Here is a 144,179-nt window from a genome sequence, read left to right on the forward strand (position 1 = left end):
TAGGAAGCCCGAGGAAGAGCAGGAAGAGCAGGCAGACGTGCATCCAGTTAAAACGCACCAGAACCCCGCATGGGTAAACGAAGGAGGGAACAGCCCCCCACAGAAACCACCTGAGTGTTACAATTGCAGACAGTTAGGACATTACACACGAGAATGTCAAGCCCCCCTGAAACAGCAACGGAATCAGCCCACAAATGCCCCCCAAACTAGCAAAGACACCAACAGCCCCGACCCCCCACCCAGGAAACCATACCCAAGGAAACAATGCACCAGAGAGCCTGCTCCACCTTATGTGCCCCAGGGGTCATGTTACAACTGTGGGCAGCCAGGACACTTCACCCGAGATTGCAGGAGACCCCCAGCAGCTAGACTAGCCCCCAGATATGAAAGAGAACACCACCCACAGCAGCTACAAGGTCCCAGCTGCCCCATGCAAACTGTGAGCGCTTACCCACCACTTCACATGGCAGCGTTACCTCAGCAAGGCCACTTCATTTTTGTTTCGCTGCTCCTTCCTCTCTTCTTCGGTCACGCTGCACTCCCTCCACATGCTAGTTACACCCCAGCCCAAATGTGATTTACGATGTCCTTTCTGATGGAACCTGCAGCATGTTTGATGTTGTTTGTACTTGTACTGTTAAATGCTGTATGTCAGACCGAAAAAAAAAATTTCCACGGCCCCACGCCTTTTCGGCCGAAACCTCTGAGAATATGTCCACAGAGACTTGTTAAGGTCCCAGACGCCAGTTCAGCGGAACTCGTCTGTCAACAGAAACACAGACCCCCATTCGTAACTGCTCTTCTGGTTCGAGGGAAAAACCAATACGGAGTCCCCCCACGATGACTACATTTCTTGCCCGTTCTTGTCGGTTGCTCAGGCAGTGGAGAAACGGCTTGGGACCCGCCCTGCCTGGGAACCACCCTCTGGTCAACTACGCTCGGGTAGGGGAGACACGGCATTGGTAGCCGTCCTACCCGGGGACTCCATCCAAATCTTACCCGTCGCGGCCCATACGCACCTCATTTCGGAAAGTTTGGTTCAAAAAGTTTTCTTTTGTTTTCAGGTGACCCGTAGGTTGCCAACCTTATGCTATTTACATCCTCAAACATTTGGATGGTAAATCGCACAGCCTGCGAGACAGCTCGCACTGTTTCAGTATTTGTCAGTGTGTCTTGTCCTGAAATTCGTTTTTTGAAAAAAAATGAGGGAGTCACTCATAGTGACCAATTATAAAGGGAGTAATTGGCACTAAAGGACAGACAGACTATCATACGAGATATTAAAACAAGGTAGTAACACACACTATGCTTGATCACACAGAACTCCAGAAGCTCCAGGACCGGAGAAGAGAAGAGAAGAGAAGTGAAAGAAGAAGCACCATGAGGACATCCTCCGCGTGGCTCATCGTTATAATGGACATTTGGTTGCGCGCTAACGCGAAACCCCTGACCTCACCTCCCCCAGCCGTTAATGATTCACTCCCCACAGTACCCAGAGCCCAGTCACAAGTGACACCACACCATCTTGGTGTGACAGGTTTATAACCTGGTACTCCCTGTCCTACGTGATAGAATCCCTATTGGTATTGGTGATACTCTGCTGCATCGTGCAGACTATGTGTCTGAGAAAATGGAGAAGGAGAGCCTACCGCGCTTGCACCCCGGTATATAGAATAAGATCCCCTATTTTCGGATACGACCAGATCGCCGACCCCCGCGATCTATAATAAAGAGCATTCATTTGAGTTTTGTTGTAAATAAAGAAATGTTCATGAGCAATTGTACGATCCTGAGCTTGACTGCCAAGCCAGGAAAATGTGTATAAAACTGCTATGATTTTGTTTGTATGGTTTAGTAAGTTAGTGTGATGAAATATTTGAGTGAGTGTAGTTTATTAAGGATAGTTAGAGGTTCCCATTTTCTTGTTATGTAATGCATGTCCCTGTTTGACATAGCGCCCCTCAGAATGTCAGTTAAAATTTTCTTGCATAGTTATGGTCAGTGTAGAGGCCATCGAAGAGTGCTCACCGGGTCAGGGAATGGAAAGCAACGCAGTTATGTGATCCTTTACGCTTCGCGTTAGGATCACAAGGAGGGTGTGTAGCCACCTGAGTTGGCCAAGTCCCGATTTAAAATGGCGAACGGCAAAGGCTGAAGGGAAATTCAGCCAACACAGGCAGAAACCAGCAGGTGTAAGTTTGCTGTGTATTTAACTCTGCAAAGACCCAGACAGCATCGATACTAGCAGCCATCTGCATAATAATGTAGCAACCATCTACACACTAATAAGCAATCCCCAGGAACAATCGCAACATTTGGGACAAACAAAACTAAGCCAGACTCCCCGGCGCCAGCAGGAGCCAACACAAAAGAGGTTAACGGACACCTCAAGACCGCCCATCGATCAGGGAACCGCTCCAGTATTAGAGAAAGCGAACCAAGCGATTGGAACAAAGTCCAATCACCTAGAACCAGGTACAGGGTCCGCCCCGAAAGGCGGGAAGCCCCTGGGGTCTATAAAGTTAAGCCCCCAAGTTCAAATCGTTCTTCTTGACCGGGTCACCCAGTAACGCGAACCAACATTGACCGTGACCGGTTCAACGGCCGCCGAGAGATCGTACGTCTTAAGTCAACGCCCGCAACGAGACAGGTGCTCCTAGCTATCAATCCGTACCAACTTCGAATCCCGCAGACTCAGAACCCGAACGAAAGGCCATTTGTTCCCCTGACCTGGTGGGCCAGTCCGAAGCTAAGTACAGGCCTGTTAGTCGTACAAGTAGCTTAGACGTAGAATTTGTGCATGAGTAGCGATTACTGTGTATAATAAATGTGCTTTGATTTAAATCTTACTAATCGGTGTATTGAGTTATTGGTCATTACTCGAACGTGAACCTCGTGTTGGTATCATAAAGATACCTGGCGACTCAAGAGCAAAGGTTATAAAACAGAGCCAAGTGAACCAACCAAAAGTTAGCAACACCGCCGGCAGTCCGTGCACTCCACCCTGCACTACATACCAACAACCATACTGCCCACCATGGCTGGGTGCCCTGCACACACAGGCCACCAGCCACAGACCCACTGTGCTGCCCGCGCCCAAGTGTCTCACACAGTGCAATGTCTGTCCTTGCCCAGAAGGCGGCCCACAACCGCAAGGTGAAAGAGAAGACCGGAAATGCCCACAGCCCCCCTAACACCCCTACCAGCCCCCACCACCCCATCCCCACACCAGCCTACCACCACCCCATCCCCACCTCCCCCACTGCCTCCCCACCATCCCCCCCCCCCCCAGCACACCCACCTCCTACAGCACCCCCTGCCACTGCACCCTCACCATCCCACCCCACCCCAACCCTCTTCAGGGGCAGGAGGCGCAGCCGACAATACAAGCCACCCAGGCCAACATTGCATGTGTGACGTCCGCGGTGGAGGCCTTGGGTGCGTCGTGATCAGCCCTGGGTCCAGATGCCCAGTCTGGCAGGTCCTCAAATAGCAGACGTTATCGATACGCATGAGGCCTGACACTGCGCCGCCTTCCCACCTCCTCCTCGGCCTGCTGGATAGCTGGCCCTCCGTCCTCACCAGCCGGTTCCTGCTCCTCCGGGGCAGGCTCCTGTTCAACAGGGTCCTCCTGAGCAGCTCCTGTTCATCCAGCCTCATTGCACCTGCCAGGGCAGCGGTGGCTAGGCCACCATTCCTGGTTGGATATCAAAATCCATTCTCTGTAGAGGGTGAAAGGCAGACATGTTAGCATGGCAGTTACCCAGGTACCCAACCAGGTCCAACAGGATACACAGTGGGCATGGCCTGCACTGCAGCCCCTGACACTGCATGTCCCCCTCCCATCCCCAGCCCGGCCAGTCCCCCGGACATTTCACCCTCCGCACTGCAACCCTGGCCTCATCAGTGCCTGGCACCGGGAAGGGGGGGGGGGGGGGAGCACTGATCCGGATACCGATGGCTGGCGGAGGTGGAGAATCGCAGAAGGCCCGGAGAATGCCAGGATGGGCCCATTAATGCCATGCCAACGGCGTTTACTGTACAATTCACATGGCCACACCGATGTGCAGCATGGAACACATTCACGCAACAGTCGAGGCAGCGCAGCATGGCATTGCGTGCCTCAATTTTCAGCTGACACGTGCCCAATCGTCCTTTGCAATTCCGGTGTCACCGGACAGAGAATACCACACGCTCCCTTTAACTGCCATTGGAAAAACAATATGTAGATAAATAGCTACTTCCCTCGGCATTATCCAAGAATGCAAAAAAAACAATGTTATATATATATTATACAAAACAATGTATTCAAAATCAGCAAATAAATTGGTTCCAGTACAGAGTACGTTAATGATAATTTTATAGATGAGCATTCACTTTGATTTCAATTGAGAAGAGAACAGAATAGAGAGCAGAGCTTGAATGTAGTTGCAGGTCTGCATTATCTGCCATTGCAAAGTGCTTTCCACAGTACAGGTGCATAACTGCTGGGGCCTTCACTTTTCACATGTTCCACATGTTTGTGCCAGGAACCACAAGATCAGCCGATAGTTATTTTTCAGTAGGTGTGCGCTGGATGGGCTTTCTCATGCTGATGGCTCTTTATCTGAAAATGTCTGGGTGTAGAAAGTTTACGTTGGGGCACAGGGATCTTGTGTTATGTACTCTGGGATAGCACAGGCTGCAACTGGATGCAGCTCTAACCAAAAGATACTCCAGACCTTGAAGTTAGTTCAATCTGATTTATTGAACCAGTAGCACAGTTCGCACAGTTCACTATGAGTTTGACTCTCTGCTAACCTAAGTGTGGTTACTCTGTCTGACTGAACCAGACTAGCTCTTAGCCACGTGCTGGAGGTGTGATACTGTACATACACCCTGACTCACTCTGTAGATGTTCATCAGTGGCAAGAGGCGGACTGTGAGTGCCTTGTGCCTTTTATAGTGAGATACCACCCCTGAGTGTCCTGCCTGCTCATTGGTCATGTCCTGTTCTCTGTGTTCATTAGCTGCCTGTCTGCATATCATTATCTGCATGTCTGCATATCATGACTGGGAGAGTGAAGGCAGAGCCTGTCGAACATAGTGAAAACTGTGAGGAAGGGGAGGGGTGATGCAATTGGAAGCATGAGTCTCCTGTCATCTTGGGAGAGAGGAGAAAGACATTTTTCAGCCTCTAACATGTTACTGAGGTACGAGAGCAAGCATAGGAAAAGAGGAATTTCTGGACAAAAAAAGACCAAGGTCAATCCAGTTCACTATTTACTATCCTGGTCATTGGATGACACGATGATATGGAGTTGTTGACTAATCACAGCAATCAATCTCTATCAATTAGTCTACAACACATGACATGACACAAGGAAAATCTCAAATGTGGAGTGAAATCACAGGCCCACAATCTCCCGTTTTCACATCTCAAAATTCTACTGCACTTCTGGTTTTTTTCATAGATTATCATAGAATTTACAGTGCAGAAGGAGGCCATTCGGCCCATCGAGTCTGCACCAGCTCTTGCAAAGAGCACCCTACACAAGGTCAACACCTCCACCCTATCCCCATACCCCCACCCAACACGAAGGGCAGTTTTGGACACTAAGGGCAATTTATCATGGCCAATCCACCTAACCTGCACATCTTTGGACTGTGGGAGGAAACCGGAGCACCCGGAGGAAACCCACACACACACGGGGAGGATGTGCAGACTCCACACAGACAGTGACCCAAGCCGGAATCGAACCTGGGACCCTGGAGCTGTGAAGCAATTGTGCTATCCACAATGCTACCGTGCTGCATTTCTTGTCACTTGGAACAGGATCACAGAGTGAAAACATTGAACACTTGGACAAGTACTGATGTTTGTAAATACACAGGTGTGTTCATCAACTTTCTGTTTCACTGAGTCACCAGAGATATCACTCCAGTGCCCTTTTTGGTTTGTTAGTTGGTGAAGGACAAAGCAGTAAGTATTGTGGCAGCACAAGTTCCATGTTCAAACCCCCCGGCGGGGGAGCATTCTTAACAACAATTCTCTCCTTTATCGACATCCTTTTTTCATGTCAGATCATAGAAGACAGCACATAACATGAGACAGCACTTAGAAGTGAAGTTTGGTCCCCCTCTTCCCCAGCCCCCCTTCAAGGAAATGCCTGTGGAGCAATTAAACTATCAGTTAATGTAAGGGGGTGTGGGGAAAGCAGCTTTGGAGGAGCCTGTTCACCAGCTCATGTCCCATGTTGCTTACTAGGTCCAATGGCCAAGGTCACTCCTGGTTTTGGTAGTGACCAGTCAGGTCCCTGACTTATGAGATGGACGACAGCCAGGCAGTGTGATTGATGGGGGACGGGAGCGATTGAAGTTCCTGCACGTGTATAAGGTCACTGTAAAATGAACAGGCTTCCCCATTGAATGCGCAGTTGTGAGCTAAGTGGCAATACTTCTTGCTAGGGCATTAGGATTCGGGCCAGGACAGTTTGCAGCGTAGCTCCCTGGAAAAAATACAAGATGTGTCCAATGATCAGAATGTCAAGGTGAGTACTTGTAAGACTAATCCTTCCTGATGTGTTGGACTGCAGAATGTCTCAACAATAACTTGTATTTCTATTGTCCGTGTATTGCAATAAAAAATCCCAAGGAGCGATAAGAAGTGTTAGCAAAAGTCAAACAAAAGTTGATACCGAGACACTTAAGGAGAAAGTAGGACAGGTGACCCAAGTCTTGGTCAATTAAATAAGTTTTGAGGAGTGTCCTAACGGAGAGGAGGGAAGTAGAGAGATGGAGAGGCTTAGAGAGGGAATTTGGGAGGCTGGGTCTCAGTGAAGACATGGTTACCGGTAGTGACAGAATGGGCATGATGACCCTGGCAGTCATGTAGCCAGAGAGCTGACTGCTGGAAGCCAATTCAATACGGGATCTGGAGGCTGCAGCATTACTAGGTAATTCTCAATCTTTTATAGGATCAAATTTCTCTGTCCATTTGAGAAAAAAACTAGAAAAAGAAATGCCCTTGATATCGTCTGTCTCCATTAACCAAATCAAATCTTCCTGTGTGGTTGGTTATTCATTCACAATCGAAATCAAGAACTGAGGAAGCCATTAGGATGACGTATGAATTGAAGGGGAGGTGGTGGTGTATCCATGCATCTGTTGTCCTTGTTCTCCCAGTGGTAAAGGTTTGTGGAAGGTGCTGCCAACGAAACCTTGACAAATTGCAGCAGTATATCCTGTAGATGGTACACACTGCTGCCACGCATCGGTGGTGGAGGGAGTGAATGTTTAAGGATAAGTTGGTGATGGGGCACTTAAAAAGTGGGTTGCTTTGTCCTGGATGGTGCCAAGCGTCTTGAATCTTGTTGGAGCGGCACTCATCCAGGCAAGTGGAGAGTATTCCATCACACGCCTAACTTGGGCCTTGTAGATAACTTTAGCAAGTCAGAAGGTGAGTTACTCAGTGCAGAACTTCCAGCCTTGTTATAGCTACAGTGTTTAGATATTTAGTGGATTCAGACTCCACCATCTGCCATGGTGGGATACACACCTGTGTGCCCAGAAAACTACTCTGGGTCTCTGAACTACTAGTCCAGTGACACGACCACAACGCCATCGCCTCCTCAGTTAGTGTTTGCGGCTCATTCATTTACGTTTCTGGTCAATGGTAATTCCCAGTATATTACTGGTGGGAGTCCACTGGAGGGCTCCTGTTTGCCTCCTGGGCAGTTGGCTGGTCTTCCCATCACAGGGTTTCTGGCAGCTGTAACAGGAATGGACAACCCTGCGCAACAAAGAGAGAAGACAGTTCAGAGTGGAAGTCTCAGTCTGGATATTCTTTTTTTGTTTGAGTGCTTGGGACCTTGCAGTTCTGTTTGATTAATGACAGTGGCTGTCTTGACATCTTCTATCGCTTTGAGGAGATTCAGGCCTACACAGGCATTTCTGCTGAAGAGACAGAAAGGCTGCTTATGGCTGACGTACATCAGCTCAAAGGTTTGTTTGCCACCAGAAACATGTCTATGACTGAAAGTCGGATTCCTCTGGGCCCATAGAGTGCTGTATCTATTGTTCAACTATAGGTCTTTTAGTCATGGTTCTTTGCCCTGCAGGACTGTTACACTGGCTCCTGCTTCTAATTTAAAATTAGTTAAATGGCCATTGACTGAACTGTCTGCATTCCAAAATGAGAAACTAAGATCTTTGATCTCACCCAAGAAGTATAGCTGTGTGTCTTTTGGGCTTGCAGTCTTGTCCTCATAGATGTTCTTTGGTCCTTCTGTATGTTTCAGAGTTTTTGTCTTTCAGAGTATCCAATCCTTTGCACTGAAAGTATTGGGTCAGAATCACCTGTGGAGGTGCTTTGCAGCACGGCATTGGCATTGTCGCTCTACCTGTTGGTTTGGGTATTGTTTTCCAGGCCTGGAGTGTCCCTGTATCCTTGTTGTTTAATTTGCTAAATGATGGCCATGTACTATGATTTATTTTATCCCCTTAAAATGGTTCTGAGCTACTCACAGAGTCATAACTGTCTAATTATCTGGATTGCCTTTTCTAGGGTTAGATCTTCCTTTGCTAATATGAATTCAAAGAGTGTGTTCTCCACTACTCCTAACACTGTCTCTTCTGTCTCTGAGGAGTTCAAATTTTAAGCTTCCATATTTGTAACTTTCTGATATTCTGTACAGATAATTGATAAATTAATCAACAGGTTCTCCTGACTACTAGACTTGCTTGTTAAATTGAGCTTTTTCAAGTATTTTATTGCTTCATACATTAAAATAAATGTCAAAAGGTTTTAGTAGTTCTTCAAATTTAGCAGATGATTCGCTGATTCCCTGTCTTGCAATAATGTTGTCCACAATCAGCCCTACCAAGTAAAGCAATGTGTTAACCTGCTCTGCTTTGACTTTTTGTCTACACCTGAAGCGATGCTGCACTTTAGTAATCTTTTCCTCCGAAGTCCCCAATTATATGATTGACCTGGCCCTTGGATTAGTCCAAATAAGTTTGGCAGTAAGTCACATAGGGACATGTCACAGTCACAAAGGAACATGACCGAGGCATTGAGGGGCATGGCTCATTCACTGAGGGACATGACCCAGTCTCAGTGCGCTATCAAGACCATGGCAGGGATAAGGGCGAGCCTCAAAAACGGGCAGAACCAGGTAATGGCGGAGCCTCCGGAGCTCACTGGCCTTCCTTCCATCCCTAAGAGTAGCCCAGGGGCCTGAGAGCACCCTAAGGGGGGAGGAAGTGATGGGACCCATGCCAAAGCCTTCTGCAGGAAAGGCGCTGGAGTGCCTCAGCCCTTCTGAATCCCCCCACCTGACACTGGCGCATCTGCTTAGCAGCGGGCAGAACAGGGTGACACACCGTCTGTGATACCCGAAGGTCGGTCAGGCCCCTCCAGGCCCAGGCCCTCCAGAGGACACCCAGCAAGAGCATCACAGGGCAGGGGGATAGACAAACAGCAGGCCGTTTCCACTCCTGATGTGCTGTCTGGGGAAACATGTGGAAGCAGCAAGCCACGAAAGATAAGAAAGATAGATGACATTTAAGTTGTCACGGATGGAGTAAAGGGCGGCACGGTGGTTAGCACTGCTGCCTCACAGCACCAGGGACCTGGGTTCAATCCCAGCCTTGGGTGACTGTGTGGAGTTTGTACATTCTCGCTGTGTCTGCGTGGGTTTTCTTCGGGTGCTCCGGTTTCCTCCCACAAAGATGCGCAGGTTAGGTGGATTGCCATGCTAAATTGTTCCTTAGTGACCAGGGATGTGCAGGTTAGGTGGGGTTATGGTGATGGGGGGTGCTGGTGGTGTTGGCTTGGCTAGGGTGCTCTTTCAGGAGGCCGATCCACACATGATGGGCCGAATGACTTCCTTCTGCACTGTAAAGATTCTATATAATAAGGGGGAAGGGCACACATGTTGTAAATAGTTGCCATAAAGCACATGAGATGGAATTGCCAGCACACATGCAGGCAGACAGTGGTATGTTATCTTAAAGTCAGGTGACAGACACTGAGGATCACCAGAGTTCATCCCACAGCGGGTCATCATCATCCCCTCAGCCTCAATCTCGCGGACAAGACCCGCTGATTCTGCCAACCTAGGCCCATCACCCTAAGGTGATGCTGGTTTGACCCTCAGAGGGAGAGGAGAGGTGTGGTCGTGGGAAGGAATGGAAGGCTAGGGGGAGAGAAGGGGTGGAAGGGCTAAGACGGAAAGAAGGGTTGAGTGGCTCAGCATAAGGTGGATATTACGTGGGGGGAGTGGGTGTTGAGGTGGGAGGGGTGAGCCACCATCTGGCACAGGTAGCACATGGTCTCCCTGGTGGGCAGAGTCAGAGGTGGCACACCCAGTTGAAGGGCAGGTGCCGACGATATACATGAGGCCCGATGCAGTGCCGCCTTCGCACCTTCTCCCTGGTATGTTGGACAGCCGGCACTTGAGCCTCACCGTCTGGTCCCTGCTATTCCGGGGCATGCTTCTCTCATGCAGGTCTTCCTTGGTCTGCCCCCGTCCCTCTCACCATCATGCACCCGCAACGGGTTCCAGCAACACAGGTGCATTGCTCCCTCTGCTGTGGGGCTTCTGAGGAGTGCACTGAGGAGTGCCAACACCCGGTGGGCTGGTGATGGAGCATGGGCACACGCATCCCCTTGATGATACTGCTGGGATATGAGGGTGTCCAGATGGAAAAGCTGGGTGCATTACCATGTGACCAGTACCCCTCAGAGCATTTGCAGAGTTCTGTGAGCTGTGTCAACAGCCAGGATCCTGTGAGTTGCAGCTAGGGGGTGGTTTTAAATGAATTTATGCAGCAATGGGGGTCTCAGCCAGGGCACCCTGATCCCGAGGGGGCACCCTGAGTTCACACACGTTCCCCCAAGTTGTTCCCCGCTACTCCATGAGGTGCAGACTTAACCCTCAAGCAGGCCCATAAGGTTTCAGCAGTTTGCTCGCCTCCTTGCTCCCTCTTAATGGCCATGGAGTCTGGGCCCCGCTTGTTAATACTTCAACCAAATGATGCTCACGTGCTTCCCGCCTGAGAGGGGTGGAGCATAATGGGACGGTGGAGAATTGAACTTCCAACCTGCTAATCAGGTCGTAGCATCGCATTGCGCCGATCCCGTTTTTCAGGTTCCGCTTCATTCTCCTCCCAATCAAGAACCCTATACTGGCATTGGGCAATAGAAAATCCATCCCTTCGTGCGGAAGAAGTGCTTCCTGATTTTCCTCTTAAATGACAGTCTCTCATTTTAAGATTATATTCTCTTGTTCTGGATTCTCCCAGTAGCTTCTCTGTACCTACCCTGGCAATTTGTTTTATTACTACATTCACAAATATGTGAAGCACACATCTGTTAACATTCTACAGCACCATTTTCACACTTATTTTTTTAAGAAGTGCAATTAAAACATTGATTACTGTAAGGATATATTTTTTCACTCATTGTAAAATATACCTTTTACATTACTGTAAATGTATTAGCAAATGGTTTAATCTCAGACTGAAGTGTCATGATATGCAAACATGCACCCAATGAACACTCAGAATGGGCAGTCAGGACACTCAAAGGTGGCATCACCACAAGGGGCATGACATAAACACTATAAAAGGGATGAGGCACTCACACCCTGCCTCTTTCCACAGACTGACATCTAGAGAGTTAGACAGGGTTGATCAGCAGCATCATACCCCAGCACGTGGCTTAGAGCAAGCTGGTACAGTTAGACTGAGTTACTACAGTTAGATTAGCAGAGAGTCAAACTCATTTGAGAACTGTGTTCAAAGTTCAATGAACATGTTGAACTCATTTCAGAGACTGGAGCATCCTTTAGTTAAGACTGCATCAAGTAGCAGCCTGTGTTATCCGAAGCAACATAACACAACATGAAGAACTCCTCAGAGCATTTCTAATTAAGCATGCAACTACATAAGAAGCTGGCCTGGGAATGAGATATTCTCTTCATACTGTTCCTTTGATGTAATGATGAAACTGGCCTCTGGTACAGTGTACTCCACTTTCTTTCCAATTGTGAAGAGTTTTGAATTCTCTTCTCCAAATGCATCTGGCTCAGAGGATCGACCCCATCGGGGGTAAGATTTGCAGTTTGGCTGAATTTGGCTGAAGTTTAGTGTAAATAGGCCACCATCCTCCTGGTTGGCCAGCCTGGCAATGTCCGCCTCAGGTGGCTAACAATTCATTTTCAATAGCGTTCGCCTATTCCATGTCATGATGAGAAAAACAGCGCTACTCTGTGATGTCAGCACACTGAAGAGATGTAAAGGCTGTGCAGTAATACACGTGTGTGGCACGGAATGCGATGAGCTGGATGGAAGTGGAGACACCCCATGCAGAGATCTTGTCATGTAAATGGGAAACACTCTTGCATTTTGCCAGAAGGAGCCAGTGCAAACAATGTCATCGAGTGCACTGAAGACGTCAAAGACATTCGCTCTGCTCGAAAACATTCGTTCGGGGAGCTGATGAACTCAGTGTTCCCGAAAGGTTTCTTTTGCTGGGATATTTCTATTCAGATAAAAAATGCCACCAAATTCATTGTTCGTGATTTTTGTTATTCTTGTCACACAAATATTAATGTATTGAATAAACCGAAGCAGCAAGCTCAGCACATTCTAACCTAATTACCAAAATGAAGGGGATTTGATTTTTACTTTTTTTAATAAGGAAATTCCTTTACAAAAAAATTAACAAGTTCAAAAGAACTCTCGTCCTCCGCCGCCCCCTTCCCCGCAAGTAAAATCTGAAGGTTCGTTTACTTAATAGGCCGGCATCTGTTTGTTTATAGATTTGCATTTGATTAACCTGCGGGCTTTGATACAGGTCACTGTTCCCATGGCTTGTCGGTTCTGTAGAGGACAAATCTATTCGAAATGCAGGTCGGTGCACTTCACCCTGGCTGATCCTTCCCATCGGAGTGGGAATCCAGTTGCCATGACGCCCGCCCCCACTGCAAGCACTGAGGCCATTTATCGTGGTTTCACGTGAACCTCTCCCCTGTTATTACTGTTCTGCATTGGGCTGCTGCCTGGGATTTGGGAGTTCCCATGCAAGACCCCTCACATTTAGACACCCACAGACGAGCTCAGCAATATTTACCCAGAATGATGAAATGCGGTCACAATCAATCAAAGTTAAGGCCTATTGAATAATTTAACAGTTGAGGCATGGGGAGTGAGAGATTTATACAGGTGGTTTATTTTGGAATTTCATCAATCAATCTGCAAGCACTCTCTTCACAGGACAGCAGTTTCAATTGAACCCCCACTCCCCATCAGTCTAAAACAATAGGAATGTTGCCAAAATTGTTGCTGGTGTTAAGTCCAGCTCACTGGTCAGGCCGCACCAAGGGACCATAGCCACACTTACCTCTTCAACACATTGGCAGTGGTACACTGGTGCGACGACTACTTCCTTTATTCCCAAGGGGAGCCGGCGAAACCTGTTCAGGAGAGAGTGAGATGTTGTTCCTGAGCGGAAAAAAAAAGTACAAGAGAACTCAGTGTCGGCACTGAATGGAAGTCAATATATTGGAACAAAAATTACAATTTGTTGTGTCCGATTTAAGAGACATCATGTTATGTTGGCATGCTGGGAGCAATGTCTCTTTCACGGGCATCTAATTTGGCAACTGTCGAGATTCTTTGTTATGTGTAGTGTCTGGCTGCAGGTTCAGCCTGGAAGACAGGCTTGGTGTGCAGTCAGGTGTGTGATGGCTTTGATAGCTTTCTTTGCCAGCTGCTTATTGGAGTTCCCAGCTGCTATAAACAGCACTACAATTTAGCTTTGAGGGACCCGAGTCTCCATTTGAAACAACAAAGTTTTAGCACCGATGCACAGGCTTTGTATCTTATCTGTTTGTAGACATTTAATTTGAACCCTTTTTTTTTATTGCTTCTACCTGCCTTTGCATTCTTTGTAGCTCTCAACTCAGGTAGCTGATATTACAGTCCGGTGTGAAGGACATTCATCGCTAAAGGTAGAGACAATTATCCTGCAATAGAACCTATAAACATGGTCAATACTTGCAGAAACAATCATCTCCCGTGTTACATTCCTTTGGATAGTTGGAACTGTACTGGCTGAGGTTACCCATGAAGGCCTTGCCTTCTCAACCTTGCCCCTCACCCGAGGTGTGGTGACCCTTAGGTTAAATCACCACCAGTCAGCTCTCTCTCAAAAGCGGAAAGCCGCCTATGGTCCTCGGGGACTATGACGACTTTCTTTCACTTGGAACAGCAGCAATGTTTGACCCATCATTGACTGAACGGTTGCGATTATCTCCACATTTCAGATAACTCCTCCACCTCATCCGCCAACCCACCCATGCCCCACTCTCCACCTCCTATCATCCATCACTGCTTATTGATTTGGGAAATGCTGCTAAGAATTCATGAGGTCTTTTTGTTATTTTTGCATTTAAGGGAGTATTAATTAGAATGTCCAAAATTGAGTAAAATTTGTTGTATCGACTGTTTCATTGTAACTTGTAACAAATCGGAAATTGATATTGAAACTCTTTTACGGAGAAGACCCAGGCGGAAATTGGGAAATCACTGCAGAGATTCCATCCATGTCCCTCCATCTCATTCCAACACGGGTTATTTTATAGAGTAAATGTATAAAAGAAGAGTGTGCAAAAAAAAATACTGAATGGATAAGGCATCATAATCGATCTACATCCGCTCTGACCTCAGGCAGGTCCTTGGCCTATTGTCTGCTGATGCTTCATTCTGAGCTATTTTTGTCAATGGTGCATGGTGCCGTTGCCATCGGGGCTGGCTAAGGAGGGAGGTCCCAAGTCTAATTCAGCCAGAAGGGGAACCAAACACACGCTGTTGAAGTTACTCTGAATGACAGGCTCGTCACCCAGCCCACTGAGCTAATCGGGCCCCATTCATTGTAAACGAGGTAGTATTATTTCAAACTTAATGCCAACTTTTTTTTGTCGGGACCATCCTCCAGACCAGGCAATGACAAACAAAAGCTTTCGAGCCACTGGATTCAAATTGCAGCGCTGGTTTAAACTACAATGGGACCAGGCTGTATTTCACTGCAGCTTACAGTGAGAAAGCACACCAGCATATGATTCATTGCAGCGAATGGCATATTCTATGATTCGTTACAGGAGATGTCAACAAGCACCAAGCAGCACGGTAGCACAATGTTTAGCATTGCTGCTTCACAGTGCCAGGACCCAGGTTCGATTTCCGGCTTGGGCCACTGTCTGTGCGGAGTCTGCACATTCTCCTCCTGTCTGCGTGGGATTCCTCCGGGTGCTCCGGTTTCCTCCCACAGTCCAAAGATGTGCAGGTTATGTGGATTGGCCATGTTAAATTGCCCGTCGTATCCAAAAAAGTTAAGATGGGGTTATGGGAATAGGGTGGAGGTGTGGGCTTAAGCGGGGTGCTCTTTCCAAGGGCCAGTGCAGACTCAATGGGCTGAATGGCCTCCTTCTGCACTGTAAATTGTAAGATCTTCTATGACCATGTGATTTCTTAACACAGTAGCAATTATTGCATCACATGACAACATGGTGGAAGAAAAGTGTCGGAACAAAGGATTACGCCCAGGCTGCCTTGGGTGTGTTCTTTCATTTTGTAAGTCATGGCAGCTGAACAATAATACAAAAGATCCTCAAATACATTGTGTACTCTTTGACTTGAATTTATATAATAGCTTCTATGACCTTAAGATGTCCCAAAGCGCCTGGAAACGTGGCAGCCAATTTGTGCACAGCAAGCTCCCACAAGCAGCAATGTGATAATAAAATGATAATTTTTTTCTCGTGATATTGGTTGAAGGATAAATATTGGTCAGGACACTGGCGAGAACTCAAATTCAAAATAATTCCACATGGACTGCCTCCTGAGATGGCAAACATGGCCTCAGTCCAACATTTCACCTGAAAGACAACACTTTCCAGAGTGCAGCATTCCCTTCGTACTGCACTGCATCAGCTGAAGGCTTTGCAGGCCCATACCCCAATGTAAGGTCAGTGACCTCAGTTTTGCTTTGGGCTGCTGGGCCCAATGTCAGAAACTTGGCTACTGCTTCACTCAATGAAAGTCCAGAAACTTCACACCAGGCAATCAGGGGATCCGTCTGAACTGCTCTAAGTCTCCACCACCTCCCTACATCTGGCACACTGATTTTCCGCTCTAAAGGGGAGTCCACTAATCAGAGCTCGATGTTGTTCAGCATTGCCTGCTTCTTGAGCCAATCAGCAAATTCAGAGCTACCAGGTTCCGACTGGTAATCCCACACCACAGCTACCTCTCAGTATGGGCTGCCACCTCCCCCCCCCCCCCCCCCCCCCCCCTCCACCTCCCCATTTGGCCAGGGCTGCAGAGCTGTGTGTTTCGTTGGAAGTCCTCCTCTTTCATCAGCCTGGATTATCTGGCCAAGTCCCTCGATTGGGACTTGGACACACAATCTCTGACTCAGAGGCAAAATGTGCGAATTGAACATGGCTGGTAATTCATGATATAGGTAGGCTACTAAATAAGTTCAATGTAGATTTGCTGGGTGTTGCACAAAATAACCTGTGTGCCTTAATTGAGAGGCTCAAGCCTGCGTCCCTGGTATTAGACCTCATTCACATCGAATGGAACACATTGATAATTGGAACAGACAGTTTGTCAGTTAGGCAATTGAAGATTGGGTCAATGCCGTTGCGGCAATAGCTGTCAGGTAAGTGGGGAAGTAGGGGAGACTGGGGAAAGGAAGGCGTCGGACGAAACAAGTCAGAACCACATGCCAGCTGTCAGAATGTTATCAGCGGTGGTTAGCTGGCAGTGGGAGGGTCATGTAGGTACCTGGCACCGGTTCTGGCTGTCCCGGGGGAAACCAATATTGAAGAGAAGGCTTTAAATTGCTGGAAGGACAACAACTGCTTGGCCAATGATTGATTTTTTGCTCTTTACCAATATGGTTGCAGGCAAACTTCTGAATCACAATAAGCATGTACTTCCTGCCCTCCGCTGTTTAAGAGGCTGCACAGCCAAATCTCTGGGCCCAAAGAAAAAATGCTGGAAAATCTCGGCAGGTCTGGCAGCTATATTGATACCAGGGACAAGACAATTCATTTAAGATGAGCATGTGAAATAATAGATTTTTATTCACTGGAGAAGTGAGAGTTAAAGGTGGAATTGTCGATGGCTTCAGAAAGTTCAGAGTAATTAGTAAATAAGTGAACTGCACTCATCTGTGGCTAGTAAGGGGAAGGGCATAAACTTACAATGAGAACAAAAAAAGAGTGGTTGGATTTTTTCAAGCAAAAGTTTGTTGGATTAGGTTTTAAAGCTGATTCAATCTCAGGATTTACGAGGAAGTTAAATAAACCGTCAAAAGGAGGAAATATAAAAGGCTATCAGGAAAGTGCAAGAGGTGTAAAGTGCTTTGAGGCATTTGGTGGTTGCGAAAGAGGCAATATACATGCAACTATTTTCTTTCAACCTTACTACAACCTTACTTCTATAATGCTCTACAAACCATTCAAATCCCCTCCGATGATCTGAACCATTGGCCCTTGGTGTTTCTGTCCTTTTATTACCTTCCAGCAATATTCAGAAAGCCATATCTCCACTGGCCACCCCACTCTCAGAGTGATATTTAATGGAGGCGAAAGGGGTCCTGTCCTATGATTCATCAACTGATGAGATACCCACATCACGTCCTTTCAGAAAGGCCCCCCACATTAATTGCCAATTAGGCATTTAACTGGACAGAGGCAGGCCTTCCCTGGCATTAAGGACACTGAGAGGTGTAAACCTGCCTCTGGACAATCGGCTGCCAATCTGAGGCTGGCAGCAGTGCATTGCAAGGCAGCGGCAGTGGCTGCTGCCAGAAATGCGCCCACCAAAGATCCCAGATTCGATGAAGAACTCAAGTCACAGTTTATGGTGGCATGGTGGCTCAGTAGTTAGCATTGCTGTCTCACAGCGCAAGGGACCTGGGTTTAATTCCCACGTTGGGTGAGTGTGTGGAATTTTCACTTTCTCCCCGTGTCTGCGTGGGTTTCCTCCGGGTGCTCCGTTTTCCTCCCACAGTCCAAGGATGTGCAGGTTAGGTGGATTGGCCATTCTAAATTGCCCCTTAAGGTATGTTTGCAGGAATAGGGCGGGGGATTGGGCCTAGGTAGGGTGGCCTTACAACGGGGTGATGCAGACTTGATGGGCCTCTTTCTGCACTGTCAGGATTCTAGGAGTGATGGTGGGACGGAGGTCTTGGGATGGGAGTCATGGGATGGGAGGAGGAGGGATCAGCGGCAAGAGCAGGGATTTGTCTCTCTGTGGACGCTACTCAATAAAGAACAAAGAAAAATTACAGCACAGGAACAGGCCCTTCGGCCCTCCAAGCCTGTGCCGATCCAGATCCTCTATCTAAAACTGTCACCTATTTTCAAATGATCTATATCCCTCTGCTCCCTGTCCATTCATGTATCTGTCTAGATACATCTTAAATGAAGCTATCGTGCCCACCTCTACCACCTTCGCCGGCAATGCGTTCCAGGCACCCACCACCCTCTGCGTAAAGAACTTTCCACGTATATCTCCCTGAAACTTTTCCCCTCTCACCTTGAACTCGTGACCCCTAGTAATTGAATCCCCCACTCTGGGAAAAAGCTCCTTGCTATCCACCCTGTCTATGCCTCTCATGATTTTGTAGACCTCAATGCGGTCCCCCTCAACCTCCGTCTTTCTAATGAAAATAATCCTAATTTACTCAACCTCTCTTCATAGCTGGCGCCCTCCATACCAGGCAACATCCTGGTGAACCTCCTCTGCACCCTCTCCAAAGCATCCACATCCTTTTGGTAATGTGGCGACCAGAACTGTACGCAGTATTCCAAATGTGGCCGAACCAAAGTCTTATACAACTGTAACATGACCTGCCAACTTTTGTACTCAATACCCCTTCCGATGAAGGAAAGCATGCCGTATGCCTTCTTGACCACTCTATCGACCTGCGCAGCCACCTTCAGGGTACAATGGACCTGAACACCCAGATCTCTCTGTACATCAATTTTTCCCAGGGCTTTTTCATTTATTTTTCTTGAATTGGATCTTCCAAAATTCATCACCTTGCATTTGTCCGGATTGAACTCCATCTGCCATTTTTCCACCCAACCCTCCAACCTATCTACATTCTGCTGTATTCTCTGACAGTCCCCTTCACTATCTGCTACTCCACCAATCTTAGTGTCATCTGCAAACTTGCTAATCAGACCACCTATACCTTCCTCCAGATCATTTATGTATATCACAAACAACAGTGTTCCCAGCACAGATCCCTGTTGAACACCACTGGTCACAGTTCTCCATTTTGAGAAACTCCCTTCCACTACTACTCTCTGTCTCCTGTTGCCCAGCCAGTTCTTTATCCATCTAGCTAGTACACCCTGGACCCTTGAGACTTCACTTTCTCCATCAGTCTACTATGGGGAACCTTATCAAACGCCTTACTGAAGTCCATGTATATGACATCTACAGTCCTTCCCTCATCAATCAACTTTGTCACTTCCTCAAAGAATTCTATTAAGTTGGTAAGACATGACCTTCCCTGCACAAAACCATGTTGCCTATCACTGATAAGCCCATTTTCTTCCAAATGGGAATAGATCCTATCCCTCAGTATCTTCTCCAGCAACTTCCCTACCACTGACTTCAGGCTCACCGGTCTATAATTACCTGGATTATCCCTGCTACCCTTTTTAAACAAGGGGACAACGTTAGCAATTCTCCAGTCCTCCGGTACCCCACCCGTGTTCAAGGATGCTGCAGAGATATCTGTTAAGGCCCCAGCTATTTCCTCTCTCACTTCCCTCAGTAACCTGGGATAGATCCCATCCGGACCTGGGGACTTGTCCATCTTAATGCCTTTTAGAATACCCAACACATTCTCCCTCCTTATGCTGACTTGTCCTAGAGTAATCAAACATCTATCCCTAACCTCAACATCCGTCATGTCCCTCTCCTTGGTGAATACCGATGCAAAGTACTCGTTAAGAATCTCACCCATTTTCTCTGACTCCACGCATAACTTTCCTCCTTTGTCCGTGAGTGGGCCAACCCTTTCTCTAGTTACCCTCTTGCTCCTTATATATGAATAAAAGGCTTTGGGATTTTCCTTAACCCTGTTTGCTAAAGATATTTCATGACCCCTTTTAGCCCTCTCGATTCCTCGTTTCAGATTGGTCCTACATTCCCGATATTCTTCCAAAGCTTCATCTGTCTTCCGTCGCCTAGACCTTATGTATTCTTCCTTTTTCCTCTTAGCTAGTCTCACAATTTCACCTGTCATCCATGGTTCCCTAATCTTGCCATTTCTATCCCTCATTTTCACAGGGACATGTCTGTCCTGCACTCTAATCAACCTCTCTTTAAAAGCCTCCCACATATCAAATGTGGATTTACCTTCAAACAGCTGTTCGCAATCCACATTCCCCAGCTCCTGCCAAATTTTGGTATATTTGGCCTTACCCCAATTTAGCACTCTTCCTTTAGGACCACTCTCGTCTTTGTCCATGAGTATTCTAAAACGTACGGAATTGTGATCACTATTCCCAAAGTAATCACCGACTGAAACTTTAACCACCTGGCCGGGCTCATTCCCCAACACCAGGTCCAGTATGGCCCCTTCCCGAGTTGGACTATTCACATACTGCTCTAGAAAACCCTCCTGGATGCTCCTTACAATTTTGCTCCATCTAGACCTCTAACACTAAGTGTATCCCAGTCAATGTTGGGAAAATTAAAATCCTATCACCACCACCCTGTTGCTCCTACATCTTTCCATAATCTGTTTACATATTTGTACCTCTATCTCACGCTCGCTGTTGGGAGGTCTGTAGTACAGCCCCAACACTGTTACCACACCCTTCCTATTTCTGAGCTCTGCCCATATCGCCTCACTGCTCGAGTCCTCCATAGTGCCCTCCTTCAGCACAGCTGTGATATCCTCTCTGACCAGTCATGCAACTCCTCCACCCCTTTTACCTCCCTCTCTATCCTGCCTGAAGCATCAATATCCTGGGATATTTAGTTGCTAATCATGCCCTTCCCTCAACCAAGTTTCAGTAATAGCAATAACATCATATTCCCAGGTACTAATCCAAACCCCAAGTTCATCTGCCTTACCTACTACACTTTTTGCATTAAAACAAATGCACCTCAGACCACCAGTCCCTTTGCGTTCATCAGCTGCTCCCTGCCTACTCTTCCCCTTAGTCACGCTGACTTCATGATCTAATTCCTTACAAGCTTTAGTTACTACCTCCTTACTGTCCACTAACCTCATCATTTGGTTCCCATCCCCCTGCCACATTAGTTTAAACCCTCCCCAACAGTGTTAGCAAAAGCACCCCCAAGGACTGCCAGGTGTAGACCGTCCAATTTGTAGTAGTCCCACCTCCCCCAGAACTGGTCCCAATGTCCCAAAAATCTGAACTCCTCCCTCCTGCACCATCTCTCAAGCCACGCATTCATCCTGCCTATTCTTTCATTTCTACTCTGACTACCACGTGGCACTGGGAGCAATCCTGAGAATACTACCTCTGAGGTGATGACTTTTTAACTTGGCTCCTAACACCCTAAATTCTGCTTGTAGGACTTCATCCTGTTTTTTACCTATATCATTGGTGCCTATATGCACCACGACAACTGGCTGTTCACCCTCCCCCTTCAGAATGTTCTGCAGCCTATCTGAGACATCCCTGACCCGTGCCCCTGGGAGCCAACATACCATTCGGGGAATCTCGTTTTCGACCACAGAACTGCCTATCTACTCCCCTGACAATTGAATCCCCTGTGACTATAGCCCTTCCACTCTTTTTCCCGCCCTTCTGTACAGCAGAGCCAGCCACGGTGCCATGAGCCTGGCTACTGCTGCCTTCCCCTGGTGAGCCATCTCCCCCAACAGTATCCAAAACGGTATACCTGTTTTGGAGGGAGATGACCGCAGGGGACACCTGCACTGACTTCCTGCTCTTTCTCTGCCTTTTGGTCACCCATTCCCTTTCTCCCTCAGCAATCCTAATCTGCGGTGTGACCAATTCGCTAAACGTACTATACACGACCTCCTCAGCATCGCGGATCTCCAAAGTGAGTCCATCCGCAGCTCCAGAGTGCGGTCTAACAAGAGCTGCACGTGAAGGAGTCAGGGACATCAGCCACGTCCCTGAGCTCCCACATTGAACAGGAGGAACATAACACGGGTCTGAGATCTCCTGCCATTTTTAATCTTAAGCTTAACTTAGTCCAACTATAATATCAAATAACAGATAAATGAAAAAGGAAAAAGAAAAGAAAAATTGTTACTAATCACACGATAAAAAGAAATAGAAATAGAAAAATAGGATGATTATTAAGGTGATTCAGTGGTTGTAATGCCATTGAATGTCAAGGGGCGATGGTTAGATTCCCTTTTGTTGGGGATGGTCAGTGCCTGGCATGTGCATTGGCCTTATGAGTTTGGATAAATAAATATTTAAATTGTGTGCAAAAATTGGGTTGATTTTATGTTGACACAAATAGTGTGTTAATTTCTTTTTTCTCTTGACTTTCCTGCTTTTTTGTCTTCTTCTGAAAGCCTTGGGTTTTCCTCATTACAGTGCATCAGTGAGCTAAATGCTCCTCTGGTGCCAAGTTCAAATGCGTGAGCTGGATGATGAGTCCACTATGAACATTATCATAGCTAAGCCCAATCCTGACCTCACTGAGTGCTTTCTAAAGGTCAAGGTTGCTTTATGTCCATCAGGAACAGGAACTGTGGCTTGCGCTCCCTTCCCAAACCCACAGTTGCATGGCCAATGATGGTGCCTTGACTGATGAGCTGGGCTGAGATCAGCTGAGATCAGCTAACCCAGCACAGTCTGGGATTAAAGGCGGGAACCTTTATTCTAAAAAGGAGGTTCATCTCCACTGGGCTTCTAACCTCAGCAGAAACATTGGCAAGCCTCACAGAAACTCACCAGACCTAGTCCTTTAATCTGTCCTCATTGCTACTTGCCATTGCAGAAGGCCTAGTCCAGCTGGATTTAAGCATGGAATCTAGGCTGACATTTCAATGAGAGCTGCATTATTGGAGGTGCTGCCTTTCAGTTGAGATTTTAAACATGAGAAGCTATTTTGCTATTCGTTGAGATGGTCTTACGGACAATGCGAGTTCAGGGTGGTTGTGAGGGGAGATAGGAGAGAAGAGGTTAGGGTTAGGGCAAATGGGGTAGGGGGTATCTTGGTTACTGCAAGAATAATTCATTAACTTGCTTGTGAAGTGGATTCTGGACTTGACGAGTGATGAATTGCTATATAAGACTGCCTGGGCTCTCTGATTCCATGGTAACTTCAAGTTCTTTTACTGTATATCTGACTTGTGTTAGATGCTAAAGCTTAAGAGTAGGGGAGAGACAGTTTGGTGACATCACACATACAGCACTCCAGCTTGAAAATATGATTTCACATAAAGCATCAATAAAATATATGATGCATTCATAATTCCTCAGTGTTTAACCTCATAGTATCAATCCAGTATTGACCTCTAACGTGCATTCATCTCATAGCCCCAGAAAGCTTTGGGATAATATTTACTTTCAACATAAATCACTATTTACACTGAGCCATTTATCTTGTTGAACTCATATAGAAAAAAAAACAATCTCTCACGATGACACCGTCTCCTTGACATCTAACCAGTTGACCCGTGAATGGTGGAGTCTGCAGTCAGCCACATGCAGTTACGGCAATCAGAGCTAAATTGTAAATTTACAAAGAAGGTTTCTCTCCACCCCTCCCCCTTCCCTACCTCTCCAATCCGGGCCACTACCCCGCCTTTGACATTCCTTATCAATGCTGTCCATTTTAGCTCCCAACAGAAGCAGAGCCCATCAAAGTGGCCTTTGTGCTGGAAAAAACAGTTTATTATACTCCAGCAAACATCATCATTTAGCTGAAGCAGCGGGGGTTGAAAGGCTTCAAGCTAGGAGAACCAGATGTATTTGGGCTCCTGTCAGGCAATTGCATCGCGCCACCTGATCTATGGCAACAGACTGAAAAGGGTCACTCATATTCATGTCGAACACTCACAGGGGAGCCACCAATCATTTGAGTAAAAAATGTTACACAGAATGTGCTTGGGTTATTGATATTCTGAACTCATTTGTCTAAACTGCATATTCATTAAATAGACCAGCACTGGTCCAGGTAGGTTCACTCTTTAATACATTTAATGCATCCAGCATTCCATTCGAAAGGGGAGATATACGTCATTTTCGTTGAGAGCACTTCAGTAATGCCGATCCAAATTAAACCGCACAGCGCAAATGGGGACTTGTGCATCAAGCAGAGGAGGCCGGATGATGTGGCCAAATTTCCAAATCAGCGACATCCCGTTTTTCGGTCCCATTTTATGTTTTCCCTTTTTCAATTTCTTCCTATTACACTCCATTATTACTGTGCACTCCATGTGATGGTGAGTGGAACTTATCCACTCTTAGCAGGTTGTGGTCCCGGCACCAGGTTTTTAAAGCTGGTGTTTATTGCCAGTTTATTATGGACACAATGCTATGTGAAATGCAGTTTTAGGGTATATTTGGGGCTTGGGGTGAATTTGTTCTGAGCTTCTTCCGACTTCACTGCCAGACTTTGAGGAAACCCAGTTCACGCATGTCAACATGGTTTCTCTGGAGCTGCTGCTGATGTTACCATGGTGGAACGGGTGAAGCCCATTGTTCTATGTTCCATCTGGTTCAAGGTTCAAAGGTGGATCGGAATTAATAGTTTGCTAAGGTGACTTGATATGCGCAGTCCATTGAGATGACAGGCCAAGCTGAAGTCAGTAAATTCCTCCCATGGAATATTTGAAGGAGGCCATTCAGCCCATTACTGGCCCTCCACAAGAGTAATTCATCACATTCAACTCCCCTGCCTTTTCCCCACAGCCATGAATTTTCTCCAGACAATCGTCCAATTCTCTTTTGAAAGTCATGATTAAAGCTGCCTCCACATGCAACGCATCCCAGATCCTAACCAACACTGTATTAAACAAAAAGCCTCAAAGGTTTCACAGTAACTTCATTGCAGTGTTAATGTAAGCCTACCTGTTCTGTACAGCCAGTTCTGTATCCATCTTGCCAGTTCACCTCTGATCCCGTGTGACATCACTGTCTGTACCAGTCTGCCATGAGGAACCTTGTCAAAGGCCTCACTGAAATCCATGTAGACAACATCCACTGCCCTATCCTCATCAATCATCTTCTTCACTTCCTCAAACATTATGTAAAAAAATAGAACAATGAAAAGTACAACACAGGAACAGGCCCTTCAGCCCTCCAAGCCTACACTGACAATGCTGCCCCTCTAACCTAAAACCTTCTACACTTCTGGGATCTGTATCCCTCTATTCCCATCCTATTCCTGCATTTATCAAGACGCCCCTTAAACATCATTATCATACCTGCTTCCACCACCTCCTCCGGCAGCGAGTTCCAGGCACCCACTACCCTCCATGTAAAAAAACCTGGCTCGCACATCTCCTCTAAACTTTGCCCTTCACACTTTAAACTATGTCCCCCAGTAATTGGCTATTCCACCCTGGGAAAAAGCTCCTGACTATCTATTCTGTCCATGCTCCTCATAATTTTGACGACTTCTATCAGGTCAACCCTCAACCTCCATCATTCGAGTGAGAACAAACCAAGTTTATCCAACCTCTCTTCATTGTTAATGCCCTCCATATCAGGCAACATCCTGGTAAACCTCTTTTGTACCCTCTCCAAAGCCTTCACATCCATCTGGTAGTGTGACGACCTGAATTGAACACTATATTCCAAGTGGGGCCTACCTAAGGTTCGATAAAGCTGCAACATGACTTGGCAATTTTTATACTCAATGCCCCCGGCCAATGAAAGCATCAGTGCCTTCTTGACTACCTTCTCCCCTTATTGCCACTTTCTGTGACCTATGGACCTGTACACCCAGATCCTGCTACCTGTCAATACTCTTGGGAGTACTGCCATTATTGTATATTTCCCACCTATAGAGAACTTCCAAATTGCATTACCTCACATTTGCCGGATTAAACTCCACCTGCCAGCTTTCCACCCAAGTCTGCAACCGATCTATATTCTGCTGTGTCCTCTGACAGTCCTCGGCACTATCCGCAATTCCACCAAACTTTGTATCATCTGCAAACTTACGAATCAGACCAGTTACATTTTCCTCCAAGTCATTTATATATACTACGAACAGCAAAGGTCCCAGCACTGATCCCTGCGGAACACCACTAGTCACAGCCCTCCAATTAGAAAAGCACCCTTCCACTGCTACCCTCTGTTTTCTATGACCGAGCCAATTCTGTATCCATCTCGCCATCTCACCCCTGATCCCGTGTGACTTCACTCTGTACCAGTCTGCCATGAGGGACCTTGTCAAAAGCCTTACTGAAGTCCATGTAGACAACATCCACTGCCCTACCTTCATCAATCATCTTCTTCACTTCCTCAAAAAACTCAATCAAGTTAGTGAGACACGACCTCCCTTTCACAAAACCCTGCTGCCTCTCGCTAATACATCCGCTTGTTTCCAAATGGGAGTAAATCCTATCTTGAAGAATCCTCTCCAATACTTTTCCTACCATTGATGTTATGCTCGCTAGCCTGTATTTTCTTGGACTATCCTTGCCACCCTTCTGAAATAAAGAAGCAACAGTAGCTATTCTCCAGTCCTCTGTGACCTCCCCTGTAGCCAGTGAGGATACAACGATTTCTGTCAAGGCCCCAGCAATTTCCTCCCTTGTCACCCTCAGTATTCTGGGGTTGATCCCATCAGGTCCTAGGGACTTCTCTACCTTAATCTTTTTCCAGATGTCCAACACCTCCTCCTTTTTGATCTCAATGTGACCCAGACTATTTACACACCCTTCCACAGACTCATCATCCACCAAGTCCTTCTTAGGAATACTGATGCAAAGTACCCATTTCGTACCTCGCCCATTTCCTCTGGTTCCCCACATAGATTCCCTCCCCTGTCCTTGAGTGGGCCAATCCTTTCCCTGGCTACTCTCTTGTTCTTTGTATAGGTATAAAAAGCCTTGAGGTTTTCCTTAATCCGGTTTGCCAGTGACTTTTCATGACCCCTTTTAGCCCTGCTGACTCCGTGCTTAGTTCCTTCCTACTTTCCTTAATTCCCAATGGGCTTTGTCTGTTCCCAGCCTTCTAGCCCTTAAAAATGTTTCCTTTTTCTTTCGGACTAGGCTTACAATATCCCTCATTATCCAAGATTCCTGAAACTTGCCATAGTTATCCTTATTCCTCACAGGAAGATGCTGGTCCTGAATTTCTATCAACTGGCAGTTGAAAGCCTCCCACATGCCAGATGTTGATTTAACCCCAAACATCTGCCCCAATCTAGATTATTCAGTTCCTGCCTATTATTTTTATCATAGAATCATAGAATTTACAGTGCAGAAGGAGGCCATTCAGCCCATCGAGTCAGCACCAGCTCTTGGAAAGAGCACCCTACCCAAGTCCACACCTCCACCCTATCCCCACAACCTAGTAACCCCATCCAACCTTTTTGGACACTAAGGGCAATTTAGCATGATCAATCCACCTAGCCTGCACATCTTTGGACTGTGGGAGGAAACTTGGGTACCCAGAGGAAACCCACGCACACACGGGGAGAACATGCAGACTCCACACAGACAGTGACCCAAGTCGGCAATCGAACTTGGGACCCTGGAGTTGTGAAGCAGCAGTGCTAACCACTATGCTACCGTGCTGCCCATAATTAGCCTTCCCCCAATTTATAATAATCTTTGTTAATGTCACAAGTAGACTTACATTAACATTGTAATGAAGTTACTATGGAAATCAGCACCTTTACCCGAGGACTACACAGTGCCTTAAAACCTACTGAATTATGGTCGCTGTTCCCGAAATGCTCCCCTACTGAAACTTCGACCACCTGACTGGGCTCATTTCCTAATACCAGATCCAGTACAGACCCTTCCCTAGTTGGACTATCTACATATTGTTTCAAGAAGCCCTCTGGATGCTCCTTACAAACCCTGTCCCATCCAAGCCCCTAGCACTAAGTGAATCCCAGTAAAAATAGAAGTTAAAATCACCCACCACAACAGCCCTGTTACCAAGGGGAGCAATGCCCCAACTAACTAATAGAATGACCATACCAGCACAATGGAGCAAAGTGCCTCCACAGGCGAGATCAATGTCCTACAATTTCAGCCCAATGCTTTCAATGTCATAGAACTGGACATTACAGCAAACTGTGCAAGGCCAAAATATCTAAACACACAGAAGACCTATGTGGTTGAAACTACACACCAAGAGGAAACAGCAATGCTAATTCGGTATGGTCAAAGATTCTGGATTTTCATTTTGGAATGTGAGCATTTCAGTAATGACCATCTCACAAACTTTAACTTGAACCCGGGAGCCAGTGTTATGGTCCTATCAATAAAGATGTCTTGCTTCAATTGTGCAGAGCCTTGGTGAGACCTCACTTGGAGTACTATGTACAGTTTTGGTCCCCTTATTTAGGGAGGGATATACTTGTCACGGAGGTTCACCAGTCTAATTCATGGGACGGCAGGATTGTCTTGTGAGGAGAGATTGAGGAAACTGGGCCTGTTTTCTCTTAAGAGTTTCAAAGAATGAGGGGTGACCTCATGGAAACTTGCAAAATTGCTACAGTGCCTCAGGCTGGATGTAGATAGAATGTCTGCCCTGGCTGGTGAATCTAAAACCAGAGGACATAATCTCAGGATAAGAGATAGGGCATTTAGGACTGTGATGAGAAGGAATTTCTTCACTCAGAATCTTTGCGATTCTCTACACCAGAGGGCTGTGGAAACTCAGTCATTGAGCATGTTCAAGACAGAAATCAATAGATTTCTGGAGTCCAATGACATCAGGGGATGTGGAATGCTGCAATGAAGTTACTGTAAAAATCCTCTAGATGCCACATTCCGACTACGGATACATAGAGGGAGAATTCAGAATGTCCAGTTCACCGACAAGCACGCCTTTCGGGACTTGTGGGAGGAAACCGGAGCGCCCGGAGGAAACCCACGCTGACACGGGGAGAACATGCAGACTCCGCACAGATAATAATAATAACCTTTATTGTCACAAGTAGGCTTACATTAACACTGCAATGAAGTTACTGTGAAAAGCCCCCAGATAATGACCCAAGCCGGGAATCAAACCCAGGTTCCTGCCGTTATGAAGCAACAGTGCTAACCACTGCGCTACCGTGCCATCCATGATACCGCGGGAAAGTGGCGTTAAGGTAGATGATCAGCCATGACCTAACTGAATGATGAAGCAGGCTCGATAGGCCGAATGGCTAATTCTGTTCCTTTGTTCCTATTGAATAGAGAAGTGAATAGTGAGCCAGTGGCCGATGCCACCCATGACACATCTATACGAAACAGGAGGCATAAAGCTCGTGGTGTCAAGCACCCTGCAGGTGACACTGAAGTACAAGGAGAAAAGAAGCTGAGAGGCCCTGTGTATGGTCCTCAACCAGGGCTCTTCACTATGAAGTTGCAAGGTCTATTTCAAACTTAACCTTCTACGAACAATTCACGACGCCCTATGCTGCTCTTGCTCATGTATTTGCTTTGTTTGGCCCCTTGTTCCGCACTGTAACGAATGACTGTTTGTCGATGTACCATTTGTCAATGTTCTCTGTTGATTATTCTTTTTGTCTACTATGCACGTACTGTGTACATTCCCTCGGCCGCAGAAAAATACTTTTCACTGTACTTCGGTACCCGTGACAATAAATCAAAACAAATCAAATCAAATCAATTGAGGAGGTCAGCTAATAGGGGCCTGGCTCCAAATAGAAAAGGGAGTTTCCGAAGTTCTTTACAGGACTGGAGCACCTGGAAAACACATCCAAGATCACACGGAGGGAGGATGCTGAACCCGTGGGGCTATACGTGGCACAAAAGATTCCAGGCCCACTCAGGAAGCAAGTGCAGCAGCAGCTGGACGAGGTGCCAAACATGGGAATCACCTCCCCAGTCACACATCCAACCGCATGGTGTTCTGGAATTGTCTCAGTTCCATCTGTATTTTGTGTTGATCTGGCACAGCCCAATAAAGCTGCCGCCAGAGAAATACTTCCCGTGTCCTCAGTGGATGAAAGCCTGATTAAACGATCGAAGACCATGGCATTTTCAAGTTGGACGCTAACCTCCCCTTGACGAAGAGTCCAGGCTGTTGACCACATTCATTCCCCACTTCGACAGAATCTGCTTTCACCGCCTGCCATCACTTCAGCCCCAGAAATATTTCAACGTATAATGTTGGCCATGTTGCAGGGTCGACAGGAGGTCATTCGCCACATGATCAATGTATTGGTTCGTGATACAATGGTGGAGGGACATGACAAGAGACTCACAGCAGTGTTGGAGCACCTGCAGGAAACAAGGCTGACAATAAATGAGTAATGTGAGTTCTCCAAAACATGTAGTCGGTTTCTGGTCATCATGGCAGACACGCATTAACTAAAGCTATTCGAGAATTCCCAACACCACCCCATGGTCCCAGGCCTCCAGCAATTCTTGAGCCGGTGAACCAGCTGCCAAAACTTTTAATACATTTGGCACAGGTCGTGAAACCTTTGAGGCATTTGCTGAAGAAAGACCAGGCCTCACATCAAGAGCAGGCATTTACTTGCATCAATGTGATGCTGCTCTCCACTGACATTATTCCCCACAACAACTCATCTCTGCCCTCCACCACAACAGTGTATTCTTTGTCCACAGGTTTTTGAGTGGTCCTATTTCAACAACAATTGGATAGAAGTCACCCACCAGTTTACTCACTCCCAGAGGGTTGCTGGACACGGAGATGAGATACACCATCATAGGAAAGGAAGCCTCACATGTCACATGGGAATGCAAGTAGTTTTCAGACTATATCATCAACCTCAAGGCCAGAACTGAAAAAGACCATAAGCTACTAGTCTGTTACTGGATGAGAAGGAGCGAGCAAACCTGCCAGCCAGAATCCAGAGGTTCCACCTACGCCTCTTGAGGTTCGCCTATGAGACAGTATATGTCCAAGGTAACAAACAAGTGATGGCAGACACATTTTCAAGGGCTCCATGGACTTTTTGACAAAACAAGATATCAATCTTCTTGAAGAGCTGGAAGCAAAGACCCAAACTGACAAGGAGACGCCTGCTGACTGTGGTGTTCTTTGTGTTGCTAAATTCAGGATGGTTGGCGTAGTCTTCACAAAGACCACAAAATAGCTTTAACTTGAACAAAGTTACAAATTTATTAACATTACTAATTTGGATTCGACAATAAGGTTAGAAACAGGAAAGGAGAGGTCACCCTGTTAGGGGTTTTCTATAGGCCTCCAAAAAGTTCCAGAGATGTCGAGGAAAAGATTGCAAAGATGATTCTGGATAGGAGCGAAAGCAACAGGGTAGTTGTTATGGGAGACTTTAACTTTCCAAATATTGACTGGAAACGTTATAGTTCGAGTACTTTAGATGGGTCTGTTTTTGTCCAATGTGTACAGGAGGGTTTCCTGACACAGTGTGTAGATAGGCCAACGAGAGGCGAGGCCATATTGGATTTGGTACTGGGTAATGGACCAGGACAGGTGTTAGATTTGGAGGTAGGTGAGCACTTTGATGATAGTGACCACAATTTGATTAAGTTTACTTTAGTGATGGACAGTGATAGGTATATACCGCGGGGCAAGAGTTATATCTGGGGGAAAGGCAATTATGATGCGATGAGGCAAGACTTAGGATGCATCGGATGGAGAGGAAAACTGCAGGGGATGGGCACAATGGAAATGTGGAGATTGTTCAAGGAACAGCTACTGCATGTCCTTGATAAGTATGTACCTGTCAGGCAGGGAGGAAGTGGTTGAGCAAGGGAACCGTGGTTTACTAAAGCAGTCAAAACACTTGTCAAGAGGAAGAAGGAAGCTTCTGTAAAGATGAGACATGAAGGTTCAGTTAGTGCGCTCAAGAGTTACAAGTTAGCTAGGAAGGACCTAAAGAGAGAGCTAAGAAGAGCCAGGAGGGGACATGAGAAGTCTTTGGCAGGTAGGATCAAGGATAACCCTAAAGCTTTCTATAGATATGTCAGGAATAAAACAATGACTAGGGTAAGAGTAGGGCCAGTCAAGGACAGTAGTGGGGAGTTGTGCGTGGAGTCCAAGGAGATAGGAGAGGGGCTAAATGAATATTTTTCATCAGTATTCACACAGGAAAAAGACAATGTTGTCAAGGAGAATACCGAGATTCAGGCTACGAGATTAGAAGGGCTTGAGGTTCATAAGGAGGAGGTGTTAGCAATTCTGGAAAGTGTGAAAATAGATAAATCCCCTGGGCCGGATGGGATTTATCCTAGGATTCTCTGGGAAGCTAGGGAGGAGATTGCTGAGCCTTTGGCTTTGATCTTTAAGTAATCTTTGTCTACAGGAATAGTGCCAGAAGACTGGAGGATAGCAAATGTTGTCCCCTTGTTCAAGAAGGGGAGTAGAGACAACCCCGGTAACTATAGATCAGTGAGCCTTACTTCTGTTGTGGGCAAAGTCTTGGATAGGTTTGTAAGAGATAGGATGTATAATCATCTGGAAAGGAATAATTTGATTAGAGATAGTTTGTGAAGGGTAGGGAGTGCCTCACCAACCTTATTGAGTTCTTTGAGAAGGTGACTAAACAGGTGGATGAGGGTAAAGCAGTTGATGTGGTGTATATGGATTTCAGTAAAGCGTTTGATAAGGTTCCGCACGGTAGGCTACTGCAGAAAATACGGAGACATGGGATTCAGGGTGATTTAGCAGTTTGGATCAGAAATTGGCTAGCTGGAAGAAGACAAAGGGTGGTAGTTAATGGGAAATCTTCAGACTTCTTTCCAGTTACTAGTGGTGTACCACAAGTATCTGTTTTGGGGCAACTGCTGTTTGTCATTTTTATAAATGACCTGGAGGAGGGCGTAGAAGGATGGGTGAGTAAATTTGCAGATGAGACTAAAGTCGGTGGAGTTGTGGACAGTGCGGAAGGATGTTTCAACTTACAGAGAGACATAGATAAGCTGCAGCACTGGGCTGAGAGGTGGCAAATGGAGTTTAATGCAGAAAAGTGTGCGGTGATTCATTTTGAAAGGAATAACAGGAAGACAGAGTACTGGGCTAATGGTAAGATTCTTGGTAGTGTGGATGAGCAGAGAGATCTCGGTGTCCATGTACATAGATCCCTGATAGTTGCCAGCCAGGTTGAGAGGGTTGTTAAGAAGACGTACGGTGTGTTAGCTTTTATTGGTAGCGGGATTGAGTTTCGGAGCCATGAGGTCATGTTGCAGCTGTACAACACTCTGGTGCGGCCACATTTGGAGTATTGCGTGCAATTCTGGTCGCCGCATTATAGGAAGGATGTGGAAGCATTGGAAAGGGTGCAGAGGAGATTTACCAGAATGTTGCCTGGTATGGAGGGAAGATCTTATGAGGAAAAGCTGAGGGACTTGAGGCTGTTTTCGTTAGAGAGGAGAAAGTTAAGAGGTGACTTAATTGAGACATACAAGACGATCAGAGGATTAGATAGGGTGGACAGTGAGAGCCTTTTTCCTCGGATGGTGATGTCCAGCACGAGGGGACATGGCTTTAAATTGAAGGGAGATAGATATAGGACAGATGTCAGAGGTAGGTTCTTTACTCAGAGAGTAGTAAGGGCATGTGGAATGCCCTGCCTGCAACAGTAGTGGACTCGCCAACACTAAGGGCATTCAAATGGTCATTGGATAGACATATGGACGATAAGGAAATAGTGTAGATGGGCTTTAGAGTGGTTTCACAGGTCGGCGCAACATCAAGGGCCGAAGGGCCTGTACTGCGCTGTAATGTTCTGTGTTCTATGTTCTAATACTCCTAAATAATACACAGTTGATAATTAACATATAATCTACACTCACCTACAACTAATCTCTACACTATTATAAACTCTGATCTGCTCTTACTCATACTATCTTTCTTTCAGTCAATGCCCGAGCTAACTCCTTCACTTCTCTCCCCACAAGGCTTTGCATCAATGTCTTATATACTTGTAACTCTAACTCCCTCGAGTGGCTGATCTAGACATTTCATTAACCTTTGCAGTTCTTACATTTACGACACACTGATGACCACAATTAAACTCTCAACAGATTTGCCAGGAACAGAAGCTTGATAATGAGTGTGTCCATATCCATCATTACTGCCAACAATGGTGACCACAACCAAATAGTGGTACCATGGAAGCTTGGTTTGAACAACCTAAAGACTTTGTGGTCATAGGTGATCTCCTGGTTTACAATACGCGGCAGGTCATCCCAGCTTCTGTTCAACTGATTTAAGAGAACTACCTTGGCATCACCATGTACAGGGGGTAGGACTAATCCACTGTTTGGCGGCCAGACATACCCAGGATGATTAAGGCCACCATAGGAAACGCATGTGCACTGCACAGGCAGGAGTAAAGAGAGTCCCTCATCCCCAAACAGTTCCCTACAAGGCCATGGGAGAGGTTGAGGTGAAGCAAATATATACGACTACCACAGAGGCAGAGGCTAGTGAAAGAGGTTCTTAAGCCATGGCATTCTGGATGAGATTGTGTCCAATAATGGCCCACAATTTTCAAATGAGTACTTCACATATTTCGCCACCATATTTGGATTGCGTCACTGGACCGGCTCCATGAGATACCCATTAAAATGCGGCCTGGCCCCATCTGAATTCCTGATGGGAAGGAAATTTGCACAGAACTTCAATCCTGCCAAAAATGCAATACCATGGTTGGTAAGCAAGGTTTACCAGGACATCCAAGCAAGAGGGCAGTCCCAAAGGCAGAAGCAGGCTTTCTCACCAGGTATGTGCCACAACCACGAAAGGATGACAAGTTCTGGGTTAAAGACCTCGAGAGATGAGAGTCAGAGGGTTCGATCGTCAGAAAGGATAATGACCAACCTCGGCCCAACCTGGCTGGTACCCCACAGGGTATAGTCAGGAGAAACATGAGCAGTCTCCTCCTCATCCCGAGACAGCCAGTCCCACAGTACAGCGGAGAGACGTTGTGGAAGATGCCTAGATGTCAGAACAACTCCAAATGGACAGAGTTTACCTGCAAAAACAGAGCCACCACTCTGACAGTATTGCAAACATGATATGGAAGAGGTATGAGACGTCCGGACTGTCTAAACTTGTGAATGCAGAGGCTTGAAGTATTTTAAGTTCAACCAAAACCTAAAATAAACAAACTGAGGGACAAATTAAAAGGGGCAGCCCCTTAAAGGAACGTTACCCTGAACAAAAACAAAAACAAATGAAACTTAAACCATCAAATGAAAAGATGGGCAGCACGGTAGCATTGTGGATAGCACAAATGCTTCACAGCTCCAGGGTCCCAGGTTCGATTCCGGCTTGGGTCACTGTCTGTGCGGAGTCTGCACATCCTCCCCGTGTGTGCGTGGGTTTCCTCCGGGTGCTCCGGTTTCCTCCCACAGTCCAAAGATGTGCGGGTTAGGTGGATTGGCCATGCTAAATTGCCCATAGTGCCCAAAATTGCCCTTAGTGTAGGGTGGGGTTGCTGGGTTATGGGGATGGGGTGGAGGTATGGACCTTGGGTGGGGTGCTCTTTCCAAGAGCCGGTGCAGACTCGATGGGCCGAATGGCCTCCTTCTGCACTGTAAATTCTATGATAATCTATGATGATTAAAAGGGTCATTAATATGGGGAAAAGTTTAGTACAAGGGTTTGGCACATATGGGGTTAATGTGAGACTGAGTACAGTAATACCTACACAGTGATGCAAGAGAGCACATGATCCATATCTAGGGGTCTGCCTAGTGTTGGATAGAGACGTGTGCACAAGCAAGCACGGCGACAGCTCTTGGCTTGAACCCTTTAGTGTGCACATGTACACTGTTTTTGTAGTTAGTAAATACATAGAGTCAACCACTTGAATATTTCATTAGGCTCGACTGAATAGTATCCAACACCCTATAAAATTTCTCACAACACCAACTACCTCCCTCCTCAGAATTAGAGAATTCTAAGGCCATTCCCCATTGTATCTCCACTGACTCTCCAAATGAGCATGATGTCTTAGTGCAATTCTACTGCCTTTTCCCCATAACTGCACATTGTTTCTATTCAAGTAATTACCTAATGCCCTCTTGAATGCCTCAACTGGCCATGCCTCCGTCGCACATCTTGTATAGGTTCAGCATAATCTTCTTGCTCTTGTAATCTATGTCCACCTGACCTGCTACCTTCAATGATTGGCGTACTTTAACACCCAAGTCCCACTGCTCCTGCAACCCCTTGAGAATTGTACCCCTTATTTTATATTTTCGCCCCCATGTTCTTCCTACCTAAATGCATCACCCTATACTTCTCCACATTGAACTTCGTCTGCCACCTATCTGCCCACTCCATCAACTTATCTGTGTTCTTTGGAAGTTCTGCACTGTCTGCCTCACAGTTTACAATACTTCCAAGTTTTGAAACGTTCGCAAACTTTAAAATGTTCCCCTGCGCATCAAGGTCTGGATCAGCAAAGATAAGGGTCCCAATACCAACCCAGGTGGAACTCCACTATAAACCTTCCTTCTAGCCTGAGAAATGTCCATTGACCATTACTCTCTGCTTCCTATTAGTCAAATATGTATGCACATTGCTATTGTCCCTTTTATTCCATGAGTTGTAACGTTTCTCACAAGTCTTGTGAGGCACTGTATCGACTGTCTTTTGAAAGTTGCTGTACACCACATCAACAGCATTACCCTCATCCACTCTTTCTGTCACCTCTTCAGAAAACTGAAGCTGCAATTCTCCAGTTCTTTGTCACCTCTGCTGAGACGAGGAAAAACTGAAAGATTATGGCCAATGCCCCTGCACTTTCCACTCTCACTTCCTTCAACATGCTTCGATGCATCGCATCTGGTCCCAGTGCCTTGTCAACTTTAAGTACTGACAGTCTAACCAAAATTTCCTCCTTATCAATTTTGAACCCTCCTATTGACAGAGTTTCTTCCTCAGCCACCATGGCCTGCATAGCATCTACCACCTTGATAAAGACAAATGTCCCCCAAAACCACCCGTTCAAACCAAAATGTGGGCACAAGTTGGAGTTGGCAGCAACATGGCTAATGTAAGTTCTATCCCAAATGCCTGCCAACCTTCCAGGAGGCTCTACATCAGTTGTGCTCTCCCAACCACCCTTCCCCCCACACTCAAAGACTGTGGCCTCTTGAAATTCAATATACTCTCAACATTGCATGAATAACAATAATAATCGTTTATTGTCACAAGTAGGCTTCAATGAAGTTACTGTGAAAAGCCCCATTCCGGCATCTGTTCGGTAAGGCACATTTAACCGAATGACGACTACAATTTAATACAATGTAATATTAGCATAAAGCCACATTGTACCCCGATGTGAGAAAGGATTAAATGTAGGATTTGTTCATCTCAAATCAGGCGCCTGGCCACCCTGCCTGCCAGCAGCATCACTTGCGCCTGTTCTGCGGGGTCCAAAATACTGTCCATATTGTTCAAACCTCTCAGGAATTGGGAGAGGGTGTTAGACTGACAGACGGCAGTGGCTCCCACCCCGGGGCCCTCCATTTCCCCATTCATCTCTCCCCCCCCCCCACCTTCCCCACACCCCGAATACCCTGCCCACACACTCCTGGCCGCAGCAACCCATCTCTCGATGGACCCCAGACCATGTACCCCTGACATCCGCATATAACGTTACCTGGAACTGGCACTGGGCCCTGCCCATCGCACACACTCACCCTTCGGCTGTGGACATGTCCCTGGTCCATCCCCTGGTTGTTTGGATGTTGGCTGCTGCATCCGTGTTGTGGCCTTCTGCGGTGTTCAGGCACAGTGTCCAGGCATCGCAGTCTGATGGGATGGGAGGCAAGAACTCCCACATGCTACCTGGCCCGCCCACCCACGGGAATACACTTGGGATGAGCGAAGTACTCATATCACCATAATTGCCAATTCAGCAATAGCCTTCAGCTGCATGGCCAGAGGCCTCAGCAGTCGGTGGGGGTTACGGTTGGTCAGTGGGGTAGATGGGCAGGGACAAGGGTTGTCCCCCGCAACAGGTACACATGATCCAGGGTTAGCATGGTGGAGCCGTGCGTGGTTGCTGCCTCAGCGGCCCCCCTTCCCATGGCAGGCCACTTCAGCCGAGGGTACCTCCCACCCCCGGTCGCACACTGGGACAGCAACCCCAGCGCCCCCCGGGCTCTTTGCCTGTGAGCAAAGGTGGCGACTCACCTTCTCGGCTCACCAGAGAAGCCATTCCGCCAGGTTCACATTTTTAAAAAGGAGTACTAATTGGCGCCAGCGTGAGTACTTGCTGGGGAGGCCGATGAATCAGGGTAGACCATTGGATATGGGCATGGCTCCCGATAATGGTATGGAAATAGGGCTTAAGTGGTGATTATTGTCTTCTTGCCACGCTACGGCGAGATCCTGTAGCCGGTTGGCCACTTCCCGACTTAAAATGGAGAACCGCAAAGACTACAGGGAAATTCAGCCAACACAGGCAAAAACTAGCAAGTGCAGAAATCCTGTGTATTGGAACTTGCAAAAGCCCAGACAGCACTGAAACTCACAGCCATCTGCATACTAATGAGCGATTCCCAGGCACAATGGAAACATTTAAGGTGAATAAGGCCAAGCCGGACTCCTCGGCGCCAGCAGGAGCCAAGACAAAGGAAGGCCAACGGACACTCAGGGATCAGGGAACGGCTCCAGTATTGGAGAAATCGATCCAAGTGATCGGAACGTAGTCCAATCACTTGGAACCAGATACGGGCTCCGCCCCAAACGGTGGGAAGCCCCTGGGGACTATAAAGTAGAGCCCCCAAGTTCAAATCGGTCTTCTTGGCAGGGTCACTCAGCAGCGAATCAACCCTTGAGAGTGAACTGCCCAAGCTGCCGCACCAACCAAGTAGGTCTCCAGTCAACGCTCGCTACGAGATAGGCGCTCCTAGCTACTAGTCCATACCAGCTTTTGAATCCTGCAGGCTCAGATCGAACAAAAGGCCATTTGTTCCCCTGATCTGGTGGGCCAGTCCGAAGCTAAGTATAGGCCTTTTAGTGATAGAGAATAGTCTAGAAAGTAGAGTTTATGCATGAGTAGTGATTTACTGTGTATAATAAATGTGTTTTGATTTGAATCTTACTAATTGGTGTGTTGAGTTATTGGTCAGTACTTGAACTTGAACCTCTTGGCGGTATCATAAAGATACCTGGCGACTCTAGAACAAAGGTTATCGAAACAGAGCAAATTCAGTAAAGACCCAACGGGCAACGAATTAAGAGCCAACCAAAAGTTAGCAACAATCCCAATTTTGCCTACGTGAGTGGGCTGGTTATATTGTTTGGTGTCTGGCGCGGTTCTTGTTTTTGGGCTGTCCCGCCTCGTCGCGCTCTCTCTCGAGTGTAATGAGGCCAGAGGATCGGGCCCTTCGTGTATTCTTCTTTTGGGTTTATTTTGCCTGCCTCTCTGGGAGTACTGCCAGTGGGGCTGAAAGCTGGAAGTGATTTTACTTCTGCAAACGTGGGACCTGGGAAGGGACTTGGAAAAGAACAAACCTATCTGGGTGGATCCCTTTGGCATTTAAAGAGTAACTAAAATTAACACCTGATGAAGGAGCTGCGCTCCGAAAGCTCGTGATTCCAACTAAACCTGTTGGACTTTAACGTGGTGCTGTAAGACTTCTTACTGTGCCCACCCCAGTCCAACGCCAGCATTTCTACATTAAAATTAACATGTCACTTGTCAGAATTAATTACAGTACGAAGTCTTACAACACCAGGTTAAAGTCCAACAGGTTTGTTTCGATGTCACTAGCTTTCCGAAAGCTAGTGACATCGAAACAAACCTGTTGGACTTTAACCTGGTGTTGTAAGACTTCGTACTGTGCTCACCCCAGTCCAACACCGGCATCTCCACGTCAGAATTAATAGCAAAGTCTGTTTTCACTGCTTCGTATAAACCTTTTCACAAATAGCCTAAAGTTTTGTCAATACTAGTGCAACCAATTCACTGTGCAATGGACACAGGACAACTGAAAAGGTTCTCGGTTAATTATGGATTAATTGTATAGCTGATACATTCTGTCATTCAGCCAGCTCCCACTTATGCCAACTTTAGCAGAATGGTCTCATTTATTTTATTGCTGGTTTATTTGATACAGAGTGCTGGATTAACATATGGAATTACAAACTTCCACTGTTGGTTACCTCTATGTATGACTCTATTACAACAGTCACTCTAATACTATAACTGCATAGCTGTCCCAAAAGAAGACATTAGGTAGTCAGAAGGTTAATGGGTATGAAGACAGAGGCCTGGGTGAAGCGAGGAGTTTGATGTAGTCCCACTGTGAATGATTTTCACAGTCTTTTATTTCACAGACCTCCCCCACAGCTTTCACTTTAGTCATTGACTCGGTGACCAGAAACTCAAGGCACTTAAAATCACATTATAACTCACTCAGGGCTTCCCATTGAACTGTGCAAACACATCTCATTATAATACAGTCCATTAAAAAAAAAGAAAGCTGTAAAACTTCTAAATAGTTGGTGGCAAGATTTAGCTTCGGCACAGGCCCGATTCGGGCGGCAGTGGATTGGACAGACATCTTGCCCCTTTTTGCCTTTCCCGTTGACTTCAAATCCGGGGAATTTTGAGTCCCTGCTCTTCTCATCTGCCTCGGAAAATGACAGGCGGGCCAGCGGCCTGGGATGATAGTTGCGGGGAGTGGGGATCTCCGGAGGTTCTTGCGGTAGGGATGGAGTTGCACATTTCCTTGTGAGGCTTGTAAGAGCTGTCCTTCACCTCCTGACCCCACAAAGGAAGGACCCCACTTACCCCAGGGCGTCTTGGTCCTTACCGACATTTGCCAATCTCCCTTCAGCTTCAACCAATTGATTAAGTTTATGCCAGTTTCAGTGGCCACCTCCACTTTCTAATTGCAGCGAGTAGTTAAAATGGCTGATCACCAGCAGCAAATAGGGAACTAGGATCGATGCTCCATTTGACAGATACCCCATTCCATTCCCACTGGTATGCCATTGGCTGTGAAATGTTTTCAAATGTGCTGTAGAGGTGACAGGCACTATATAAATATATATGGGCAGCACGGTGGTACAGTGGTTATGGGCGGCACGGTAGCACAATGGTTAGCACTGTTGCTGCACAGCGCCAGGGACCCGGGTTCGATTCCCAGCTTGGGTCACTGTCTGTGCAGAGTCTGCGCGTTCTCCCCGTGTCTGCGTGAGTTTCCTCCCACAAGTCCCGAAAAACGTGCTGGTAAATTAGGCGTTTTGAATTCTCCCTCAGTCAACCTGAACAGGTGCCGGAGTGAGGCAACTAGGGCATTTTCACAGTAACTTAATTGTAGTATTAATGTAAGCCTACTTGTGACATTAATAAAGATTATTAATATCTTTAGCACTGCTGCCTCACAGCTCCAAGAACCTGGATTCAATTCCAGCCTCAGGCGACTGCCTGTGTGGAGTTTGCACTCTCTCCCCGCGTCTGCATGGGTGGGTTTCCTCCGGGTGCTCCGGTTTCCTCCCACAGTGCAAAGATGTGCGGGCTAGATGGATTGGCCATGCTAAATTTCCCTTAGAGTCCAAGTGGGGTTACGGGGATAGGGTGTGGGCATGGGCCCAGGTAGGGTGCTCTTTCAGATAGTTGGTGCAGACGATGGGCCGAATGGCCTCCTTCTGCACTGTCGTGATGCTATGATTCTAAATGTGGCTTCTCGCTCCCTTCCTCTTGCTGCCATTGAACCCAACATCACAACCAGCACTCCACTCTACTTTTAGGGTTGCCAATTCTGGTTGGATATATTCTTGAGGTTGTCATGGTATGTGCTGCTGCCTCCACATCCAGCCTCTTGCCTCATTGCCAATATTTTTTAAATAAAATTGCACAAAGAGAATGCCTAAAACGCAAACTTTTTTAAAACCTCTTGGACTTTTCTCCTTGGTTGCTTGCAGCAGTGTCTGGGTGATTAACCTTCAATTGCTGTAAACTCCAGAACAAATCTAGAGGGTTGATAACCCTAATGGTATGGCCTAGCCAGCCACACCGAAAATTAATCAACGGTGCACTGCTCTCAGCTAATTTCAGGCATTTGAAAAAGTCAGCTTCAATGCTCAAAATTCAACACTCAATCAAACTTAATTCATGATTCTTTTTAACTTTGTTCCATTTTGATGTCTCTACTTACACTGGGAGAGTCAATTGCCCATCAGACTGAATAATAATTATAATCACTTATTGTCACAAGTCGGCTTCAATGAAGTTACTGTGAAAAGCCCCCAGTCGCCACACTCCGGCGCCTGTCCAGAGAGGCCGGTACGGGAATTGAACCCGCGCTGCTACCTTGTTCTGCATTACAAGCCAGTTGTTGAGAGAGAAAGTAGAACAGGAGATGACACTGAAAAAGGGAGGTAATGTAACGTCTAAAGAAGCACACCAATTAGCGCACTTAGAGCTAATTACTTTTATTTCTGGATTGCTACAAAGGTAATAGAAGCCGAGCAATACTTATTCCTTTCCGGGGGCCACCTGATGTTCAGTTAACAGTATGCTAGTACCATTCAGATCAAAAAGCAAAGAGGGATAGTGAAACAAGGGCAAAGAGGGCTCACTGGGTTAGCTCACTGGGCTAAACGGCTGGCTTTAAAAACAGACCAAGGCAGGCCAGCAGCACGGTTCAACTCCCGTACCAGCCTCCCCGAACAGGCGCCGGAATGTGGCGACTAGGGGCTTTTCACAGTAACTTCCTTGAAGCCGACTCGTGACAATAAGTGATTTTCATTTCATTTCAAGAGGAGTCTTCCGGTTTTGGCTCAATGGTTCAAATGGGCAGATATTGGCAGAGTGCTACTAGTGTCATTGGACGAGTAATCCAGAGACCCAGGGTAATTCTTTGGGGACCATGTTCAAATCCCATCATGGCATATGGTGACATTTGAATCCGATAAAAATAAAATCTGGAATTAAAAGTCCAATGATGACCATGAAACCATTGTTGATTATCATATAAACCCATCTGGTTTACTCTTTTTTAATAATCTTTATTGTTTTAGGCTTACATTAACACTGCAATGAAGTTACTGGGATACAGAATGTCCAAATTACCTACTCATGCCCTTTAGGGAAGGCAATCTGCCATCCTTACCTGGTCTGGCCTACAAGTGACTCCAGACCCACAGCAATGTGGTTGACTCTCAGTGATGGGCAATAAAAGCTGGCCCAGCCAGTGACGTCCACCTCCCCATGAATTAATTTAACCACCGCGTTGCCGCCGGTGAGGATCTGGGCGAGCCAGTTAAATAGTGGAAAAGGCCAAAATCAAGGGTGCAGATCAGTTTGCCAACTAACCAGCCCACTCCCGATGGTGAGTTCTGGATCATGCCCAAGAATGGAGAGCATATCATTGACCTCCTTTGCAATAATTTTCATCTCGTTAGCGAGATTGAAGATGAATGCAACAGCATCCCAGGAGTTAACCAGCTTCCCAGCGAGAAATCGTGTGGGTGGTGTTTAATACTCCTAGAGGCTGAGGGTTGGGTGAGGGGCTTTTCATCTGTGAGGCCTTCAACCCTTCTTTAAATGTTGTGGATACCCATAACCGAGGTCAACTACAGCTATTGCCTGTCTGTCCTACCAAACACTTCCAGAACAGAGCCCTACTCTTGGTTCTATGTTGGAGAGGTGAATAGAGAACGGGCCATGGGGCCTGGGTGACCCCCAATGACTGGGTGATGCCCAGGCATGGATTGCCATTGCTGTGGCCTGCAAGGCAGCATCTTGCTGCGCACACCACTCACCACTCACATTGGCCCCTGGTTCTGCAGAGTGACACTGGCTGTATGGGTGCTGCCACCCCTGCCCCAGTGCCCACTCTCCCACATACCACCCCTGCACCCCACCTTCTGCCATACCACCACGCACCAATAGGCCGCCATCTGCCATCACGCGGCCCGCCCAAGGCCCACAATAGCCTCTATAGGGGGGCTTCGGAAGGGAAGCATACCTCTGGCAAGGCAGCGCTGGCCAGCAAGGACGGGCAGATGGCATGGTGCAGGGTACTGATGGGACGAGGGGTGCGGAGATTGGGAGTAAGGAACATGCGGGACCAGTGCCAACTGGGATCACCGTGTAGCCTGTTGGACCTGGTTGGGCACGAGGGTGTGCACCATGCTAACATGTCGGCCTTTCACCCCCTGCAGTCAATGGATATTAGAATTCTACCAGCAATGGTGGCCTTCCTCGCAGTTGCCGCAGCCCCAGAGGAACAGGAGGTGTGAAGGAGGCGCCACATGAGCCTCGTGTATACAGCAGCACCTGTCATTCAAGGACCTGCCGGACTGGGCATGCCGTCAAAGACTCCGGCTGAACAGGGGGACAGTGCGACATATCTGCCAGATCTTCTGGGGAAGGTGGGACCTCTACAGACAGGATGGTCTACATCTGAACCTGAGGGGCACAAATATCCTGGGGGGGAGATTTGTTAGTGCTCTTTGGGGGGGGGTTAAACTAATGCAGCAGGGGCATGGGAACCTGGATTGTAGTTTTAGGGTAAGGGAGAATGAGAGTATAGAGGTCAGGAGCTCAGATTTGACGTCGCAGGAGGAGGCCAGTGTTCAGGTAGGTGGTTTGAAGTGTGTCTACTTCAATGCCAGGAGTATACGAAATAAGGTAGGGGAACTGGCAGCATGGGTTGGTACCTGGGACTTCGATGTTGTGGCCATTTCGGAGACATGGATAGAGCAGGGACAGGAATGGATGTTGCAGGTTCCGGGGTTTAGGTGTTTTAGTAAGCTCAGAGAAGGAGGCAAAAGAGGGGGAGGTGTGGCGCTGCTAGTCAAGAGCAGTATTACGGTGGCGGAGAGGATGCTAGATGGGGACTCATCTTCCGAGGTAGTATGGGCTGAGGTTAGAAACATGAAAGGAGAGGTCACCCTGTTGGGAGTCTTCTATAGGCCTCCAAATAGTTCTAGGGATGTAGAGGAAAGGATGGCGAGGATGATCCTGGATAAGAGCGAAAGTAACAGGGTAGTTATTATGGGAGACTTTAACTTTCCAAATATTGACTGGAAAAGATATAGTTTGAGTACATTAGATGGGTCGTTTTTTGTACAGTGTGTGCAGGAGGGTTTCCTGACACAGTTTGTTGACAGGCCAACAAGAGGCGAGGCCACATTGGATTTGGTTTTGGGTAATGAACCAGGCCAGGTGTTGGATTTAGAGGTAGGTGAGCACTTTGGGGACAGTGACCACAATTCGGTGACGTTTACGTTAAGGATGGAAAGGGATAAGTATACACCGCAGGGCAAGAGTTATAGCTGGGGGAAGGGAAATTATGATGCCATTAGACGTGACTTGGGGGGGATAAGGTGGAGAAGTAGGCTGCAAGTGTTGGACACACTGGATAAGTGGAGCTTGTTCAAGGATCAGCTACTGCGTGTTCTTGATAAGTATGTACCGGTCAGGCAGGGAGGAAGGTGCCGAGCGAGGGAACCGTGGTTTACCAAAGAAATGGAATCTCTTGTTAAGAGGAAGAAGGAGGCCTATGTGAAGATGAGGTGTGAAGTTTCAGTTGGGGCGATGGATAGTTACAAGGTAGCGAGGAAGGATCTAAAGAGAGAGCTAAGACGAGCAAGGAGGGGACATGAGAAGTATTTGGCAGGAAGGATCAAGGAAAACCCAAAAGCTTTCTATAGGTATGTCAGGAATAAGCGAATGATTGGGGAAAGTGTAGGACCAGTCAAGGACAGGGATGGGAAGTTGTGTGTGGAGTCTGAAGAGATAGGCGAGATACTAAATGAATATTTTTCGTCAGTATTCACTCAGGAAATAGATAATGTTGTGGAGGAGAATGCTGAGCTCCAGGTAAATAGATTAGATGGCATTGAGGTACGTAGGGAAGAGGTGTTGGCAATTCTGGACAGGCTGAAAATAGATAAGTCCCCGGGACCTGATGGGATTTATCCTAGGATTCTCTGGGAGGCCAGGGAAGAGATTGCTGGACCATTGGCTTTGATTTTTATGTCATCATTGGCTACAGGAATAGTGCCAGAGGACTGGAGGATAGTAAATGTGGTCCCTTTGTTCAAAAAGGGGAGCAGAGACAACCCCGGCAACTATAGACCGGTGAGCCTCACGTCTGTAGTGGGTAAAGTCTTGGAGGGGATTATAAGAGACAAGATTTATAATCATCTAGATAGGAATAATATGATCAGGTATAGTCAGCATGGCTTTGTGAAGGGTAGGTCATGCCTCACAAACCTTATTGAGTTCTTTGAGAAGGTGACTGAACAGGTAGACGAGGGTAGAGCAGTTGATGTGGTGTATATTGATTTCAGCAAAGCGTTTGATAAGGTTCTCCACGGTAGGCTATTGCAGAAAATACGGAGGCTGGGGATTGAGGGTGATTTAGAGATGTGGATCAGAAATTGGCTAGCTGAAAGAAGACAGAGGGTGGTGGTTGATGGGAAATGTTCAGACTGCATTCCAGTTACTAGTGGTGTACCACAAGTATCTGTTCTGGGGCCGTTGCTGTTTGTCATTTTTATCAATGACCTAGAGGAAGGCGCAGAAGGGTGGGTGAGTAAATTTGCAGGCGATACTAAAGTCGGTGGTGTTGCCGATAGTGTGGAAGGATGTAGCAGGTTACAGAGGGATATAGATAAGCTGCAGAGCTGGGCTGAGAGGTGGCAAATGGAGTTTAATGTAGAGAAGTGTGAGGTGATTCACTTTGGAAGGAATATTTGGCTAATGGTAAAGTTCTTGAAAGTGTGGATGAGCAGAGGGATCTAGGTGTCCATGTACATAGATCCCTGAAAGTTGCCACCCAGGTTGATAGGGTTGTGAAGAAGGCCCTTGGAGTGTTGGCCTTTATTGGTAGAGGGATTGAGTTCCGGAGTCAGGAGGTCATGTTGCAGCTGTACAGAACTCTGGTACGGCCGCATTTGGAGTATTGCGTACAGTTCTGGTCACCGCATTATAGGAAGGACGTGGAAGCTTTGGAACGGGTGCAGAGGAGATTTACCAGGATGTTGCCTGGTATGGAGGGTAAATCTTATGAGGAAAGGCTGATGGACGTGAGGTTGTTTTCGTTGGAGAGAAGAAGGTTAAGAGGAGACTTAATAGAGGCATGCAAAATGATCAGGGGGTTGGATAGGGTGGACAGTGAGAGCCTTCTCCCGCGGATGGAAATGGCTGGCACGAGGGGACATAGCTTTCAACTGAGGGGTAATAGATATAGGACAGAGGTCAGAGGTAGATTCTTTACGCAAAGAGTAGTGAGGCCGTGTAATGCCCTACCTGCTACAGTAGTGAACTCGCCAACATTGAGGGCATTTAAAAGTTTATTGGATAAACATATGGATGATAATGGTATAGTGTAGGTTAGATGGCTTTCGTTTCGGTGCAACATCGTGGGCCGAAGGGCCTGTACTGCGCTGTATTGTTCTATGTTCTATGTTCTATGTTCTATCTTCGTGAAACTGGCACTGCGGGGGAATGGAGGAGGACACCCGCTCCCAGAGGACGTCAAGGTGACGGTCACCTTGAATGTTTATGCCATGGGCTCCTTCCAGGCACCATGAGCTCCTTTCAGAGCTCAGTGCACAGGGGCATCATGCCATAACGGAGGCCCTATGTACTTGGTTGGCACAACACATCCATTTGAATGTGGACGGGGCCCACTAGGATGCACGCGCACCAGGGTTCATCGCCATTACCAAGATGCCCCGGGTCCAGGGGGTGATCGACGGGATGTGTGCCGCCCTACGAGCACCTGCAGATGACAGGCCGCTCTACACCAACCGAAAGGAGTTCCACTCGATGAACGTGCAGCTGATATTTGACCATTGCTGCAAACCTGGGCAGCGGGCACAACGCCTTCATCCTGGCACACTCTATGGTTCCCTTCCTCTTCAGGGCACACCCCAGCTGTGTGGTTGGCTCCTCGGTGACGGGGGTGATGACGCTTATCCGGAGGCCGCAGACCAACGTGGAAACCCGCTACAACGACACCCATGCAGCGACCAGGGGCGTAATCAAGCTGTGCTTCTGCTTCCTGAAGCTGCGGTTCAGGTGCCTGGACTGCTCTGGAGGTACCCTCCAGTATGGTACTGGGAGGGACACCTGCATCGTAGCAGCCTTCTGCGTCCTCCATAACATCGCGCCGTAGAGTTACGACATACGGGAGGAGGAGGATGAATGCCAGACCTCCTCCAATGAGAAAGATGCGGGGGAGGGCAAGGTTGGACAGGACATGGGGCCCAGGCATGCACAGGTGGCCACACAATGCGTGCTCCAGGGCCAACGTGCATGGGACGCTCTGATCACCTCCAGGTCCACTGACAGGGGGGGAACTGGCCAGGGACACGGACAACACATCCCACTTGCACACACCACCCCCTCACCTGCAACCCCCTCCGTGATACATACTTGCCGCACGACGGAGTGGCAGGTCTGGTCCATGGGATGGAGGATGATGACAACCCGCTCTGCAATGAGCTCTGGTGCTCCACATTGTTCAACAATGTCTGACTCCAGCCCACAGTAGCACTTTCCACCATCCAGCTGGGTGACCCCTACATGTGAGCTGGCCATTCCATCACACAATCCCATCGGATCCCCTCGGATGGCAGAGGAGGGAATTGGGGGGGGGGGGGGGGGGGGCGGGGGGGGGAGGTGGGAGGTGGTACACCGGAGTGGTGAACACTGGCTGAACTGAGGTCCCTGAGCCAGCACCTCCCCAGTGGGAGTCACCGGTACGGGCCCATTCACCTCCCCCTCGCTCAGGGTGCCCGATGGCCCCTGGGGTACTCGCTAGGGCGTGTGTCCAAGCAGAACTATCCGCTGAGGCTCCCATGCCACCTGGTGCTGCCAGTCCTGGAGGCCCGCTCTCGTCTCGACCAGGGTCTGCATGCTCACGGCCATGGAGAACAGAGAGTGGACCACCCATTGACTGTGCCAACTCCTTCTGGGTCTGCGCGACATCAACCAGTGACTGCGCCGTCTCCCTCTGGGACTGGGCCACCTCCCTCTGTGTCTGTGCCATGTCGGCCAGGGCCTGGGCACTGACGTAGGTGCTCTCAGCCATGGCCTGCTGTAACTGGGCCATGCTCAGGAACGCCACTGCAATGTTCAGGTGGCTCCAGCACATGGCTGCCTGTGAGAGGGCAGCCCTGTCGTGGGCCTCGGCCACCGCCTGCACAGACTGCCCCAGGCCTTGGACATGCTGATCCATAGCTGAAACCGTTGTCCTTAAGGCCTCCACCCGTGGACGCCACCCATGCGGTGTTAGCCTGGGTGGCAGGCATGGCCAGCACCATCTCCTGCTCCTACATGGGGTTGGACTCATCCACGTGCGCCCGTAGGTGCTGGATGCTTGCCGGCAACCCCTCATGCAGTCCCTGGCTCTGAGACTGCATCTCCATGATCGATGGAGAACCTTGCATGCCTGTGCGCCTAGCAGGGAGTCCTTTGATGATCCGACTATTTCGAATGACAGTGTGGCCGTGAATATGTTGTGTGTCACCTGGAGCTGGCAGGATCCCATGGCCGGGATAACGTTTCCATTGTAGTCGACCATCTTGCAACGGGATGGCCGAATTGGTGGTCTGACCTTCATGGCGTAGGAGGCTGACCATGCTATGAGGTTGGCGGAGGCGCCAGTGTCCAGACAGAATGTTATCGGTGATCGGTTGACCATTAGGGTGGCACACCATTCATCACCCGGATTGACACTGTTCACTTGCAACAGCTGGTGGGTCCTGGCTGGAGACATCCGGTTCCTATCAATGACCGCAACACGGAAGGCGTCCCGGTCGTCTGTGTCACTGGTCTGGATATCGTCTGGGCACGACCCGTAGTAAGGAGGCTGAATGGTCCGCACGTCCCTGCGAGGTTGTCGGAATTGGGGAGTATTGGGCTCCTCGACAGCAGGTAGCGTAGTGGCCCATCTTGCCACAGCGGAGATATTGTCGGTTTCTTGCCGGACATTGCCGCTTTAAATGTGTGGCTCTGCAGTTGCCGCACGTCGTGACGTCATGGCGTTCGTTGCGCCACCGCGCATGCACAGTTCGGTCTTGCGTCTAGCACGCCTGCGCATCATGTCCCTCTGTGTCGACGTCTTTTTTGGCGCGCACAAACGCGGGAGGCCTCGTCCGGGCCGCGGGCCAGGAGGAACTCGATCGCCTGGACCCGTTCGGCCTCGTAGGACGCCTGCCTTGCCGATCCGGCCGCGTAGGACCCCTGCCGCGCCGATTCGGCTGCCTGAAATTGGGAGTAGCGGCTAGTCGCGTTTTCATGCAGGCCACAGGCTTCGATTGCGGAGGCTAGGGTGAGGCCTTTAATTTTGAGGAGCTGCTGGCGTAGGGTGCCCGAGGTGACCCCAAAAACAATCTGGTCCTGAATCATTGAATCGGAGGTGGTGTCGTAACCGCAGGACTGCGCGAGGATACGGAGGTGTGTGAGGAAGGATTGAAAGGGCTCATCCTTACCCTGCAGGCGCTGCTGGAAGAGATACCTCTCGAAACTTTTGTTTACCTCGACGCTGAAGTGTTGGTCGTGTTTGAGAAGGACCGTCTTGTACTTGGTCTTGTCCTCACCTTCCGCGAACACCAGGGAGTTGCAGACATGGATGGCATGTTGCCCTGCCGTGGAGAGGAGGAGGGCGATTTTCCTGGTGTCTGAAGCGCTCTCCTTTTCGTTGGCTTCCAGGAAGAGCTGGAAGCGTTGCTTGAACAGCTTCCAATTGACGGCGAGGTTTCCAGCGATTTGTAGCGGCTGCGGCGTGCTGACGGTGTCCATGGCGCAGGATGGCAGATTCCTGTGGATTCGTAGGTAGGTCTCACAGTTACCGGGTTCCAATCCTGGTACTATGATGTGTTGGGTGCTCTGCTACACAGACGAACCAACACGGTTGCAGATGGTACAACTCAGTTTTATTACTAACATTTATTTACAATGGTAGACTGGTTACTGTGGTTCGATCATAACCCTTGAATCTGTGGACCTATTCCTAACCCTATCTTGGAGTGGCACTCAGCACATGGTGGATGTCTGAGTGGCTTGCTGTGACCTCTGTGCCCTGAGCTGTCTCCTGCTGGAATGAGCGGGAAGTGTCGTGTTCCCCGTTTTATAGTGTGTATGCTCTTGCTTGTGATTGGCTGTGGCGTTGTGTGTGTATTGATTGGTCCGTTGATCTGTCCATCAGTATGTATGTGTGTTTGCACCATGATGTTTACCTGAATATCATGACACACACTTTGAATGTAACCTGGGTGCTCTGTAGAATGGTCAGAGAGTGACATGTTTCAGAAATGAGTAGGGCGCTTATTGTCTCCCTTTATCTAGTCCACCCCCACAGGCTAGACTAGGCCTCCAATTGTGATTTAAATGGTGAAAAATGTAACAAAAGAATACCTATTCTGTGCACTATTCTTCTATTCAGAATATTAGTCAATAGAGCACAGCGCACTGGGAAAGACAGGCGAAGTTTGCAGATTGTTCGTATTCTTTATGTATTTTGTTGGAATTTTAATCTGACGTTTAACACCTTCATTCAGTGCTTGCAGGCAGGACAATAAGCATCGGCTGACCTTGAAATTATATTGTTTCACACAGCTGTTTTACTAACTCATTTATTTTAACCTTGGACAAAAATAATGGAGCAAGGAAATTCAGGCAAAATACATTTGTCTTCCATTATTCCACAGTGTCATTTCAGGAACAAGCTTTCTTTAATGCAAAATAACATCTTAATGTGACCTTGTTGTGGGATCCACAGCAAGTGTGCTGTTCCCATGAAGTACAATTGGTAACAGCTGTAGGCATGGCACTCTCTGGAAAAGTGGTTTGAACCTATTAAACAAACAAAGAACAAAGAAAAGTACAGCACAGGAACAGGGCCTTCGGCCCTCCAAGCCTGCGCCGAGCATGCTGCCCGTCTAAATTAAAACCTTCTACACTTCAGTGGTCCGTATCCCTCTATTCCCATCCTATTCATGTATTTGTCAAGATGCCCCTTAAACGCCACTATCGTCCCTGCTTCCACCACCTCATCCGGCAGCGAGTTCCAGGCACCCACTACCCTCTGTGTAAAAAACTTGCCTCGTACATCTACCCTAAACTTTGCCCCTCGCACTTTAAACCTATGCACCTAGTAATTGACCCCTCTACTCTGGGAAAAAGTCTCTGACTATCCACTCTGTCTATGCCCCTCATAAGTTTGTAGACCTCTATCAGGTCACCCCTCAACCTCCTTCGTTCCAATGAGAACAAACCAAGTTTATTCAACCTCTCCTCAAAGCTAATGCCCCCCATACCAGGCAGCATCCTAGTAAATCTGATCTGCACTCTCTCTAAAGCCTCCACATCCTTCTGGTAGTGTGGCGACCAGAATTGAACACTGTACTCCAAGTGTGGCCTAACTAAGGTTCTATACAGCTGCAACATGACTTGCCAATTTTTATACTCAATGCCCCGGCCAATGAAGGCAAGCCTGCTGTATGCCTTCTTGACTACCTTCTCCACCTGTGTTGCCCCTTTCAGTGACCGGTGGACCTGTACACTTAGATCTCTCTGACTGTCAATACTCTTGAGGGTTCTACCATTCACTGTATATTCCTTACCTGTATTAGACCTTCCAAAATGAATTACATCACATTTGTCCGGATTAAACTCCATCTGTCATCTCTCCGCCCAAGTCTCCAAACAATCTAAATCCTGCTGTATCCTCTGACAGTCCTCATCGCTATCCGCAATTCCACCAATCTTTGTGTCGTCTGCAAACTTACTAATCAGGCCAGTTACATTTTCCTCCAAATCATTTATATATACTACGAACAAAAAAGGTCCCAGCACTGATCCTTGCGGAACACCACGAGTCACAGCCCTCCAATCAGAAAAGCTATTACAGATTGAATGCAATTTCTCCAGACAAGTTCAGGGTAGGGGCATGGAGAGGGGGGCAGTGGGATTTTCCTGATATCAGTACTGTTGTTAGTTGCTGCTTTGTATCAAAAAATGACTTGAATTTATTGGCTGGAATCCCCAAACTTATTTTTTCATAGACAAAAGCTACACCTCAGTGACTCATTCAAAGGATCACATTCAAAGATGGTTACACATTTGCATCACTGTATCTTATACATTCCCAAACTATTGAAATGGAGCCAACAGGAGGGATTCTCTGGCCTCCCCACGTTGGGCTTCTCGACAGAGGCGGTGGCCCGCTCTTGGCGGGAAGCAGGATCTTCTCGTCCCGCCACTTTCAATGGGATTTCCCGTTGATTCTACCACACGCCGCCGGGAAACCTGTGGCGGGGTGTCTTCAGCGGGACGAGACGGTCCCACCGGCACGAAGAGCTAAAACATCTCACCAAACGTGTCTGCGAGGAACAAATGCCGGGAAACAGATGATTGGGGGCCGTGTCCTATCCCATTAGCAAACTGTCCAGTTGATCATTTGGGTACTCAAATGGGTGGAGACAAAACACTAGTCATACTCACTTGGACAATGGCACCCTGGCTGAGAGAGGAATTCCCCAGCCAAGATCGAATCAAGTTACAATTGGAATACAGTGACCATGACAATATTTTGGAACACCGTCCAGCAGGAGAGAAAGGGTCATTTGGCAAGTTAACACTTTGTTTGATTCAGCAGCTGTTTTCTCTGAAGAATGGGAAAAGCAACTGAGATGCTAAAGGAACAAGATCTTGAATGTGTTCCTCCCCACCTTCCCCCTCATTTTCTCTCTCTCTCTCTCTCCCACTCCATCCAACTCAGAAGTTGAACCTTGCCTGCTGACTCTCCAAGTGCTGTAGACCAAGATTTTAAAAGAGAACTCCAGCCTGCACTGTTGTCTCCAGATGAACATATAAATCATCCTTCCGCAGCTTTAAACCGCCTCAACACCAAAAGCATCCAAAAGCACCAAGTGGACGTGGCAGGATCTACCGAGTTCAGCCTGAAGCCAGTCAAGTCACCAACCTTCAAGAACCATGTACTCCTTGAATTTTACAGACCCTTAAATTACTTAAGCTACCCTTTCTCACTCTGTAATCTAATTGTATGTGTGAACTTCAAGTGTGTAGGTGAATGTGGAAGTCAGAGCATATTTTAAATTACATTTTCTTAGACAGGGTCAAGTATGATGAAATAAAACCTCTTTTTTTCTTATTAGAAAATTCATAAAACCCGTCTGATTGTGTATTTTCTGTCACAAACAGTTAAACACTTGTGGAATTGGCAAATATATTCTTTATAAAAAGCTGCCATGCTCAACCGAGGTTCTGGTTCAGTTCCTCCTCACCTGAACCGAAAGATACAATTGGCGATTTTTGCATTAGAATGAATTTGCACAAAATATGGAAGGGCATATTAGTTCTTTGAATGTGGCAGGATATATTGAGAGAGCGGTTAAGAAAATAAATGGGATCTTGGGCTTCATAAATAGAGTTATTGAATACAATTCATAAAATTCCTATTGTGGAGAAGGCCCATTGAGTCTGCACCGCCCCTCTGAAAGAGCTCCCTACATAGGCCTACTCCCCACATCTTTGTACACTAAGGGACAATTTAACATGGCCAATCCACCTAACCTGCACATCTTTGGACTGTGGGAGGAAACCTGAGCAACCGGAGGAAACCCACGCAGACACGGGGATTAAGTACAAATTCCACACAATCAACCACCCAAGGCTGGAATTGGACCCAAGCCGCTGGCGCTGTGAGGCAGCAGTGCTAACCACTGTGCCACCATGCTGTAAAAAACAGGAAAGTTATGTTGAACCGAAGTAATGTGCTAGCTAAGCCACAACTAGGATATCGTGTGCAGTTCTGAACGCCACATTTTCGGAAAGTTATGAGGGTCCTTGAGAGGATGACGAGGAGATTCACCAGAATGTTTCTATGAATGAGAGATTTCAGCTGAAGGGAGAGGACTCCATTGAGAAGCCCATTGCTGCAGTAAAGTTTCTATGGACAAAAACATAATCAGTGAAATCAACACAAGCAATGATTACAAATGCATCCCCTTTTCTGGAAAGTGCTGCCTAAAAGAGTACCAGAAACAGATTGTCATGCGAGAGTGCCTTTAAGAACTGGATGTTTAAACAATGTACCTTTAAGAAAACAGTGATGTCATAGAGTGGGTGGAGCTCAGCTCAGTTCAGCCATTTTGCAGGTTTTTAGTTTCAGTTTAAAAAACAGCTTGTGTGCGTCTGTGTTTTGCAGTGAGCTGGATCTCTCCAATGAAAGACTATCTCTGGATCATTTGGGGGATTTCAACTTATAATAGTGAAGCCTTTAACCTGATGTGATTTTGTTTAAAGGTGCTAAGACTCTTGGAAGTTTGAAGGAACATTTTAAGGAATTATTTACTGTTGCAATATTTTCTGAGTTATCTTTGAAGTAAGGAGTGTTAAGAAATCCAATGTTTATTTAAGATGTTACGGTAAGTTCATGGAATAAACAGTGTTTTGTGTTTAAAAACCCACGTGTCCATAATTGTAATTCCACACCTCGGGAAAAAGCCGTGTGCTCGGAAAAGGAAAATAATACATTAAAGGGAGAGGTTGGTTGAACTCCATGATACATTTTGGGGTTCTGAAAATGCCTCGCCCATAACAATTGGGGGCTCGAGGGGGATAAAAGTCTATCTATTGGATTGGCTTTTGTGAACTTAAAGACAGTGAAGGATTATTGCTTTTCCGGTGTGGTATTTTAGTTTAAGTGGGGAGAGTGTTGTGAACAATGGCTCTTTCAGAGTCTCAGAAGTTTTTGGGTGTGGAGAATGTCACACGTAGTACTTTACGGACAGAAACGAAAAGCAGACTGTTAGATTTGGCAAGAACATTGCAGTTAACATTACTTGACAAAATGCGAAAAGATGAGGTAATTATGGCGGTGGTTAAGCATTTAAAGTTGCCTGAGATAGAGTTTGACTCATTGGAAATGGCAAAAATTCAGTTGCAAATTAAACAAATGGAACATGAGAAAGAATTAAAGCGGCTGGCATACGAGAGTGAGAGAGAGGAAAAAGAAAGAGAAAGTGAGAGAGAGGAAAAAGAAAGAAAGAGAGAGAAAGGAAAAAGAAAGAGAAAGAGAGAGGGGGGAAAAAGAAAAGGAGAGAGAAGAAAGGAGAAAAGAAAGAATTTAAAAAATATATATATATTTATTCAAATTTTTCAACAGATTTTCAACAAACCATCCCCCAACAAAAAGAAAGAAACAAGAACACAACAATCAAAAATTATACAAAAATTATACCTTGGATTTCTGTTGCTCTTATTAGCCTTAGCTTTATTAGCTCTAATTCTGTCATCTTTGCTCACGAGTCACCAGGTATCTTTCTGATACCGCCACGTGGTTCAAATTCAAGTTATGATTAATAATGCAGCACACTGCTTAGTAAGAATTAAATCAACAGTCATTTATTATATACAGCAATTAATACTTATACAATAATGCTACTTCTAGACTAATACCTACAACTAACAGGCCAATACTTAACTTTAGGAATGGCCCGCCAGGTCAGGGAAACAAATGGTTTTTCCGAATTGGTCCTGAGCCCGTGGGATTCAAAGGCTGATAAAGGTCGATGGTTAGGAGTGTCTATCGGGTAGCGATCGCTGGAGTCAAACTTACTGTTTCTTTGTCGAAGGTTCTTGCGAAGGTTGCGAGCAGGAAGAAATGGGAGAGAGAGAGATCTGAACTTGGCCCCTCAATTTATAGGTCCTAGGGGCCTCACGCCTCTCGGGGCGGACCTTGACCCTGGTCCCAAGTGATTGGACTTGTTCCCAATCACTGGGTTCGATATGCTCCAATAATGGGGCGATTCCTTGATCGGGGGGTGGTCGTTCACGTGTCTTTGTCTCGGCCACTGCTGGCGCCGAGAAGTCTGGCCCGGCATTCAATTGCTCATATGTTGCAATTGTTCCCGCGGATAGCCAATTAAACTGCAGATGTCTGTGTTGATGTGCTGCTAATGGTCTTGAGTATCGGTCTGGGCCGACTTCCCCAGAGCCGAATACGCTATTCTGTCTGCAGCTGTCCGTTTCTGTCCTGTTGGCTGCTTTTCCCATCAGCCTCTGCCGTTCGCTATTTTGGATCGGGGTTTGACCAATTTAATCGGGAAGCTGCCATTTTACGTGGCTATATTTCCCCTAGATACAATAACCCCCCATATGACATTTAAAAGCACCAATAGGGAAGCCCCCCCCCCACCCACCCAAACGCCCCCCCCCCCAAAAGACCCCCCCTCCCTCCCTCCCTCCCCCCCCACTTCTCCCCCTCGCCCCTGGGCTGCTGCTGCTGCTGAACTCCTCCTAACGCTCCGCGAGATAGTCTAGGAACGGTTGCCACCGCCTGAGGAACCCCTACACAGACCCTCGCAAGACAAACTTTATCCTGTCCAGCTTGATGAACCCTGCCATGTCATTGATCCAAGCTTCCACATTAGGGGGCTTTGCATCTTTCCATAGTAGCAAAATCCTCCGCCGGGCTACCAGGGACGCAAAGGCCAGAATATCGGCCTCTTTCGCCTCCTGTACTCCCGGCTCGTCCGTTACCCCAAATAATGCCAACCCCCATCTCGGCTTGACCCGGGCTTTCACCACCTTGGACATAGTCATCGCAAAACCCCTCCAAGACCCATCCAGTGCCGGGCACGACCAGAACATATGGACGTGATTTGCCGGGCTTCCCGAGAACCTCCCACACCTGTCCTCCACCCCAAAGAACCTACTCAACCTCGCCCCTGTCATATGCGCTCTGTGAGTAACTTTGAACTGTATTAGGCTGAGCCTGGTGCAAGAAGAGGAAGAATTAACCCTACTCAGGGCATCAGCCCACAGACCCTCATCTATCTCCTCCCCAAGCTCCTCCTCCCACTTGCCCTTTAACTCCCCCACCGAGGCCTCCTCCTCTTCCTTCAGCTCCTGGTAAATCGCCGAAACTTTGCCTTCTCCAACCCATACACCCTAAATCACCCTGTCCTGAATCCCCTGTGCCGGGAGCAGCGGGAATTCCTTCACCTGCTGCCTCACAAACGCCCTCACTTGCATGTACCTGTTTCCCGGGGGTAACCCAAACTTCTCCTCCAGCGCCCCTAGGCTTGCAAACGTCCCATCGATGAACAGGTCCCCCATTCTTCTAATCCCTGCCCGATGCCAGCTCCGAAACCCCCCATCCATCCTTCCTGGGACGAACCGATGATTCTCCCGAATCGGGGACCAAACCGAGGCTCCCACCTCGCACCTGTGTCGCCTCCACTACTCCCAGATCTTCAACGTCGCCGCCACCACCGGACTTGTGGTGTACCTTGTCGGCGAGAGCGGCAGCGGTGCCATCACCTGCGCCCTCCGGCTCATGCCCACACAGGACACCATCTCTAACCTCTTCCACACCGCCCCCTCTCCCTACATTACCCACTTACGGATCATCGCCACATTGGCTGCCCGATAATAGCCGCATAGATTCGGCAGTGCCAGCACCCCCCTGTCCCTGCTACGCTCCAGAAACACCCTCTTCACCCTCGGGGTCTTATTCGCCCACACAAATTCCATGATGCTCCTGCTTACCCGTTTGATAAAGGCCTTGGGGATCATAATGGGAAGGCACTAGAACACAAAGAGAAACCTTGGGAGGACCGTCATTTTGACCGACTGCACCTTACCCGCTAGTGAAAGTGGCAGCATATCCCATCTTTTAAAATCCTCCTCCATCTGCTCCACCAACCGCGTCAAATTGAGCTTGTGCAGGGCCCCCCAACGCCTAGCTACTTGGATCCCTAGGTACCGAAAGCTCCTTTCCACCCCCTTCAGCGGTAGCTCGTCTATCCCCCTTCCCTGGTCCCCTGAATGCACCACAAAGAGCTTGCTCTTCCCTACGTTGAGTTTATACCCCGAAAAGTCCCCAAACTCCCTAAGGATCCGCATGACCTCTGCCATCCCCTCCACTGGATCTGCCACATACAACAACAGGTCGTCGGCATACAGCGACACCCAGTGTTCCTCTCCCCACCGGACCAGTCCCCTCCATTTCCTGGACTCCCTTAGTGCCATGGCCAAAGGCTCAATTGCCAGTGCAAACAACAAAGGGAACAGGGGGCACCCCTGCCTCGTCCCCTGGTACAGCCGAAAGTACTCCGACCTCTGCCGGTTCGTAGCCACACTCGCCACCGGGGCTCTATATAGCAGCCTGACCCAGCTGGTGAACCCCTCCCCGAACCCGAACCTCCGCAACACTTCCCAAAGATACTCCCACTCCACCCGGTCAAAGGCCTTCTCTGCGTCCATAGCTGCCACTACCTCCATTTCCCCCTCCACCGAGGGCATCATAACCACATTGAGGAGCCTGCGCACATTTGTGTTTAATTGCCTACCCTTCACAAATCCCGCCTGGTCCTCATGGATCACCCCTGGGACACAGTCCTCAATTCCCGTAGCCAGCACCTTCGCCAGCAACTTAGCATCAACATTGAGGAGCGAGATCGGTCTATGTGACCCACATTGCAATGGATCCTTGTCCCGCTTCAGGATCAAAGAAATCAGCGCCCTGGACATTGTTGGGGGCAAGGTCCCCGCCTCCCTCGCCTTATTGAAAGTCCTCACTAGCAACGGGCCCAGCAGGTCCACGTATTTCCTGTAGAATTCAACCGGGAGCCCATCCGGCCCCGGAGCCTTCCCTGCCTGCATGCTCCCCAATCCTTTAACCAGCTCCTCCAGCCCAATCGGCGCCCCCAAACCAGCCACTTCCTCCTCCTCCACCCTCGGGAACCTCAGATGATCTAAGAGTCGTCGCATCCCCTCCTCCCCCGCTGGGGGCTCAGACCTGTACAGATCCCCATAGAAGTCCCTAAATACCTTGTTTATTCTCACCGCACTCCGCACCGTATTCCCCCCTCTATCCTTAACTCCACCAATCTCCCTCGCTGCCTCCCTCTAACGAAGCTGATTTGCCAGCATCCGACCCGCCTTCTCCCCATACTCATACGTCGCCCCCTGCGCTTTCCTCCACTGTGCCTCTGCTTCCCCCGTGGTCAACAGGTCAAACTCCGTCTGGAGGTTCCATTGCTCCCTGAGTAGCCCCTCCTCGGGGGCCTTTGCATCCCTCCTGTCCACCCTTAAAATCTCCCCCACTAACCTCTCCCTCTCCCTGCTCTCTCTCTTCTCCCTGTGGGCCCTAATGGAGATTAGCTCTCCCCTGATCGCCTTCAGCGCCTCCCAGACTACCCCCACCTGCACCTCCCCGGTGGCCTCCAAGTATCTTTCAATGCACCCCCGCACCCGCCCGCACACCTCCTCATCCGCCAACAGTCCTACATTAAGCGGGCGCTGGTCCCTCTCCTCCCCCAACTCCAGCTCCACCCAATGCGGGGCGTGGTCCGAGATGGCTATGGCTGAATATTCCGTTCCCTCCACTTTCGGGATTAGCGCCCTACTCAAAATGAAAAAATCTATCCGGGAGTTGGCTCTATGGACGTGGGAAAAGAAGGAAAATTCCCTGGCCTGCGGCCTGGCAAACCTCCATGGATCCACTCCCCCCCATCTGGTCCATAAACCCCCTGAGCACCTTGGCCGCAGCCGGCCTCTTATCCGTCCTGGACCTAGAACGGTCCAGTGCTGGGTCCAGCACCGTGTTGAAGTCCCCCCCCATTATCAAGCTTCCTACCTCCAGATCCGGAATCCGACCCAGCATGCGTTTCATAAATCCGGCATCATCTGTTTAGCACAGGGCTAAATCGCTGGCTTTGAAAGCAGACCAAGGCAGGCCAGCAGCACGGTTCAATTCGCGTAACAGCCTCCCCGAACAGGCGCCGGAATGTGGTGACTAGGGGCTTTTCACAGTAACTTCATTTGAAGCCGAATTGTGACAATAAGCGATTTTCATTCATTTCATTTCATTCATCCCAATTCTGGGCATATACGTTCACCAGTATCACCCGCACCCCCTGCAACCTACCGCTCACCATCACATATCGACCTCCATTATCCACTACAATATTCATTGCCTCAAACGACACCCGCTTCCCCACCAGTATTGCAACCCCTCTGGTCTTCGCATCCAGCCCTGAGTAGAAGACCTGCCCTACCCACCCCTTTCTCAGCCTAACCTGATCTGCCACCTTCAAATGTGTCTCCTGGAGCATAACCACGTCTTCCTTCAGTCCCTTTAAGTGCACGAACACCCGGGCCCTCTTGACCGGCCCGTTCAGGCCCCTCACATTCCAAGTTATCAGCCGGATTGGGGGGCTACTCGCCCCTCCCTCCCCTCCTGCCGACTAGCCATCTCCTTTTCTAGGCCAGCCACGTGCCCGCGCCTCCCGCACCCTCCAGTCCCCCAGGCAGCGGACACACGCCCCGACCACCTCTCCTACTTCCAGCTCCCCTTTGGCCAATGCAGCAGCAACCCTGTTCCCCCCTCCCCCCACTAGATCCACATGTAGCCATTTTGCTCCCCCCATAACACTCCCGTAAGTCAGCTGACTCCTGCTGACCCCAGCCTCTCCCGCCATTCCATCGACCTCCCAGTGTGAGAATCCCCCCTCCCCTTGGCAGTCAGTGTGCGCTACTCTCCAGCACCGCCCTTCCCCCGCCCCCCCCCCGGCCCCACCCCCGGCCCCACCCCGTCCCTCCCGAACGCGGGAAAAAGCCCGCGTTTTCCTGAGCCGGCCCCGCCCCCTCTGGCGCAGCTCCTTTTTGCGGCCTTACCCCAACTCCCCATCCCCGGGCCTCCACTCCCCCTCTTCCTCCGTGGGGGCCTGCCCCTCCAACACCGATGTCCACACTCTCCCACAGCCCCCACATCAAATCCATTCACCCATCTCCACCCAGCACTCAAACCAAAAGAACATTCCCCAAACGTAATAAACACAGTGAACACAGTAAACATTCCCCCACGTCAAACCCACAATTTGAGTCCAACTTTTTAGTCTGTATAAAGTTCCAGCCTCATCGGGCGTTTCAAAATAGTGGTGCCGATCTTGGAACGTGAGCCACAATCGCGCTGGCTGCAGCATACCGAACTTCACCCCCTTCCGATGGAGCACTGCCTTAGCCCGATTGAAACCAGCTCTCCTCTTAGCCACCTCCCCACTCCAGTCTTGGTAAATTCGGATCTCCGTGTTCTCCCACCTGCTGCTCCGCTCTTTTTTGGCCCATCTCAGGACGCACTCTCTGTCCATAAAGCGGTGGAACCCCACCACTACAGCCCTTGGTGGCTCATTGGCCTTGGGTCTCCTTGCCAGGACCCGATGAGCCCCATCCAGCTCCAGGGGCCTCGGGAAAGCTCCCGCGCCCATCAGTGAATTGAGCATCGTGCTCATATATGCCCCGGCATTGGGCCCCTCCACTCCTTCAGGGAATGAATGAAATGAAAAATGAAAATTGCTTATTGTCACAAGTAGGCTTCAAATGAAGCCCCTAGTCGGCACATTCCGGCGCCTGTTCGGGGAGGCTGTTACGGGAGACCCAGAATCCGAAGATTCTTCCTCCTCGACCTACTCTCCAGGTCCTCGAATTTTTCCGCCCACCTCTTGTGCAGCGCCTCGTGCGCCTCCACCTTCACCGCCAGGCCCAAGATCTCATCCTCGTTCTCCGAGGCTTTTTGCCGCACCTCCCGGATCGCCGCCCCTTGGGCCTTCTGGGTCTCCACAAGCTTCTCAATCGCCGCCTTCATTGGTGCCAGCATTTCTGTCTTCAGCTCCTCAATGCAGCTTTTAAGAAACTCCTGCTGCTCCTGCGACCACTGCGCCCACGCTGCTTGGTCTCCACCCGTCGCCATCTTGCTTTTCCTCCCTCGCACGTTTTGCTGCCCCAAGATCACTTTTTTCACCGCTCCACTCTTGGTCCAATCCATATAATGTCGGGGGGACCCTGCTGTCACCTTCCCACACTGGAAGCCGTCGAACAATTGCCGTTGGGGCCCTCTGGAGGGCCCAAAAGTCCGTTCCCAGCAGGAGCTGCCGAACGTGCGACCTACCTAGGCATAGCCGCAACTGGAAGAGAAAAGAAAGAATAGCCCTAGCAGAACAAAAAGAAAGGGAGGTACAGATCAGGGAAAAAGATAAAGAAAGGGAGTTTGAACTGCAGAAAATGGCCATGAAACATGACAATCAGTTAAAATTGGCAGACGTAAAGGGAAACGTACAGTTGGATGATAGTGATGAGGATAGTGAGAAAGAGCATCAAAGTCTAAGGCTTGGTGGGAATCTATTTAAATCTGTCCAAGCATTGCCAAGGTTTGACGAGAAGGAAGTGGAAGCCTTTCTCATTTCATTTGAGAAGGTAGCTAAACAAATGAAATGGCCACAGGACATGTGGGTGTTACTGATTCAAATAAAGCTGGTAGGTAGAGCTAGTGAAGTGTTTGCATCACTACCGGAGGAGGTATCTAGAACATATGAAGAGCTGAAGAAATCGATCTTAAGTGCATATGAGCTAGTGCCTGAAGCTTACAGACAAAGGTTTAGAAATTTAAGGAAATAATTTGGTCAAACATACATGGAGTTTGAAAGGCTCAAACAGAGTAATTTTGATCGGTGGATAAGGGCTTTGAAAATAGACCAAACGTATGAAGCTCTCAGAGAAATTATGCTTTTGGAGGAGTTTAAAAATTCAATTTCTGATGTCGTGAGAACTCATGTGGAAGAACAGAGGGTTAAAACTGCGAGATTGGAGCGGAAATGGCAGATGATTATGTATTAGTTCATAAATCAAAGATTGGTTTCCGACATCAGTTTCAGCCGGTGAGGGATAGAAACTGGGGACATGAGAAATACTCAAGTGGTAAAGGTAAAGGTGATCTGATGGGGGACAATAAAGAGAGTGTACCTTAGATTAAAAAAGAAATCCAGGAGGGTGGAAAAGAAATGAAAAGTTTCAAATGTTTAACTGTAATAAACTAGGCCATGTAAGTCACAGTGTTGGTGGTTGAAGAAAAGCACTGGGAAGGCTGATGTGGTAAAACAGGATAAGACAGTGGAGTTTGTTAGAGTGGTAAAGGAAAGCCCAAGGGAAGCGAAGGAGGTGCAAACGATTGTACAGCCTGTTCAAGAAGTAAGTGTTAAGAAGGTGGCAGATGTCTTTAAAGAATTTACTTGTGTGGGTAAAGTTTACTCATGTGTATCAGGAGGAGCAGGTAAAGAAGTCACAATTTTAAGAGATACAGGGGCTAGTCAATCTTTAATGGTAAGAGATGAGGAATTATGTAGTTTGGGAAGAATGTCGCCAGAAAAGGTGGTGATATGTGGAATTCAGGGTGAGAGGAGTAGCGTTCCATTCTATAAGGTAAGGTTGGAAAGTCCAGTGAAGAGTGATGAAGTGGTAGTAGGAGTACTAGAGAAACTATCTTGTCCAGGAATACAGTTTATCTTGGGTAATGATATAGCTGGATCGCAGGTGGGAGTGATGCCTACTGTGGTTGATAAGCCAGTGGAAAATCAGACAACTGAAGTGTTGAAGGACGAATATCCTGGGATTTTTCTGGATTGTGTAGTAACAAGGTCGCAAAGTCACAGGTTAAGACAAGAGGAGAAATCAAAGAGTGAAGATGAAGTTGAAGTGCAATTATCAGAAACGATTTTTGATCAGACGGTTGAAAAAGAACAAGAACAGGTGGAGGGTGAGGCAGATATTTTTAGTTCAGGAAAATTGGCGGAGTTACAACAGAACAATTTAGAAATGAAACGGATATATCAGAAAGCATATACGGAAGAGGAATCTGAGATTATACCAGAGTGTTATTACCGTAAAAATGATGTCTTGATGAGAAAATGGAGAACTGTTCATATGCAGGCGGATGAAAAGTGGGCAGAAGTTCATCAAGTAGCATTGCTGGTAGGGTAGAGAAAGGAGGTGTTGCGAGTTGCACATGAGGTACCAGAGGGAGGTCATTTGGGAATAAGGAAAATTCGAGCTAAAATCCAGAAACATTTTCATTTGCCTGGACTACATAAAGATGCAGTTAAATTTTGTCAATCATGTCACACATGTCAAGTGATAGGGAAACCTCAAGCAGTGATAAAACCAGCGCCCTTAATACCCATTCCAGCATTTGAGGAACCTTTTACAAGGGTCCTAATCGATTGTGTAGGACCGCTTCCTAAAACAAAAATTGAGAATCAATATCTTTTGACTGTAATGGATATGTCTACTAGGTTTCCAGAGGCCATTCCAGTACGTAATATTACAGCTAAAAGGATTGTGGAGGAGTTACTTAAATTCTTTTCTAGATATGGACTCCCACAGAAATTCAATCGGATCAAGGAACGAATTTTACTTCAAAGTTATTCAAAGAAGTTATGGATAGCTTAGGAATAAAACAATTTAAATCAACTGCATACCATCAAGAATCGCAGGGAGCATTGGAAAGGTGGCATCAGACATAAAAGACAATGTTGAGGGCGTATTGTCAAGATTATCCAGAGGATTGGGACAAAGGAATCCCATTCGTATTGTTTGCAATTAGGGATGCACCTAATGAGTCTACCAAATTTAGTCCTTTTGAACTAAACTTTGGTCATGAGGTAAGAGGACCACTTAAATTAATTAAGGAAAAATTGGTGGGTGAGAAATCGGAAATTACACTATTGGATTACATATCAAATTTTAGGGAACGATTAAATAGAGTAGGTGAATTGGCTAGACAACATTTGAAAATTGCACAAAATGTGATGAAACGGGTAGCGGACAAGAAATCCAAAGTTCATAGTTTTGCCAGTGGGGATAAAGTTTCAGTGTTGTTACCAGTGGTAGGGGAGCATTTAAAAGCTATGTTTTGTGGACCGTATCAGATTGAAAGGAAATTAAGTGAGGTGAATTATGTGGTAAAAACACGAGATAGAAGGAAGACTCACCGAGTGTGTCATGTGAATATGCTTAAAAGGTACTTTGAAAGGGAAGGAGAGAAAAAGGAGGTTTTAATGATTCTAACTCAAAGTGACGAACCAAATCCAGATGACTGGGAATTTGACATACCTCAAATTAAATTGGAAAATGAGGATGTTCTTAAAAATTGGGATGAATGGTTAAGTTACCTTCCAAGGAAAAACGAACTGACCTGAAAGAGTTATTGATATCACATGGGCAAGTTTGTAGAGATAAATTGGGAAGTACTAAAATGGCCATACATGATGTGGATGTGGGAAATGCTGTTCCTATCAAACAACATCCATATAGACTTAATCCTTTAAAATTGGCACAGGTTAACAGAGAGATTGAGAGTATGCTGAAGAATGGCGTCATTGAAGTGGGTTGCAGCCAATGGAGCTCACCCATAGTGATGGTATCTAAACCAGACGGTACCCAACGGTTGTGTGAACTATCGAAAGGTGAATGCAGTTACAAGAACGGACTCTTCTCCTACCCCACATTTGGAGGATTGCAATGAGAAAGTGGGGCAATATGCTTTTATTTCCAACTTCCAGACATTGAAAGAACATTTAAAACATCGTATGGAGTTCTTCGGTCGACTTCAGGAGGCGGGTTTGGTGATGAACCTAGCCGAAAGTGAATTTGGAGAAGCCCGAATCACTTTCCTTGCTGAGTTTCCGATACCCTGAAGACGAAAGGAAATAATGCGATCTCCTAGCATGAATGGATTTGATCGAACAGTTGTGCAAAGCTTTTGTGGCGTGATTACTCCACTGATGGAATTGCTGAAGAAACGTAAAAAATATCAATGGACAGCGGACTTTCAACAGGCATTTGACTGCCTGAAAGCTGTGATCACCAATGCTCCTGTATTGGAGAATTGCAAGGGACTCTGTTGTCAGATTGAACTAAAGTATCTGATTCTAAAGAGAAATGCCGAGGAGTAGAGGAATGGATGGATCATGCAGAGACTTTGTTCAAAGAGATTGTCAATCGAGAAGGATTTCGGTTGGAGGAGGAAGAACAAAGAAAAATGGACTATATTATTATACCTGTTTGTATGTGTTGGGTTCTTTTTTAAAATAAAAAAGTATATTTACTGTGTACATTTCTTCGTGGATCGGGCAAAAGTGAAAAATGAAACCATCTTGAAGTTGATGGTTTATTTATTTTTTCTTGGGGGGAGGTGTCATGCGAGAGTGCCTTTAAGAACTGGATGTTTAAACAATGTACCTTTAAGAAAACAGTGATGTCATAGAGTTGGTGGAGCTCAGCTCAGTTCAGCCATTTTGCAGGTTTTTAGTTTCAGTTTAAAAAACAGCTTGTGTGTGTGTCTGTGTTTTGCAGTGAGCTGGATCTCTCCCATGAAAGACTATCTCTGGATCATTTGGGTGATTTAAACTTATAATAGTGAAGCCTTTAACCTGATGTGATTTTGTTTAAAGGTGTTAAGTCTCTTGGAAGTTTGAAGGAGCATTTTAAGGAATTACTTACTGTTGCAATATTTTCTGAGTTATCTTTGAAGTAAGGAGTGTTAAGAAATCCAATGTTTATTTAAGATGTTATGTTGAGTTCATGGAATAAACAGTGTTTTGTGCTTAAAAACCCACGTGTCCATAATTGTAATTCCACACCTTGGGAAAAAGCCGTGTGCTAGGAAAAGCAACAAATCCATTAAAGGGAGAGGTTGGTTGAACTCCATGACACATTTTGGGGTTCTGAAAACACCTCGCCCCATAACAAGATTCAGTAATAACTTTCACAAAGGGTTTGGAGGAATATTTCATGTGGGGAAAATTCCAGGGCTGTGCGGAAACAGCAGGGACGTGGGACGAATCTTTCAATGAGTCAGAAAGGGCAGAATGGCCTCAACGGACTCCTTCTGTGCTGCATCATTTTATGATTATATGGTTTGAAATTTTCAAGCCTTTCTTCAAAAGCTCATGAGAACTACAGTGTCAACAATGGGTAAAAGGGAGTGAACTGTCATAAACTACCGTAGAGTGTGTGTGGTGTGCGTGTTGTATTTGTTTGTGTGACATGTGTGTGTATTTGTACGAGTGGTGTTAGTGTATTTGTATGTGTGATGTGTGTATATTGTATGTGTGATGTGTGTGTGCATTTGTAGCCATGTGTATATTTGTCTCAGTGTGGGTTGTGTGTATTTATATTCATATGGTGTGTGTGTTTTTGTATTTCTGTGGTGTGTATGTGGTGTGTGTATTTGTATCCTTGTGGTATGTGCGTGTCTATTTGCATCTGTGTGGTATGTCTGTGTGTATTTGTATCAATGCGGTATGTGTGTATTTGTATGCGTGTGGTGTGTGTGCATTCGTATGCATGTGGTGTGTGTGTATATTTGTATGCATGTGGTGAGTGTGCATTTGTATGCATGTGGTGTGTGTGTGTATTTGTATGAGTGTCGTGTGTGTGCATTTGTATGCATGTGGCATATGTGTACTTCTACCCGCGTGGTGTGCGTGTATTGGTATGCATGTGGTGGGTGTGTGTGTATTTGTCTCCATGTGGTGTGTGTGTATTTGTATGCATATGGTACATGTGTGTACTTGTATCCTTGTGGTGTGTGTATTTGTATCCGTGTGGTGTGTGTGCTTGTGGTGTGTGTATTTGTATCTGTGTTGTGTGTGCGTGTATATTTGTATCCGTGTGTGTGGTGTGTGTGTTTTTCGTATGCGTGTAGTGTGTGCGGATGCATTTGTATGCTTTTGGTATATGTGTGTATCCATGTGATGTGTGTGGTTTGTATGTGTGTGGGTCTATTTGTATGCGTGTGCTGGGTGGGTGTATTTGTATGCGCGTGGTGTGTGTGTGTGTATTTGTATGTGTGTGGTGTGTGTGTATTTGTATCCGTGTGGCGTGTGTATTTGTATCCATGTAGTGTGCGTGTGTGTGTACTTGTATATGTGTGTGTGTGTTTGTATGCATGTGGTGTGTGTTTGTGTATTTGTATCCGTGTTATGTGTGTATTTGTATCTGTCTGGTGTGTGTTATATTTCACTTTCCTGGTGTTGTTTGAAGCTGAATGGGGCCTTGTGTGTGAAGAAAATGGTGAAATGCATTTAAGTTAATATTACTATGTCCTTTCCATAACCTTTTTTATGTTTGTTTTTACTTAACTACCCAGACGCCCATCGCACATTGGTGCGGTTTCAAATTGATTCCTGCACACCAACGTGAAATGACATTCTCAATGACCCGACTCTTTAATGAACGCTTAAGTAAAATCTGCTTCAGTGAATGCTTCTACACAAGCACCCCCACCTAGGGGAAAGTGTGTGATATCGACTGGAATGGAGACCTTGCAGAGGGGATTTCTGCCAATTTTTCCTGTAGGGTAATGTCAATCAAAAACCCCCCACTAAAGCTCTTAGCCCTCCAGCCTTTTCATGGAGATAATCATTTACTGTTTACACTGACAATGGGAGAAGGGATTTGGCACCTGCTCCTTCCTGCTAGCTCTCTCAATGTAGGGGCAGAGGAAGGAGAGGTCAAAAGAGTAAAGGTGAAAGTTCATACACAGCTCTCGACATTCTCCCGGCCCCCTGCTTCACCTCTTCTTTTGGTTATTGTAAACTTTCACTGAGACTGAAAGCCATCTGCTTTTACTCAGGGCTGAAAGTTCCTTTGAAACCGTCCAATCCTGGAAGACTGGTCAATCAGATTTTCATCAACTCTTCACAAAATGGAGCTGTCTCGGACCTCAGCTTTATTCAGGGTATAATAAAAGTTTTTTTTTAACATCCATGTTTTTCACCTGCCTGAGTGAAAGGACAGCAAAGACCGTTTCTCATCTGTGTAGGATAAGGGGCGGGATTCTCCGGTCGCTGATGCTGAAGTCTCGTTCGGCGATCGGCTGGAGGATCCCTGTTCTCGACCAAATTGGGGGCGGCGCAGCTTTCACGATGCTCCGCCCCCTCCAAAACGACGTACTCAGAGAGTACGCAGCGCCACGTATCAACGGCCTCAGGTCATTGCCTGAAGCCCACCCCCTGATGCTCCGCCCCCGACCTGCCGAGTTTGCGGCGGCAACGATCGCGCGTAGTCTCATCCGTCGGGAGCTTGGCGTGGCGGCTGCGGACTCAGTTCAGCGCTGCCACAGTTGGGGGAGGGCCGATCCGCGGGCAGGGGGGACTTTGCCAGGGGCTGGGGTTGAGGGGTGGCCCGGGGCGCGCGAGTCGGCCAAAGGGGGGGGCACTATTTTGCAGGCCGGGTCTGCGAGCGGGCGGCGCCATGTTGCACGGCACGGCCGCTGCAGGCCTCCGCGTGTGCATGCGCGGCCACGGACCAGGCACTTCTCCGGGCGTATCGGCAGCTAGAGCCGGGTGCTCTACACTGCCGCGATGCGAGCCCGCAGCCAAACAGGGGATCGGTGGCCGTTTTATGCCATTTTGTCTGTCGTAAAACGCCACCGTTCCCAGAGTGGGGACATAGCCTCAGAGTCGGAGAATCCAGCCCAAGGTTATTGTCACATCCTGTGGCCAGGTGGCAACCGATTCCTTTTCAGGATGATTCCAGAACCAAATTTCGTGAAGCTGTCAAACACTGAACAGAGGTGAGGTAGGGAGGGATATCGCAGGGAATGGCCGTGTGTGGCGATGTTACAGGAGGAGGAATCCACAAGCCCAACCTAATGCTCAGATGTATGAGTGCAAATCCCACCTGAGAGCTGATGGCATTTAAATTCAATTAATTAACAAATCAGGAATGAAGTAGTAGTTTCATTAATAATGATTTTTAAAAAAACAATTGAATTGTCTTTTAAAAACCCATCTTTTCCCTGGTGTCCTTTGGGGAAGGAAACGTTTACCGGGTCATGCCTACGTGTGACCCCATGCTCAACACAATGTGGTTGACTCTTAACTTGTCCTGTGAAATGGTCCAGCAAGTCATTCTGTTTTGTCAATCTCATCGCCACCTTCTCAAGGGGAGTTAGAAATGGACAATAAATCCTGGCTTTGCGATCCCATCCCAAGAAAGAATAAAAAGTACTCTGGTTGGAGATGTCATCACATGATCTCTTGCCTCCAACTGCCCTGCCCAAACAAAGAACCTTTCTTTGCCAGCACTAATAATTTTGTTCACTAATAAGGGTACAAGTCACAGTTACGGGGTCATCAGTTATGAATAGAGAAATGGCTGGGTGGCTCCAACCTTGAGAGCGCCTGTCCTGTGCTATGTGGGGGCTCACAGGATGATGAGCCAGGGGAATCCCCTATCATATAAGGCTGTGGAAGCCAGGTTACGGAATGTATTTAAGAAACAAATCGACACGTTTCTCGACACCAAAGATGTCAAAGAGTACGGAGAGAGTGCGGGAGTGTGGTGTTGAGATAGAGGATCAGCCATGATAATGTTGAATGGTGGAGCAGGTTCAATGGACCGAATGGCCTATGCCTGCTCCTATTTTCTATGGTTTCTATGATCCTTTGACCCAGGATGCTTCCCATGTCCTGGATAGCCATTTGTGCAGGAAGCATTGCAGGTGCAGCAGCCTGGGCTCCCGGTTGTGGAACTTGAGCAGCAGCTGGTGTCACTGTGGAGCATCCGTGAGATTGGGAGTTATGTGGATACCATGTTTATAGTCTTGGTCGCTTAAAAGTGTGCAGGGAGAGAGGGAAGGGGTGACTAACAGGCAGTCAATAAGGAACAGATAGGTAGTTCTGAATACTGATGAGAGTAATGTTCATCCAAAACCAAGTCCATGGCACAAACAAGGCTGGAAGAGCTGTAGTGATAGGTGATTCAACAGTTAGGGGAATGTTTGCAGACATGAATCCAATTTGGTGCGTTACTTCCCTAGTTTTTAAAAGTTCTTTCCTGGGATGTGGGCATCGCTGGCCGGGCCAGCATTTATTGCCCATCCCTGAGGGTATTTAAGAATCAACCACTTTGCTGTGGATCAGGTGTCACATATAGGCCAGACCAGGTAAAGACGACAGATTTCCTTCCCTAAAGGACATTAGTGAATCAGATGGGTTTGTAATGACAATCGACAATGGTTATCCAGATATTAATTGAATTCAAATTTCACCATTTGCCAATGCGGGATTCCAACCCGGGTCCCCAGAGCATGATTCTGGGTCTCAGAATTACTAGTCCAACGACAATATCGTGATGCCACCGCCTCCCCGCACTGCCAGGGTCAACGATGTCAATGAGCGGTAGCAAAGCACTTTGAGGGAGAGGGTGAGCAGCTAGCAATGGTGGTCTACAGGTACCAATGACATAGGCAGAAAAAGGGATGTGGTGCTGCAGACTGAATAGGGAGCTAGGTAGACAATTAGCAAGCAAGACCTCAAAAAGTAGTAATCTCCAGATTACTCCCAATGCCATGCACAAGTCAGTATAGAATTAGGAGGATAAGAGAGAAGAATGCGTGGCTAAAAGATGGTGCAGGAGGGAGAGCTTAAGATTCTTGAAACAATGGGAACAGCTCTGGGGGAGACGCGACCTGTACAGGCTGGATGGGCTGTACTTGCTCAGAACTCAGAACTGGGACTTATGGCGGGATCCTCTCAGCCTGGGGCCGGGCCGGAGAATCCCCGCGACCGGCGCGAATCGTGCAACGCCGCCCTGATGCCGGCACGCGATTCTCCGCAGAGCGGAGAATCAGCGCCATTGGCCCGCCAATTCTCGGCCCGGGATGGGCTGAGAGGCCGTCGGAAAAACGCCGAGTCCCACCAGCTCCATCCACACCTGCTCTCAGCCAGCGGGAACTCGCCGTTGAAGGGTCGGGGGGCGGCCTGTGGGGGGGAAGGGGGGTCCGACCCCGGGGGTCGATGTGGCCTGGCCCACGATCGGGGCCCACCGATCGGCGGGCCGGCCTCTGTAGCCCTGCGCCATGTTGCGTTGGCGCGGGCGCCACTGCGCATACGCGGATCCCGCGGTGCCCAGTTTGCGCCGGGATCAGCAGCTGGAGCGCCGTGCTGGCCCCCTGTAGGTGCCAGAATTAGTCCTTGGCTCGGCCCGTTCACGTTGTCGTAAAACGCGACGGCGTTTACGACAGCGTGGACACTCTGCCGCGGGATTAGAGAATCGCGCCCTGAGTTTCTTGCGGGGCATTTTGCTAGGGCTGTTGAGAGGTGTTTAAAGTAGGGGTGTGGGGACCAAGAGATAATATTAGAGGGAAATATCAGGGGGAACAGAAAACTTGGAGTAGTAGCTGGCACGTGAGTAGGAAGTTTTTTTTATTTAAAAGAAATATTTTTGTTCAAAAAGGATATTCATTATAACAAAATAACAATACAGCAAAAATACAAACTACATCCACCCGAACATCAGTCCACCTCCCCTCCCTCCTCAGCACCCATAATAAAGCAGAGCCATAACAAAAAGACAACACCCCCGAACAGCTGACAGTAACCAGTTCAATGATGTTCAAAGGAGATGAAGGGCAGCCACCTCAAGTAGAACCTTCCACCGATCCCCTCATGGTGTACTTGATCTTCTCAAGGTGCAAAAATGGCATCAGGTCCCTCAGCCAGGCTGAGGCCTTAGGCAGCACCGGGGACTTCCAACAAAGCAGAACTCGCCTCTGGGCTATTGACAAGGTGAAGACTAGGACATCTGTCCTCATCCCCATCTGCAGCACCGGCGAGTCCAATACTCCAAAGGTGGCACAGCTCCAGCTGAACGCAAACTGAACGCCAACTGCCTATCTCTCTGCAAAATCATACTGCGCACCCGTGGGGTCTTACCAGATGTCAATTTATTGATCCTGAAGGGCAGCACGGTGGCGCAGTGGTAGCACTGCTGCCTCACGGCGCCGAGGTCCCAGGTTCGATCCCGGCTCTGGGTCACTATCCGTATTGAGTTTGCACATTCTCCCCTTGTTTGCGTGGGTTTCGGCCCCCACAACCCAAAGATGTGCAGGTGGATTGGCCACGCTAAATTGTCCCTTAATTGAAAAGAATTGGGCTCTCTAAATTTACAAAAAAAATAATTATTGGTCCTGCAAAAGAAAGCCTCTGTAAGAAAGATTGGAGACACCGGAACAAAAACAAAAACCTCGGGCGAGTATTCATCTTCGCGGTCTGTACCCTTCCTGCTACATTTCGAGGGAGGGTGTCCCACGTTTTCAAGTCGGCCTTCACCCCATCCACCAGGCTAACAAAGTTAAGTTTATGAAGCGAGGTCCAATCATGGGCCATCGGATGAGTGGCGATTACAAGTTGACAGGTGGGGACAGAATAAGGGGGAATGTGTTTGCTGTGTATGTATGTGAATGTACGGAGTGTGGTTAATAAGACTGCTGCGTTACAGGCACAAATTGACAAGTGGAAATATGATGTTGTGGCTTTAACAGAGACCTTTGCTCAGTGAAGGACTGGATTGGGCATTAAACAGTCCTGGATGCAAGGTGTGCAGGAAAGATAAGAAGGGAACAAAAAGGTGGTGTTGTTATTGATAAAGTAGAACAATTCAGTGCTGGAGAAAGAGGATTGCCAGAGGGGTCAAGGACAGAATCTATCTGGTTAGAGCTAGGAACAAAAAAGGTGCAATTATATTGTTTGGTGTAGTCTATATGCCACCAATTAGTGAGAAGAATGGACAGGAACAAGTTTGCAAAGGAGAATTCGGCAACCGGCGGGGGCGGGATTCACGCCAGCCCCCGGCGACTCTCTGACCCGGCAGGGGGTCGGAGAATCCCGCCCTTGGAGCTTCAAGGTAAGTGTTACAGCTGTAATTCTCACTGCCCCTGTCTGGACTGTTCTCTAGCTTCCAGCCAGGGGTCTCTTTTCTCGATGCTAACCACTGTGCTACCGTGCCGCCCTCGTCACAGCACTTCAGAAATCTTTCCTTGGCTACACAGTGTTTTGGGCCATACTTGGGTCAAGAAAGGTGCAATACAAATGCAAGTCTTTTTTTCTTTTAGTGGTCACTAAATGCCCAATTAAATTACCTGAGAAGCCACTCATTCATACAAATAATCAGCGCAAAGCAGATGGACAGCAAGCACCATCTCCTTATTACTAACTTAGCGAATAAAAATCCCCAAAGCCAAGCGATGGCCTCCTTGTGTGCCGAGTGTACCGTGACTAGTCTACTGCTTAGTCTGTGAATGGGACAGTCCTCTGTTATGTGCTGCATTGTTTTTCCCTTTCACAAGTGTACAGGGAGTTTGTTCTGAGGCCCCAGTGGTGGGAGGTGGCCTCACAGGGGCCCTGGCCGGTCTTGAACCATCTCATTAGAATGGCTTAATCTGTCGAATTGGTTGCTTCAAAAATCACAAAATAATATAAGGAATAAGGGAAGGAGGAGGCCAAATGGGGCCTCAAGTCTGAGCCACCATTCAATGAGGTGACAGCGGATCTTCTCGCTCAGCTCCACCCTCCCACCTTATCTGTGTATTCTCTGACTGCCTCCAGTTTCCATTTTCCCACCTTCCACTAAAACACAAAATGCCTCCGTCAGCAGAGAAAATGGATGGGAAGGGACAAAATACGATATCGTGATTACACGTGTTTGAGGATTCCTGTATCATGTGTTATTGAAACTACAGTGAGAATGGCTCTTACATTTGGTCCTCCTGCTTGAATCATTATTTGTGATATTGAGAGAAGATTTCAATTAATTCATTCCACTGCAGCTGGTGGCTCCAAAATTAGTGGCAGCTAGATTACAACGTGAATCATGAGAAACTTTCCAAACATAAAAACATGGAAAGTTCACTATGCTACTGTGCCCCTATGGAACAGAAATCCAACCCTGTATATATTTAAAAACTTTATCCTTATTACTATTTCTTGTTTTTAAACTGGACTTTACTTTTATGCTGAACAAAGACAATTAAGATACTTATTCCCCAGCAGTCTCCAGAACAAGATAATTCTCTTCTCAGTGTCAGGAATGTCACACCTCGTTACGCCTAAACAGCTTCTAACTGACTGTACAGAACAATTTCAAAGAGAGCTACAGGAATACCATTTGCATTTGATAAACCAAACTTGCTAGCAGACTCTGTGGGTCTGCCGAAACACTAGCTTCCCAAACACCATACCCACAATACAAATGGTACCCCTTTCAACCCATAATGGCTGAGATTTATCAGTTCTGAAAACAAAGCCAAGTTCCAGATGCTGGATAAAAATCCTTTGTTGACGACACTGTGGAAAAGGAAGATTTCATGATCCAAGATTCTGGCCTTTTAAAGAAGGAGGCCATTCAGCCCATCGAGTCTGCACCAGCTCTTGGAAAGAGCACCCTACTTAAGCCCACACCTCAACCCTATCCCCTTAACCCAGTAGCCCCGCCTCACCGTTTTAGACACTAAGGGCAATTTAACATGGCCAATCCACCTAACCCGCACATCTTTGGACTGTGGTAGGAAACCGGAGCACCCGGAGAAAACCCACGCAGACACGGGGAGAATGTGCAGACTCCGCACAGACAGTGACCCAAACCGTAAATTGAACCTGGGACCCTGGAGCTGTGAAGCAACAGTGTTAATCACTGTGATACCGTGTTAAACAGTTAAATGTTACCTTTTTGAACTGTGCAGCCAGTTTGTTGTTTAACATCCAGTTGGTAATAATAATATAATAATAATCACTTATTGTCACAAATCAGCTACAATGAAGTTACTGTGAAAAGCCCCTCGTCACCACATTCCGGCGCCTGTTCGGGGAGGCCGGTACGGGAATTGAACCCACGCTGCTGGCATTGTTCTGCATTGCAAGCCAGCTATTTAGCCCACTGTGTAAGTCACACAGGAGTAAGCTCTGTCCAAATTGGACCACCGGCTCTTCTAGGGTGACTCTGCTGGAAGATTTTGTACCCTCACCTACAGAACCGGTACCTACTTCATCTTGTAACATCAACGCCACCGGAAAAAGCAAACCTTACAACTCCAGTCTCCAGCCAGCCCACCATTGAATGTCTATGTGAAAGATTTCCTCATTGGGCTCTGACTTTGCGACACTGGAGCTCATGTCAACAGATGTTCAGTTTTTCTGTGGTCCTTGTGCTGTTTACATGCTTTCTTCTATCCCTCACTTTCCTGTTTGAATGCAGAGTGGGACATTGCTAACATGCATTTTCATGGATTTTGAATGGGTAGTTAGTAAAGCAACCTGCTGAGCTAACCCTAACTCGGGTTTTCTGTGGGATTAGTGGTAAAATTTGACCCCACAAAAACCGAGGGGTTGGGAAAATACACCAGTGCTTATTCTTTGGGAAAAAACAAATTCAAAATACCTTCCGTTTATGGTGATAAGAGGAAAATGGTGCTGTTTGAACTGATCCCCCTCATGTCCGTAAGAGGTGGAACAAGAAGAATTACTCAGGGGTTACTAGATGTGACAATTCAACCACCCCACCAAAAAACATTTACTGTTGGAAAATGTTTAATGATGGAGCAAGAAAACCAGCCATTTTCAATAGTAATCTCCTCTTTATGTCTTAAACCCATAGAATTGATTGCAATCTAAGTCCATGAGATATCATTGTTCCTTTTACCCCATCAGTCTTTACTTGGAAGTATTCAAGTATTCAACTCACAATCTTGCATGCCTTCAGCACACAAGACCTTGCAACGAATTGAATTGCTTGATGCATTCAACTGCCATCACACTAATTATGAGCTGTTAAATATTATGCATGTACTTCTTTCCAAGCAGTTTTGCACTGTTATGCTTTGTTACTAATGGGTTGGTTTGTACAATGCATGTTTTTTACTGGATGAGTGGGCTTGAGAGGGCCATGAGTTGGCAGGGGGGCCATTGGGGGTGGGTTCATGCATGAGGTAGGCATGGTGGAGGCATAGGATGCAAGGGTAGGACTGTTTGAAGTTACTTTTCAAAGGTTCCTGAATACAGATTATAATCCATGACTCCTCTTTGATACATGAGATATGAGCCACGGAGATGCTGACCAGTCTCCATGAAAAATGCAGGGGGCTGGGGGATGCTTACCCTGCATTAGGATCATCCAGGTTGGAAGTGTAGGTGGAAGTGCATGGGGCATGGCACTTATCCTGTGCCAGCGAAAATACAGGGTGTCGGGAATGGGAACGGGAGTCCCGGAATCCCCTCCCAGCTGCCATTGTTAAATAGCTCCAGGGACCTTCTTTTTATTTTGTCAATCCAGAATCTACCTGAGGCACAGGTCCTACCGTACAACACCTAATACAGGTTCAACAGTGGTTTACCACATTCACCCACTGTTAAAATTGAGTCCGGCGGAGGTGGTGGAGAATTATATACAACAGTGAGTTAATATTTACAAGATTTGAGCAAACAAATGTCCTTTGATTCCGGTGGACCAGTCAGAGGTTTAGCCGGTCCGGGGCCTTGATGTTCCTCTGGTGTCGGCGATGTTGGTGCTGATCTGGTTGAAGGTGACTCCGGGAGCGGGCCAAAATCCTCTTCATCATTGGGCGTGGGCAGAGGGAGGATGGACGGTCCTGGGCAGGGGGGTGGGGGCTGCTGTTGTGAGCGACAGGGGAGGGGAGGGTGGCGCCGGGGGCGAAGGGGGTGGTGAAGGCATGGAACCTGCTGGTGCTAGGTCCCTGAGGGAGACAGTATCCTGGCGGCCATCGGGGTCGGGGAACGCCACTTAGGCGTACTGGGGGTTTGCGTGGAGCAAGTGCACCCCCTCCACCAACGGGTCCGCCTTGTGGAGTCAAACGTGCTTACGGAGAAGCACAGTTCCCGGAGCTGTGAGCCAAGTCGGGAGCGATGCCCCGGATATGGACTTGCTGGGGAAGGCAAAAATACATTCATGGGGTGTATTGTTCGTGGCAGTGCAGAGTAATGAGCGAATGGAGTGGATTGCATCAGGGAGGACCTCCTGCCAGCGGGAGGCCGGGAGGTATCTGGACCGTAGGGCCAGCTGGATGGCCCTCCATACCGTCCCATTCTCCCTTTCTACCTGTCCGTTTCCCTGGGGTTGTAGCTTGTCATTCTGCTGGAGGCGATACCGCTGCTGAGCAGGAACTGACGCAGCCCATCACTCATGAATGAGGATCCCCTGTCACTGTGGATGTAGGCAGGGAAACCGAACAGAGTGAAGATTGTGTTGAGGGCTTTAATGACAGTGGCCGACGTCATGTCGTGGCATTGGATGGCAAAGGGGAACCTGGAGTATTCGTCGATCACACTGAGGAAATATGTGTGACAGTCAGTGGAGGGGAGGGGCCCTTTGAAGTCCATGCTGAGGCGTTCAAATGGGTGGGAGGCCTTCACCAGGCGTGCATGGTCCAGCCGGTAGAAGTGCGGCATGCACTCCACACAGACCTGGCAGTCCCTGGTGATTGTCCTTACTTCCTCGACGGAGTGGGGCAGATTTCGTGCCTTAATGAAGTGGTACAACCATGTGACTCTTGGGTGACAAAGGTTGTCGTGCAGGGCCCGGAGTCGGTCTACCTGTGCGCTGGCACATGTACCTCGTGATAGGGCGTCTGGGGGTTCGTTGAGTTTGCCGGGGCGATACATAATCTCGTAATTATAGGTGGAGAGCTTGATTCTCCACCGCAAGATTTTATCATTTTTGATTTTGCCCCGCTGTGTGTTGTTGAACATGAAGGCTACCGACCATTGGTCAGTGAGGAGAGTGAATCTCCTGCCGGCCAGGTAATGCCTCCAATGCCGCACAGCTTCAACGATAGCTTGGGCCTCCTTTTCGACGGATGAGTGCCAAATTTCAGAGGAATGAAGGGTGCGGGAGAAGAATGGCACGGGCCTGCCTGCCTGATTGAGGGTGGCGGCAAGGATGACGTCTGATGCGTCGCTTTCTACTAGGAAGGGCAATGTCTCGCCTACAGCATGCATTGTGGCTTTGGCAATATCAGCTCTGATCCGGGTGAAGGCCTGTTGGGCCTCGGGCGTCAGGGGAAACTGAGTGGACTGTATGAGTGGGAGGGCCTTGTCCGCATAGTTTGGGACCCACTGAGCGTAGTACGAAAAGAACCCCAGGCAGCGTTTGAGGGCCTTGGGGCAGTGGGGGAGGGGGAGCTCCATGAGGGGGCGCATGCGGTCGGTATTGGGCCCCAGAACTCCGTTCTGGACCACATAGCCGGGGATGGCTAAGCAGTTCGTGCTGAACACGCACTTCTCCTTGTTGTAAGTAAGGTTTAGGAGAGGAGCGGTGTGGAGAAATTTAGCAAGGTTGGCGTCGTGATACTGCTGATCATGGCCGCAGACGGTGACGTTGTCTAGGTACGGAAAGGTGGCCCGCAACCCGTATCGGTCAACCATTCGGTCCATCTCCCCTTGGAAGACCGAGACCCGTTTGTGACGCCGAAGGAGACCCTAAGGAAGTTGTATAGGCGGCCGTCTGCCTCGAAGGCGGTGGGTGGACGGTCAGATTTACGGATGGGCAGCTGGGGGTAGGCGTAATTCAGGTCTACCGTTGAGAAGACCCGGTACTGCGCAATCTGGTTAACCATGTCAGATATGCGTGGGAGGGGGTACACGTCGAGCCGCGTGTACTGATTGATGGTCTGGCTGTAGTCCACGACCATTCGGTGTTTCTCCCCAGTTTTAACCACTACCACTTGAGCTCTCCAGGGGCTGTTGCTGGCCTCGATGATGCCTTCCCGAAGCAGCCGCTGGACTTCAGACCTGATGAAGGTCTTGTCCTAGGTGCTGTACCATCTGCTCCTCGTGGCGACGGGTTTGCAATCTGGAGTTAGATTGGCAAAGAGGGAAGGTGGGTCGACTTTTAGGGTCGCGAGGCTGCTCACAGTGAGGGGTGGTAAGGGCCCGCCGAATTTCAGGTTTAGGCTCTGGAGGTTACACTGGAAGTCCAGGCCGAGGATTAGTGCAGCGCAGAGGTTAGGGAGGACGTAGAGGCGGAAGCCGGTGAATTCTACACCCTGGACCATGAGCGTGACCATACAGTACCCCTGGATCACTACACAATGGGATCTGGAGACCAGGGAGATTTTTTGGTTGGCGGGGTGTATCGTGAGGGAGCAGCGCCTTACCGTATCTGGGTATATGAAGCTTTCGGTGCTCCCGGAGTCCAGCAGGCAGGAGGTTACATAGAATTTTTTTTTTTTTACAGTGGCAGAAGGAGGCCATTCGGCCCATCGAGTCTGCACCGGCTCTTGGAAAGAGCACCCTACCCAAGATCCACATCTCCACCCTATCCCTATAACCCAGTAACCCCACCCAACACTAAGGGCAATTTTGGATACTAAGGGCAATTTATCATGGCCAATCCACCTAACCTGCACATCTTTGGACTGTGGGAGGAAACCGGAGCACCTGGAGGAAACCCACGCACACACGGGGAGGATGTGCAGACTCCGCACAGACAGTGACCCAAGCCGAAATCGAACCTGGGACCCTGGAGCTGTGAAGCAATTGTGCTATCCACCATGCTACCGTGCTGCCCCTTCATGTCCGTCGACTTTCACACTGGTGGATGCGTTGGTCAGGTTATGCGGACGAGACTGGTCGATTGACATGGAGTCTTGGTTGGTCGTCGGAGAATGGGGCGGCTGATGAGCCCGGGTCCTGGAACGCTGGTGGTGCCCATGTGCTGAGGGGTAGACAAGATGGCGGCGCCCAAAGATCTTGAGGGTTACAAAATGGCGGCGTCCATGGAACGCACGTTGCGTGGATGTAACAAGATGGCGGCGCCCATGAAACGCACGTGTTGAGCAGAGGGGAAGATGGCGGTGCCCACTGGCCGCACATAGTCTGAGGGGGTGGGGATGGCGGCGCGCATTGTCCGTGACCGAGGGGGTGGGGGCGATAGCGGCTACTGAGCGGGCCTGGCACACCGCGGCGAAGTCGCCCTTCTTCCCACAGGCTTTACAAAGGCCAGCGCGGGCCGGGCAGCATTAGAACATAGAACATAGAACATTACAGCGCAGTACAGGCCCTTCGGCCCTCGATGTTGCGCCGACCTGTGAAACCACTCTAACGCCCATCTACACTATTCCCTTATCGTCCATATGTCTATCCAATGACCATTTGAATGCCATTAGTGTTGGCGAGTCCACTACTGTTGCAGGCAGGGCATTCCACGCCCTTACTACTCTCTGAGTAAAGAACCTACCTCTGACATCTGTCTTATATCTATCTCCCCTCAATTTAAAGCTGTCTCCTCGTGCTAGACATCACCATCCGAGGAAAAAGGCTCTCACTGTCCCCCCTATCCAATCCTCTGATCATCTTGTATGCCTCAATTAAGTCACCTCTTAACCTTCTTCTCTCTAACGAAAACAGCCTGAGGTCCCTCAGCCTCTCCTCTTAAGATCTTCCCTCCATACCAGGCAACATTCTGGCAAATCTCCTCTGCACCCTTTCCAATGCTTCCACATCCTTCCAAAAATGCGGCAACCAGAATTGCACGCAATACTCCAAATGCGGCCGCACCAGTGTTTTGTACAGCTGAAACATGACCTCATGGCTCCGAAACTCAATTCCTCTACCAATAAAAGCTAACACACCGTACGCCTTCTTAACAACCCTCTTAACCTGAGTGGCAACTTTCAGAGATCTATGTACATGGACACCGAGATCTCTCTGCTCATCCACACTGTCAAGAATCTTACCATTCGCCCAGTACTCTGTCTTCCTGTTATTCCTTCCAAAATGAATCACCTCACACTTTTCTGCATTAAACTCCATTTGCCACCTCTCAGCCCAGTGCTGCAGCTTATCTATGTCCCTCTGTAACTTGTAACATCCTTCCGCACTGTCCACAACTCCACCGACTTTAGTGTCATCTGCAAATGTACTCACCCATCCTTCTACGCCCTCCTCCAGGTCATTTATAAAAATGACAATCAGCAGGGGCCCCAAAACAGATCCTTGTGGTACACCACTAGTACCTGGACTCCAGTCTGATCACTTCCCATCAACCACCACCCTTTGTCTTCTTCCAGCTAGCCAATTTCTGATCCAAACTGCTAAATCTCCCTGAATCTCATGCTTCCGTATTTTCTGCAGTAGCCTACCATGGGGAACCTTATCAAACGCTTTACTGAAATCCATACACACCACATCAACTGCTTTACCCTCATCCACCTGTTTAGTCACCGTCTCAAAGAACTCAATAAGGTTTGTGCGGCACGACCTACCTTTCACAAAACCGTGTTGACTATGTCTGATCCAATTATTCCTTTCCAGATGATTAGACACCCTATCTCTTATAAACCTTTCCAAGATTTTGCCCACAACAGAAGTAAGGCTCACTGGTCTATAGTTACCAGGGTTGTCTCTACTCCCCTTCTTCAACAAGGGGACAACATTTGCTATCCTCCAGTCTTCTGGCACTATTCCTGTAGACAAAGATGACTTAAAGATCAAGGCCAAAGGCTCAGCAATCTCCTCCCTAGCTTCCCAGAGAATTCTAGGATAAATTCCATCCGGCCCAGGGGACTTATCTATTTTCACACTTTCCAGAATTGCTACCACCTCCTTCTTATGAATCTCAGTATTCTCCTCGACAACATTGTCTTTTTCCTGTCTCCGGCACCGGATATTCGGCGGGGGCGGGAATCGCGCCGCGCCGGTTGGCGGGCCCTCCCGCTCGATTCTCCGGCCCGTATGGGCCGAAGTCCCGCCGATAAATTGCCTGTCCCGCCGGCGTAAATTAAATCATCTACCTTACCGGTGGGACAAGGCGGCGTGGGCGGGCTCCGGGGTCCTGTGGGGGGCACGGGGCGATCTGACCCCGGGGGGGTGCCCCCACGGTGACCTGGCCCGTGATCGGGGCCCACCGATCCGCGGGCAGGCCTGTGTCGGGGGGGGACTCTTACCCTTCCGCCTCCGCCACGGTCTCCACCATGGCGGAGGTGGAAGAGACTCCCTCCACTGCGCATGCGTGGAAAACTGTCAGCGGCCGCTGACGCTCCCGCGCATGCGCCGCCCGGAAGTATCATTTCCGCGCTAGCTGGCGGGGCAACAAAGGCCGTTTCCGCCAGCTGGTGGGGCGGAAATTCCTCCGGCATCGGCCTAGCCCCTCAATGTTGGGGCTCAGCCCCCAAAGATGCGGAGCATTCCGCACCTTTGGGGCGGCGCGATGCCCGTCTGATTGGCGCCGTTTTGGGCGGCAGTTGGCGGACATCACGCCATTTCCGGAGAATTTCACCCCAGATGTGTGGCCTCCCACAGCAGCTGGCGAAATGGCTGCTAGCTGGAGGATACGCATATTTATACTCCGCCTCCTGGGCAGGCAGGGACTACCGGCGAACCTGTACCACAGGTCCTACCGTACAACACCTAATACAGGTTCAACAGTGGTTTACCACACTACCTAATTCAGCTTTAAGAATATTCAATGACCCTGCTCACGGGAGAAGAGAGTTTGACAGACACACGGCCCTCTGAGAGAAAATAATTCACCTTATCTTCGTCTTAAGAGGAGACTTCTTATTTTTAAACTGTGTTCCCTAATTTTAGTCGCTCCCACAAGAGGAAACATCCTTTCAGCATCCACCCTGTCAAGCCCCCTCAGGATCTTGTATGTTTCAGTAAGATCACCTCTCATTATTCTAAACTCCAATGGGTACAGACCCAACGTGTCCAACCTTTCCTCATAAGATACCCCCATCCCCCCTTCTCTGAACTGCTTCTAATGCAATGATGTCCTTTGGGAAAGAAGCAGACCAAAACCGTACACAGTACTCTCGATCTCACCAACTATAGGAAAACATTTCTACTTTCATATTCCATTCCCTTTGCAATAAATGACAACATTCCATTTGCCTTCTTTTTTTTAAATTTAGAGTACCCGATTCTTTTTTTTTCCAATTAAGGGGCAATTTTGCATGGCCGATCCACCTAACCTGCACATCTTTGGGTTGTGGGGGCGAATGTGCAAACACCACATGGACAGTGACCCGGGGCCGAGATAAAACCAGGGATTGCACCGCTGTAAGGCAGCAGTGTTAACCACTGGGCCACCGTGCTGCCCTCATTTGTCTTCTCAATCTCTTGCTGTACCTGCAAGCTGACATTTTGTGATTCATGTGCCGGAACATCCAGAACACTCCATACCTCAGAGTTCTGCAATCTCTATCCACTTAAATTATGTGATGCTTTTTAAAATTTTCCTGCCAAAATGGACAAGTTCACATTTTTCCACTTCAGCGGGTAGATTGAAGAAGTTGGGGTTGTCCTCCTTAGATGGTGACAGAAGGTTTGATAGAAGTGTTCAAAAGCGGTCTGGACAGAGGAGATAGAAAGAAACTGTTCCCTTTGACGGAAGGGTTGGAAAGGAAAGGTGACTGGCAAAAGATTAGCAAAAGATGATTGAGTGATTATCAAAAGAAGCAAAGGTGACGTGAAGAAAACCTTTTTACACAATGAGTGGTTAGGATCAGGAATGTGCTGTCTGACAGTGTGGTGGAGGCAGGTTCAATATGGGCTTTCAAAAAGGAATTTAATAAGCACCTGAAGAGGAAAAAGAACACACAGGGTAATGGGAAAAAGCAGGGGAGGGCCAGAATGGGCTTGATGGACCGAATGGCCTGCTTCTGCGCTGTATCCATTCTGTAGCTCTATGATTCTATATAAAGGAAACCTGGACATCCCCTGGAAGGGAATAGTGTACTCGGAGGGTTAAACTGTGAGAGGATATGTATGTCTAATAAATAACATTATTTTCCGGCAAATATGCCATTCAGTTACAGAAAAGGCCGATAAGAAAAATACAGATAATTTAATATTTGAGATTTACAAGACAACTCGATGGAAATAACTTCTAATTGATTATGCGACAGTGGGAAACAAAGGGTTGGTTGCTAGCTGACACAGATTGCGAAAATAGAAATCTTCACTGCTGCCCTTTTCACATGGAGACTTGGCATTGAACCCAGTTCAAGAATGGAGCTGACTGTCTTCTCTCACTGACCACTTGGCAGATTCCACTCAGTCTAGAGTAAATGTTGAGCCCATGGACTGATGGAGCTGACTTTCATTTGGGAAGGTGACGTCTTTTTTCCATTGGGCTATTCCAGCAATTAGACCTCCTTTCCATAAACAGTGAGTTCCATGGTTACCTGCCCAATGAGTGCAGCACTGTTGATAGAAGCAAAGCTAAGACATGCTAGAAAAAACTATGCTAAGCTGAATGGAAATGGATTGGCTCAAGACTAATAATGGAAATGAACTCACATGGCATCTATATCTCTTGTGAATTGGCATCCTATATTTTCGAACAATCTGATTTTCACCATGGCCCTTTCCCAGGGTTGCCAACTCTGGTTAGATTGATTCCTGGAGCTGTTGTCACCTGGCCTCTTTCCTCTATTCCTCCCCCCCTCCCCTCCCACCCACACCATTGGCCACCTATCACACTCATCCTCATGGAGTCCTGCACTCTCTCCTTCCAATTCCTTTACCTGATTGGATTAAATATTATTTGCAACAAAACCACCTTTGTTCCCAGCTCCAATATTTTTATTGGATTGGATTTGTTTATTGTCACGTGTACCGAGGTACAGTGAAAGGTATTTTTCTGCGAGCAGCTCAACAGATCAGTAAGTACATGAGAAGAAAAGGGAATAAAAGAAAATACATAATAGGGCAACACAACATATACAATGTAACTACAAAAGCACTGGCATCGGATGAAGCATACAGGGTGTAGTGTTAATGAGGTCAGTCCATAAGAGGGTCATTTAGGAGTCTGGTGACAGTGGGGAAGAAGCTGTTTTTGAGTCTGTTCGTGCGTGTTCTCAGACTTCTGTATCTCCTGCCCGATGGAAGAAGTTGGAAGAGTGAGTAAGCCGGGTGGGAGGGATCTTTGATTATACTGCTCGCTTTCCCCAGGCAGCGGGAGGTGTAGATGGAGTCAATGGATGGGAGGCAGGTTCGTGTGATGGACTGGGCGGTGTTCACGACTCTCTGAAGTTTCTTGCGGTCCTGGGCCGAGCAGTTGCCATACCAGGCTGTGATGCAGCCTGAAAGGATGCTTTCTATGGTGCATCTGTAAAAGTTGGTAAGAGTCAATGTAGACATGCCAAATTTCCTTAGTTTCCTGAGGAAGTATAGGCACTGTTGTTCTTTCTTGGTGGTAGCGTCGACGTGGGTGGACCAGGACAGATTTTTGGAGATGTGCACCCCTAGGAATTTGAAACTGCTAACCATCTCCACCTCGGCCCCGTTGATGCTGACAGGGGTGTGTACAGTACTTTGCTTCCTGAAGTCAATTATCAGCTCTTTAGTTTTGCTGGCATTGAGGGAGAGATTGTTGTCGCTACACCACTCCACTAGGTTCTCTATCTCCCTCCTGTATTCGGACTCATCGTTATTCAAGATCCGGCCCACTATGGTCGCATCGTCAGCAAACTTGTAGATGGAGTTGGAACTAAGTTTTGCCACTCAGTCGAGTGTATACAGGGAGTAGAGTAAGGGGCTAAGTACGCAGCCTTGCGGGGCGCCGGTGTTGAGGATTATTGTGGAGGAGGTGTTGTTGTTCAGATTGTTGTATAAGATTGCTGAAAGAAAATTTTAAGCCATCAATTATTTTTATTTAATTTAATTAATTTATTTATTAAATTTAGAGTACCCAAATCATTTTTCCAATTAAGGGGCAATTTAGCGTGGCCAATCCAACTACCCTGCACATCTTTGGGTTGTGGGGGCGAAACCCACGCAAACACGGGGAGAATGTGACCCAGAGCCGGTATCGAACCTGGAGCCTCAGCGCCGTGAGGCAGCAGGGCTAACCCACTGCGCCATCGTGCTGCTCAGAATTATTTTTAATGCTCCTAAGATTTACTGCTCCTAAGAAGGGTTGGTTTAGGTCACAGTGGGCTAGACAGCTGGTTTGCAATGCAGAACAAGGCCAGCAGCGTGGGTTCAATTCCTGTACCAGTTTACCCGAACAGGCGCCGGAATGTGGCGACTAGAGGCTTTTCACAGTAACTTCATACTTGTGACAATAAAAGGTTATTATTATTATTAATTATCTCCTCAGTTATTTGAAGCAGTGTGTCCAAGAGATTACCTGGAGGATTGACAACCCCGCTCTGTGCTCAAGACTTTGGCTAATGAGGTAGGATGCATAAGTCGGGAAATTTCCTGCCTTGCCAGGTCCGCCTGGGGAAGTGGGGGCAAATCGAGTTAGGCCCGCCAACCCCAGAAACAGTTCTGATTCGGCCATGGAGGCAGGCCTGGGGGTGTCAGGGTTATGGGGGATGGGAAGACCCCACCGATCAGCCGCGCGCCCGAGCATCTAACCCCGGCCATCTATAAGGGCCCCCCAAACTCCTCTCCACCCCCCCATCCCCGACCAGGACGGCCACGGACTCAGTCCGCAGCCGCCACGCCAGCATCCCGGCCAGCAATAGGTGGCTAGTTCCACACCATCGGGGACTCGGCCGGTCGGGAGCGGAGGATTGCTGGGTGGGCCTCTGGCAATGGCCCCCCTGCAGCACGGCGTATTCCGCGGTCATGCCGATTTTTCGGGTCCCGGAGAATCGCCGAACCGGCGCCGGGCCCGATTAAGGCTTGAAGGTGGATTCTCCACCCCCACTCCGGGGATTTCGGCGGGGGGCTGCGAAGAATCCAGCCCCATATTTTGCATAGTAACATTCAATGTGGCACCTCATCAAATGCCTATCAAATCAAATGTAACAATAAATCAAATCAAATAATGGAAATCTAAATCCAGCAAACCCACAGGTTCCCTTTTATCCACTTCCTCAAAGAACCCGAATAAATTGGGAAAACATGAATTCTCTTTCAAAAATCATGTTGACTCTGTCTGACTGCACTGAGATTGCATTTCTGTTACAGAAGTCATTGTTGTCATGTTTTAGCCTTCAGTCAGCTGAGGTTGAAGAGTTTCCCATCAGTGCGATGCATTATTGCCATGCCTGGGGGGGCCTATCAGTAATAGATTACAGGAGGATCACCCCAACTTTTCCAGCCGTGGAATCCTTTTGACCTCCCAAGAGATCTGAGGGAACCCCTGAGAAACATTCTTATTGTGTTGAAGAGCCAGACCACAAAGAAATGGGCACAAATGTACAAAAACCTAATTTACAGAAGTCTTTTATCTATTTCTTACATGTATAAGTTTAATAGAATTAAAATGTTCTCTTATTAAAAGACATACTTAGGTCTTGCCTTTGTCCTTTCCTTTGATTGCCAACGTGCCGTGGTGGAGAGGCTTGAATGTTCCGTTGATCGCGAGGACAATGCCGTTGGGAGTCTTAAGTTCCTGGCAGGGTCCCCCATGATGGTAAGGTCAGGGGAGAGGAAACAGACAAAATGTAATCCAAAACAAGGTGGAAGATACGAGTATGGTATCAACAGCTGCGATTGCTGTTGAAGGTAGCAACAGGGAAGTCCTCAGTATCGAGGTTCCCTCGCTAGTGGAACTGGACCTACCTTCTGTCAAGGACCCGTGTGTCTGCTGATGTGCAACGGCATTCCCTCGTTAAAAGATGTCCCGGGGGCGAAATTCTCCCCCAACGGCGGGATGTCCGCCGAATGGCGCCAAAGCCGGCGCCAATCAGACGGGCATCGCGCCGGCCCAAAGGTGTGGAAGGCTCCGCATCTTTGGCGGCCTAGCCCCAACATTGAGGGGCTAGGCCGACGCCGGAGGGATTTCCGCACCGCCAGCTGGCGGACATGGCGTTTGTTTCCCCGCCAGCTGGCGCGGAAATGCGGCGCATGCGCGGGAGCGTCAGCGGCCGCTGTCAGTTTCCCAGCGCATGCGCGGAAGCGTCAGCGGCCGCTGTCAGTTTCCCGCGCATGCGCAGTGGGGAGAGTCTCTTCCGCATCCGCCATGGTGGAGGCCGTAGCGGAGGCGGAAGGGAAAGAGTGCCCCCACGGCACATGCCCGCCCGCGGATCGGTGGGCCCCGATCGCGTCCAGGCCACCGTGGGGGCACCCCCCGGGGTCAGATCGCCCCGCCCCCCCCCAGGACCCCGGAGCACGCCCATGCCGCCTGGTCCCGCCGGTAAATACCAGGTTTGATTTACGTCGGCGGGACAGGCAATTCCTGGGCGGGACTTCGGCCCAACCGGGCCGGAAAATCCAGCGGGGGGTCCCGCCAACCGGCGCGGCCCGATTCCCGCCCCCGCCCAATCTCCGGGAGCGGAGACTTCGGCGGGGGCGGGGGCGAGATTCACGGCGGCCAACGGCCATTCTCCGACCCGGCGGGGGGTCGGAGAATGACGCCCCTGGAGTCTACCTAGAGGAAGCCAGCACCCCCCCCCCCCCCCCCCCCCCCCCCAACACAGACAGGTCCTGCTGTAATCGCCGAGATGTGACGGGGACAGGACCACGAGACCTGGAGGCCCCTAGCTTTGGACCGGCATGTAAGCGCTGGAGTTTGATTCAGTCATCTCACTACTGGAATAGGATCAGCAGCTTTCTTCACAGCCTATGCAGCCCTCTTCAGGGTCAACTCTGTTTGCCCCACATGGGGAAAGGACTAAAAAAGGTGCCCTAAAAATAGTCTGTTCCGTCCTCAATCTGGCTGGAAAACTGCACCCAGCAAACTCATCTAATTGCTGTCAGAAAATCAAAGTTAAACTGAATTTCGGAACCTGGCATATACGAACCCTGGATAATGATCAGTACAATCGACTGGAACAGAGAACTGTCCTTGCTGCCCATGAACTCAGGCATTTCAACATTGACATCGCTGCAAGAGACTCGAAGAGTAGGCGAAGGGCAGCTGAGGGAATATGGCGATGGATACTCCTTCTGGAGACGAAAACCTAAGGATCAGCCCAGGATGCATGGTTTTGCCATCAGGAGCAAATTCGTCAACCGACTCTCGGAGCTCCCTGTCGGCATCAACTAGTTCCTCATGACCTTCCATCTACAACTTGCCAAGAAACAACAGGCAATGTTCGTGACTGCCCACGCCCCAGCTCTTGTTGCCAATGATAAGTCCAAAGAAGGCTTCTACTCTACCCTGGACACCATACGGTCCAACATTCCTAAGAAAGATAAGATCCTCCTCCTTGGGGACTTTCTGGAGACATCCACGATCAAAGCACTGGTACATGATTGACTTGGTCATAGTCCAATCTCGAAGACGCCCATATCACCAAAGTGATGACCAGTTCAGATGACTGCTGGACAGACCATTGGCTCATCCCCTCCTTTATATCCATCAAACTCCACCAGAAGCAGTGGTAGATGAAGAAACAGCTCAGACAAAAGATGAATGTTGAGCGGCTTCAAGAGCCAAATATGCTAGTGAACTTCTAATAATGTCTTCTCCAGGATCTCCAAAGTGTCCATTCTAATGGAGTGGAGGAAAACTGAAAAAGAGTTGAAGACCGCTTCGCCTCAAACTGATAAAAACCATGAGCTATCAACCAGGCACCTATCACCCATCCAGAAGCAGCCGCTGACCGAGGAAGCGAGGTAAACACTGCAGTCTACAGGTGAGACTAAAACAACACGGTTTCAAGTCTCCTCTCCCCAGCATACCCCTGGCCAACATCCAAGTGATCGAAAACAAGCCTGACAAGCTTAACATCAGGCATACCTCTCAGTGGGAAGGTAGAGACTGCTGTGTGCTCTGTTTCACAGAGACATTGTTTCACCCCTGCCTCACCGAGTTACATGGGAACACCATCAACTGCAAGTTCCCCTGCAAGCCACATGCCATCCTCACTTGGAACTATGTTGTCATTCCTTCACTGTTCCTGGGTCAAAATCCTGGAGGTCCCTCTCTGGGAGGGGCAGCATCTTTGCCCACAGGCAATGTTCACGGAGGCATTGGGCTTGCTGACTCTGTGCGTGGAAGGGTGGGGGGTGCGCAACCGGGGAGGCACCCTTGGCTGGGGTGGTCCGCTATGGGGAGCGGGATCGGACTGTGGGGGGGGTGCTCCACTGGGGGGCAACAGCGCGCGACTCCTCCATGCCAACCCCAGGTTTGTGTGCACCTGTTCCGGGGCAACCCTTGTCCCTGCCTGTCTGCCCCACTGACCACCTATAACTCCCACTGACCGTGGAGGCCTCCAGCCGTGCGGCCGAAGCCTGTCGCTGAATTGGCAATTGTGGTTAAGTAAGAACTTTACACATCCCTGTGGGTGGGCGGGCCATGGAGCATGTTGGAGTCATTGCCTCGCATCCTAATCAGATGATGATGCCTGGACACTGTGCCTGAACACTGCGGGAGGCAACACCACACATGTAGCAGCCAATACCCAGGGATGGGCCACAGCACCAGGGACATGTCCACGGCTGGAGGGTGGGTGAGTGCCATGGGGAGGGGGACCAGTGCCCGGTCCAGGTAATGTTTTTAAAAAATATATATATTTGTTCAAATTTTCAACGATTTTCAACAAAACACTCCAACCAGAAAAAAAAAGAATAAAGCACAAAACAAATAAAAATTATACATGAGAGTTCCAACAAAATACAATAACCCCCATTTAACAAATAAACACGCCAGTAAGGAAAAACGCCCCACCCTAACCTAACCAAAACAGAAAAACCAAATTCACAACTTTGGACATAGTCCTCGCAAAGCCCCTCCAGAACCCCTCCAGCGCCGGGCATGCCCAGAACATGTGGGCGTGATTTGCTGGGCTCCCCGAGCACCTCACACACCACACACCTGTCCTCCACCCCAAAAAACCTACTCATCCTCGCCCCTGTCATATGCGCCCTATGGACAATTTTGAACTGTATTAGGCTGAGCCTGGCGCAAGAGGAGGAAGAATTAACCTTATTCAGGGCATCAGCCCACAGATCTTCATCCAGATCCACCCCCAGCTCCTCCTCCCACTTACCCTTTAACTCCTCCACCGAGGCCTCCTCCGCCTCCTGTAGCTCCTGATAGATCGCCGAGACCTTGCCTTCTCCAACCCATACACCCAAAATCACCCTGTCCTGAATCCTTCGTGCTGGGAGCAGCGGAAATTCCCTCACATGCCATCTCACAAAATTCCCTCACTTGCATGTACCTAAAAGCATTCGCAGGAGGTAACCCAAATTTCTCCTCTAGCGCCCCCAGGCTCGCAAAAGTCCCATCGATGAATAGGTCCCCCATTCTTTTAATCCCAGCTTGATGCCAGCTCAGAAACCCCCCATCCATCCTACCTGGAACGAACCTGTGGTTCTCTCGTATCGGGGACCAGACTGAGGCCCCCACCTCGCCCCTATGCCGCCTCCACTGCCCCCAGATCTTCAGAGTCGCTGCCACCACTGGACTCGTGGTGTACCTTGTCGGCGAGAGCGGCAGCGGTGCCGTCACCAGCGCCCCCAGACTCGTACCCACACAAGACGCAACTTCTAGCCTCTTCCACGTCGCCCCCTCTCCCTCCATTACCCACTTACGGATCATCGCCACATTAGCTGCCCAATAATAGCCACATAGATTCGGCAGCGCCAGCCCCTTCCTGTCCCTGCTACGCTCCAAAAACACCCTCTTCACCCTCGGCTTCTTGTTCGCCCATACGAATCCCATAATACTCCTGCTTACCCGTTTTAAAAAAGCCTTGGGGATTAGGGTGGGCAGGCACTGGAACACAAACAGGAACCTCGGGAGGACCATCATCTTGACCGACTGCACCCTACCCGCCAAGGAGCGTGGCAACATATCCCATCTCTTGAAGTCCTCCTCCATCTGTTCCACCAACCGTGTCAAATTGAGCTTGTGCAGGGCTCCCCAGCTCCTAGCTACGTGGATCCCCAGGTATTGGAAGCTCCTCTCCACCCTCTTCAGCGGTAGCTCGTCTATCCTCCTTCCCTGGTCCCCCGCATGCACCAAAAGAGCTCACTCTTCCCCACGTTGAGCTTATAGCCCGAGAAGTCCCCAAACTCCCTAAGGATCCGCATAACCTCCGCCATCCCTTCCATTGGGTCTGCAACATATAACAATAGGTCATCAGCATATAACGACACCCGGTGTTCCCCACCCCCCCTCCCCGGAACAATCCCCTCCAGTTCCTAGACTCCCTCAGTACCATGGCCAGCGGCTCAATTGCCAGTGCAAACAACAAGGGGGATAAGGGACACCCCTGCTTCGTCCCACGGTACAACCTAAAGTACTCCGACCTCCGCCGGTTCGTAGCCACACTCGCCACTGGGGCCCTATATAACAGCCTGACCCATCTTATGAACCCTTCCCTGAACCCAAACCTCTCAACACTTCTCAGAGATACTCCCACTCCACCCGATCAAAGGCCTTCTCCGCGTCCACAGCCGCCACTACCTCCACTTCCCCTTCCACCGAGGGCATCATGATCACATTTAAGAGCCTCCGCACATTTGTGTTTAACTGCCTGCCCCTCACAAACCCCGTCTGGTCCTCATGGATTACCCCCGGGACACAGTCGTCAATCCTCGTAGCCAGCACCTTCGCCAACAACTTAGCGTCTACATTGAGGAGCGAAATCGGCCTATACGATCCACATTGCAATGGATCCTTATCCCGCTTCTATTTCGACGAGATCAGTGCCCGGGACATTGTCGGGGGCAGGGCCCCCTCCTCCCTCGCCTCATTGAAAGTTCTCACCAGCAACGGGCCCAGCAGGTCCACATACTTTCTGTAAAATTCAACCGGAAACCCGTCCGGTCCCGGGGCCTTCCCCGCCTGCATGCTCCCCAATCCTTTAACCAGCTTCTCCAGCCCAATCGGTGCCCCCAAACCAGCCACCTGCTCCTCCTACACCCTTGGGAACCTCAGTTGGTCCAAGAATCGCTGCATCCCCTCCCCCCCCTCCGGGGGCTCAGACCTATCCAGGTCCCCATAGAAGTCCCTAAATACCTTGTTTATTCTCACCGCACCCGCACCGTATTCCCCCCTCTATCTCTAATTCCACCAACCTCCCTCGCTGCCTCTCTCTTACGAAGCTGATGTGACAGCTCGCCTTCTCCCATACTCAGATATGGGCACACCTCCTCATCTGCCCCCAGCAGTTTCCTCCACTGCGCCTCTGCATTTCCCGTGGTCAGTGGATCAAATTCCATTTGGAGGTTTCGTCGCTCCCTAAGCAGACCCTCCTCGGGAGCCTCTGCATAGCTCCTGTCCACCCTTAATATCTCCCCCACCAATCTCTCCCTCTCCCTCCTCTCTCTCTTCTCCCTATGGGCCCTAATGGAAATTAGCTCTCCCCTAACCACTACCTTCAGAGCCTCCCAGACTACCCCCAGCTGCACCTCCCCATTGTCGTTGGCCTCCATGTATCTTTGAATACACCCCCGGATCCGCCCGCACACCCCCTCATCTGCCAACAGTCCCACATCGAGGCGCCACAGCGGGCGCTGGTCCCTCTCCTCCCCCAACTCCAGCTCCACCCAATGCGGGGCATGGTCCGAGATGGCTGTAGCCGAATATTCCGTTCCCTCCACTTTAGGGATTAGTGCCCTACTCATTGTAAAGAAATCCATCCGGGAATAGGCTTTATGGACGTGGGAGAAATAAGAAAATTCTCTGGCCACCGGCCTGGCAAACCTCCACGGATCCACTCCCCCCATCTGGTCCATAAACCCCCTGAGCACCTTGGCCGCAGCCGGCCTCTTATCCGTCCTGGACCTGGAACGGTCCAGTGCTGGGTCCAGCACCGTGTTGAAGTCCCTCCCCATTATCAAGCTTCCTACCTCCAGATCCGGAATCCGACCCAGCATGCGTTTCATAAATCCGGCATCATCCCAATTCGGAGCATATACGTTCACCAGTACCACCCGCACCCCCTCCAGCTTCCCACTCACCATCACATATCGACCTCCATTATCCACTACAATATTCATTGCCTCAAACGACACCCGCTTCCCCACCAGTATTGCAACCCCTCTGTTCTTCGCATCCAGCCCTGAATGGAAGACCTGCTCTACCCATCCCTTTCTCAGCCTAACCTGATCTGCCACCTTCAAATGTGTCTCCTGGAACATAACCACGTCTTCCTTCAGTCCCTTTAAGTGCGTGAACACCCGGGCCCTCTTGACCGGCCCGTTCAGGCCCCTCACATTCCAAGTTATCAGCCGGATTGGGGGGCTACTCGCCTCCCCCCCCACCCCCCCCCCACCCCCACCCAGCCGACTAGCCACCCCCTTTTTTAGGCCAGCCACGTGCCTGTGCCTCCCGCACCCTCCAGTCCCCCAGGCGGCGGACCCCCGCCCCGACTCCCTCTTCTGCCTCCAGCTCCCCTTTGGCCAATGCAGCAGCAAACCAGTTCCCCCCCTCCCCCCCCCCCACCCTCCACCACCAGCCAGATCACCGTCAAGCCATTTTGCTCCCCCCATTACACTCCCGTAAGTCAGCTGACTCCTGCTGATCCCGGCCACTCCCGCCATTCCAACTACCCCCCAGTGTGGGAATCCCCCCACCTCCCCCTGTCGATCAACGTGCGCTCTCTTCCAGCACCACCCTTCCCCCCAGGCCCCGCCCCTCCCTTCCTTAGCGCGGGAAAAAGCCCACGCTTTCCACACGAGCTGGCCCCGCCTCCTATGACGCAGCTCCTCTTTCTGCGACCTCGCCCCAGCTCCCCATCCCCGGGCTTCCAACACCCCCTTCATCAGCGGGGACCTGCCCCTACAGTACCGGCGCCCACACTCTCACACAGCCCCCACATCATATCCACTCACCCCTTCCCATTTCCCCACTTCCCAACCTGAAACCAGAAGAAGAACACCCCCAAAATACAGTAAACATCCCCCCACAACCACAAACCCTCAGTTCGAGTCCAGCTTTTCAGTCTGAATAAAGGTCCACGCCTCATCTGGCGTCTCAAAATAGTGGTGACGGCCCTGTAACGTGACCCACAATCGCGCTGGCTGCAGCATTCCAAACTTCACCCCCTTCCGATGGAGAACCGTCTTAGCCCGGTTAAAACCAGCCCTCTTCTTGGCCACCTCCTCACTCCAGTCCTGGTAGACACGGATCTCCGTATTCTCCCAGCTGCTGCTCCGTTCTTTCTTCGCCCATCTCAGGACGCACTCACTGTCCATAAAGCGGTGGAACCTCACCACTACAGCCCTTGGCGGCTCGTTGACTTCAGGCCTTCTTGCCAGGACTTGATGTGCCCCATCCAGCTCCAGGGGCCTCGGGAAAGCTCCCGCGTCCATCAGCGTGTTGAGCATTGTGGCTACGTATGCCCCAGCGTTGGACTCCTCCACTCCTTCAGGGAGACCCAGAATCCAGAGATTCTTCCTCCTCGACCTGTTCTCCAGGTCCTCAAACTTCTCCTGCCACTTGTGTAGGGCCTCGTGCACTTCCACCTTCACCGCTAGGCCCCAAATCTCGTCCTCGTTCTCTGAGGCCTTCTGCCGCACCTCTCGAATCGCCGCCCCTTGGGCCTTCTGTGTCTCCACCAGCCTTTCTATCTCAGCTCCGCAAAGCAGTTTTTAAGGAACTCTTGCTGCTCCCGCGCCCACTGCGCCCACGCTGCTTGATCTCCACCCACCGTCATCTTGCTTTTCCTCCCCCGCTCTCTTCGCTGCTCCAAAACCACTTTTCTGATCGCCCCATTCCTGGTCCACTCCATACAGTGCTGGGGGAACCTTACTAGCGAATAGGATAAATAGGTTGGTCACAAGGACTTTAAACTAGCAAGTTGGGGGGAAGGGAAGTGTAAAGCTATGGACAGTATAATGGTTAATGGAGATCAAGGCAGCAGGTTACGTGACAGGTTATTATGTAGAGATATGGGTTCAAAGACAAGGAAAATTAGGAGAAAGGGTAAGAGGAAAAATAAATTGCGAAAAGTTACTGATCAAGGTGTTAGGATTCATAACAAAGACATAAAAAACAGCATAAGTGTACTTTACCGGAATGCTCGTAGTATACGAAATAAGGTAAATGAGTTGATGGCGCAAATCATCGTGAATGGGCCACTAATGATTTAGTGGCCATTACTGAAACATGGTTAAAAGATGGTCACGACTGGGAGTTAAATATCCAAGGGTATCAGACTATACGAAAGGATAGAATGGACGGTAAGGGCGGTGTAGCTTTGTTGTTTAAGGATGGCATCCGGGCAATAGTAAGGGATGATATTGGTGCTATGGAGGACAAGGTTGAATCAATTTGGGTGGAAATCAGGAATAGTAAGGCGAAAAGGACACTGATAGGAGTAGCCTATAGGCCACCAAATAGTAACAGGATGGTAGGGCAGGCAATAAGCAAAGAAATAACGGATGCATGTCGAAATGGTACAGCGGTTATCATGGGAGATTTTAATCTGCATATCGATTGGTTTAACCAGGTTGGTAAAGGCAGCCTTGAGGAGGAGTTTATAGAATGTGCCCGGGATAATTTCCTGGAACAGTATGTAATGGAGCCTACAAGGGAACAAGCGGTCCTAGATCTGATCCTGTGTAATGAGGCAGGATTGATTAATGATCTCATAGTTCGGGATCCTCTTGGAAGGAGCGACCACAATATGGTGGAATTTAAAATACATTTGGAGGATGACAAGGTAAAATCAAACACGAGTGTTTTGTGCTTAAACAAAGGCGATTACAATGGGATGAGAGAAGAACTAGCTAAGGTAGACTGGGAGCAAAGACGTCATGGTGAAGCAGTTGAGGAACAGTGGAGAACCTTCCGAGCGATCTTTCACAGTGTTCAGAAAAGGTTCATACCGACAAAAAAGAAAGATGGTAGAAAGGGGAAAAATCAACCGTGGATATCTAAGGAGGTGAGGGAGAGTATCAAATTGAAGGAAAAAACATACAAAGTGGCAAAAATTAGTGGGAGACTAGAGGACTGGGAAGTCTTTAGGGGACAACAGAAAGCTACTAAAAGAGCCATAAGGAAGAGTAAGGTAGACTATGAAAGGAAACTGGCTCAGAACATAAAAGCAGATAGTAAGAGCTTCTACAAATATATAAGACAAAAAAGAGTGGCGAAGGTAAATATTGGTCCTTTGGAAGATGAGAAGGGAGATTTAATATTAGGAGACGGGGAAATGGCTGAGAAGCTGAACAGGTTTTTTGGGTCAGTCTTCACAGTGGAGGACACAAATAACATGCCAGTGACTGATGGAAATAAAGATATGATAGGTGAGGACCTTGAGATGATTGTAATCACTAAGGAGGCAGTATTGGGCAAGCTAATGGGGCTAAGGTAGACAGGTCTCCTGGCCCTGATGGGATGCATCCCAGAGTGTTAAAAGGGATGGCTAGGGAAACGCACTAGTGATAATTTATCAAAATTCACTAGACTCTGGGGTGGTCCCAGAGGATTGGAAAGTAGCAAACGTGACACCACTGTTTAAAAAAGGAGGTCGGCAGAAAGCGGGTAATTATAGGCCGGTAAGCTTAACTTCGGTTGTCGGGAAAATGCTGGAATCTATCATTAAGGAGGAAATAGCGGGGCACTTGGAGGGAAATTGTCGCATTGGGCAGACGCAGCATGGGTTCACAAAGGGTAGGTCGTGTCTGACTAACTTGGTAGAAGTTTTTGAGGACGTTACCAGTGCAGTAGATAACGGGGAGCCAATGGATGTGGTATATCTGGATTTCCAGAACGCTTTTGACAAGGTGCCACACAAAAGGTTGCTGCATAAACTAAAGATGCATGGCATTGAGGGTAAAGTGGTAGCATGGGTAGAGGATTGGTTAACTAACAGAAAGCAGAGAGTGGGGATAAATGGGAGTTTCTCTGGTTGGCAACCTGTAACTAGTGGGGTCCCTCAAGGATCAGTGTTGGGCCCGCAGTTGTTCACAATTTACATAGAGTATTTGGAGTTGGGGGACCAAGTGCAATGTGTCAAAGTTTGCAGACGACACTAAGATGAGTGGTAAAGCAAAAAGGGCAGAGGATACCGGAAGTCTGTAGAAGGATTTGGATAGGTTAGGTGAATGGGCTAGGGTTTGGCAGATGGAATTCAATGTTGCCAAGTGTGAGGCTATCCATTTTGGGAGGAATAACAGCAGAATGGATTCTTATTTAAACGGTAAGATGTTAAAACATGCTGCTGTGCAGAGGGACCTGGGTGTGCTGGTGCACGAGTCGCAAAAGGTTGGTGTGCAGGTGCAACAGGTTATTAAGAAGGCTAATCGAGTTTTGTCTTTCATTGCTAGAGGGATGGAGTTCAAGACTTGTGAGGTTATGCTGCAATTGTATAGGGTGTTGGTGAGGCCGCATCTGGAGTATTGTGTTCAGTTTTGGTCTCCTTACCTGAGAAAGGACATATTGGCACTGGAGGGATTTACTAGGTTGATCCCAGAGTTGAGGGGATTAGATTATGATGAGAGGTTGAGTAGACTTGGACTGTACTCATTGGAGTTTAGAAGGATGCGGGTGGATCTTATTGAGACATCTAAAATTATGAAGGGAATAGATAGGATAGATGCGGCCCCATTTGTTTCCACTGGTCGGGGAAAGCAGAACTAGGGGGCATAGCCTCAAAATAAGGGGAGGTAGATTTAGGATGGAGTGTAGGAGGAACTTCTTCACCCAAAGGGTTGTGAATCTCTGGAATTCCTTGCCCAGTGAAGCAGTTGAAGCTCCTTCTTTAAACGTTTTTAAGAAAAAGATCGATGCTTTTCTAAAGAATAAAGGGATTCGGGGATATGGTGTACGGGCCGGAGAGTGGAGCTGAGTCCACAAAGATCAGCCATGATCCCATTAAATGGCGGAGCAGGCTCAAGGGGCCAGATGGCCTACTCCTGTTCCTAGTTCTTATGTTCTTATGTACTATCACCTTCCCACACTGGGAACCGTCATACAAGTGCCGCTGGGGCTCCTCAAATGGGCCCAAAAGTCCATTCTTGGCGGGAGCTGCCGAATGTGCGACCTACCTAGGCATAGCCGCAACCGGAAGAGGTCCAGGTAATGTTATGTGCGGGTGTCCGGGGTACAGGGTCTGGGGTCTGGTGAGTGGGTGGTCCCTGCTGCGGCCGGGTGTGCACGGGCAGGGCGTTCCACGTCTGGGGCAGTGGGGGAGGGGGAGACCAATGGGAGAATGGAGGGTCCCGGGGTGGGGGTCACTGTTGTTTTTCAGCAGAACAGCATCTCCCGATTCATAACAGATATTAAATGGTATGGAGAGTACTTTGGACCCCACAGAACACATGGTGCTACTGGTCGGCCGGGCAGCCAGGTGCCGGAGGCAGCGGCAGCAGCAGCATTGACATAGTCTTGAGGCGGTGACCCATGTGCAGGATCCCGCCCCACCCACTGAGGACCCTGTAATGATATGGATATAGGTACGGCAGTTAATTATTACATTTCAGTGTAATTCAATCCACTAAAGAGCACCACCAGTTCCCAGTATAAATATGAGAACCCAGGAATCTTGGGTAGTTAGTTAAGTGTCAGCAGAGAAGAAGTATTGATCACAGCTCAAGGAGTAGTTTAGATTAGAGAGAAGTATCACAAGTACATCATTAGTTAATATTAGATTATAGATTACTGTATTAAGTATTAATAGTTATAGCTCTGTAGAGTGTGCAAACTCTATTTAATTTAATTGTTGTTCAATAAATTAGTTTTGCTTCAATCTTAATGTTGCTGGTTTCTTTATCATCTACTCATCAAACCATTCTGGATCTCAAGGCAAAGACATATTACAACAAAATGTAAGACAACAGACCCCACCGACCATTAGACCAGGGTGAGAGCCAGAGATGGAGGCCCGTGACTGCACAGGGTGTCCCATCATTGCTAGTGTTTTGAGAAGATGATGACAGCGTGATGCTCCGCCTCAACAAGGAGAAGGTGCGGCATCTGTGCCTTGTCCTCACGGCCTTAGCACCACATGGAAGAGGAGGATACCCGCTCTTGGTGGCCGTCAAGGTCACCGCAGCCCTGAACCTTAACGCCTCGGTATCCTTCCAGGTCTCAAGTGGGAACCTGTGTGGCATCTCTCAGGCCACAGCCCACAGGTGCATCCAGCAGGTCACTGATGCCCTGTTTGCCCAGGCAGAAAACTATCTAAACTATGACTTGGACTAAGCTCAACATGATAGACTGCACTCATGTCACCCTGCGCAAACTAGACCAGCTGGGAGTGTCCCACATTAACAGGAAGTGGTCCCACTCCCTGAAAATACAGCTCGTGTGCAGCTACCACATGAAGATCATGCACATGTGTGCACGCTTCCCGGGGAGTGTGAATGACAGCCACATCGTGGGGCAGTCGGACATCCCCGGCCTCTTCGAAGACCACCCCAGGATGGCCGTCTGGCTCTTAGGGGATAAGGGATACCCACTGACGATCTGGCTAATGGCGGCAATACAGAGGCTAGTGAACGATGTGGAGACCCAATACAACGAGGCCTATGTGGCCATCCGGGCTGTGATTGAGCGGTGCTTCAGACTGCTCAAAGTGTGGTTCCGATGCTTTAACCGCTCTGGTAGTGCACTCCAGTACACTGCTCGGAGGGTCGCCCACTTTGTGATCCTCCAAACAGCACAGCAGCGGGGTAACGTGTTGGAGGTGGGGTTGAGGAACATGTGGCCACCTCCGAGGAGGGGGAGGGCGAGGATGACGAGGAGGTGCCTGACCAGAAGGGTCTGGAGGACGTTCCCAGCGAGGAACTGGAGGACCAGCCGGAGGCTGCGGGACAGGCGGCAGCAGAGAAGTGTCTGGCAAGCCCAGAGGGCTAGGGAGGCCGTCATACTTGCCCGCTTCACATAGGTCGTGGCCTGGCCCGTCAACGTAACCACCACCATTTCCCAGGGTCTGTGTTTCATCACTCCACGGTGCTTGGACTGTGTTGGCACCGTCAGCTGGTCACTGTCGAGGGTGGGAGGGGGGGGGGGGGTGTTATGAGAACCATCAGAGAGCTGAGTGCCTCAATCTGTGCCATAGTCTGACTCCTGTCTGCTGAGTGCTCGCTCACACCCATCACCTGCACACAGTGTGCCTGGGGAGGCCATGCCTGGAGAGATGGGTTCGGGGGTTCGGGGGTTCGGAGTTCGGCCCGCGGAAAATGTGACAGGCATCATACTGTTTGTGGTGAAGGGTTTTTAGTGTTTCACAAGTGTCCAACACTACTCCAATCTCCTGATGGTGCAGCCCCACCCTCCCCAGCACCTCTTCACCCCTTCCCCTTTACCTACTCCCCCTCCCCCCCTCCCCCAGTGCCCTGTCAGTGATCCTTGGCCTGTCTTCCTTGCTCTACCCCTGCATCTAGGTGTGTCCCCAAGATGCACATCAAAGGTGGAGGCAGCCAACTGCTCACCACATCCTGTGGCCGTCGATGCCCCTGGTGGGCGTCCTCTGGGGGCTCTGGGGTTGGAGGGCTCAGGCAAACTTGCCGTGGCACATGCACAGCCGTGCCACCTGTCCCGTGTGCTGACTGCCAGACACGTCGTCGTCGGAGGGGTGGAACCCGGGGGAGCTGGAAGCCACCATCCCCACTCCATGTTGGTACCCAGCACCCCACTTCCTGGTCGGTGGCCATAGGGCCACGGGGTTCGAGCCCCGGCTGCCCCTGCGACATCTGGCAATGCCAGCTCTGGTGGCTCCCCAATGTCTGCACCATGGTGTCAACACCCTTGGCGATGCTCCTCAGTGGCAGGGACATGCTCCGCAGCACCTCGGCTATTCCCATCTGAAACCAAGACATGTCCCGCATTGCCTCATCAAAGTCAGCCTGGTACTGGGTCATGTCCCCCATCGAGTCGGATGGTCTACCTAGGCCCTGAGCCATGGCCGTCACTGACTGAGCCACGCCTTGGACACCTTCACTAATGGTGCTGATTTCGTGCACCAAGCTCTCCACAGCAGTCGTCACCCCAGCAGTGTTGGCCTCGGTGCCATGCATTGCCAGCATCATCTCCTGTGCCGGTATCCTCTGGGACACTTCCAATTGCCGATGGACCTGTGGAGTGTTGCTGACATCGCCATCTGAATGTCCCGGCCAGCTCCGGGTAACCCTGTTCCAGAGGCTCAGCATCAGGCTGGACTCAACTGGGACCTCCGGCTGTGGTCTCGGCTGGGGGTTCCTGCCTCCACCTGATGTACATCAGTGACTATGTGGTGCTCACCATAATGTTCCCCAGAAGCCTGACCACTAATGTTGCCCACCGAGGTGCGTGTCTCTGCACTGGTGGATGGTGGAGATGATAGCTGTGTCATGTCGATGGTGGCATCCTCGGATTTTTCCTGCATGTGGTCAGTGGGAGGGGTGGGTCAGTCTGTATGGCATTCGCAACTCACGTGTGACAGTCCATGTGGGTGGGGACCGATGGACCCTCACCTCTGTGGCGTACATCGACCTCCGCGTTGGTGACGGTCTGTCCTCGGTCACCCCGTCAGCTCCAGGGCCCTTTCCTCAAAGGTGTGAGGGTTCTAGTGTCTGGAACCCACCGCCTGTTTGGGTCCTCTCCCGGCGATTGTGGAAGAGCTTCTCCTGCGAAGGCACAGAGAGGGCATCATTGGCTGCATGGGTGGTTCAGCGTGGGCGGGTAGGTGGTTGGGGTGGGATGGAGAATATTTCAAGGATGGGTTTGGGGGGGGGCAGAATGGGTGGGCAGGCACAGCACGGTGCTGGGCAGAGTGGTGCCAGGTCCGAGTTCTCGTGGGCGGGGAGGGGGGCGGTTGGGAGGGCTTTGCCAATTCACCCGTGCTGTCTGGTGTAGGCTGTTGACCTTCTTGCAGCACTAGGTGCCAGGCCTCCTGGTCACGAATCCTGAGCTTTTTTTAAATTTAGAGTATCAATTCTTTTCTTTTTAAAGGCAATTATGCGTGGCCAATTCACCAACCTGCCCTGCACATCATTGGGTTGTGCGATGAGACCCACGCAGACACAGGAAGAATGTGCAAACTCCACACGGACAGTGACCCGGGGCCAGGATCGAACCCGGGTCCTTGGCGCCGTGAGGCAGCAGTGCAAACCATAGCGCCACCGTGCTGCCCACACACGCTTCCTGAACTGAAGGCCGCTGGCACATCAACCCAGGCAGCGCTGGCTGCCCTGTGGCTCACCCTCCGGGACCCTGCGGGGAACAGGACACCCCTCCTTGCCTCGACCGCCTCCGAAGGTCTGCATCCCCGAATCATGGGGCCGGTCGCCTCGACGCCATGGCTACGGGTTGAGTGGGGTTGGCTGAGCAAGTGCTGTTTAAGTGCTGCTCGATCTTGTTAGCGGGGTGTGGTCCCGGCGAATTGGCTGGCCAGCCTTCATTTGCGGTGTGAAGCCCTTGGAGCCTCCTTAAATTGACTAACTACCGTTGTATTGCGGTGATGGTGTCACCAGGCCAAGCGTCGGCAGCTCGCGGTAGTTCCCACTCGCCACCACACTGCTAACCTTTTGGAAGAATCGTGCCCATCATCTTTCTACATCAAAATGAATGTGACTGTCAGTTTTAATCACTGCATATTCCAAATTGATAATTAAAATGACTTAATATGACAACAGTAAAGAGTTATCCAGCTGCCGAGTTATTGGCTAAAGTTTTCATGAGCCTAGGTGGAGATGTTCAATCTTCGCCCTGATCACAATGACATCAGACTTTCAAGCATGTGGTTATTTGAGGCTAACCCTCCAGAAATGTCCTAGATTCTCCAAGGATGAAAGCTTAATCTCCGGAACACAGCTAGGAGAAGCTCAATAGAAAAATTGGAAGGGCATCAAAAATGAAAATCTTTTCATTATCTTTGAACACTTTGATTTATTAGCTGTAGGAATGGAAGAGATGAAGATTCAAGGCTGTTTGACCAACAGTCTGGGATTATCCACTCTGTTAACAATTGGACTTTTTAGTAACCAATTGGCGTGGGACCCAAGTGGCAGTGGGTCACCAGGATGGCGGTATCAAGCAATCAGTGGTGCTTGTGTTGACAAATATCTTTGAACGAAATGCCCATCATTAAAAAGAATCGGCCAATGCTTTACTGCTAATTGTTATTCCGACTGAGCTCCAGACTTGGTGCTAATGCGTTGGGAACAACACACTCTCAGGCAAAGGCTATGAACGTTCTTTCCAGGGTTTGGAGGGCGCCACAGATGTTTCCTAATCTGTCAGAAAGACAACAGCAATTAAGCTTATTGAAAATGTCCTGGAACTCATGTTGAAAGCGAAGGAAAATAAAATCGGGAACTGAAGCCTGAAAACATAAAGATATGTCAAAGGTTCTGGGCAACCGTGCAGAAAACCTCAGACGATGAATGAAACGAAGGCATCAGTCAAGGTGTCAGGGCCAAGAAATTATGGCCTCGGCTTTGCATCACGGCCAAGTTAAAGGAGAAAAACAAGATTCAATTGATATTTGATTGTTAGATCCAGCAGCAAGTAGGTCCGAGCTAATGAAGGGCCTCACTGAAAATGTTAACCTGATATTCTCGTCTAAATACTCGTCGTCTGGTGTTTCCCCAAGTTTGCTTCAAATTTTCAACATTGACGGTTTTTCTCACTGACTGTCTAATTAGACAGAACTGAAAAAAGAAGAAGCTGGTGCCAGCCTGTGGATTTCGTTCTTAGTTTTCTGTTGTTTTGGATTGAACGCCTTGAAGCGAATAGGCTCCCGTGTGCTGTGTTATTTCCATTGTTCTATTTCCATCACTGGGCCATTTGAATTTCTTTCTTTGTGGAAAAAGATTTCAAGTTCACAGCAGTGGACTGCGACTAGGTGAATCCATTCCACTGTGCAAGAACAACTGTTGAATAGTGTTTCATTGCAGTGCTGGAACACTTAATTCTACCAGACCATAACAATTACAAAAACATTAATTCAACATTGTCGTTTAAGTTGTGAGACTGGCAGGCCGGTGCTTCACAGATTGTACATATATACACCATTTGTAAACTCGGTAAAGCATGTTAATGAGTATCTGTGCTGTGAAGTAAGCTTGCGTGTCCTGGGTCAGTCCTGCTTTATCTTTCCCATGACATTATGTCTCCCCATCAGCCTGAGGCTATGCCACTGGATTTCGATACAAAGCAGATCTTCTGGCTGAAAGGAGCAGTTTACTTCAATATTTTGGCCTAGCAGCCAGGTTTCAACGCAAGCAGTGACAGACGCTTAATGTTTTTATTCTCACTCAGAATGGAGATAGGATCATATAGGGTGAATGTTAAATGTACCATAGAGTGAACAAGAAAACAGTCCCAACATGCTCTCTGTGATTCACATCGGTGCCTATTTTCTTTCGCTGGTCAAAGGTTCATGAGTTGACAATGGTTCCCAAGGACTGGAGGCCTTGACAAATCTCGCGGAAGAATTGTGAGTTTGGTGTGTAAATTGAATTACAGTACGCTTGGCCTGTGGTTGTCAGGGAGATCCCGAGGCTTATGAGCCGGTTTCTGGTGATTTTTCATTGCTTCTTGAAAACTGTGAAATCGTGGCTCAGTGGGTTGCTGCCTGGGACAAGGTCTTAGTTTCAATTTGTCCTTTAATGGACGTGGTACACAGGAGAAGCATGGAATAAAGGGCAAATTTGTGTGAAATACATATGACAAAGCATGTTGATGTTCAAACAATTTAATTGATGGATGTATCACATTTCAGCTCTCTTCATTCTTGGCGCTCCCTCGCTCCCTCTATATATAATAAGTATATGTATATCATGCTTGATCCTCCTAAATGTGTGGGCCAAATATTATACAACAGCTTAATCCAGTAGTACAGGCTCCTTTTTCTGTGAGGAGATTTGGGACTAGCGTAGTGTCAGGATGTATTTCAAAATACATAGTTCACAAAATTCTCTTTGAAGTTCTTTGAAAGCTGTTTTTATGTTGGGCAAGTTGTTGTTTTTGCACCCGGTCTCCCTGGCAACAGGCCTGAACAAATCCAATTTTACTTTGGAGTTCCTGCCAGCTACACGAACATCAGTCTCATTCCATATAAAATCACCAAAAGATATGCCTAGACCGTAGGTGCCTGGTTGAGACGGGTCCCTGGTTCATGAAAGAAAGAGTTATGTTTATCTAACACCTTTAACAACCTCAGTGCTTTGCAGCCAATGAATTAGGTTTTGAAGCGTGGTCTCTGTTTTAATGTACCATAGAATGCCTACAGTGCAGAAGGAGGCCATTTGGCCCATCGAGTCTACACCGACCCTCTGAAAGAGTGCCCTACCTTGGCCCACACTCCCCCACCCTATCCCCGTAACCCCACCTAACCTGCACATCTTTGGGCTGTGGGAGGAAACTCACGCAGACATGGGAAGAAAGTGTAAACTCCACACAGTCACCTCAGGACGGAATTGAACCTGGCTCCCTGGCGCTGTGAGGCAGCAGTGCTAACCACTGTGCCGCTGGACACCAGAGAGAACTCCCCTTCTTGCCATTGTAGAACCCCTGCCATGTCTATCCACTGAAGCTGTCAAATGGGGACACAAACATTGATTCTCTCCACCGACAAACAGTAGCGATCGTGTGTACCATTTACAAGAAGCACTGCAGCAACTCACCAAGGCTCCTTAGGCAGCACCTTCCAATTCCATGACTACTACTATCTAGAAAGACAAGGGCAGCAGACGACACCACATGGACTGCAGCGGTTCAAGGTTGCAGCTCACCACTATATTCTCAACTTCAATTAGGGATGAACAATAAATGCTGGCCCAGCCAGCGACACACACATCCCATAATTGAATTAAAAAAATTAATGTCCCATCCAAAAGGGGTAACTTCCAACGCTCTTTCATTCCCTCAACACTACATTGGAGCAGCCTGGAATATCTACTCAAGTCCTTGGAATAGATATTTTATATTGTCTACTACAGGTTTGCACCAATGTGTGTGTGAGACAGGTGAGCGTATGTGAGGGGGGATTGTGTGTGTGTGGTGTGTGTATGTGTGTGCATGTATGTGTGTGTGTCAGGTGTCTGAGGTGAGTGAGTGAATGTGTGTGAGAGAAAGGTGCATGTGTATGTGAGGGTTGCACCTGTGTGTGAATGTTTGTGTGTGAGGTGCATGAGTGTGTTGCATGTGTATGTGTGTTTGTGTGAGAGGTGCGTGTGTGCCTGCGGGTGCATGAGAGATGCATGTATGTGAGGTAAGTGGGAGAGATATGTGTGTGTTTGAGTGTTGTAAGTGTGAGTGTGAGTGATAGGTGTGTGTGAGTGTGTGTGTGTATGAGAGATGCATATGTATTTGTGTGATGTGTGTATGTGTGTGGTGGGTGCATGTGTGTATGTGTGTGTGTGAGAAAGAGGCGAGGGTGTTTATGTGTGAGAAGTGTGTGTGTGAAGTGAGTATGTGTATGTGTGAGAAGTGTGTGTGTGAGAGAAGTGCATGCGTGTCGGGTGAGATGTGTGCGGGTGAGGTGAGTGTGTGTATGTGTGTGAGAGAGGGGTGTGTATGAGTGAGTGTGACACGTGTGGAGGAAGATCAGCAGAAACGGCAATGGAGAACCTGAAGAAGTCTGCAGAGTTCTGGTTATGGGTCTTTGAAAATGAAGACAGGCTCAGCCACATAGTACAGAAGCATGATGAGACCATTTTAAAGCATCTACAGAGTGTTACAATAAACTTCTCGGAGCCTGGACAGCCACTGAGCTTCGCTCTGGAGTTTTAAGTTTGAGTCGAATGAGTATTTGGCAAATGAAGTGCTTGTAAAAACAGAGGGCGTTGCGGCCTGATGGGGCAGGCTTCTACGTATTTACAATAACCGGATGCACAGACTGCCATATTCATTTGGAACATGGAAAAATGTCATAATGAAAGCCATTAGATTGAACTAGTCGCATGGCACTCATAAAGCAGTCACCAAAACAGTGCTAAATAACTCTTTATCAATTTCTTCTCTTCTCCTGAAGTTCCGAAACATGGAGTATTAGAAGGAAAGGCTGCAATAAGACTTGCTGCTAATTTTAAAATAGGTCAATTCCTGCACGAGCACATACTTCTGCAAGCATTGTTATACTTCACAGAATACGATGATGATAAGTACGCGGATAGTGATGATGTGTACGAGGATAGTGATGGTAAATACGAGGATATTGAAGATGAGTACGAGGATACTGAAGATGAGTACGAGGGTACTGATGATGAGTATGAGGATACTGATGATGAACAACAAAGAACAAAGAACAAAGAAATGTACAGCACAGGAACAGGCCCTTCGGCCCTCCAAGCCCGTGCCGACCATGCTGCCCGACTAAACTAAATGAGCACAAGGATAGTGATGATGGGTACGAAGATATTGATGATGAGTACGAGGATATTGATGACGAGCACGAGGATAGTGATGATGAGTACGAGGATATTAATGATGAGTACGAGGATATTGATGATGAGTACGAGGATAGTGATGATGAGCACGAGGATAGTGTTGATGAGTATGAGGGTATTGATGATGAGTACGAGGATATTGAAGATGAGTACGAGGATATTGAAGATAAGTAGGAGAATATTGATGATGAGTACGAGGATATTGATGATGAGCACGAGGATAGTGATGATGAGTATAGGATATTAACTCCGATGATGAAGACTATGCGCACACATTCGATGAATATGAATGCGTTGAAGAAAATGACAACTCTGAGAATGAGTCAGTGGAAGGTGGTGATAAAGCCCTGGTAAGATGGTTTTGAGGGTGTGATGAGGTGATAGCACTGGACATAAAACCAGTCTTGGAGAAGCTTGCTCCAGAGGCACATTGTGAATCGTCTCAGGCCTCTGAAGTGGTTCCGGTAATCGGCTCCCTGCTGCTCAAGGTTCCTCCGGTGGAAGATGTGAGAGGTGTGTGTGTGAGGTGAATGTGTGTATGTGAGGTAAGTATGTGTGTATGTGTTTGGTGCCAGTGTTTGTGAATGAGGTCTGTGTGTGTGAGAGGTGATTGTGTGTAATGAGGTCTGTGTGTGTGAGAGGTGATTGTGTGTAATGAGGTCTCTGTGTGTGAGAGGATATTGTGTGTAATGAGGTCTGTGTGTGTGAGAGGTGATTGTGTGTAATGAGGTCTGTGTGTGAGAGGTGATTGTGTGTAATGAGGCGTGTGTGTGTGAGAGGCGATTGTGTGTAATGAGGTCTGTGTGTGTGAGAGGTGATTGTGTGTAATGAGGTCTGTGTGTGAGAGGTGGTTGTGTGTAATGAGGTCTGTGTGTGTGAGAGGTGATTGTGTGTAATGAGGTGTGTGTGTGTGAGAGGTGATTGTGTGTAATGAGGTCTGTGTGTGTGAGAGGTGATTGTGTGTAATGAGGTCTGTGTGTGAGATTGTGTGTAATGAGGTCTGTGTGTGAGATTGTGTGTAATGAGGTCTGTGTGTGAGATTGTGTGTAATGAGGTCTGTGTGTGTGTGTGAGAGGTGATTGTGTGTAATGAAGTCTGTGTGTGTGAGAGGTGATTGTGTGTAATGAGGTCTGTGTGTGTGAGAGGTGATTGTGTGTAATGAGGTCTGTGTGTGTGAGAGGTGATTGTGTGTAATGAGGTCTGTGTGTGTGAGGTGATTGTGTGTAATGAGGTGTGTGTGTGTGTGAGAGGTGATTGTGTGTAATGAGGTGTGTGTGTGTGAGAGGTGATTGTGTGTAATGAGGTCTGTGTGTGTGAGAGGTGATTGTGTGTAATGAGGTCTGTGTGTGTGAGAAGTGATTGTGTGTAATGAGGTCTGTGTGTGTGTGAGATTGTGTGTAATAAGTCCATGGAGGCAGAAGGATCTTCACCAGAATTCCTTTTATTAATAAAATCAACAGCAGTGGAAAAAAGAATTGGGTACATTCATGTGCATTCAAATTGCAGAGGATCTGACACTCCCTGTTATATACAAAGACGAGGTTCCCTGATTGGGCTACTAATAAGGGAATTTGTATTCCAATTGGCCAATCTCAAAGGCCTGGTCTAAGTCATTAGAGTTTGTGAGAGGTAAGTGAGTGTGAGGTAAGTGTGTGTGTGAGGTGAGCATGTATATGTGAGTGGTGTGTGTATGAGTTGAGTGTGTGTTTGTGTGAGGTGAGTGTGAGAGGTGTGTGTGAGGTGAATGTGTATGAGTGATGCCAGTGTGTATGAGGAATGTTGTGAGTGTGTGTGTGTGAGAGGTCTGAGTAAGTGCAACAGTGAGGTGAATGCATGTGTGAGAGGTCTGTGTAAGTGTGTGTGCATGAGGCTTGTAAGTGTTTGTGTGTGGTGAGTGTGAGAGGTGAGAGTCTGTATGTGTATGTGTGTCAAGGTGCATGCGTGTGTGGGTGAGGTGAGGGTGTGAGACGTGTGTCTGAGAGAGGTGAGTGTGTATGTGTGAGAGGTGAGTATGTGTATGAGTGAGAGGTGTGTGTGCGCGTCTGTGAGAGGTGCGTGTGTGTGCACGTGGATCAACCTCCAGAAACAGCAAGTTAAATTTAGTGTCATTATCTCGGAAGGACCCCAAGCTCAACCCGAGATAGAGCTCGGCACAAGATACACATCGCTCCTGCTCTAAAGATTGGCCGTTCTGACTAACAACGCTGACAATCTCCAGCCAAATTAATTGGAGCATGCTTGGAGACAGTCTCACTGGAATCCAAATTGCATTTGAACATTAATGCCCCGCTGTCCCCCTGATAACATTAAAAGCATTTGAAGCTTCACTTGTTAAAAGTTTCTACCTGAAACTTGCCGCAGGCTGGGCTGTATTCACACTGTGGTTCAGTGCACAACCAAACTGTGCAGGACTATCTTGATGAGACGGGGCCACATTGCATCTCTAAATTGGATCCAGATGACTGGGAGCCCAAATTACACTAGGTAAGCCCTGTAATACTATTGTAAGATATTATCAAGCAAAGACACAACGCATTAGTCTGAAATTTCAAGCTATAGTTTCGGTCAATGTAAAATTAAAACCATTCTTGCATCAACGCACACTTGAGTAGTTCTAACTGGCAGATGACTGTAAAATGTAAAGCCTTGTGTTTTCAGAAGCTAAAGGCCCATTAATAAACTGTGTCTCACATACAAGTTCCATGCTGTACATTGGACGAGTTGCAGCTTGTTCATTGATTGGAGGACAGTGCATGGATTGAGCTGCTTCTCTGCAATAAACACCGTTTCAAACTGTTATGGTTGGATCAGGATTACATGTGAGTCAGGGATTCGATGGAAGCACAGATTTGGCCAACATTTAAACTACACTCCCTTTATTCGGCAATTCAACCACACCATTAAAAACAACAGGGGCACTAAATCAGGCCATTGAGTTGACACAGAAAAGCAACAATACATGTTTTAACGATGCTAATTCAGTAGTTGCCTCTTCCCCAACCTTTCTTTCTGCCAATCTCGCCTTGCTTGAATGTATTCCAGAATTATCATTCCATAAGTACCAGGACACCCGACGAGTTCATCTGTGGCTACTAAATATGCCACTGAGACTGGAAAGTGAGTGCCGGTTTCTCAACCAGCCAGCAGCACAGCTAAGCTCCATCCAGATCCACTCAATGTTCAGCTGAATGCCCATAAAATGGTACCAGGGAAGAAAGACTTTGGGCATGATTCAATGGGGAAAAAAGAGTTGTTTCGCGAAAACAGGTGTTTCTAGAACGATCCCGCTTTCAAACTGGACTCTGAAGGCGGCACGTGGCGCAGCGGTTAGCACTGGGACTACGGCGCTGAGGAACCGGGTTCGATCCCGGCCCTTGGTCACTGTCTGTGTGGAGTTTGCACATTCTCCCGTGTCTGCGTGGGTTTCGCCCCCACAGTCCAAAGATGTGCTAGTTAGATGGATTGGCCACGCTAAATTGCCCCTTAATTGGAAAAGAAACAAATAATTGGGTACTCTGAATTTATTAAAAGAATAAAAATGTTTTTAAAGTGGCTTCAGAGAAGAACATCCCGCCCCCCCCCCCCCCCCCCCCCCCCCCCGTACTGACGAACCCAGCTTGCCAGTGCAGGAAGAGATCAGGGCACCATTTTTTAATGCCACCCCGATGCCGATTCCCCACTGCGGCCTCCGAACCTCCCAACTTACCTGTTAGAGGGCCCTTGAGTCACCCCTTCATCCCACCTCATAAGAGCAGGGCACCCCTGGGCTCAATTCCTGGCAGTGCCAGGCTGACAGCGCCAGGGTGCCCAAGTGACACTATCAAGGTGCCAGGCTGGCAGTGCCAAGGCACCCGGATGGCAGGAGGAGTGCCAGATTACCTCGCTGCCCGGAGCCTGACCATCCAGGGACCTCTGATGGCCTGGCCCCCCCAAAGGTGCTGTTACGCCTGGCCCATGTTTGTGTGGCCCAGTGCTAAACGGCGCCATGGCAAGCTCTCCCAGCTGTGGGAATTTGATCCCGGGCCTTGGGGAAATCTGGCACAGACATATTTAAATGAGTGTGGTGAATCACGTTCCACTGTTATTCACTGCTGTATATATATATATATTCACTGTTATTGTTTGTTCCATTGTTACTTACTGTTGTTGTTGTTGCTTCTGTTGGCTCTGCCTGTGGCTCCGCCCCTCGGGCTTTGTATATAGTTGGCTGACCTGTGGCCCTGCCCCCAGTGAGGGATCAGCAGCAGGCAGGCACATATCCCACTGTATTAAAGCCACAATTTAGTTTTATCACTCACTTTGTCTGTTATTGATGGTCCATCAATTTAATACACTGAGATATTACAATGGATGCCGCTCTTAAGCCCGACCGACTTGAACTTGACCCGCAGGCAGCCGACACCACTGCGATCTTCGAGCACTGGCTAAGCTGTTTCGAGGCTTACCTCGACTCATCGACCGACGCTGTCACTGAGCTGCACAAGCTGCGTCTCCTCAACGCCCGGGTGAGCCCCAAAACGTGTCCTCATACGCAGAGGCAATCGCACTGCTAGAAGGACAGTTCATGAGGGCAGTGAATGAGATGTTCGCTCGACATCTCCTTGTCACGAGGCGTCAACGCCCTGGTGAATCACTGGCCGAATTCCTGCGAGTACTCACCCAGAATTGTAACATCCAGGCAGTTACGGCGATTCAGCACTCTGAGCTCCTAATCAGGGACGCCTATGTGGCTGGAGTCCAGTCTAATTATATCCGACAACGCTTGCTCGAAGTGGGTACTCTTGACCTCAAGGACACTGTGCAGCTCTCTAGCTCTTTGGAAGTAGCATTCCAGGACATGAACGCCTTCACGTCCGACCACGCGGCACCCTTGTGGACGTTGGAGGCACGGCCATCACCCGGCCTGGGCGCGTCACAAGCCTGTGCCGCGCGGCAGCCTGCCAACTCCGGGGGGGCCGTACTGCAACCTCTGCGGCCAAGGCCAGCACCTCAGACAGCGTTGTCCTGCCCTGAACGCGACCTGCAAAGTGTGCGGTAAGAAGGGGCACTTTGCCAAGGTCTGTCCGGCCCGACCTGAAGATTCCAGACCCAAAGTCTGCCAGGCTCGACCTGAAGCTCACAGGTCCCGCAGCGTGGCATCTTGCCTGGCAGGACCACCCCCTTTTGACGCGTCATCCGCCTCGTGCGGCCAGGGGGGCCGCCATTTTGGGACCACCCCGCTACCACCGACCAGATCAGCCATCTTACGCAGCTCAGCTCCGTCACGCTCGACCAGTCCCGGCCCCATCACCTCAAGTTCAAGAACTCCATGATGGCCATCCGGGTCAATGGGCACGACTCCGGGAGCACGGATAGCTTCATTCATCTGGATACGGTAAGGCGCTGCTCTCTTTGGATTTTTCCCGCATCCCAGACTATCTCCCTAGCTTCCGGATCACACTCCGTTCAGGTCCGGGGCTACTGTGTCGCAAACCTTGCGGTACAGGGCATAGAGTACACTAACTTCAAACTCTACGTCCTCCCCCATCTCTGCGCTGCCCTGTTACTAGGACAGACTTCCACTGTAACCTCCGAAGCTTGACTTTGAAGTTCGGTGGACCCCTGCCCCCTCTCACCGTCTGTAGCCTCGCGACTCTTAAGGTCGCCCCTCCCTCGCTATTCGCTAACCTCACCCCTGACTGTAAGCCCGTCGCCACCAGGAGCAGATGATACAGTGCCTGGGACAAGGCCTTTTATCAGGTCGGAGGTCCAGCGTCTCCTGCGGGAAGGGATCATTGAGGCCAGTAACAACCCCTGGAGTGCCCAAGTGGTGGTTGTCAGGACTGGGGAGAAACATCGGATGGTCGTCGACTACAGTCAGACGACCAACCGGTACACGCAGCTCGATGCGTACCCCCTTCCACGCATATGTGACATGGTCAACCAGATTGCGCAGTACCGGGTCTTCTCCACAGTAGACGAAGTCCGCGTACCACCAGCTTCCTATCCACCCGGAGGACCGCCAACACACTGTATTTGAGGCAGATGACCGCCTCTACCACTTTCTCTGGGCCCCCTTCGACGTCACCAATGGGGTCTCGGTCTTCCAGCGAGTGATGGACTGAATGGTTGACCAGTACGGGCTGCGGGCTACGTTCCCGTATCTGGATAATGTCACGATCTGCGGACATGACCAGCAGGACTATGACGCTAACCTCCAGAAATTCCTCCACACCGCCCAGCTCCTTAATTTAACCTACAGTAAGGAGAAACATGTTTTCCGCACAACTCGCCTAGCCATCCTTAGATACGTCATGGAAAACGGAGTCCTTGGACCCGACCCCGACTGCATACGCCCCCTTCTGTAACTTCCCCTCCCCCGCTGCCCCAAGGCCCTGAAGAGATGCCTGGGGTTTTTCTCCTATTATGCCCAGTGGGTCACCAATTATGCGGACAAGGCCCGCCTGGCCTTCAACCGTATCAAGGCAGATATTGCCAAGGCCACGATGCACGCAGTAGACGAGTCCATCCCGTTCCAGGTAGAGAGCAATGCATCTGACTTTGCCCTGGCTGCTACCCTCAACCAGGTGGGCAGGCCCGTGGCTTTCTTCTCCCGTACCCTCCATGCCTCCAGAATTCGTCACTCCTCTGTCGAAAAGGAAGCACAAGCCATTGTGGAAGCTGTGCGACATTGGAGGCCGGCAGGCAATTCATTCTCCTCACTGACCAACAGTCGGTTGCCTTCATGTTCAATAACACACAGAGGGGCAAGATCAAGAACGACAGGATCGAACTCTCCACCTATAACTACGACATCTTGTATCGGCCTGGGAAACTCAATGAGCCTCCAGATGCCCTATCCTGCGGTATATGTGCCAGTGCACAAGTAGACCGACTTCAGGCCCTCCACAATGACCTCTGTCACCCGGGGATCACCCGGCTCCTCCATTTCATCAAGGCCCGCAACCTGCCTTACTCCACCCAGGCAGTCAGGGCCATGACCAGGCACTGCCAAGTCTGCGCGGAGTGCAAACTGCACTTCTATCGGTCAGACAGAGCTCACCTGGTGAAGGCCTCCCGCCCCTTTAAATGCCTCAGTATCAATTTCAAAGGGCCCCTCCTCTCCACTGACCGGAATGTGTACTTCCTCAACATCGTTGACGAGTACTCCCGTTTTCCCTTTGCCATCCCATGCCCTGACATGACCTCTGCCACCGTCATCAAGGCTCTGCACAGTCTCTTCACCTTGTTTGGTTTCCCCCCTATGTCCATAGTGATCGGGTCTCCTCTTTTATGAGTGCTGAGCTGCGTCAGTTCCTGCTTAGCAAGGGCATCGCCTCAAACAGGGCGACCAGCTACAACCCTCGGGGAAACGGACAGATGGAGAGGGAGAACGCGGCAGTCTGGAAGGCCGTCCTTCTTGCCCTATGGTCTAGAGGTCTCCCAGTCTCCTGCTGGCAGGAGGTCCTCTCCGATGTGCTCCACTCCATTCGGTCGCTTCTGTGTACTGCCACCAACGAGACCCCTCACGAACGTTTGTTTGTCTTCCTTAGGAAGTTCACCTCAGGGATCTCGCTCCCGTCCTGGCTGACAGTCCCAGGGCCCGTCCTCCTCCGGAAGCATGCAAGGAGCCATAAGCCAGATCCCCTGGTCGAGAGGGTTCTGCTCCTCCATGCAAACCCACAGTATGCCTACATGGCACACCATGACGGGCGGCAGGACACAGTCTCCCTCAGGGACTTGGCACCCACAGGTTCCCCAGCGACTATCACCAAAACGCCCACCCCACACCGTCTACCACCATCACCACCACTCGGCTGCCTCGGGACTTGGCACCGCAGCCTCCCCAGTGACCATTACCACCACCCCCGCCCCTACACCGTCTCCCTCTCCGTCGGCTCATCGAGATGAAGAAGAAGAAGACACACTCCCGGAGTCGAAGGTCTCGACACCCGTGCCCACACCACAGCCGGGACTGAGGCGATCACAGCAGAAGGTTAAAGCTCCTGTCAAACTCAATCTGTGAGTCCACTTCACCCCCGCTGGTCTTTTCTTTTTTAACAGGGGGTAAATGTGGTGAACCACGTTCCACTGTTACTCACTGCTCTATATATATATATATATTCACTGTTATTGTTTGTTCCATTGTTACTTAATGTTGTTGTTGTTGTTGCTTCTGTTGGCTCCGCCTGTGGTTCCGCCCCTCGGGCTTTGTATATAGTTGGCTGATCTGTGGCCCTGCCCCCAGTGAGGGATCAGCAGCAGGCAGGTACACATCTCAGTGTATTAAAGCCACAATTTAGTTCTATAACTTGCTTCGTCTGTTATTGATGGTCTAACAGTGAGCTTAACTGCAAAATTAAATAAGTAAACCTGGATCCTGCCCAGTCAGAACGAGATCCAGATTGCGATGTCTCGAGCTTCGCAAATCTTGCAAGAGGCCTCTTGTGAGATTTAATGGCATCGTCGCATCCGTTGTCGGGCGCGAGAAAACCATTTGATCAGGCCCTCCAACTCCATGGAGGCAGTGGAAAAGGTTCTCCTTACAGCAGACCAAGTCAAGGGAGATTTGCTAACAGATGTTAAAAATCAGTAGGGGTTTTTGATTGAATAAATGAGGAGAAATTGTTGGAATGTTGTCCTTTAATGAGAGAGGAATTGAACATAAAAGTAAGGATGTAATCCTTCAGTTACATAGGGCCTTGGTGAGACCGTATAGAACATAGGTATAGAAGTAGGCCATTCAGCCCATCGAGCCTGCTTCGCTATTCAATACGATCATGGCTGATCGAGCATTTCAATGCCTTTTGCATCCACTATCCCCAAGACCCTTTATGTTATTGTTAATCAGAAATCTATCAATCTCTCCTTTAAACATCCTCAATGACTGAGCTTCCACAGCCCCCTGGGGTAGAAAATTCCAAAGACTCACAACTCTCTGTGTAAAGGCATTTATCTTCATCTCGGTCCTAAGTGGCTTCACAGAATAATAGAGTGTAGAAGAGGCCCTTCGGCCCATCGAGTCTGCACCGACGAATGAAAAACACCTGACCAGCCTACCTGACTCTATTTGCCAGCACTTGGTCCATAGCCTTGAATGTTATGATGTGCCAAGTACTCATCCAGGTACTTTGTAACGGATGTGAGACAACCCGCCTCTACCACCCTCCCAGGCAGTGCATTCCAGGCCGCCATCACCATCCTCTGGGTAAAAAATCTTTTCCTCAAATCCTCCCTAAATTTCCTGCACCTCACCTTGAGCATATGTTCCCTCGTGACTGACCCTCCAACTAAGGGGAACAGCTGCTACCTATCCACCCTGTCCATGCCCCTCGTAATCTTGTACACCTCGATCAGGTTGCCCTCAGTCTTGTCTGCTTCAGCGAAAACATCCTAAGCCAACCAGCCTCTCTTCATAATTTAAATGTTCCATTCCAGGCAACAGCTGGTAAATTGCCTCTGCACCCCCTCCAGTGCAATCACATCCTTCCTTTAGTGTGGTGACCAGAATTGCACACAGTACTCCAGCTGTGGCCTCACCAACGTTCTGTACAACTTCAACATGACCTCACTGGTTTTGTAATCTATGCCTCGATTGATGAAGGCGAATGTCTCAAATGCCTTTTTCCTCACTCTATTAACCTGCCCTTCTGCCTTCAGAGATCTATGGACAAACAAGGCAAGGTCTCTTTGTTCCTCAAGACTTCCCAGTGTCAGGCCGTTCATTGAATATTTCCTTGTCAAATTGTTCTTTCCAAACTGTAACACCTCACACTTTTTAGGGTTGAATTCCATCTGCCACCTTTTTGCCCATTTGACCATCCCGACGATATCTTCCTGTAACCCAAGACACTCAACCTCACTGTTAACCACCCGGCCTATCTTTGTGTCATTCGCAAACTTACTGATCCTACCCCCCACATAGTCACCTATGTCGTTTATATAACCCCTCATTTTGAAATTGTGTCCCCTGATTCTAGACTCCCTAACCAAGGGACACATCTTACCTGCATCTATCCTGTCTACTTTCATTTTTCAAAACTCTAGAGAATACAGGCCCAGTTTGTCCAATCCTTGCGGTACCCCACTAGCTGCAGCATGCCAACCCGAGAACGACCTGCGCTCTGTTTTCTGCTTGTTAGCCAATCCTGAATCCATGCCAGCATACTGCCATTTATCCCATGTGCTTTTATTTTGCTCATCATCCTCCTGTGGGGGACTTTATCAAAAGCCTTCTGAAAATCCAATTATACTGCGTCCATTGACTCTCCATCAATTTTGTTCGTACCGTCCTCAAGATACTCTAGCAAGTTCATCAAACATAATTTCTGATTTGTAAGTCCATGCTGACTATGCCCAATCAGATCATAATTATCCAAGTGTCCATTTATCACATCCTTCAGAATAGTTTCTAACACTTTCCCTACTACTGATGTTAGGCTAGCAGGCCTATAGTTCTCTGTTTTTTACCTCCCTCCCTTCTTAAAATACATCTTGAATACTGCGTACGGTTTTGGTTCCCTCATTCAACGAAGGATATAAGTGTGTTGGAGGCAGTTTACTAGATTGATACTGAAAGCGAAGATAAATTGGACAGGGTGAGCTTGTTCCCACTGGAATTTAGAAGAGCGAGGTCTGCCTTGTGTTACAATACCTTGGGCAATTCGACGGTCAATTCCAATCCCACAGGACCCGGAGTCTCAACTGAAGTGAATTAACCAACAATTTGTGTTGAGTTTCTGCGATCTTTGGTCCTTGACTGCTCCAGTGACTTGTGTTGAACACAACAACTGGTTGTACATTACAAAAATAAAAGACATGTAATAATTATTTTTTTGAAAGATAGTTTATTGGAGTATTTTCAAATATATACAAAAACAGAAAGACTTGAAGAACCATAACAAACCAACAACAATGGAATAACATGTCTAACACTAACTGAAAGATTAGTGTCCAATGTCGAGGTCGCTGCAATGGCTGTCCTCCTAGGACGCGGAGTGATTGAAATTACCGGTTGGATTGCTAATGAGAATCCCCTGGCAGCAGCATTCAGTCAGAACTCCCAGCTGTAGGATTCCCTCTGGAAAAGTCACTTGAACTTTTATTAATCTGGGTCTTCACTCCAAAAGAACAGCCTCAGGCCTGTGTAATTTGTATTTGTTTCCAACGCCCCCAGAATGACCAACATCCTTTCTGAGATTAGAACAGAGATTTATGAAAGGGTTTTTAAACAAGTGATCCTGCCTTCAGCTGCTGCTGGATTGGATTTTCCTGCAGTTCAATCTAACTGAGCAGAGAGAAAGGTCTTTATTTTGGATCTTCAGACAGAGTCCATCAGGTGAAGGAGCGGAATTAGAGCTGTGACCCTCCAACTTCTGATCAAAACGAAATAAAAATAAGATGAAACCCTTCTTGCCCTGCAGAACATTCCGGAATGGTCACCACCAATCAGCATTGCGTATCAGCTCAGGCCCGGCAATTTTAAAACAGCTCATTGGCCACCAGAAAAGTCCATCAAGAAGTGTCATCACTGACGTCCGACCAAAACAGCACATCCTGCTGGAATTTCTGAATTTAATTAAATTTAATAGAATTAAATTCATCTTAAAGGCATAGGTCCCATTAATTGTCCAGGTACAAAAATTGAAATAGCAGAATTACAGAAATTAAAAGGAAAAACCAAGGGACAGACAGGGATTAACAGGAGGATCCTTACACTTCATTGAAGTATCCTGAATAACCTTGACACGGTGGACGTGTAAAGGATGTTTCCTCTTGTGGCTGAGTCCAGAACGAGGGGGCACTGGTTTAAAATTAGGGGTCAGCCTTTATTGAACAGGGATAAACAGAATTATTTTCTCTCAGAGGGTTGCCTGCCTCAGAAGGTGATGGAGGTGGGGTCATGGAATATTTTTAAGATAGAAGATAGGTAAATTCTTGTTAGACAAGGGAATTGTCGGGGGTAGATGGGAATGTGGAATTCGGAGGACAAACAGATCATCAGTGATCGAATGGTAGAGCAGACTCGAGGCGTTGAATGGCCTACTTCCGCTCCTGTTTTGTATGTCCGTATGTATGTTTCCACTGGCAGTTAAGGATTGGTAACTAGAGGATTAAGTTAATTGGCAAAGGAACCAGAGGCAGCATGAGGGGGAATTAATTTACACAAATTATGATGATGCGAGCTGGGGGGAAGGGCTGGCTAGCTCGTGTCCAGTTCAGAATTATGCCAATGGTGCAGGGTGCGGTCCCTGCAGTGAACTTGAAGCTTGCCTCCTTGCCGTGAACTTGAGCAAAATCAAGGCATAAACCATACGAGGTTCAGCAGCCCTCGGATGATCTCGGACTTTACTGTGTGAAGAAGATGGTGAAATGGAATGCCTTGTCCGAGAGGAAGGTGGAATAGCTTTTACATTTGCTGGTAACGAAGAAAAGGTAAGGGAGTGGGGCTTATTGGATAGCTCGTTCATAAAGCTGGCACAGGCACGAGAGGCTGAATGGTCTCCTTCTCAGCTGGACTTGCCCTTTGGACAACTCATCCGGCCCATCGTGATGAGCAGGTTTTGCACTGTTGGGAGCGTTGCTTTTTAAGAGGAGACAATAAGTGAATTCCCAGCCGCCTGTACAGCCGGATGATGCAAACACTGCACGGGAGTTTTCTGGACAAAACATAAACCCTCAACAAGCACCATCAAAATCAGGCCAACTTGTCTCATTTAGTTATGGGACTTTGCCATGTGGGAATTGGGATTCAAATGTACCGAGATGGTCTGAGAGTGAGAAAGAATTTGTCTAACTGTCCCTATAATGCGTCTCCGTTAGAAAGGCTAGCCCGCCTTGCTCAGATGCTGCACCCAGTTGCCAATAGTAGGTTCTTATTTCTCTCTGAAATGATGCTGCTAAGTCAGGGTATAATTTGGAAGTGGATTCACTGAGCTTTGTGCTGACCATTCAAAACTAGTTGGTAAACATGTTCTTCCTGAATCAGGATTTTGTATTGAAGTGTTATGCTTGGATTGGGTTGTCTTTATAATGGGAGTGCTTGGGGCATTGCAATTCTATACATGGGCCCATGTTTTGTTTGGATGAGTTAGAACACATTAATACATTATTTTCAAAGAAATAAAATCTTGATCCTGGAGGGGATTGGGTCTTATTACATATTGATATTTCTTACAAAATAATATTCCATGAAAAGGGATCAAATCCACTTGTGGTGCATCGGGGAATTTGTTGACCAGCAGGAAAGTGGGGGCCGTGCGCATCAGGAACACCCTAAACCTGATCCCACTGGGTTCTGAGTTGGCCCGGGGTGCCAAACAAGTTATTCATGCGAGCTTCAGAACCCCAGGGGCAGCCCTGGAGAGGGGGATCTCCAGGCGGTGTTCCCACTCCTGATGACAATGACCCAATCGCATAAGTGCACAGTTGAGGCTATGGTTCAAGGACAGGATTGAGTTGGTCAGCCCGTTATGTATCTTTGTGGAATTATAGAGAGGGCAGCGCTGGATGCCAACATTCCTTCCAATTTCTTTTTGTTGTGCACTCCCTGTACATTTAGATGTGCGAGCCCTATATTTTACTTTTGTGCATGGCTGTGTACGTGCGGCAACGTAATGGAGCTGACTAGAGCTCGGTTTGTGGGGAAGCTTCTGGGTTTCTAAGCATGCCAACAGCTCTCAGGAGTCAAAGTCGGAGATTATTAGGCTCATTTTCCCGATACCTGTGGTAATGCAAACTGTTAATTGTCAACCTCTTTTCCCAGCATTTTCCACAGATACCTTTATATCCCACTGATTAAAAGTATACCATTAAATGTTTTTATAGTCTCAAATTTATGGCTACTGATTCCAAATAACAAGCAATAAATTGCCTTCCATGGTGTTGCCTTACAGAGGGCTTGTGCCATCATTCATTACGGTCTCCTCTGCTGGCAGCTTGTGCAGCCCAATGGTGTTCTCTGAGGATAAGGGTACATGCCTCACAAGGTCAATGTAAGGGAAGGTCAATGTGAGGGAAGGCTAGCGTGAGGAAGGCTAATATGAGGGAAGGTTGGTGTGAGGGAAGTCTGGTGTGAGGGAAAATCAGTGAGGGAAGGTCAGTGTGAGGGAAGGTTAATGTGAGGGAAGGCGAGTCTGAGGGAAGGCCAGTGTGAGGGAAGGCCAGTGTGAGGGAAGGCGAGTGTGAGGGAAGGCGAGTGTGAGGAAAGGTGAGTGTGAGGGAAGGTGAGTGTGAGGGAAGGTCAGTGTGAGGGAAGGCGAGTGTGAGGGAAGGTCAGTGTGAGGGAAGGTGAGTGTGAGGGAAGGTCAGTGTGAGGGAAGGTCAATGTGAGGGAAGGCGAGTGTGAGGGAAGGTCAGTGTGAGGGAAGGTCAGTGTGAGGGAAGGTGAGTGTGAGGGAAGGTCAGTGTGAGGGAAGGTGAGTGTGAGGGAAGGGGAGTGTGAGGGAAGGTCAGTGTGAGGGAAGGTGAGTGTGAGGGAAGGTCAGTGTCAGGGAAGGTCAATGTGAGGGAAGGCGAGTGTGAGGGAAGGTCCGTGTGAGGGAAGGTCAATGTGAGGGAAGGCGAGTGTGAGGGAAGGTCAGTGTGAGGGAAGGTCAGTGTGAGGGAAAGTTAGTGTGAGGGAAGGTCAGTGTGAGGGAAGGCTTGTGTGAGGGAAGGTCAGTGTGAGGGAAGGTCAGTATGAGGGAAGGTCAGTGTGAGGGAAGGTGAGTGTGAGGGAAGGTCAGTGTGAGGGAAGGTCAGTGTGACGGAAGGTCAGTATGAGGGAAGGTCAGTGTGAGGGAAGGTGAGTGTGAGGGAAGGTGAGTGTGAGGGAAGGTCAGTGTGAGGGAAGGTGAGTGTGAGGGAAGGTCAGTGTGAGGGAAGGTCAGTGTGAGGGAAGGTGAGTGTGAGGGAAGGTGAGTGTGAGGGAAGGTCAATGTGAGGGAAGGCGAGTGTGAGGGAAGGTCAGTGTGAGGGAAGGCGAGTGTGAGGGAAAGTTAGTGTGAGGGAAGGCGAGTGTGAGGGAAGGTCAGTGTGAGGGAAAGTTAGTGTGAGGGAAGGCGAGTGTGAGGGAAGGTCAGTGTGAGGGAAGGTGAGTGTGAGGGAAGGTCAGTGTGAGGGAAAGTTAGTGTGAGGGAAGGCGAGTGTGAGGGAAGGTCAGTGTGAGGGAAAGTTAGTGTGAGGGAAGGCGAGTGTGAGGGAAGGTCAGTGTGAGGGAAAGTTAGTGTGAGGGAAGGCGAGTGTGAGGGAAGGTCTGTGTGAGGGAAGGTCAGTGCGAGGGAAGGTTAATGCTAATTATTTATTGCTTCTTCTGTCCTGACATGATCCTTCTTGTATGTGGACTCTTGGTGTATTACTTACTGGTCAGATGTAGACATATTCTGGGTATTTACTTAACATTTGTTTATTCATATTACATCTAAGGAGGTTACAGAGTAGATATAATCATAGTCTGCACTGACCCTTGAAAAGAACACCCTACTTAAGCCCACACATCCACCCTATCCCCGTAACCCAGTAACCTCACCTAATCTTTTTGAACACTAAGGGCAATTTAGAGTGGCCAATTCACCTAACCTGCACATCTTTGGACTGTGGGAGGAAATACGGAGCACCCGGAGAAACCCACGCAGACACGGGAAGAATGTACAGACTCCGCACAGACAGTGACCCAATCCGGGAATCGAACCCAGATCCCTGGCGCTGTGAAGCAACAATGCTAATCACTGTGCTACCATGCCGCCCATATGTTGCTCCACAGCATGCTGTTCCAATCTTTCTTTCTCTCCAAAAGAGTCTCACATGTGGCTGACTGACCCATAGAATTGCAAGGTTGCAGAAGGAGCCATTCGGCCCACTGAGCCTGCCCCGACCGTATGAAAGAGCACTCCACCTATACCCACTCCCGCACTTTATCCCCATAACCCCACCTAACCTGCACATCTTTGGACTGTGGGAGGAAACCGGAGCACCCGGAGGAGACCCACGCAGACACGGGGAGAACGTGCAGACTCCACACAGGCAGTCACCCAAGGCTGGAATTGAACCTGGGACCCTGGCACTGTGAGGCAGCAGTGCTAACCACTGTGCCACCGTACCAATGATTGCTATGTTACATTATCATTTACATCATATATTCCCCATCCTCCTTTGCTGTAAAGTGCTGTAAAGTATTGACCGGAGATTGTGAAAGGTGCAATATAAATGCTAATTCTTCCTTCCTCCTTCGAATACCTTCCTTTCTGTCTGCAGACAGAGTGCAGTTCGGCGTGCAGTCCACTTTTAAATGGTATCAGTGAAACTCAATTTACTGCCCTCCCAAACAGGTTCACAAAAAGATGAATAATGCTGCCTGCATGTCTGAGTGATGGGGCAGAGAGCACCCCCCACTCTGCATATTTCGGGTGCAATCAAATTCCTGAGCCAGTGTCTTCACATATCTTTATTTCTTTAAGGACCTCGGACAAACCATGCGTCATCCTTGTTACAGTGGCAAGCCAAGGATATGTAATTCATCTGGGCACAATTTAAATGTTGTTTGTTTTCACAGCCAGAGTCAATGCCCCTGGGCTCGGGAGGTGGAGAAACTCAGCTGGCTGATATCCAGAAACCTTGGCTGGAGGCCTCACATTTATGGACAGTGGATGACAGTGTGGCTGCCCACACGCTCTCACTGACTCTTGGGCTTACATATGTAGATTGTCACTGGGTAGGGATTGTTGAATCGTGCCTCACCTTAAGTTTGTGCCTTCAGCCGAGAAGGGGGAAAAAAAACCTGAGGTTAAAGAAATCCTTTAAACCCCAGTGTAATCTCACATTTGGCACCATACGACATATGAGTAAATGAGCAGTGTCATGCTGCATGCAGTGCTGCTCATACCGTGGTCTCAACTTCAATGCCATATTCACTGGCCTGATCCAAGAGCATGATTTAACAGCCTCGTCACTGCTGACTTGGTGTCGAGACGAGGCCGTTGAATCTCACGAGAGATCTCTTGCGAGATATGCGACGCTCAAAGATGTCTTTTGAGATTTAATGGAGTCTCGTGAGACGTTGCGATCTAGATCTCGGCCTAACTTGGCGTAATACAGATCTGCATATTCAAATGAACAATTAGGCTAATTTAAATATGTGTTTGCAAGATTCTGCGGCATCAAGAACACAACGAGCAGGCCTGGGAGACCTCACCAGAGCGTTGTTTCGTACTGGTTTCTACAAATGTGGACCAGTGGTAATGGCACCTGATAGGGTCAGCAACAGGGCAGGGTGGCACCCTGGCACTCTCTCTGGTGCCCAGTTACCTTGGCACTGCCAGCCTGCCAGGGTGCTCGCAGGGTCTCCCTGCAGTTCGGGGAGGAGGGGGGTGTCTAAAACGGTGGGCCGGGCGGGGCTGAAATGCTGAAAAGTGTGGGGGGTGGGGAGGGGGGTATTGGGACAGCCAGACAAGGCACTCTTGTGAAGCAGGAAGTGACTCTAAATGCAGTCTCAGAGGAGACAAACTGCCCGAGGCCAGAAAAATGGCCAACGTGCTGCAGCCGTCAAGAAACATCCCACTAAACCCGCCCAAAACTGGACATAGATTTCTTTTTCGGTTAAATCGCATCCCGAATTTTGAAACAATGCAAACTCTCAATAATGTGTCAATAGACAAAGAGGAGGAATTTCCTCTCTCAGAGGGAAGTGAATCTGTGGTATTCTTTACCGCACAGAGCTGTCCAGGCCGGGTCGCTAAGTATGTTCAAGGCTGAGATAGACTGAATTTTGATCAGTAAGGGAATCAAGGGTTATGGGGATAAAGCGGGAAAGTGGAGTTGAGGATTATATGTAGCAGAAAACATGCAGATAAGACATAACATACAGGATGAGCCCATAATTATTTAATATTAGCTCCTAAAAAACTTTGCACATCATCCATTCAGGTAAATGATCCAATTTCTGACGTGGGCACCACAGGAAACGTTTTTGTCTTCCATATCCTCCTGTTTATCCTACAAAGCACACCCTGCGACACCTGGAATGTAAATACAGCCAAAGTATGGGGACAGCATTACCTGGATGATACGTGGCCCCTTGAACTTCAATACCTACACCTCAGTCAATGTGTAACACTGCAGTGAGAATGAATATGTTGCACTCACTCTTGAGATGCACCTGCTGCCCAACATCTGTTTGTGGAGTCTGATCATTGAGTCTCCCTTAAAGCCAAGTTTGGATGGCCAATGAAAGATTCAAGGAGCATCTTAGTGTTTGAGCTTTTGACCTCTGGAATCTTACGTGATACAACAAAAGAAGGAAGAAGCTTTCCAAAATCTCACAAACAAGCTGACAATCTTGATCCTGCTGTTGACACAGTGAGATGGACCTTAAAATGCCGCCCACATTATTACTGGTAAGAACTGCCATCATAATGGTACCATTCCTTTTGAGCTCTCTAATGTATAAAGGCATGTACCGAGTCATGTAGAAATGTAAGTAAATATGACACTTCCGGTGGCGGCTATGGAGGAGTAAGTTGCACATTTGGAGGCTCCCGTTCGGGTCGGACCTTTGGACCTTTTCCCCCGATATTTTACCGGACTTGATTTTGAAAATCGATGAAAGAGGCAATTGTGTACTGGATTCCCACATCGGTTCATGGTGAGGTGGACTAGAAGTGCTCGCAAAGGCAGAAACAGACGGACAGAGAAGGCTTGGGCTGAAGCTGCAGTGGGAGAAAGCATGGCGGATGACCGGAGCTCTGGCTTGTCGACCCATCGGTCAACGGAGCAGCTGATGCAAGTTATCCAGGAGGGCTTCGCCAAGCAGAAGCAGGACTGCTTGGACCTGATTAAAGAGGCAATTGCGCGGCTGGAGCTTAGATTGGATACCCAAGATCGGGTGATCCAGAAAGTAGAGAAGGCGCTGGCTGACCAGGAGGAACATCAAACTGCGGTGGAGATGGAGGTGGGGGTGCTGAGAGACCAGCAGAAAAGTCTCCTGGAGAAGGTGGAGGACCTAGAGAATAGGTCCCGCTGGCAGAACTTGAGAATCGTTGGGCTCCCGGAGGGGTCGGAAGGAGCGGACGCTGGGGCACACATAGTGGCCATGTTCGAGAAGCTGCTGGGGGAGGGGACATTCTCCAGACCCTTGGAGATGGACAGGGCTCACAGAACGCTCGTGAGGAAGCCACGAATGGGAGACCCCCCGAGGGTAATGGTGGTGAGATTCCACAGGTATTTGGACAAGGAGCGGATCTTACAGTGGGCCAAGCAGACACGGAGCTGTAAATGGGAGAACAGTTTCCTGTGGATCTATCAGGACCTGAGTGCGGAGATGGCCAGGAGAAGAGCGGGGTTCATCCAGTTAAGGTCGACCCTTTTTAAGAAAAAGGTGAAGTTTGGACTGCTGTATCCGGCCTATCTCTGGGTCACGTACAAGGAGCAACATTTCTATTTCGAGTCGCCTGAGGAAGCGCTGGACTTCGCGAAAAGGAAAGGGCTGGTGGCGGACTGAGAACTTTGAACTTTGCTGCAATATTCATGTTTAAAAAAGTTTCTCATTTTTTTCGTTCTGTGGACGTTATTTGTAATGCCTTCTGTATCGATTTGGGGCCAGTTGCAGAACTGAGTGAGGTAAAGTTTGCATTTGCACTGTTGGGGGATGTAGGTGTGTTTGGTAGATGCTGGATCTTTTGCTTGATCTTTTCTTTGTTTCGCGTTTTGTTTTGTTGGGCAATTGTGTTGGGATTGTCTTTCATTTGAATATGTGTGTATGAACGGGGGGGAGGGGGAGGGAGGAACAATAGGTGGGAGAATGTCTGGCGCCAGGGGCGGGGCCACCAAGCAAGCTGGGCGGGCTAGCTCACGGAATCGCAGTGGGAGGTGAGCAGATGCTAGGCTTATTGAAGGGGTCGATTTAGTTTGTGCTGTTACTAGGAGGGGGTGGGGGGGGAAAATGTTCTGCTGACAAGGGAGGGACTTTTACTAAGGGACAGAGAGGAGGTCGGGGGCGGAGGCTGCCTGGGGGTGGGACGGTGGAGGCGTGGGGCACGGGCTGGAGACTGGCCCAAGAAAGGGGATGGCTGACCAGTGAAGGGGGAGGGGGCGATGAGCCCTCCAACTAGGCTGATCACCTGGAATGTACGATGGCTAAATGGGCCAGTCAAAAGGGAATGCGTGTTCTTGCATTTGAGGGGACTGAAGGCGGACGTGGTAATGTTACACGAGGCGCACCTTAGAGTAGCTGACCAGATTAGATTAAGGAAGGGATGGGTCGGACAGGTTTTTCACTCGGGACTGGACTCGAAGACTAAAGGGGTCGCGATCCTGATCAATAAGCGGGTGGTGTTTGAGGCGGGAGAAATAGTTTCGGATGTGGGAGGTCGGTACATTATGGTCAGTGGGAAATTGGAGGGGGTGCAGGTGGTACTAGTAAACGTGTATGCGCCAAATTGGGATGATGTGGAGTTTATAAAGAGGATGCTGGGGAAGATACCGGACCTGGATTCGCATAAGTTGGTCATGGGAGGGGACTTCAACACAGTTATTGACCCTGGGTTAGACCGGTCGAGCTCAAAAACGGCAGGGTGCCAGCAATGGCAAAGGAGCTAAAAGGGTTCATGGAGCAGATGGTGGTGGTGGTGGTGGTGGGGGAGGGGGGGGTGGCGGTGGGGGGGATGGGTGGCGGGTAGACCCATGGAGATTTGGCAGCCGAGAGTGAAGGAGTTCTCCTTCTACTCTCACGTGCATAAAGTATACTCCCGGATTGATTTTTTCATTTTGAGCAGGGCTCTACTGACGGGGGTGGTGGGCATGGGGTACTCGGCGATTACAGTCTCAGATCATGTCCCGCATGTTAGTAAAGACAGTAACCAGCGCCCGCACTGGAGGGTAGACGTGGGACTTTTAGCTGACGAAGAGATGTGAGTGCGGTTGAGGAAATGTATTCAGAACTACCTGGAAGTCAACGACACAGGGGAGTTTTGGCAGCGGTGGTCTGCGAGGCATTGAAGGCGGTGATTAGAGGGGAGCTGATCTCGATATGGGCCCACAGGGAGAAGGCAGACAGGGCAGAAACGGACCGACTGGTAAAGGAGATATTACAGATCGAAAGGAGGTATGCGGAGACCCCAGAGGCAGGGCTTTTAAGGGACCAACAGAGGATACAGGCGGAGTTTGGCTTGTTAACCACAGGGAGGGCGGTAGAGCAGCTGAGAAAGGTGAGGGGGCGATTTATGAGCAAGGAGAGTGTTTTGTTATGCTCTTGACGTAGCATAAGCTGCTTCCTTGATGTGCACTCTGACAAAGGAAGGTTCAGACTTGGAGATAGCTTTAACACATTTATTACTGTTAACAATTCTCCTACTTGTATTCGACTCTACTGTTAATCCTACTATAGCGACTCAGACTGACGAACCAGTCTGCTACAATCCATGTGGTGGGTATGATGTTCAATCAACCCTGTGTCTGTACTCACTGAGTGTCTCCACTGGAAAGAGATTGAGCATGTGTGATGTGTCCTTTTATATGGGTTGGTGTAATGTCCTCCTGTGGTAGTGTCACATTTGTGTGTATCTTGAATGCCCATTTGTCGTGTCCTATCTTACTGACCTATTGGTTGACTGTCTGTGTGTCATGTCTCTGGTGCTCCCTATAGTGTCTAGCTAGGTGTAGTGTATGTACATTAACCCTTTGTGTACTTACAGTGATGTATATCACCACATCCCCCCCTTTTTGCGTGTTACATATTTTCTGTACCGTGTTAAAGAAAATTGAACAAAAACAGGTAGATAAGTGATGCTCTGTACAAGTTATGATGACTGTGATGACTGTACAATAGTATGCAAGACCAAATAATAGTTGCGATGACTTTGAGGATAAGACAATACAAAATAAAAGTTATGAGTCCAAAGTTCATGAATTTATATGGTCTGGTATAGAAGTGTCAATGGTGACGTTGTCATTCCCTTGTGAATGCTGTCAGTGTCCTGGTGTTTGGTCATCAGGAGGTGTTCGAGTGTTCAAATCACCTTATTGACTGATTTGGAGTCTTTCGGGGTTTTTTTCGATGCTTATGATAGCAATTCTTGATGGCATCTGTCGTGAAAGCCAGGTTGCCTGTTGGTAGTGCAGCAAATGTGAATTGGTAAGATGCATCGTCCTGCCATGGTATGTCATTGTACTGAGCTGAGCAGAAACAGTGTCCCTCATTTGCAGAGTTATACCATATCGTACCAGTCGTAGTTCCATTGGTGTTGTTTTTGTCGTGCTTGTTGTTGATGTTGTTGCCTTTGGTACACTTCTTGCTATTGTCTTTGATGTTGTTGTTGTGTTGGTTGGTTTTGATGCCGTGTTTGCTGCGCTCAAGGACCACACTCTGTGGATAATACGAGTCCTTCACACAGTTACTCGTGTTAGCGTGCTTTGTGGCATCTGCTGTCTCCTTGAGCGTGCCGTCACTGAGTTTGGAGTCAAGTCCGGCTTACTTGAATCAGCTTTGGCTTGTCGATGCTCCCCGTCTGGAGTCTGGTCTATTTCACCTGAGTCAGTTTTGGTTTGTTGATGCTCCCCATCTGGAGCCCTTTCTGGTTCACCTGAATCAGCTTTGGTTTCTTGATGCTCCCCGTCCGGAGTCACTGCAGGTTCACTTGAGTCAGCTGAGATTTCTTGATGCTCCCCGTCCAGTCATTTCAGGTTCACTTGCATCTTCTGAAGTTTTGTGATGCTCCCTGTCCGGAGTCAAAACAATCAGGAATGCATTTGCTTGTGGAGAGACTCGAGCGAATGAGGTTTGAAGTAACGTGGTGTCACCGGAGTCACCAGTAGTCTCACTGTGATTGTCGAGTGCCTCTGTACACACTAGCTGAGGTCTGTCATGTTGAACATCTGGTATGGGAAGTGGGATACCGTCGTCACTTGTTGCACATACAGTGAGTAGAGCCTCAGTGTCTTCTTGTTGTTCACTTGAGCTGGGTAGACTGTCAGAGTCTTCTTCTGGTGGCTCAAATAATCTGGGTCATAGTCGCTTTGTTGTTCACGTGAGCATGGTAGACTGTCATAGTCATCTTGCTGTGCACTTGAGTGTGGCAGACTTGCATCGTCTGCTGCTGGTTGCTCAGTGGAGGTTGCTAGACCCTCATGGTCTTGTTCATGCAAGGACTGCGCTCTGGAGTCTTGCGTTCCTTCCATCATGGTGTCTGTCCACGAGCTAGCTGTGGAGGCTTGTGTCACTCCCTCTGTGGAGTCTTGCAGCGTTCCCTGTGTGGAATCGTGCATTGGTCTCGCTGTGGAAACTGTCATCACTTCTTGTGTAGAGGCTGGGACCCTTTGTGGTGCGTTGACCACTCTCTGTTTGGAGTCAGGGACTCTTCACGGTGCGTGGACCACTCTCTGTGTGGCAGTAGGCCGCTCTCTGTGGGCTTGTACCGCTCTCTGTCTCTTGGTGTCAGGCCGCAGCATCATCCTGCACTCACGAGTCGGGATGTCATATATGCTGGGCTGAAGATTCCCCAATCCGAAGAACTCGTCATCATGGTCGTCAATGTACAACATGTCTAGTTGCAGTTCGGATTTGGTACTGGGGTAGCCACCTCCCAAGGTGAAACCTTTGTCTGAATCGTAGTCTTCTAGGACCATATCATCACATTTTGTGTCGGAGCTGGCATTGGGCTTGTGATGTCCAAAGAAGAATTCAAGGTCTGAGTCATAGTCTTCAAGGACTGTATCATCTCTTTGGGTGGTGCTAACTGCTTGTTGCAGGGTTCTCCGGAGATTACTTTCAGCTACTGGTCGAATTTCAGGCATTGTGCTGTCGTTCCAGGCGAAAGAGTCAGGTTTTACGGCGTTAAAATTTCTTTCCCCGTGTTTTGGGACATTTCCCCTTTAAGTGGGCATGGTCCAGGGCCTCTGACGTCATGAAGCATGTGACGTGATGCGTAGGAAGCGATTGCCATGCGCATATCGCTGTTCCTTTACTTGGGGCCTTTTTCGCAAGTGCACATGCGCGGCTTCTCGGGCATGCGCAAACGGACCTTCCCATTCTGTGGGCTCTTCGCGGGGGTTCTAACCAAGGGGCTTGGGAGAGAGAATAATATAATGGTGCCGAGAATCTCTCAGCACCTTCATCCTCCTCAGTTACCTCCACTTCTATAGGTTGGCCTTCAGGTGGGGTTGGCTGTTGTGCAGCAGTTGTCCATTCCAGCAACCACTGTGGCAACAGTGCAACTGTTAAAGGCACGGATCTCTTCATGTATTACATGGATGTCAGCCCTCATACTCTGATCAGAGTGATCCAGGCTCCTGAGAGGCCTACACCCTTTCCTGGCTCACACGCTGCTCTTGCTTCCACTCTGAGAGCTGCTGCATGTGTATCTCCATGAGACTGATAATCTCTCATGGTCAGAGCTCATGCAGTTGAAGAGCTCCTACTGCAGTCACATCCCTGCACTCCCTCTCATACCAACGTTCTCTTGGGCTCAGTGTGTTGCTCTCTTTGATTGGCTCTGAATATGGCGGTCAATATGGTCGCTTTCCTTCATTCTAATTACGTTTGCTCTAGAGCCGCCAGGTATCTTTCGATACCGCCACAAGGTTCAAACCGAATACTGATCAAAGACTCGATACACCGGTTAGTTAGTTCAAAGTCAATGCTTATTTATTTACACACACAGTTAAATATACTCATGCACGAAACTCTACAAACTAAACTACCATTATTACTAAAGCCTATACTTAGCTTTGGGCGCCCACTCAGTCAGAGGAACAATGGCCATTGTTTGGTTCTGAGGCTGCTGGGGTCGAACTGGTAAAGGGGAACAGCTAAGGTCGTCTGTCTGGTAGCGTGCGTTGACTTTGGACTTACTTGCTTCTGGTGCAACTGGTGGACAGGTCTCTCCTCAGTGAGAGCCGGGTCCAAGAGAAACGACTCTCTCTTGGGGGCTCCTTCTTATACCCAAAGGGGCTTCGCTCTCTTTTGGGCGGGCCTTGAACTTGGCCACAATCAATTGGGCCGTTTCTTGATCATTCATATTGATCTCGTCCAATAAAGGGGTGGGTGCCCTGATGGCTGGGAGTGTCCTAGGTGGCCGTTGGCCTGCTTTGTTTTGGTCTCCTCTGGCGCCGGGGTATCTGCCTTAGTATCAATTACTCAAATGTTACTCTTTTGTTCCCGGAGATGGGCCATTAGTATGCTAATGGGCCTACAGTTTTGGTCTTGTCTGGGAGCTGCGGCTCCAATATACAGACACACCCTGAACATGCTTGTTTTCTCAGTATTGTCCACTTTCCCTGCAATTTTTGCAAAGTGTCCATTTTGTAATTTGGAAGCGGCCATCCCAGATGGCTACACTTCCTCCTTGTGATCCTCAACGCGAAGCGTGAAGGATCACATTACCGCGTCATCTTCGTTCTCTCAGGTTTACCTTATATCCTTGTTAGTACGCATGCATTAACACACTTCCGAATCTCGGAGGTTTGATCAGTATCATTCTCACATTTGTGGTTTTCCTGTTTCCAATTGGATTCCAATTCAAATTTGGGTTCTCTCGGAGTGACTAGGCCACTTCTAGGTCGAGTCCCGTCAGAGGTCGCCAGTAAATGTTGCTCTCTTTGGTTGGCTCTGAATATGGCGGTCAATATGGTCACCTTCCTTAATTCTAATTACGTTTGCTCTAGAGTCGCCAGGTATCTTTCGATACCGCCACAAGGTTCAAACCGAATACTGATCAAAGACTCGATAAACCAGTTAGTTCGTTCAAAGTTAATGCTTACTTATTTACACACACAGTTAAATATACTCATGCACGAAACTCTACAGACTAAACTATCACTACTGCTAAAGCCTATACTTAGCTTTGGGCGCCCACTCAGTCAGAGGAAAAATGGCCATTGTTCGGTTCTGAGGCTGCTGGGGTCGAACTGGTAAAGGGGAACAGCTAAGGTCGTCTGTCTGGTAGCGTGCATTGACCTTGGATTTACTTGCTTCTGGTGAAGCTGGTGGACAGGTCTCTCCTCGGTGAGAGCCGGGTCCAAGAGAACGATTCTCTCAAGGGGGCTCCTTCTTATACCCAAAGGGTCTTTTGGGCGGGCCTTGAACTTGGCCCCGATCAATTGGACCGTTTCTTGATCATTCATATTGATCTCGTCCAATAAAGGGGTGGGTGCCCTGATGGCTGGGCGTGTCCTAGGTGGCCGTTGGCCTGCTTTGTTTCGGTCTCCTCTGGCGCCGGGGTGTCTGCCTTAGTATCGGTGACTCAAATGTTACTCTTTTGTTCCCGGAGATGGGCCATGTGTATGCTAATGGGCCTGCAGTTTTGGTCTTGTCTGGAAGCTGCGGCTCCAATATACAGACAAGCTCTGAACCTGCTTGTTTTCTCAGTATTGTCCATTTTCCCTCCAATCTTTGCAAAGTGTCCATTTTGTAATCGGGAAGTGGCCATCCCAGATGGCTACAAGTGCACTGACATTATGAGCTCCACCATATTCTAAGGTGATTTTAACACCACCTGTATGACGTGTAATGATGATTCACCTTGACCAACAGACAGTTGCTCAGGCACCCTGGTAATCTCCCTGGTCATTTGTTCAACTGAGCAAATCATTCTCAGCCAGGCTTAGTCACCAGTCCGGACAATCTCTTTGCCCTCCTCATCCTTTTCAACTGCAAGGACAACGTGATTTCATGTTAGGCTGCCATACAGTGCATCCAGTGATACAACACCTCTGTCTGTCCATCTCAGTGCTCATCCACATGTGTTCTGTTCACACCTAAATGAGCAGCTTACATGTACAAACTTCAATGCTGCAGTGGAGGTACATATCAGGTCTTGCACCTTAGCTGCAGCTGGCAGATGTTACCCTTCACTTGAACCTCTGTGTGATGAACCAAGCTACTTGCCTTGCCAGAACTCATAAGAACATAAGAACTAGGAGCAGGAGGAGGCCATCTGGCCCCTCGAGCCTGCTCCGCCATTCAATACGATCATGGCTGATCTTTTTGTGGACTCAGCTCCAGTTACTTGCCCGCTCACCATAACCCTTAATTCCTTTACTGTTCAAAAATCTATCTTTGCCTTAAAAACATTTAACGAGATAGCCTCAACTGCTTCACTGGGCAAGGAATTCCACAGATTCACAACCTTTTGAGTTCCTCCTCAACTCAGTCCTAAATCTGCTCCCCCCTTATTTTGAGGCTATGCCCTCTAGTTCCAGTTTCACCCATCAGTGGAAACAACCTCCATACTTTTATCTTATTTATTCCATTCATAATTTTATATGTTTCTGTAGCATTCCCCCTCATCCTTCTAAATTCCAATGTGTTTAGTCCCAGTCTACTTAGTCTCGCCTCATAAGTTAATCGTCTGAACTCCGGAATCAACCTTGCGAATCTCCTTTGCACACCCTCCAGTGCCACGATATCCTTTCTCAAGTAAGGAGACCAGAAGAAGATCATTGAAATGTTTCCAGCGCTGAGTCCACGAGTGCTCATGGCCGCCTGCTGCGCTCGCCACAGCTGCAATTTGAAGCCAGTCTGTCTTGTTTGTCGCAGGTGGATTTTCTGGCCAGCAGGACACAGGACTGCTCCTCCCTACTGGCCCTCCTCCAATAAAACTTGATGGTCCTGATCAGAGAAACATGGAACAGCTGGAGCCATCCCTTTCCCCGTGTTTCCTCTGGGTGACATTCTATGGATCAAAATGTAAGACATAAGGGTGGGTGAGCCATTCAGATTAGAATGCTCTCATTCACCGTGTATGCTTGCACGCACTAACCTTGTGGTCAAAGGGAAGAGGTTGACTTTGCTAGGGCGAGTCTGGCTCAGCAAAATTCCACTGAAGTGGAATGAGATCAAACACATGAGGATGACCGAGAATGTTGTCAAGAAGCATCCGGATGTGTTCAATCATTTTTTTTTTAAATTTAGAGTGGGCAATTATTTTTCTTTTCCAATTAAGCGGAAATTTAGCATGGCCAATCCACCTAACCAGCACATCTTTGGGTTGTGGGGGTGAACAACACACAGACACGGGGAGAATGTGTAAACTCCACATGGACAGTGACCCAGGGCCGGGATTCGAACCCGGGCCTTCAGCGCCACAGTCCCAATGCTAACCACTGCGCTGCATGCCACCCTAGGATGTGTTCAATAGTGAACTGGCTACATTGTGTGGCTCTAGTGAAGTTGTATGAAGAACCTCAGGCTACTTCTCGCTTTTTCAAGCCCATGACAGTGCCCTATGGAATAAGAAAGAAAGTGGAGGAAAATTTGGAATGGTTGCAAAGGCTTGGAATCATTGAGCATATTCAGTCTTCTAGTTGGGCAGCTCCAATCGGTCCTGTCCTTAAAAATGATGATATGAAATCTCATCTCGATTTGCTTCATCCAGTTCCCAGAGCAAAAGTGAGCAGGAGTCAAGAGAAGCAGAAGGAGGGGCATGAATACCACGCCAACAAGAGGCAGTTCAAACCAAATGTTCGGGCGGCACAGAGGCACAGTGATTACCACTGCTGCCTCACAGAGCCAGAGACCCGGGTTCAATTCCGACCTCGAGTGGCTGTGTTGCGTTTGCACAAACTCTCTTTGACTGCACGGATTTCCTCCGGGTGCTCCCGTTTTCTGCCACAGACCATAGATGTGCAGGTTAGATGGATTGGTCACGCTAAATTGCCCCTTGGTGAGGTTACAGGGATGGGGTGAGCGATTGGGCCGAGGTAGGGTGCTCTTTCAGAGGGTCAGTGCAGACCCGATGGGTCGAATGGCCTCCTTCTGCACCATAGGAATTCTAACAGATGCTTAGGTTTATATCAGGAACTTTGCTAGTAACACGGGCTGATTACCAGGAATAATTTTAAACTAAGGTGGTCCGGCAAGTATCTTAGGCCCTGAGTTGTTCATAGACACCAAGACCATACTAGTTTACATTGTGACTCAGAATCAGGAAAAGTTCCAGAGTTAACAACCGATACAGATAACATGGCACAAGGTGTGGGTGTCCATCAGGAAGTGGTTCCTGTATTTCCAGGTTTGCCAATTGACACTGCTGGGGGAGTGGAAGAGGAATGTTCATGTTCAGATTCTCAATCTACCTCTTCACCTACGGTTCCAGATCAACCACTACAAGATTCACCAGTGGTATCGCATAGGTCACAATGCAACCACCTTTACTTTCAATTTATTTTGTCCTTTTTATAAATCCTCTATTGTACCTGCTCCCACCACCTTCCCAGGCAGCGTGGTCCATATATTTATCACCCTCTGTGTAAAAATCTTGCCTTGCACATCTGTTCTAAACTTTCCCCCACACACTTTAAACCTATGTCCACCAGAACTTGACTCTCCTACCCTAGGAAAGAGCATCTGACTATCCACTCTGTCCATGCCACTCATAACCTTGTAGACCTCTAATCAGGTCGCCTCTCAATCTCCGTTGTTCCAGTGAGAACAGGCCGAGTTTATCTAACCTTTCCCCATAGCTAATGCCCTCCATACCAGGCAACATCCAAGTAAATCGCTTCTGTATCCTCTCTAAAGCATCCACATACTTCTGGTAGTGTGGCAACCAGAATTGTACACAATATTCCAAATGAGGCCTAACTAAAGTCATGTACAGCTGCAACATAAGACACAGGAGCAAAATTAGGTCACTCGGCCCATCAAGTCTGATCCGCCATTCAATCATGGCTGATATTTTTCTCATCCCCATTCTCCTGCCTTCTCCCCATAACCCCTGATCTCCTTATTGATCAAAAACCTATCTATCTCTGTCTTGAAGACACTCAGTGATTTGGCCTCCACAGCCTTCTGCGGCAAAGAGTTCCACAGATTCACCACCCTCTGGCTGAAGAAATTCTCCTCATTTCTGTTTTAAAGGATCGTCCGTTTGGTCTGAGATTGTGTCCTCTACTTCTAGTTTTTCCTACAAGTGGAAACATCCTCTCCATGTCCACTCTATCCAGGCCTCGCAGTATCCTGTAAGTTTCAATAAGATCCTCCCTCATCCTTCTAAACTCCAATGAGTACAGAGTCCTCAATCGTTCTTCATATGGCAAGCTCTTCATTCCAGGGATCATTCTTGTGAACCTCCTCTGGACCCTTTCCAAGGCCAGCACATCCTTACTTAGATATGGGGCCCAAAACTGCTCACAATATTCCAAATGGGGTCTGACCAGAGTCTTATACAGCCTCAGAAGTACGTCCCTGGTCTTGTATTCTAGCCCTCTAGACATGAATGCTAACATTGCATTTGCCTTCCTAATTGCTGATGGAATCTGCACATTAACCTTAAGAGAATCGTGAACAAGGACTCTCAAGTCCCTTTGTGCTTCTGATTTCCTAAACAACTTCCCATTTAAAAAATAGTTTATGCCTCCATTTCTCCTTCCAAAGTGCATAATCTCTCACTTTTCCACATTGTATTCCATCTGCCACTTCTTTGCCCACTCTCCTAGCCTGTCCAAGTCCTTCTGCAGCCTGCATGCTTCCTCAATACTCCCTGCCTTTCTACAGATCTTTGTATCATCTGCAAACTTAGTAACAATGCCTTCAGTTCCTTCTTCCAGATCATTAATGTATATTGTGAAAAGTTGTGGTCCCAGCACAGACCCCTGAGGCACACCACTAGTCACCGGCTGCCATCCTGAAAAAGACCCTTTTATCCCCACTCTCTGCCTTCTGCCAGTCAGCCAATCCTCTATCCATACCAGGATCTTACCCTTAACACCATGGGCTTTTAACTTCTTTAACAGTCTCCTATGCGGCACCTTGTCAAGGGCCTTCTGGAAATCTAGATACATCATGTCCACAGTTTCTCCTTTGTCTAACTTCCTTATTACTTCCTCAAAGAACTCTAACAGATTTATCAGACATGACCTCCCTTTGACAAAGCCGTGCTGACTCAGTCCTATTTTATCGTGCACTTCCAAGTACTCCGCGATCTCATCTTTAATAATGAACTCTAAAACCTTACCAATCACTGAAGTCAGGCTTACGAGCCTAGAATTTCCCATCTTCTGCCTCCCTCCCTTCTTTTTATTTGTAAAATATTTTATGAAGGAATTTGTGATTTTATAACAGTAACAGTAAACCATATACAAACATCTATAAACATAGTGCAACGATCCTCTACCTCCCTCATAGGACCCACCTTCCTAAAACAGTAATCTAGACTAACCCCCCCCCACCCCACCCCCTTCTGCTGACAGTTAATTTTCTCTGAGTTAGTCGACAAAAGGCTGCACCTCCGGACGAACCCTAGCATTGACCTTCTCAGGGCGAACTTGATTTTCTCAAGACTGAGAAACCCAGCCATGTCGTTGGCCCAGGTCTCTGACTTTGGGGGCTTTGAGTTCCTCCATGCTAACAGTATCAGGCTCCAGGCTACCAGGGAGGCAAAGGCCAAGTCATCAGCCTCTCTCGCTCCCTGGACTCCCGGGTCCTCCAACATTCCGAAAATCGTCACTTCTGGACTCGGTGCCACCTTTATTTTTAACACCGTGGACATGACGTCTGCAAACTCCTGCCAGAATCCCCTAAGCTTCGGACATGCCCAAAACATGTGGACATAGTTCACTGGCCCTCCCGCGCACCTTGCAAACCTGTCTTCTATCCCAAAAAGCTTGTTCATCTGGGCCACCGTCATGTGTGCCCGGTGAACGACCTTAAATTGTATCAGGCTGAGCCTGGCGCATGATGTGGACATGTTGACTCTGCTTAACACATCCGCCCAGAGACCTACCTCTATCTCTCCCCCTAACTCCACCTCCCATTTGTGCTTTAGCTCCTCTGTCTGCGTTTTCTCTGACTCCATGAGTTCTTTATAGATTGGATTGGATTTGTTTATTGTCACGTGTACCGAGGTACAGTGAAAAGTATTTTTCTGCGAGCAGCTCAACAGATCATTAAGTACATGAGAAGAAAAGGGAATAAAAGAAAATACATAATAGGGCAACACAACATATACAATGTAACTACATAAGCACTGGCATCGGATGAAGCATACAGGGTGTAGTGTTAATGAGGTCAGTCCATGAGAGGGTCATTTAGGAGTCTGGTGACAGTGGGGAAGAAACTGTTTTTGAGTCTGTGCGTGTTCTCAGACTTCTGTATCTCCTGCCCGCTGGAAGAAGTTGGAAGAGTGAGTAAGCCGGGTGGGAGGGATCTTTGATTATACTCCCCGCTTTCCCCAGGCAGCGGGAGGTGTAGATGGAGTCAATGGATGGGAGGCAGGTTTGTGTGATGGACTGGGCGGTGTTCACGACTCTCTGAAGTTTCTTGCGGTCCTGGGCCGAGCAGTTGCCATACCAGGCTGTGATGCAGCCCGATAGGATGCTTTCTATGGTGCATCTGTAAAAGTTGGTAAGGGTTAATGTGGACATGCCAAATTTCCTTAGTTTCCTGAGGAAGTATAGGCGCTGTTGTGCTTTCTTGGTGGTAGCGTCGACGTGGGTGGACCAGGACAGATTTTTGGAGATGTGCACCCCTAGGAATTTGAAACTACTAACCATCTCCACCTCGGCCCCGTTGATGCTGACAGGGGTGTGTACAGTACTTTGCTTCCTGAAGTCAATTACCAGCTCTTTAGTTTTGCTGGCATTGAGGGAGAGATTGTTGTCGCTACACCACTCCACTAGATTCTCTATCTCCCTCCTGTATTCGGACTCGTCGTTATTCGAGATCCGGCCCACTATGGTCGTATCGTCAGCAAACTTGTAGATGGAGTTGGAACCAAGTTTTGCCACGCAGTCATGTGTGTACAGGGATCTGCTCCCGTAGATCTGAGACTTTCCCCTCTCCCACCCATACTCGAGAAATTACCCTATCTTGTATCCCACGTGGCGGTAGGAGCGGGAAGGTTGGAACCTGCCTTCGCAAAAAGTCCCAAATCTGCAGATATCTAAACCCATTCCCTCCCGTCAACTCAAACTTCTCCTCTAACTCCTTCAAACCGGGGAAGCTCCCATCTACAAACAAATCTCCCATCCTCCGAGCCCTGCTCTCTTCCAGCCCCAAAACCCTCCATCTAGTCTCCCTGGGGCAAACCGATGGTTGCTACAGATTGGAGACCAAACCAATGCTGCCTCTGGTCTCACGTTTTCTCCACTGCCCCGAGACTCTCAGGGCCGCCACTACCACCGGGCTTGTGGAGTACCGGGCCGGCGAGAACGGCAGAGGTGCCGTAATCAATGCCCCTAAACCTGTGTCCTTACTAGATGCTGCCTCTACTCGCTCCCACACTGACCCTTCCCCCACTACGCACTTCCTAACCATGGCTATATTTGCCGCCCAGGAATAGTTGCTAAAGTTCGGCAGCGCCAGCCTGCTCTCCCTCCATCCATGGTCCAGCATCACCTTCTTCACTCATGGGTTTTACCCGCCCACACAAAACCGGAGGTCACCTTATTTACCTGCTTGTAAAAGGCCTTTGCGTTAAAGATGGGGAGGCACTGAAAAACAAACAGGGATCTTGGGAGGACCGTCTTTTTCACTGTCTGTACCTTCCCCGCCAGTGATAACGGGAGCATATCCCACCTTCGGAAGTCCTCTTTCATTTGTTCCACTAACCGGGTCAAGTTTAGTTTCTGTAACAGCCCCCAGTCTCGTGCCACCTGGATCCCTAAATAACGGAAGCTTCCTCCCACCACTCTGAACGGCAGCTCTCCCAGTCTCCCCTCCTCCCCCTTGCCTGGATCGCAAACATCTCGCTTTTCCCCATGTTCAATTTGCACCCTGAAAAATGTCCAAATTCCCCTAAAATCCTCATGATCTCTCCCATTCCCTCTACTGTGTCGGAAACATACAGGTGCAGGTCGTCGGCGTATTGCGAGACCCTGTGTTCCACCCCACCCCGGACCAGCCCCTGGAAGCTCTTAACGCCATAGCCAGTGGCTCAGTGGTTCAACGAACACCACGGAGAGAGGGGGCATCCCTGCCTACGCCCAGGTGCAGTCTAACATAGCCCAGTTCGTCAGCCGGTTCGTTCGAACATTCGCCTCTGGTGCCTTTGTACAGCAGCCTGACCCAGTCGATGAAACCCCGACCAAACCCAAACCACCCCAACACTCCCACAGAGAGTTCCATTCCACCTGGTCAAAGGCATTCTCCGCGCCCGTTGCAACCACTACCTCCACCTCCTTTCCCTCTGGGGGCATCATGATTACATTCAAGAGCCTTCCAACGTTAGCCGTTTGCTGCCGACCCTTCACAAACCCCGTCTTCCCCTATCACCCTCGGGACATGATTGAGGAATGATTTTTGCTAACAGT

This window comes from Scyliorhinus torazame, chromosome 3 (genome assembly GCF_047496885.1).
Source record: "Scyliorhinus torazame isolate Kashiwa2021f chromosome 3, sScyTor2.1, whole genome shotgun sequence".
Classification (NCBI taxonomy): Eukaryota; Metazoa; Chordata; class Chondrichthyes; order Carcharhiniformes; family Scyliorhinidae; genus Scyliorhinus; species Scyliorhinus torazame.